The sequence below is a fragment of the Passer domesticus genome, chromosome 3 (assembly GCF_036417665.1).
Source record: "Passer domesticus isolate bPasDom1 chromosome 3, bPasDom1.hap1, whole genome shotgun sequence".
Taxonomy (NCBI): Eukaryota; Metazoa; Chordata; class Aves; order Passeriformes; family Passeridae; genus Passer; species Passer domesticus.
Window position 1 is genome coordinate 15,106,203 of NC_087476.1, and position 143,318 is coordinate 15,249,520.

Sequence of the window (143,318 nt, forward strand, 5' to 3'; positions counted from 1 at the left end):
GACAGAAAGGACTGCAAAAAGTATCTTCTTTGGATGTGGTGTAACTGGGAGAAGGTTTGAGCAATCCCGTACAAGGGACACTCTAGGATTAGGTTTAGGGTCAGGTTAAGAGAAAAAGCCAACACAAAACTACAGCTGTAGGGACCCAGGACGGTATACTCCAAAGCAAACTAAGGGCTAATGCCCTAAATCTTCTCTAAGGAATATTCAGCCCAGAGGAAGCTTTTAGTTTAGGGGTAGTGTGGTTTATTCTCACCAGAACTTTCTAAACCTCACTAACACATTTTGATTTAATAGTGACTAAAGAGGTTGCATACAACAGCACTGGTAACATCACTAGGAGATAATGTCACAAAGGAAGCAACATGATGCACTGTTGATTAGGTGACAATTTGTTACAACACAGTAGAGGGTGTCATCTATAGGGGTTTTTGTTTTAATAATGTTTAGGAGCATTATAAAGCACTTGTGTTTGTGTCCCTATTCAGTGGCCCTGAACGCAGGTTTTACTGACTGTCCCCCCGCTCACAGTCACAGGCAAGTTGCAACTCAGGCTCAGTACTGATCAAGAGGAGCTTATAGAAAAATATTGCAAACTTCTTACAGAGTAATGGCCACTGCTGCTTTCTGTTGTATAAGAACTAGACCCGGTAGCGTAACCTCAGCGACAAATAACCTTCCCTGCTGTCTTCTCTGTCAGTGCTGTCATAAATCTCTCTTGGATTATATGCACACAAAGCCACTCACACACATCTCCAAGTGTTCTGCTGAGATCCCCATGAGCTAAAGGCATCAGAGCTGCCACTGAAAGGAACATACTGTGCTCGGGTCTGTAAAGGGCACGTAGTCTTACACAGAGAAATGGCACAGTGGCATCTAGTGGTTATCACTGCCTTAGCTGATACCAAGCAGCAACAATCCTTGATTCATTAGGGCTGTGTCCTGCGCCAGTGCTGAGACAGGGAAATATAAAAACTGTAGGGCTATAGAAGCTAAACTGTAAAATACAAAAGCTAAAGGGCAGGGGAAATGTGGAGGTCTGTCTTTCTGCCTCCCTCTCCCCTGCAAAAAAGCCCCCAGGCATGAGGGGCCAACCTCAACTGCCTGCCATTGTGTACAAATACTCTGATGCATTGCACTGCCATCCCAGACTGACCAAGCTGAAAGGAGAGGAGCAGGACACGGCTGCAGAACCTTGTCCTATCAGGCAGTACCCCCAGGGATGCAGGCACCACTAGAGCTGCCTGGATGTACAGGCTCCCCCTTCCAGTCAGACTTGCTTCCACCAACCTGAAACAAAAAAACTAGTAGAGATCTACATCTATAACACCTAATAAATATACCCATTCATAGCCACTCTTGGTATTTTTCCCTTCTTTTTACAATTTCCCTTGGTGTACAGACACTGCTGTACTTTTCAACTCCCTCAATATCTGCTCAGTTAGTCTTGTTCCATCACTACTCAAATATCCTTTAAAATCAGCCCTTCTGAAAGCTTCACTAAAACACAGGCAAAGCCAGGCTGGCCTTTATTTATTGGAGTTTAAGGCAAACTCTCCTGTTCAGGGGTAGAAGAGAACCCGTACGGCCCAAAGCAGCTAAATGAAGAAGGTTTTTATATTCAGTGACTTAGTAAAGCAAGACACCAGGAGGGAAAGCTGAGGTGGACTCACAAGCTATACAGGAGATGTCTGAAAACACTGATTTCTGCTGAAACACATATTTGTAACAAGATCATACAGCTTCAGCCCTTCAGAAACAACTAGAAAACATTTGACTGGTTTTAAACTTATTTGCAGTCCCACTAACACAATCTGACATGAATATTAGGTCTGTGGTGCTGGCTCTTAGATTTTCAATGGGCTGATGCTTTGACTTTCTTGAGTAGAGATGTTAAGTGGCCATACAGATGCTGCAAACACATGCAGTGCTTGTCTAGCAGAGTTACAGTGATTCAATGTGTAGAACTACACAGAGCTATTAAACCTGTGTGGCAAAACCTTACCTCAGCAGAAAGCCTTGCACAGAAATAGTTTGTCATGCAAAAGAAAGTATTAACTGTGCTAGCAATTCTGTGTTCACTGTACAGGTAGGTGGCAGAGATGGGCCGTCAGAGTCAGGACCACTGGAGGTGATCTTCAGAGCCAAAAAGTCTGGGTGCTCAGGGTCATAGTCAGAGTTTTAATATCTCTAGGGATGAAGGTTGCAAAATCTTTGTGTGCCAATAGTCACTCTCAAAGTAAAAACTCTTTTCCCATCATGTAACCATTTCCTCTGTTGGAATTTTCCTTGGTTGAAACATTTTCCCTGTCCTTTCTTCAAGACATAGTGGGAACTCAGGCTGAGGAGGCTCTCCTCGCCAAGAACAATCTGTGCTCATGGGCAGAGTGACTTCCAAGGCTTTTCTATACAACAGGTCAGCCTATATGTCATACATTCAACTCAAACCTATTTTTCTTAATGAAAGACAGCTATCCTTACTTTATTACAACAGATTTTTCTCCTTGGCACAAATGGTCAAATAAAACAAGGCAGTCATTACTCTGAAAAATGTCAAGACACTTATTGGACTTCCATAGCATTAGGTATCCATTATACTTGTCTTTTCTTGACAATCCCAGGGTGACTTCCAAAGTGACAGATAGTGCAGCCTGCCATTCAACTACACATGACCTAGTCAGCCCTGAGATTCATGAAGAGACTGTAATTCTGTGTTTAGCACAGAAGTGAGGCTCAAATGGCGATGCTCCTAAAGGATCTTCTGAACTGCAACACAGTCCTCTGCACCAAGCATCATGTTACTTCCTGAAAATCTTATTGGTTTAGTTGAAATGGTTGTATAATTTTTTCTTTTTATGCAGAATATTCTGGTAGATCTGCCAGAAAAGGCAAAGGATTTTATTTAGCTGCTGAAAACATTGTTTCTGTGCTGTCAAACCTTGTTAGATACTTCAAGCTAGAAGGTTTGAGACTTGCTGTGGTTGCAAGTTGCTCGATCAAGTTGAAGAAGACAGGGAAATGAACCCAGAAACAACTCCTTTTTTTTCAGCAAAACAAGAATTTATTTTTCCATTCTGTTCCTATTCCCACTTTGGAAATACAGGCACAGGAAGCATTGTCATTATGTACTCTTTGGGACCATTTTTGGGAAGTCCTCTCTCATGTAACTAACTGAATTTGAAAGGTTTTCATGCTGCTAAACTGGATGCTCATGCTTGCACTCTCTCTGATATTCTGGTTTCTGAGACATCTCCTCCTATATCATGCATTCTTTTGCTTCTCACAAGTTCAGCAGCATCCTCAGCACAGAGGCATCTTGAATAAACCTAATCCTTATTGATTATTTTCCTTCTGCCACTGAAATCTAAGGTTTTAGTCTATGCTAACTTAAGCTACTAGAAGTCAAAATTATCAGGGTCCTGCCTGAGTCTTGCTTCTTGTTACAGATGGATAATGAGATGATTGGCTCTCGCAATTAAAAAATAGCTACTGCGTGAATATTAAGAAAAGCTTTAGTGATGCATAGTTATGTTATTGTAGTTTAAATGTCCTCTGTTCTCCCCATGGTTCCCTTTCCCCCCTGCATTGTTGCCATCAGACAGCCGGGGTTGCCTAGGACAGGTATAAAGAAGGTGTGCACGTGTCCCTTGCATGGGGCACTCGGGAATGGAAAAGCTTGGTGCTTAGGGGGTGCGGCATGGCAACACCTGACCTCCAATCAAGTCACAAGAAAGCAGATTCCACTGATAAATGGCAAAGAAGAGCTGACTGACAGACTTTGGAAGGGGCCAGGGCTGGCTGATGCAACCCCAGGGGTATAAAAGACTGAGCATCCATCGTGAAGACAAACAGCCCTGTGGTATGCACAGGGGACAGTTCCCAGCGCTGCAGCTTTTTCCTTATGTAGTGCTTTGTTGTATTTTTGTTAAGGTTTAATAAACGTCTTTAAAATTTCAAAGTGAGCAGCTGTCTCTCACACTTCTGAACCTGCCCCTTCCCTTGTGCAGATGTTTCAGGGAATTTAGATAGATTAAATTTAACTGCTAAATATAAAGCCATGAGCTGTCAGCTGTGTCTCCCCACAATCCTACAGTCACTGTTTCCAGCAGCACCAGAATGAAATGGTGTCACAGTGGTAACACCTTCATCAACAATAGCTACTCCTCCCAAACTTCTTTATGGGCAACAGTAAAATTGGTCTGGCAGCTATTAAAGTACTAAAAAAATACTATTTTTTTAAAAATACTGCTATTTTGAAGGAATGGGTGCATCAGATCCCAGGAGAACAGAGGCTTCACAGCTCAAGTGAGGGACCTCTGACAGGCTTCCTGCATCAAACAATATTCTAGAAAATGCCACTAGAAATCCTTCTGATTCGTCTTGCAGTCTTGCTGTCTCACGTGGCCCAGATGAATGACAGGTGACTTTCTGCATCAGGGTGTGTCACTGCTACCTATCTCGCTTGCTATCAGGATATAACTTAAGAGACAGGCATCTGGGAATCGTGGTACCTTCTGTTGTCATGCATAAAGAATAAACCTCATGCAGCAGCAGTCTGAGCTGTGGCTGCATGATCGGGTCAGACTGGGTGCCTCTAAAACCACTGGGGTTTCAATGCCATTTTGAGAGTCCAGAAGTATGACAGAACAACTGTGAAAGAGGCTAATCCCAAATAAATTTTGATACAAAGAAGTGAAATGACAGGTCCCCCTGGGAACCTGAATGACCGTGATAGTAAAGAACTAGGAGAAAAAGGCCTGGTTCTGAATAGGTGAATGCTCCATTTAAGTAACAGAAGAGGACAGATGGCTGATTCTAGTCTTTTGCTAACTCCAAGTGACTAAAATTAAATGTATGTTAATAACACAAGAGAAAACTGTGTGAATTTACCTGTTCCTTCAGGCAAAGCATGTTTTACTGTGAACTGCACTAGGAAATACCCAGCCCCATCTCAATCTGGAAGTCAGAAAGCAACCAGAACTTGTAAAGTCAGAATGCCTCTGTGTTATACTCCTTATACTCACCTGCCAAGGCAGAAACCAGGCAAGACCCCTAGAATACACCTGGATTATTTTTTACATTTATAATATTGATTATCTCGGTGTCCTGTGTTCTTCAAAGATAGCAAAAGCATTCCTTTGTCTGGTAACCAATTTCAGGTTTGGTATCAGGGGGCTCCCCTGCACACATCCATGAGGTGTCCCAGGCTCACACAAGGAAGGATGTATTCTCATCAGCCTGCTGACCTTGGAAATCTGCCAAGTCCCTTCTAATCCCGTCCCTGCAAGTATCTAGGTATCTTTAAATGCAGACTCAATAACTTGTCTCGTTGACCTCTGCAGACAAAGTATCTTTTCTCTATTCCCCTTTGTATGTACCATGAGTCACATGAGACTTTTGGGCACTAATACTTCAAGGTTCATGCTGCAACGGAGGAACAGCACCTAAATCTGTGTCGAGACTCCATTCAAGCACTGTCCTCACTGAGACAGTAACGCCCCACGGGAGCTCATGATCACCCTTAATGCGTTCTGTCTGAAGGTAACTCATTTATCACATAGCCTCCATCGTTTCCCTGTTTCCCTCGCTATTTATCACTCGACTAATATTTGTCATGGTGCAGGTTTTATCGGCACTATCTTATGTGTATTTCCAGAACACTGCTCCTGTAGAACTGTCAAACTGTTCCTGTAGAACCGTTTCCTGCAGAAACTCACCAGGAATTTGACGAGGCAGTAAAAATCTGTCTTAGAGGTTCTTATTCAGCAATAAGTACTTTAACATGTGCTCCTAGGTGGTATAGAAATGTGAAATACAACCATTCAACTTACTGTAACAGACACCTGTGGAAAACAAATCACTCTTATCCTTATGCAGATCCTTCTATTAGCCATTCTCTTCCCTTGCCCCTAATTCTCAATTTTCTCTGTTAATTTACACGCCACTAAACAATTCTTTTATGATTTCTGGGTTTGAGAATTTTACCTGGAGCTAACATCATGCTAATTGCTCAATAGTGCCATAACATCTCATGTTTAGTTTTTCCACCATACCAGTGGAACATCCAAGACACTTTCGAGAAATACTCATTGATGCTCTGCAAAGCAGCTCCTGTATGCTTTAGGAATGAGTAAAATAACAGATATGTTTTGTTTTAAGATCTACAAAGTGCCACAAACCTGAACCTGCCTGCTCAGTAGCCCGCCCCTTTTATGTATGGAAATGCCAGCATCAGTATTTTGCAGCCATTCTGATTAAAACGTTTATTCCATGTGTTTCTGTGTCCCCATTTCTGGAAGAAATTGAGGGTGAGAACGGCTGTCTGTTCTTACTGTGCTAACAATTTCATTCTCTCAAAAAACAGGACTGAACCCTATTGAAAAGTGCTATTTGTGAGCATGAAGCAGTGGGGATGTGGATGGGGATAAAATTTAGACAACTTTAGATCCAACTGCTGAAAAAACTATTTCAATGGTAGGTTAAATTCAGCTACTATTACTACACTATAAAATTCCCAGCTCACTTAATCCTGTAATCCTAGCTCTGCAAAAGCCTTTGTCTGGACCCGTGCCCAATATATAGCCCCAAACCCTAAGGCCCACCTGCGATGTGCAGTCTTTGGGGAAAGAGGGGGGCAGAATAGCAGCTTTTCCAATCAGTTGTTTCCAGTGTTTTTGAACTGGGATGCTGATACTTCATACTGAAGAGCCACCTACATGCCGTGCTGCTGGACTCAAACTTTCCAAGCGTCTGTCGGCTGCAGGCAGGTTACCTGGGGCTTAACAGCCTTTTTACCAGCACGCACCAGTTCCCTCCCCAGACGGTATTTCCCCAGACTGCAGCTCACTCAGCCGGGCTAATTTCTACAGGCGAGCTTGCGACTACAAATTTTTTTTTCCTTTCCCCGATCTAGATCCCTGCCTTGTTTTTCACAGAGGCTGTAGCAAAGCAGCTCGGCCACCTAACAGGATAAATCCCTGGCCTGCCTTCCTGCTCCCTGAAGGCCTGCGCGGGCTCTGGCCCAGGCCTGGGCACCCACCAGAGCTGAGGCGGGAGCGGCTGGGGGCGCTCCGAATAGCAGAAACTGCTGGAAGCAGACTGAGGGAGCTCTCCCCAGAGCTCCAGAGCTGACCACGGTCGTGCCCCCGGCAGCTCCGAGACTCGCACCCCGCCCAGCAGCAGCAGCCGCCGCCCTCCTCCGCCTCCGCCCCTCAGCGCCTCCCAGCCCCCCGCGCGCCGCAGCCGCTGGCGCGGCCGTTCCCCATTGGCTGCGGCGCTGCCCGGGCGCTGGCGCGGCCAATGCGCGGCGGCCACGGCGGGGCGCGTGGCGCGGGCGGGGCGGGGCGCGCAGGCCGTGGCGGCGGCGGCGGCCGAGGGAGCGGGGCAGCCATGGGGGTGCGCGGCGCGGGCCGGCTGTGGTGGGGTAGGAGCCGTGAGGGCCCGGGGGGCGGTCTGAGGGGGCAGCGGGACACGGCGGGGCAGGGCTTCCCTTTCCCCGGCTTCCCTTTCCGCGGTTTCGTGGGCCCCATCGCGGCGGGAGGGAGCGGGGCCCGAGGCCGTGCGGCCGCTCCGCGGGGCGGCGGGCGGAGCGGAGAGCCTCCTGAAAGGAGGTTGTAGCCAGGTGGGGATCGGCCTGTTCTCCCAGGCAGCTTGCACTAGGACTAGAGTATATAGCCTTAAACTGCTCCGAGGGAGGTTTAGATTGAGCATTAGGACGAATTTCCTCACTCGTAGGGTGATTAGCTATTAGAACGGGCTGCCCGGGGCCGTGGTGGAGTCACCGTCCCCGTGTTTAAGGAAGGACTGGACGCGACACTCAGTGCCATGGTCTGTTCGGCAGAGGGGTGATCGGTCATGGGCTGCACTTGGTCTCAGAGCGCTTTCCCAGCCCCATTGGTTCGGTCCGGCTGTGGCCGCTCTGTGCCGCGGGGGCGGGGGATTGCTCGGCTGTTAGCGGGGCACGCTTAGAAAATCCCAGCAGAAAAAAACCCCAAAAAACAAAAACAAGAAAACGATGTTTATCTCTCACCCCACTCAAAGACTTTCTTTGATTTGAGTGACTTGAATAAGCGGCGGTGCCTGGCTGCCCTGCCTTGCGATCTGGTGCTTTGAGGGCAGCAAGAGCAGTGGCCGAGGTCAAACGGCGGAGTCCGAGGGTGTTCCCCATCTCCTGCCCTCTTGTGTGCTGCAGGAATCGGTAAAGGATTCCCTCTCGGGCCCTTGGATGGGAGCTCTGCCCCGGGCTTGGCTCGCCGGTGGCACGTTTTCAGGGATGTGGGTCTCGGCGCACCGAGCACTGCTGCAGGGGAGGGTGATTGTAGGAGGAAGCTCACAGAATCTTTATCATCATCCCGTGACAGAAGCTTTTATTTATAATAGATCTTCTGACTTGCAACTTTGCAGTTCAGTTAGGACTGGTGATACCAGCATGGAGCTGCCTTAGCTGGTTTATTGGTGCTTTTGTCTGTGTGAATTGCTTACATTAGAAAGCAACTTTTGAAGTCAGATTATCTAGTTCTTTTTTCCTTAATAACACGGACAGATTTGCATTTTTCTGGCTTGATGCTTATAGGAAAATGATCTTTTTCTTTGCTGAAGTTGAACTAAACCTTGAATGTTTCACTGTAGAAAGTTCGTGACTCATAGTTTAAAAAATGATGCAGTGGCAGGGGACTAGGTGAATTGCACCATGTACTTTCTTTTGTGAGTTGCGTTTAGCAGGTGTATTTACATAAGCTAGAACTTCTCTCTTTCAAGGGGCAGAAGTCACTGAGTGAATTTGGTCTTCTGAATGTATTCTGCCAGAGATCACCTAAAAAGTGAAGCAAGAATATGCTGATTTCAATGTAATGGTATCATTCTGTCTAGAGAAGGTTTTTTTCTCTTGAGAGTGACTGTAACATTCAAGAAGCTTTTTCCATCCTTTTTTTCTTACTCTACCCCAGCAGCAGCTGCTGCTGTAGGTCATTGTAACATGCTGTGACAGCTACAGATTGCCTTGGAAGTCAGTTTTTCAATGCTGATTAAGTGCTGCTTATGAATGGGTGTACTGAAGAGACAGAGCAAATCTAACACATAATCTGGTGGTGGAATCCGATTTTGATCACACCAGAAGAAAAGGGTTGGGTCCTCGTGCTAGAGGAAACAATTAGAATGGGGTAGTGGTGCAGTGGAGAGGGGACTGGCTTATAGTGTGACAATTCAGTCCTGATCTCTGCTTGAGTCACCTGGAAGATGTTACTTCTGCCAGCTTCACTCTCCTGCAGAACAGTGGTAATGAAACTGGCTTTTGGTGTGTGGGACTGATAAAGAATAGGTGATACTGCTGTGACAGATATAGTCTGCATACCATGTGCTGTAGAGTTTCTGCATCACTGACCTGTTTTTCTCTCATGTTGAGTCTTGAGAGAGAATCTGCAGCTTCCCATTGAAGTTGTTAACCACTTGCAGCAAAGCTTTTTTGTGTCTGGTTCTAACTTGTGTGTCTGAGCTCTTACTCTCTCCAGTCTTTAGTGAATTAAGGAAAGTTTTTTGCTGTGTGGATTCTTTACAGAAACGCTTGTCATCTCTCAATCTCCCTGACTAGGTAGAAGGAAGGATTATGAGGTTTTGTGTACAAAGTCTCAAGCAATAATAAGTTTCAGAAATTATCAGAAGTACAAAGCCATAAGAGAAAGCAATTTCCTTCTATCTTTTAATGTTATTTTTTTAGCATGCTCGGGGTGCTTGAGTTGTTAACCAGAGAGATTTAGCAGTTGTTCTCCAGTCTATTCTGAAAGACATAAATCAATGCTAGACTGAGATCCTCATGAGCAGGAATGATGCACTACCAGTGCATCAGGTGCTGGTCCTAAAATCATTGTAAGTGTGCTAAGCCTAGTTGGAAAGTCCTGCATGATGTGATCCTATAAAAGATGTGTTTGAGTGCCTGCTGTGCAAGAGGTTTGAACAATTGGCTTAGGAGTCTGAAAGAGAACATAGCTGATGGTGGGGATCCCTGCAGAAGTTCTGGTGCCAGCAGGAGTTAGGGTAGGAGCTTTGACAAAAGTCTCTCTGGAGAGTCCTAGCAGGAGTGGTGTAACTCCAGCTGGCTTTAGGCACAGACCCTATTTTACAAGATCCTATGGAATCATGTTTTAAGCAGGGAGGGCGAGCATCTGTCTTGCTTTTTTATCTGGTCTAACTGGAATCCCTTCCTTCTGCTGCTGATTTGCAAAGAGTGGGGACATGATTTAGCCATGGCAACAGGAGAGTCGTAAATGTTCAACAGGACTGCTGATGTCTTTGCTTTTCGTTGTAGGCACGGTGAGCTGCACTTTGTTCCTGGCAGTTAACGGTTTGTATTCGGCCAGTGATGATGTGATAGAGCTCACACCAACTAACTTCAACAAGGAGGTCATTCAGAGCGACAGCCTGTGGCTCGTGGAGTTCTATGCCCCGTGGTAAGAGCTGCAGCTGTGTACTTGCTTGCTCTTATGACAGAGAAGGAGCACAGGAATCTGCTGCTGATAGCTCAAGGTTTCATTCAATTGTTGGCAGCACAGTTGTCAGTGTGATGGCCTCATGACTAGCAAAATAGCTCTACTTGGGATTCCTGGTTTAAATTGTATTCATGAGGGAAAAAGGCAGGAATTGGCATTTCAAGTTTGCAAATAGAACCTGGTAGCAAAACCTATGCCATTTTTGTACTTGATTTATTCTGGTTAAATTAATATTAAAAATGACTTAAAATATTAAAAGTGCAGTAGGTAAGTAAGAAAGTCCCTCACTTCTGTTTTTCTGAGCCTAATTCTGATGTGAAAGCACAGGCCTGAATTCACATTTAAAACTTCCAATTTCCATTTAAAAATACCGGCTTTGTGCATCTTAATTTAGCATCCCTCTTTGTCTTCTTTCTGCTCAGGTCCAGAGTTTGGAGTCTCTATTCCATTTAAATTCTGGTGATATATATATTCCATCTTTGTACAAATCATCTGTGATATTGCCATCCAAAGCTCCACATTCTGGAGAAAATGGCCTTTTGTTGCCACAGCTTGACTCTGGACCGACAGGTTTAGGGGAAGCCTTGCTCTACCCCTTGTAGTGTTACTGCAGTCTGTATAATGTGGAAGATTTTCCTCAGAAGCCTGAGTGATGGTATGGTATTGTGGCACAGGCTCTTTTCCTCTTCATGAGTAAATCCTCAGTCTTAAGTGACTGTGAAATAGTTGTCACATCTGAATGACATTTGCCGTTCTTGTTCTTTGTTTGTTTGTTTTTTCTAAAAGGTGTGGTCATTGTCAAAGGCTAACTCCTGAGTGGAAGAAAGCAGCAACAGCTTTAAAAGTAAGTTTAGCCTTTCAAATGTGCTTGTGGAAATGTATTGAAGAGACAATGGCTGTTTGGCATCTGGATTGGAAATGTGGAGGGGTTTGGTCCTTATGACCATTTTCACTTTAGTTATACTTATGTCCAGAAAAGTGTTATTCAGGCACCTGAAAACCCGGAATTTTTGTTTTGTTTGGTTTGTTGTATCCTTTTTAAAAGAAGCCATTGAATTGTAGAGGAAGAAAGTCAGTTCTGTTCCTGTGAATTCCCATTACTATTCTCTAGGACTGAAAACAGCTTTGTAAGCCATTGGTGCTGACTGGTCACAAAAATTAGTCATGTTGTGATTAGCTGAACTCTTGCCTATGTGAAATATGTATATTCTCCTTCTAAGAAAACCAAACAAAAAAACCCAACTAAATAATAGCCCAAACAATTTAAAATTTATTTTGTCATGCTGAGGAAAGAAGTGGACATTTACAGTATTCTGTAGTTTAATGCTTGTGGGGTAAAATGCCTCTCTTCTGTTGCAGTCCTAGTAACTGCCCCTCTCTTCCCCCCCCTTCCCTTGTGCTCCCAGCAGGGAAAAGGTGTTAAATTGCTGTAGAAGTCTTGGGTGTCGTTTTTTGTTTTGTTTCTGCAGGGTGTAGTGAAAGTGGGTGCAGTAGATGCAGATAAACATCAGTCCTTGGGTGGACAGTATGGAGTCAGAGGATTTCCAACTATCAAGATATTTGGAGCCAACAAAAACAAAGCAGAGGATTATCAGGGTAAATGTGATGAATTTTTAGATGTTGCATGCCTAAAACTCCCCGAATGCAGTAATCATGGTAGCTGTTAATGCTGTACTGAGTGTTTTTTCCTTCCTGTCTAGTGCTTGCAGTAATGGAGAGACAGATGGGTGGGAGCGGTTTGACCAAATTGTGTATGCCTTAGCATTGTCTAACAGTCCCACCTGCAGTTCATAGTTGTTGGAGATTGATAGGGAGTTTCAAGGAATTATTCCTTTATCCATGTTTATTTGGAGCTTGCCATAGAGTCACTCCTCATAAGAAAAGCCAGGTAATGCAAAGGTGTAGTGAAGTCTGTCTTGCTGCTTGTGTTTAAGCCAGACGTCCCACCACTAGTACCGTGTCACTCATAGCCCAGTCCTGCTTTTCCTGAAAGATGATTAGGGTGAGGGAGAATTAAGTTTGTAATAAAGTTAGGAGCATACCTTAAACTGGCCTTTTGATGGTTGGTCGTTTATTTTGCTGCACTGCAGGTGGCAGGACAAGTGATGCTATTGTTGACGCTGCTCTAAGTGCTCTTCGGACCCTGGTGAAAGAACGGCTTAGTGGCAGAAGTGGAGGATACAGTTCTGGAAAACAGGTATTTGAGGGAATGTGTGTTTGCTTTTCAGCTGGAGACTGTCTTGTACAGGAGATCAAAGCTCCCAACTCAGTCACAGAATTGGAAGAGATGTCTGGATTTTTATCTAGTCCAGGTGCCCTACCCAGTGCAGGGCCACCTGGAGCAGATTACTCAGGGCTGTGTCCCCTAAAGTTGTATCTCCAAGAACTGAGACTCCAAATGGTATTTCTTATATTTCAACCTTGTCACTTTTGTCTCTTGTTGCAGCAAAGAGCCTGCCTTTGTTTTCTCTACTCTCCTGCACACTCATCACATGTCAGGTGCTCAAAGCCCTTAATCAGCTCTCACCATTGGCTGGACTTGCTCCAGTGTGTACATGCCTGTTCTGTGGGGGAGCCTAGAACTAGACCCAGCACTCCAGGTGTTTCACATTGTGCTGAGCAGAAGTTTGCCTCCTCAGACCTTCTGGCAACTCTGCCTAGTGCAGCTCAGGAGGCTGTTGACCACCTTTGGTGCAGGATTGTAGTGCTGGCTCAGCTTTTTCAGCTTGTCCACCAGGACACTGATATTTCTCTTTGAAAAGTTGCTTTCCAGCTAGTCAGTTCTCAGTGCTTATTGGTATATGGGGCTGTTACTCTCCAGGTTTATCTCCCTTTGAACTTCGGGGTTCCTGTTAGCCCCACTCTCCAGGTGGTTCAGGTACCATTTGCCTAATCCTAATCTAAATTAGACAGATTAAGGTCTTTTAATTTGGTAGTGTTTTTCTGAAGTTGGCTTGCTGGATTTCTTCCTGAAGGTAAATTGAAAAGTTTCCTTTTCAGTTCAAAGAAAAGGCTCCTACTACTATTTCTGAGTCGTGCTACAAGTACATTCTGACATCCTCAGGGCCACAGAGAAGACCTGGGTGGACTGTACCCTGTAGTGTGTGTCACACTCCCACTTGTTTGTTTTGCCTGGAAACCAGGACTTGGTTCCAGATGGAGTTGGGCGTTGGAGAGCATTTTATTCATGGACAGATCAGTGCATGAAGAACTGAAAAAGTGTTCCCCCATCTTCTTGCTAGTTAGTTTGACCTGATTTCTCTTTTTTTCAAGAGAAGGTTCATTTGCTGTGTCTTGAAAATGCTGTGGGGAGTAGGCTGTGTGTACTGTTAGTTCTAAAAAAGGAAAGTTGTATGACCTAACACTGCCTGTTTTGTATCTTGCTCAAATAAAGATCATTTGGTTCAATGTGATACGCACAGGAGTTGGCCTGTGTGGGAGACCAGTTTTGGTTACTTCTTATGTGAGGGTCTGTTTGTTTCTTACAGAGCGGAGGTGGAGATAAGAAGGATGTGATTGAGCTGACTGATGACAGCTTTGATAAGAATGTCATAAATAGCGACGATGTGTGGATGGTGGAGTTTTATGCCCCATGGTGTGGGCACTGCAAAAAGTAAATGAGGTTTTACTTTAACAATTCAGTTCCTGTTAGTGCCTGTTTTGTGTAATACCCTTAATCCCATAAAAGAGACCTTGCATCTCTGGTATACCAGAAGTGAGTTTTTTTGTAAAATGATCTAACAAAAATTTATGGGGTTCTGATTAGCCAGAGCTTCATGCTGCTCTGGCTGCATTCCTCCTTAGCTGTAAAATTCCCAGTTATCAGTAGAAATAAGATCTGGAAGTTATATTAAACTTTTAATTCCTTCAGATGAAGGACATCAGTCTTGTTTGGATAACCCTCTTGGCTGTCATTCTCAGCAAGAGAATTTTTTCTTGAGTAAAACATGCTACATAATGTTGAAGCTACTTTATCTAGCTCTGAGAGAGCTTAGGACACTTGTACTCTCTGTTTTTCAGCCTGGAGCCAGAATGGGCAGCTGCTGCCACTGAAGTGAAGGAACAAACAAAAGGAAAAGTAAAGCTGGCTGCAGTAGATGCAACAGTCAATCAGATGCTGGCAGGCCGATATGGGGTGAGTGTGCTCTGCAGTGGTTACAGTTGCCTCTCCATCTCTACCAGATCAGATTTCTCTTCAGTCCTTACTGAACTGTTCCTTAGTCCGGTACTACTTAAATGTTTTGTGCCAAAAATAAGTGACACATTCAGTTTGTTTCCCACAAATAATAAATGTCAGTAGTAACATAAATAAGTGGAGAAGGAGGAAAATAATTATTCTGGATGTTGCTGAGGAGAAAGGCTATTTATTTCCACAACATCTCGTATACCTTTATCATCTGGAGTGAGACGTCTCTTTCTTGAGACTGTGGGCTGGTTGGGCCTCTCTGGAACCCTTGGTGCTGTTATCAGGGATCACTCTGACAGTTATCAGCTGCCCAGATCAGGTGTGTTGCTCACCAAAAGAGAATGGATACTCTTGAATTTTTAGTACAGTCCATGGAGCTTACAGTGTGCTGCATAGTTTCCCTCTAAGTGCACATGGCTGACAATGTAGAGAGAACACTGAGCAAGATTTACTGGAAGTGTAGCAGAAGGAGCTTAAGGTCCACTTACTGCCATGTAGGCCCAGTGTTTCCACCCCCAGACAAACCAGGAAATCATTGTTTAATAAATATCAAGGGTAAAGACAGTCCTCACGGTGCTTAAGCCTACAGTTCTTGGTGCATCTAAATTGAGGTGAAACCACTGCTGGTTCATCAGGCCAAAACCCCAAACAGCAATTTAGGGTACATTCACCTTGTCTTGAATTGTTGCAAAGGTGGAAGTTACAAAATTCAAGTCGGGTCAGAACATTTGAGACTCAATACACAAAGATGTTGAATCTCCCCCTTTGCTCCCTTTGCTCTTAGTCTAGAGGACATCAGACAAGCAGATAATTTCTACCACAAATATTCATTTGAGCTGATGGTTTAAACTTGTCTTGCAGATTCGTGGATTTCCCACCATTAAAATCTTCCAGAAAGGAGAAGACCCTGTTGATTATGATGGTGGGAGAACTAGATCTGATATAATTTCTCGTGCTTTGGATCTGTTTTCTGATAATGCACCACCACCTGAGCTCCTGGAGGTACCTATATATCATTCTCTCAAATTTCTTTTCTGTCATACTCTTGGCAGCAGTTTTTACTGGTCTATATGAACTCTATATAAAACTCTCTAAGCGTGATGCTTCTGCACTGTTTTGCCCCAGAAAGTAAAGGATGAAAAGCATTGAGTAACAAAAAGCTGAATGTTCATTTCTACTGTCAATTTGTTGTTGTCTGGAAAATGATCAGAATCGATACAGTGAAGGCATTGACAGTTGCCAGGGTGTCTGAATCTGCTCTTGAGGAAAGAGTGAAAAAGTTGAGTTCTGTTCCCCATCTCTTTTCTTACAATAAGAGGGCAGGGTCTTGCCATTGCAAGCTGTCCATTAGGAGATTCATGATGAGTAGTTTTGCTTGTTGTCCAAAAAACTCCACCCTCTGTCAGGTGACTTCTTTTTTCAGCTTGCTGTTGGTAGATTTGAAATGGTGATCACTTGTCTCCAAAGTGAGATGCATGCAAGACAGTCAATTGGGATACAGGAAGGAAAAAACTAAAAAATATCTGTACTATTAATGAAGATATTTTTTATGGTGCTTATTTAATCTTTCTTATCCTTCTTAATTTTTTATTTTGTATGCATTCTAGTATTAATACATCAATACATGTTGATGTATGTGTATATGCATATAACTGATCTTTATATATCAGAGGCTGCATGCTTAGAAATTTATTTACTGGAGATGTACAATCAAAGGTTGGAGACCACTGTTGTAGGTTGCTGGATCAATTCCTTTTTGAGACAGATCCCACAAAACCAGTGTTGCTGTTACTGTTGCTTGAACATCCTCATCCACAGCAAAGGCTGCCTCTGCTGGTTCTCCTCGTGCTCACAGGCATTTGCATGGGCCTGGGGGTGCTCTTTCCAGCCTTGGGCAAGAGCAGTGATTTTGAGCAAGAAGTGACATCTGACTGTGCCTTCTCTAAGCCTTTTTTGATACTGCAGTTTCCTGTTGCTGCAAGTCTCAACAGAAGACTTGTGAACTCTTTGTAAATGACTCTTGTACTGGGGGACCAGTGAAGTAGAAGGGACTTGTAAGCTTTTGTGTCAAGTTGTTTCAGTGCTTACTGCCTTGCAAGATGGAGTTACTAGGCTGTTGGAGGAAAGTACAGTCATAACTGAAGAACCAGATCTCACTGGCATTGACTTTGTGCTGCTTTCTTCTAGATAATTAGTGAGGATGTTCTGAAGAGTACCTGTGATGCTCATCAGCTCTGCATCATTTCTGTCCTGCCTCATATTCTTGACACAGGTACACATACAAGCAAGCAGACTTCTTTGTCACTTAAAGCATGTAGCTGTGTTTTTTAACTTGTCCAATTCTGTTTAACAGGAGCTTCAGGGAGAAATTCTTACCTGGATGTCATGTTAAAAATGGCTGAAAAATACAAAAAGAAAATGTGGGGGTAAGTGGTATTGTCCACTGGTCATCTTGGAAAGGATGTGAGCATTTCTGGGGATAAATGGGATAAAATTTGTATGATACTTGTTTAGGCTACAGAAAGAGTTGTTCCTTGTTCAGGGTAGCATATCTTGGTATTTCACTAATTACTGGAGAAGGCAGTACTGTTACTTTAAAATAACTTTTTAAAAAAATTTCATCCACCTCTCAAATTCTGCATTTACAAATGATATCTATCATTAATGAAATTAAGCAGCTTTTATTATTGTCCTGAATACTCAAGTATTTTAGGGAAGTTTCTTTTACCATATTTTGGTGGTTGGTGAGTGTGCCAGTGTGACTGTTGAATTCTCAAAGAGACAAGTAAGCTGCAATTTATAAATGTGTTTCATGTTCTCAAAGAAACAGGCCAGCAGCCTATGCCTTTACTCCTCCTTCTCTTAGGTGCAGGTTAGGATCTCTGGGACTTCTCAGGAAAGTGAGAGCTGTTCTGTAACACTGACTGCTGTGAAGAGGAGCAAAATGGCATGAAAGCCTGGGGGAAAATGCTGAGATTGGCTCATTCCAGACCTTCCTTGGGGGTATTGCTAAGATGCGAGGAACTGAGACTGAGTGTCCATAGCTAGCAATCCTCCATTGTGATGTTTGGGCAGGACTTTGTAAAGTTTAGATCTGTGACTTAAGTACTTTTAAACCTTCCCCTTAATACCAGCTAAAGTGTAGCTGTGTTCAGGTTGCTAACGTGGTTCTTCCCCTGCACTGTATTTAGTGGCTGTTCTTGTCCATCTTGTGGTGGCTGTGTGAGTGGGACTGGCCTAGACGTGCTGCTGAGAGGGGACTTTCTTCTGTTGCAAGGTTCAGGATCAGGACTTTCCTTTTCCCTGATGACTTTGAAAGTGTCAAGGGCAATACAGAGCCCTGCTTGAACTCTGCAGGGTTGCAGGATATGTGATTTGAAAATTATTGTGGTGCCTAATCTCATTATTAATTTTCTATTTCATCTTTTCCTCAAGGTGGCTGTGGACAGAAGCAGGTGCTCAGTCAGATCTTGAGAGCTCTCTGGGGATTGGAGGCTTTGGGTATCCAGCAATGGCAGCTGTTAATGCTCGGAAGATGAAATTTGCCCTTCTGAAAGGATCATTCAGTGAGCAAGGGATTAATGAGTTTCTCAGGTATGAAATCTTTAAGTGTCTTAAATCTTTCTGTATCTAGGGCTATGACCCTTTACACTACAAGGAGACTCTCCTGCATCACACAATACTTGCATGGTTAAGAGAATTAAGATGAGAATTCTGTGGAGTCAGGGAATGGTTTCAATGGCGATTGCAATAAAGCAATCATTACCTTTTTGTGGTGTGCAGAATTAAGTTGGCCATTTAGACTTAGGTAGTTTTAGTACAATATTTGAAAACAGAAGTAGACTTTGATGTTAAAAAATTCTGTTTCTCTGGTAACTTAAGAAATAACTTAATAATTAATTCCATTTAATTCAGATAGTACATTCTGACTAGTCATTGGTAACTGGGAAGTCCCCAGTTTGGGAATCATAATGGGTGCTGTTGAAGTTCTTGAGGTTGTATGTGTTGCTGTTCATCTTTCTGATTCAGTTTGGTCCTGTCTTCCTCCACCCACCTTTCCATCCTCCTGGCACTTGGTAAATTGATTGGGAGAGTTGAAACAATCCATCTGAAAAGTCAGTAACTCACTGCTCAGCACAAGTCCTGTGAAACTGCCTCTTGTGTAGCTGGGCAAGAGCCAGTGCTGAGAAGAATGGAACAGAGAAGGGAAATGGAGAGGATGACAGAAGGTGGCAGCAGCACTGAAACAGAGCAGCTAAACTTCAACTGTTACTTTAGTGTGGTCAGAGTGAAGTGGGAACTCTGCTTCCACATTGTCCTGGTTTAGGGCAAATCTGGGAGAAAAATACTGAAGGGGTTCTTTTAGAAAGTAAATTTAAGCAGCCCCTCCCCTAGCTTGTTTGGAACAGATTTCCTTGGAGAAAGGTGGCAAAAAACTGTTTATTTAACAGACAAAGCATTTATTAGCTCAAAATAAAATGGACAATATTAAACAATAAAACCTCTTGCTGCTCTGAAGAGATTACTAACTTTGTCCCTTTTGTGGGTTGCAGTTCAGCTCACACAGTCTCTTATTAGTCCCTCTGGTGCTGGAAATGCCAGACTAGACCAATAGACTGTTAAAAACCACCTTGAAAGCACTGGGTGGGGGATCTTTCAAAAATTGAGAGCAACATCTAACAAAGACCATCTAGTTAGTTAACACCCATTAAGTAACTAGTTAACTAGTGACATCAGAAGTCACTATTAAGTCCTTTTCCCTGAAGGACTTCCATGGCCTAAGAAAATATTACACCTGACAACCTGATGAATCTATCATTAGTTGGTTAGTCCATCTTTGGGATGTTGCAGGTGAGGCTACAGTTCTAGACAGTACTAAAAGGAGGCATTTAAGATCCCTATCACATGATCAAAGTATTATGAGGGGGACTAAGCCTCACAGTCTCTGGGCACAGGTCCTAGGAAGTGTGACACAAATCTTTGTGTGTACAGATGATCTCTGTATGCAGCAAACCCAGTGGAAGACAGTAAAACAAGGGATTCAACAATTAAAAAAATAACAGTAGCAGAAATTGTCTTCTCAAATGACCTAAACACTAAATCCAGACTTAGTACCTTATACATCCGTGATATGGCAAAAACTTGTACGACTTGGGCCACAAAAATACACTTCTGCTTTAGTAATACTGAAGGGAGATGACAGAGAGGAGACCGTGCTTAATATGGCAAAGAAGCTCTGAGCTCATGCAGATGCTGTGCTTGGCCCAACACATGCAAGAATCACAGCTGTAGAAACACGTCTGCAGGAATTAAAAAATAAGATGAAGGAGAATCACAAGAAACTCAAAGAAGAAATTAAAGAGGGCTTTCTCCAAATCTCAGCAGTACAGATCAAAAGTTCTGGTACCAAAAGCAGACATCCCCCAGATAAGGAGGGAAGGTACACCTCACTAGCTGACCTGTGGTTCTTCTTGTACAATTATAGAGAAAACTTGAAGAGATATGATAGAACATCTACTGCTGCTCTGGCACAACAGGTGCTTAAATTAAAAGACAGCAAGACTCAGAGAAAAAGTTCCACAAAAAAAAAAAAAGCAGCTCCAGTAGCCCATAGCTAAACTGCCAGGTATGATAATGATGATGACATGTTCAGTCCTCTTAAAAGAACCTCCAAAACATATGCTCAGGGAAAGAAAGATAACCAGACTTAGAGGGGCCCTGCCTCTAGCCAGATAGAGACTAAGGAAAACCATATTTTTTAGACTGTGTAGATTCATTAGCCTGGCAAATCAGAACCACAAAAATATAAAGCCTTAGTCAACATTAGTGTGCAGTACATACTAATTCCATCAAGACATGTGGGGGCAGAATCTGTTTCTATTGCTAGCATGACAGAGGGATCACAAGATTTTACTCTAGTGAAAGCTGAGGTTCACCTGACTAAAAATAAGTGAAAGAAATATCCTAATGAGACTAGCCCAGAAGCTCCATATATTTTAAGCATAGACTTCCTCTGAAAAGGGTATTTCAAAGACCCAAAGAGACTCAGTGGGCATTTAAGATAGCAGCTACAGAGACAGAAGGCATTGAGCAATTAAATACCTTGCTTAGGCTGTCAAAGAACCCATCTGCAGTAGGACTTCTGAAGGGGGAAGAGCAATGAGTACCAACTGCCACTTGACAGTGTACTGCCAACAGTACAGAATAATTCAAGATGCTGTGATTCCCATCCATATGATAATCCATGGGCTAGAGAGCCATAGGGTGGTCAGCAGAACCTACTCACTCTTCAACAGTCCCAATTTAGCCTGTACACAAATCTGAAAGAAAATAAAGATTGACTGTAGACTGTTGTGCCTTGAATAAAGTGACTCCATCATTAAGCACTGCTGTGCCAGACTGCTCAGAAAATTCCTTCAGGGTTTGGCCCATATCCTCTCATTCTCTACACCACTCAGGATTTTCCATGCCTGGGTGTACTTCTGGGTCAGGGGTCTCATCAGCTCCTCTGGATGTCTCAGCCCTCATTCTAGAAAAGCTGCAGACCGTATAGAGGAAGCTTACTAGATTAACTACTAGGACAGTGGTATCTTTAACATTCAGAGAAAACTGAGCATTCTCAAAAAGTGACTTAATAGATTCAAAGGAGAAGAAGGAAAGGAAAGGCTCAAGAGAATCTCATCCCCTGCTCCTCCTCTAGCAAGCTGGGTGCAATTACCAATAAAGCCCCAAAATGTGCTACTGGAACTAGGACGCAATGTAGGACGAAGAAAAACCATACTTACCTTGAACAGACTCCAGTACCTTAGTAAACTCCCTATAAATCATTATCACTGAGCCCAGCACAATAGCTATTCTAATCCATGCCCCTCTACTATAAAAGCTGTGTGTTAGGGACAATACTGGAGCTGTTTCCAGATGAGAAAATAAGCCCAGTGACCAGACAGGTATTAAAACCTTAAAAAAGCCTAAGAACCCGAAACACGTGAAGGCCTCCACCCCAAGAGACATTATGTATTCAAGGAACATGGCTACTGACTGCTTTATCCCTTTACAGGGTAAATACAACCAAAATGCAATCAGTACAGGTTTTTTCCACTTTCTCAAGCCCCATGTTGGGTACCAAAATAATGTATTTGTCTTGGTTTAGGGCAAATTTGGGAGAAAACCTTCTAAAAGGGTTCTTCAAGAAAGTAAATTCAAGCAGCCCCTCCCCCAGCTGGTTTGGGAAATTATTTCCTTGGAGAAAAGTGGGGAAAAACTGTTTATTTAACAGACCAAGCATTTACCAGCACCAAAAAATGAACAATATTAAACAATAAATCTCTTGCTGCTCTGAAGAGATTACAAACTCAGAAAATCCCCTTTATGGGTTGCAGCTTGGCTCACTCAGTCTGTTATGGGTCCCTCCAGTGCTGGAAATGCCGTGGCCCAGGTCTGGTTCTGGTGGGCCACTGATGTGAGCTGCTGGTGCTCTTCTGGGTTTTCAGTCCAGAGCAGGTTTAAACAGTTCAAGAAAAAGAAAAACCATAGTCCAGGAACTTCTCTGCCTTAGCTAGCTAAAAACTAACTAAAAAGCAAAGGAAAGCTCTCTCCCACAGTCTGTCTGTTCTGCAGACAAAATTGTTCAGGAGAAGGATGTGGGGGAGTAAGTGCTGTTTCTGATAACAAACTCTGCACTTCTCTCTCTCCCTTTGCTCTTGGAACCAGTTTTAAAGGTGCAAAACTTATTTGTGGTCTAAACAGACGAATGGGGATAGAAGCATTATAAAGTCACCTCAGGACACACGTAAAGTTCCAGCTGCCGTAAATTATGCAGGAGCCCTTGAGACCTTACATTAGAAGTGTTATCTCCATCTCTGTCCTTGGAGAATGGCAGAGAACAGCAAGAATTGCAAAAGCAGATGCAACAGCCTCTCCCCACCTTTTCACAAGAAGCACATTAATTGAATGCAGTTCCTACTGGATTAATGGAATCAGTGCTATATTCTTACCTGTGAAAGTGATCAGACTTTCTCTTAATGCCGAAAAAAGGAACATTCTTAGGGCATCAGGTTAAAGTTGGGATATAAATGCAAGAAGAGAAACACCAGATGGTTTGTAGTAATGCACGTGAAAGTGTCTGCCTTTGTCAGACATGGCAAATTTTCTTAGTCTGTGAAGTCCATCTTAGTGAAGCTTCTCCTGGATGAAGCTGGATGGTGCTTCAAGGACACAACAGGCAGTTTAACAGCTCATATTGCATTAGGTAATTGGTTTGGTATTGTCTTATCATGCCTCACTGCTTGTTAGAATAATCTCTTCCTGACACTTCAGCTGAGCTATGCTGCCTAGAGAAAGCAGTATAATCACAGCTGGTGTGGCTGGCCATTCACTCAGCTGCTGTAGGCAGCTGCTGCAATCTAATAAGCATCTCAGCAGTTGACTGCAAGGAAACTGGCACTGTGAAGAGCAGAAAAATTGTCTATCTATTTGGGGAGGAATGTTAATTCAGTCTTATTTGCCTCTGAAAGATGCAAAGGGATTAGCTCCTCAGGATTTTAATGCTGGGCTTTTTGAGCAAACCTAACTAGCAAGCTCAGGGTGGAGTGTCTCAAACAAACCTGGTTACCTCGAACCCTTTGGAATCCATGGAGGCTGTCTCCACTAAAGAAGATCACTGGTGATTTCCACTAACACTTGCAGGTGACTTCCAGCACTAGAATTACAGTCTCCCCTTGTAGTTGCCTTAAGTGAAAAACTGTTAAAGAGGCTGCATTTATCTGTGGTTTTTACACTGCTGAAATATGAAATAGTGTATGTCACAGATGTGTTTGAATCCAGTTGTAAATTTTCAATGCTGCTTTAAGGGCTCTGTCATTTTCTGCTTCTTGAAGTTTTTGCATCCAGATAGTTTAGATCTACTTAAAGAGATGAAATCTTGAACTTGTATTCCTTTTATCTGAAGCAGGCTCTGTTCCAGGTGGATGCAAGTAGGAGGAATTTCTTAAATTTAACTTCTATTTGTTTTTTCTCAGGGAACTCTCCGTTGGTCGTGGTTCTACAGCACCAGTGGGTGGTGGAGCTTTCCCCAAAATTCATTCAGTTGAACCTTGGGATGGCAAAGATGGTGAGGTAAGAGGTACTCCATTTCTGAAAGTGCTTGGCAATTGTGTTCAGAAGTGACAGGATAGAGTAACTAACACCTGTCAGTGTGAAAGTTCCTGTTCTCACAATATTGTGTCAAGTTGTGTTGATGGTTTCCCATTATCTTAATCCTGCCAGCAGACCAAATGGTACAGTGATCATCTGACACTGCAGACCAGATGTTCCTGCCTGTTAGGATGTGATCTGAAAGCTGGATCACTTGAGGCAGAAATGTATGACCAGTGCTGACTGAGTGAGGTGGTAGTGCATGCATTCAAGATCCCAGTGTTGTGGAGTTCTGGATATGCTGACTTTGCCATCAAGGTCTTAATGCCAGAAAGCTTGTTAGATAAAGCCTGTTTAATAAATAACATGGTGACCAAGTCTGCCTTCTTAAGGTTCAACATTGCTGTAAAAACCAACCAAAGTTACTGCAGTCCTTTGATCTACTTCAGATAGATAAAAACACAGAATATGGTAGTAGTTTTGTTACATAGTTTATTTGTATAGCCTTCCTCTGGAGTATTTAGATTAGTAAAAAACAACCTCCTCATCTAAACTCTGATCACTTGTCCTGTGCTTAGTGCACTTGGAGTTTTCTGAATGAAGGAGATGACAGGAGAGAGCTTTACTCTCAGAATGAAGTAAGAATCTTTCCAACTCAGGGATCTCCTGGCATTAAGTAAGCACTTCTAAACATGTACTCAAACCTTCCCTTTTGAACAGCTTCCAGTTGAAGATGACATTGATCTCAGTGATGTGGATCTGGATGACTTGGGTAAAGATGAGCTGTGAGATCTTCAGGAAACTTCTTTTCTTGGGAGAGCCTGCGCAGCAGTTTGCAGCCTGGATCACAATCAGACAGATATTTCAGTGGCCTTTTTATGGAGAAGTAGCACATGACACACTGTGCTATTGGATGCACTGCAGCAGTGGACTGTACGCATCTCAAGAAAACATTGCAGAAATTCTATGAATTGTCATAACCAGTAAACTTGATTGTATTCTGTGTAACAAATATTTTGAGGACAACATGGATATTTCTTTGGAACATCTTGGGTTTTATTTTGTTGATAATGTGCTGTTTGAGTGTTACTGGAGGCTGTTAGTGTAACCAATTTTAACTGTAATTTTTTTCATGGAGGTGGAACCTGCTCAGCTTCTGTTTCAATTAAAGAATAAAATATTTTTTGACACACACTGTTAGTCTTGTATAGAATAAGAAAGGTGCACATAGTACAAGCAGTCCCATTTTGGATGACTCTTGAAAGTGAACTGTAGAATAGAGAGGCTTGTGCAGAAGGGAGTCCTAAACCTCCTCCTTGCTGTGAGATCTTGACAGTTTGGCTAAAGCTTGATAAGATGGACAATCTTAGTTTAAATGCTCTTCAGTCTTCCTTTTCCTATTCCTTCTCAGGGGCTTTCTCTTTCTTTGTGCCAGGCTTCATAAGATCATTAAAACAATGGAAGTGGAGTTGCTGCTGCAATGAGAGATGCTGGGAGCTGTCAGTCTTTCCCCTGGATTAGTGATGAAGCTAATCTGTATTTCAGGGCGTAAGGATTTCCAGGTGCTAACAGAAAACCACCCTGGTGCTGTCTCCAGCAAATAGAGTAATATTTCTTCCCATCTGGCATTGTTTTGATCTGAAATTGCTATTTCCTTTGGAAGGGGAATCAGGACTGTGAATAGGGATGTTTACTGCTGCTTTTTTAATAAAAATACTGTTATTTTATTGCTCTCCATGTCTTGTATATTGGTGTCGTGAAGTGACCCTAATGTGATCAGCTTGTTTATAAATAAGGAATGAAAGAGCTGAAAGATTCCCCTTCTTTCAAGGAAATGACATAATGTGGATATTTGTCATCTGGTGTCTGTAAGAGATTGCCCATAGCTCATCCCCGTGAAAGGCAGTGTCAGAACCATGGGCAGCCAGCAGTAACTGCTGATTCCATGCAGGAGATGTGCTCTTAAATCATCCCAGCAGATGAGCTGTAATGGAACTGTTCTAACTGAAATACCTTTGCAAAAACTAAACTCATGAGTACTTGGGACTGTAAGTCATATTATGATAAGTTCCACAACACTTTTGAGGATCTTTCCTCTTAGGCTTTTGGTTTTTTTGTTAAATTAAAGGAACTTTGGGCTTTGCTCTGATGCTTTCTACTTTTTCTGTTTGGATTTTTTTAAGTTTGCTTTGTTAGAAAAAGAGGACTGTATACACCTAGTAGATCCACTAGCCACCATACTTTTTAAATTGTTTTATTTCACGTCCAATAGCTATTCCATCTTTGTAATTTACCAAAAAAATAAATACTACCATAGTACCTCTGCCTCTGAAATATGTTTTTGTAAAACTATGAATAAGAGAGAACTTTTATTGTAGTCACTGTAAAAATTACTAGAAGTGGTAGGAAAATCATCCTGCTACAATATCTGCATTTTAATTTGACTTTCAGCAGCTAAAGATTGTTTTACAGTAACATGACAGTCTTGAATAGATGAAGCTTGAGCAATTCTTCTTTAACTGCAGTCAAGAAGACTGAGGTCAATCTTGAAATAGACATAAGGATAGTATTCTTGATTACTCAGTTGTAACCCAGGGATGTCCATGCCAGGCTGCAAAAGGAAGTAATGGCTTTAGTACCAGTAAACCTGTGCAGTTCCAAGCTCCAGGGGATTGCTTCTGTGCTCCTTCCCCAAGGTGCAACGGAGCTTTGTATGTGCTGTGCTTAACGTGGGGAATTCACCACTGAGAATCTGCTCTGCTCCTTGTTTCAGGCTGTCTAATGTAGTTAGCATTGAGAATTCATGCCCGTGCTGTTATGAACTTATAGCATTTTTGTGTGCTTCAGCTCTACAGCAACTCATCTCTGTTCTCCCTTCATGCAGTGGGACCCGTGCTTGCTGGTTTTAGGCTGCTTTGAAAGGCCTGCTAGCTCATTTATTGCTTTAGCCTAAATTGTTTTGAATTGTAATTCAAGATATGGAGAAGGAGAAAGCAAGTACTGCTGCTTGTTGAAGGCCTAGGTTATTTATAAATATGTCAGCCTTTTACAGGGGACAGAGGTGTGACAGTCCTAGGATTTAGTTTCAAATTAATTTTTCTTGCTTCTGTTGATCTGAATGTTTATAGTAGATTTTAAGCTTTTTATGTAGGGGAACAGCCATAACTGAGCAGACCTATTTTGTTCTGGTAGCTGTAAACATCAGATGCTTCAACAGAAAACATCTGTCTGCATCTGCATTGTAATCTGAGCCTACCCTAATCCAGTCTGTAACCAGCTGGGATTAGAGCTGCATCCAGGACTCCTATCATTGCAAGATGTGAGCAGATGCATGCTCTAACCCCAGGACAGTGGGAGTGTTCATTCAGCTAAGCTGAGAGAAGCTACAGCATGTGCACTTGCAGTCCAAATACATACATCCATTATACTTGCTGCTGCAACTTCATCCAGGTGTTTGAAGACCACGTTCAGGACGTCTCTCAGGCGCTTCACAGACTTCCTGTTTGGCTGCAGGAGCATGGCTTGGAAATTCACAGGGAGGCCATACCTCGGAACACAACACACATGATCATCTGCTGGGAAGGGCCAAGCTGTCTGCTCATGCCCTTCTCCCTCCTCAGCCTCCAGGCATGCCCACTTGTGGTATGTTGCAGAAACAACGCTGCCTCCTTATTGGAAAGCATTTTCTTTCTGAAGCCAAAAGTTAACTAAAGATTGTCTTTCTGTTTTCTCCTTCCCTGTAAGTGCCCCCAAAAAATCATTTTTTATCAGATTCATATGTCACTTTTTTGGTGGACATCTGTATTGTCTGCTGTGAGCTCCTGGAATGAAGTGTGTAAGGCATACACCTTGAGCAAGGCAAAACAAGGTGTGTAAGGGTTCCTCCCACAAAGGAACTGCACCAGGAAGAGAGCTGTACATTTTGACTTCCCCAGGATTCTCTGCCTGCACTCTGTTTACTCACCTCAGGACAGATTCAACAAAAACTCTCAAGGCTTTCACATGAATCCAAGCCACAAATGCTTCACTGAAGTTCACCTTCAGCCAGCGCAGTAAGGGGCCCTGTGAGACCAGAACAGTGCTGTGATCCCCTTGCTGAGTGAAGCAGCTCCACAGCCAACACTGCCACTGAGGCCATCATGGGCTGCTGGGATAGTTCCCAGGCAGCCTGATAGTGGCTCCCAGTCTATCAGAAACTCAAGTGACCTTGGCCAAATCATTGTTATTTTTCCCATGCCTCAGTTTTGTGGGCTAAATGGAGCTCACCAGAGACAGCTGGAACCATAAAGCCATTTCTGAGAGAGGTTCTTAGGCATGCTGGTAGCAAAGGCTGCCAACTCACAAGGTGCTACTTACATATTGTTGTTTCTTGTCAGAAGCTAGTTTCATCAGCTCTTCCTTTTCACATTTCAGTTCCTTCTCATCATAATAAAATTCTCGAACCATGAACCTACAATTGAATGACATTTGCTCTCGCAAGCCTTAGTCCAGGCAATATGTACACCCATTTCTTTTTCCCCAGGAGAAGCATGGTATGGGAGGTTGCTAGCCATTTAACAAGTTAAAGTATGTGGAGGGTAGGAGTTGAAATCACCCCCAGAAAGCCAGCAGAATGAGAGCAGAAAGGGCAATTCCAGGATCTGTAACTCTGAGCTTAAAGAACAGGATCACTGATTCTGCTGCCACAGCTCCTTCCCACCCTGCCTTCTCAGTGGCTTTAGGACCAATGGAAATGCAAGCACTCAAGGAGTCCTAAAACCAGTGATGGATTCAGCATGCTGCAGACACAACAAGCCTCACCTGATCCTCATCTCTTGCTAGCCTGCCCTGCCTAGTCAGGGCTTCTTACCTGTTCTCCCTGGCTTTGGCCTTGAAGTCATCCATCACTTTTCTAAACAGGGTCACAGTGAAGAGTCCTCCCTCTGCATCCTCAGCAATCATTCTGTGGGAGGGAAATCCACTGCTGTGATTTGACATGACAACTCCCTTATGCCTTTTTTACCTACCTTAGGTTTCCCTTTTGCAATTCTTTTATTTTCATTTATGATTCTGAACAAGACCCTGCTTTTTGAAAACTGTGACAGAAACAGGGAACAATGACTTTACTCGCACTGGCTACTCTATCTCAATGTAAAACTCAATTGGTTTAGTTCCTGAGTCCACTGTAACACACACACACATTCCGCCTGCCTGATTTTTCTGTGTTTCCTGGTAACATTCCCTCATTTTACAGGCACTTGTGTTTTTGTGATAGGCGGTAGACAAGACAGCTTGTTTCTTTCTCTATGCTTTCCACCTTCTGCATTTCAGGTAATACCATGGTCAGCTCTTGTGCCCTGGACTGGATCTCATAGTCTGCATGAGCTGAGAAATGGAATATTTAAGTCCTAGGAAAGAATTTTTTTACCCCAGGTGAAAGGATGAGTTAATATGGCTTTTGCTAGTGCAAATGACAGTATGCTGAATTATTCTATCCTACAACAAGAAGCAATTAAAAATGCAGAATTAGTGTTTTGTCTTTTTATAAAGTACTTTCCATAAAGTTCTATGTGATTGCATATGTCTGAACTATACCTCAATTAATTTAATAAATTGCCTGTTTTACAAAAAAGAAGCAATGGCCTTGCTGAAAGTAAAAAGAAATAGATTACTGGAAAAGGGAAGCTAATTGTAAAAAAAACTGACCTTTTTTTCTTTCATCTGTACTTTCCTTCAACAAACTAATTTCTATTTGAATTGCAAATACATTAATGTGGATCCTATGCATTTAGACTAGTGATTTTCTCTAGGATCCACCAATTTGAGGGGCTGAAACATGACAGGGATCTCTGAAACAAACACAGAGCTTAATTTGGAATTTCACTTACTTGGTGGAGCGAGGTACTACCATATCTGAGAGTGATTCATAGGTCTTCTGCCACTGTACGTAGCTTGACCTTTGAGCAACACAAAACAAAGCACAGTAAATAAATACTATATACTGTAAAGCAAATGCTGATATATGTAGTTAATTAAGCTAACAACTTAGGGTAAAAGGGTTGAACTCTGTGCTCGGTTATGTCATTAAGATACATTAAGCCTCTCCTATCCTTTCCTTTCCTCGTCACCAGCTGAGGAGATGCTTCCCTCAATGTTACACCCTCAGTCTTCACTTTGGATCTTGGCTTAAGGAAGGGTCAATATCAGGAAACTGATGGTGAGAAGAATGTGGGATATACTTCCAGGCTGCCACACAGTGTCCCATGCTCCAGGACCCCTGCATAAGCTGGTCTGGTCCATGGGTGGCTGTGCTACATCTGCTATGTAGCACAATAGCAGATCGCAGAGCTGATCTGGTGCTAGACTGAATGCCAGCCCTGTGAGAAAGGGAACAAGGGTATGGTAGGAGTTTGCAAAGAGAGAAATCTCTTTTTAGTGTGAATAAACTCACATAATGAAGTCAACAAACTTACCTCAGCTTTTGCAACCTGTTTTTCAGAGACAGAAGAGTGATGGTGCTGTACGTTTGTTGGGACAGGGCAATATGGACAAGAAAAGTTTTGTGTAGTGCTCTGAGGAGAACATGGTGTAACTTCCCATTGTTAGCAGTCATCCTGTGTATGGCCACTTACAAGGGCACAGCCAGCAGAGAGAGATTTTGAGTTGAACAGGTCTAATTCCTTTTAGAAACTGGCTATGCTGCAGTAAAAATCTGGTTTTCTTTTAGCTCATACTATTCCTATCAGGAGACTGAGCACCCACTCGTTACTGTGAAGAACCTACATGCCAATTGTCCTGCTCCAGCTTTGGCACAGTCTTTATCTCCCTCTTTTGTGCTAGCACCACTCTTGGCAGAAATTGTTCTTTCTTCTTTGCTAAGGGCTCCACCTGTGTCCCAGCAGGGCACTCCTGAGCTGCCCCAAGCTGACCCAGTATCACTGGTTCTGGTGCTTATGTCTGGGGCTCAGTGCCATTCAGGGTGTGTGCCCACACTGTTGCCTTACTTTGGCACCACGACGAGCAGCGTGATAAGATACTCGGAATTCAGAACAAAGTCTTCTTTGTGCACAATGTCTGCCAGGGTCCGGGTCAGCAGATTTCCCCTGCGGTGAAGAAGACAAAGTAAAAATAACAGTAGCAGAAACTCAGCAGTGGAACATTGGAGACATTGTGCTGTGGGTGGAGATGCTGATCTGTACTGGGGGAGAAGAAGGCCCAGAAGGAGGTGGGTAAAAGACACAGCTAACTTCTTAAATGGCTGTTTCATTATTTTTACTGCAACTAAAAGAATCAAAAAGTAACTAATACTAAAGGACACAATATTGGTGTGGCCAGTTTATGCCCTTTATGTAAAATGACACCATTCTGCTGCTATTGTTTTTACAATAAGGGTGTAAATACTTGAGAAGTGCACATCTTCTCCCAGTCATCGCTGCCTCTTGTGGGAAGCACCTGCTCTCCCAGGAAGCCTGCTGAGCTGCTTGTGTGACTGTGCTGCAGGCAGAGTGAGCCATGCACGTAGGGACCGAAGCCATCACAGAAACCTGGCATTCCTGGACTGCTGTGGACCAGCACACAGAGACACCTCCTGCTGAACAGCAGCCAGAGCAGCAGTCTCATGCACAGGTGGGACCTGCAGGAGGTCTCCAGGATGTCTCCACACACTAAGCCCACCAGATCACATTAATTCCTAGGCCATGTAGGTAGCCAGGGCTTGCTGTATATGGCTGGAAAGCATTAGGTGTGAAGAGGAGATGTCCTCTCTGTCACTGGGTATGAATGAAGAAGGACTTAAACTAGTAGTTTTGGGTTTGAGATTCACTGGGCCAGTCTAAATATCAACTAACTGGCTGGTAACTTATTAGATGTTTGTTCAACCCAAGCTATCTGGCCCTGGGGGCACTTGAAGCATTTAAAGATGGATGGAATGATGACAAGGAAGATTGTCCCTGGCCATGAGGTCTCCATTCTTCTCCCTCCTCACATTGCTGGAGCCCTGGCCAGCAGGCTGCCAGCCTGGCTGGCTGCAGTGCCAGGCAGCCACCTGTGCCCTGGGCCCAGTCCTGAGCAGGAACAGTGGCACATATGAGCATGTGTTGGGTGAGCACAGCATCACAGCATCCTCTAAGTTGTTTTAAATTTACTACTTACTGTATTTTACCATTTTCCCCAGTGATATCCTAGAAAAAAACCCACGTATCAGCTCTGACATAGGCAAAGACCATAAGCAGATGAAGACAGGAGAGAGAACATTTGGGAAGCCTGAACAGTGCATTACCTGAACCAACAGAAGGAAAAAAAGAAAACAAAAATATAAGTGGGATGCTGGTGAGGTTCAGGATCAAGGTAGACAGAGCTGTTTCCTATGGGAGCTTTGCAAATACTGTTCAGAACATAGGGCACAGCTCCATGTGGCAAAGGAATCCAGCAGTTGACACAGCTCATCTAATTTCTGACTCCCTGAAGTCCCATCAGAGCAAAACAGTTGTCTTTTTCCAAGACTGCCTGCTCACACTGTCAATAAAATCCTATTAGGAACTTGAGTCTCCCTGAGCTGATTTTGAGATATGCTGACCACACCAGCTACCACCTGTTTTCACTGGGTCTCCAAATGCTCAGCATGTCCCAAAGCTGGAAAAGTTGTTCCCACCAGAACACAGCAATGGGTGTGAGCATACACTGCGTGCATTTCAGCCAGCAACAGCATCCCCAGTGCAAAACACTTACATAGTTTTCTTCTCCAGGCTTTGCAAATTTCCTTTAATGTTGTTGTACGCAGCTGATCGGGTCTTCAGGTCTGCTTCTATTTGAGTCACTTGCTAAAACAAAGTGAAAAAAGGGAGTCAATGCAGTGCTTGAGGCCTTCTTCTCACCTCTGTCCCACAACTACCACCTTAACACAGAGACACAGCTGCCAGCTCCCCTAAAACCACTGGCCTGTGGCCAAGAGAGACCCAGGGTCAGAGCTCCCCTGGGTAAAGCCCTCTACAGAATGTAGGGTTCAGTCAGCTGTTGCTGTTGGTGTGCTAGAGCTGTACCCAAGGGGCAAGTTCATGGTTTTATTTGTTACCTATGTTGAACAACAATATATTATGCCTTTCTGAATGAACTGACAGTGTAAATAATTCATTCAGCCTGAAGGCTTTTGATTAATGTCAGACTAACAATCTCATGAAAAACACCTCCGAACTGGAGAATAATATGGCAGTATGTGGAAAAAAAAAGAAAATTACAATGGAGGGGATTAAAGTGCAGAAAACATATTAAACATATCAATGTACTCTAGTGAATTTGATAAAGTGCCATATACTTACAGACTGGATAGGTTTCAATATATGTATCATTACTATTGCAGTAGAAAATAAAACAATATTAACTGCTTCAGTACAAAGTGTGTAATTCTGAGCGTGTTCCTGCCCAAACCAAAGACAAAGGCTCCTCTGCCGCCATGAGAGGAGGGATCACAGCCAAGCAAAAGACATGCTTGCCCATGCTGACATCTTAAAATCTAGAGTACAATTTACCTTTGCTAATGCTTCTGATATATTCTTCAGCGGCTGCTTTATGGGGTATTTGGCCATGTCCCACTCAAACCGTGTCAAGTAGCTAATTAGGTCAACTGAAAATACAAAGAGAGGCATGAAAGCAGATAGTATACCAGATGGAAGCTCAAGCTTTGGGGAGCAGCCCCCAGCTATAGCTTAGGCATAGCTTATATTAACTTCAGAGCAGAAGCCCACTTCTCAATTCTTATAGAGCTTTGATCTAGATAAAATATGCCCCCAGATCCTATGCCCCATCTAATCAACTTCCTAAACATCCCCAAAAGTTAAAAGTTAAACCAAAAGTATTTTCTGCATTACACCTAACAGTACAGACAAAGTGTAAAATTATCTGTATCAGTGGGACAGCAGTGTACAGCTACTCTTCTTCACAGTAAAAACAGTTTTATGTAATCTCAATCTATATTTCTGCAATATGCCTGAATTTAATCCAGCAACGGCTATCAGAAAAATAGTTTGTGCCTAGGATCAGCAGTAATATTCAGGGTTGCTGAGAGCCTGACCAAAGGTACTAAGTCCGTAGCAGATGTCACTTCTCTGTGATTCAGTCAAGTGCTCACTAGAAATCAAACAAATGCAGGTGCAATGAGGAATTCCTCATTGGCTCTGCACACAGAGGTCCCCATTTCACACAAAGCTAGAGACTATTTATATAATACATAAATCCAGTCACAGCATCCAAGAACAGAAATTCACAGCAAGGACCTGTGCATGCAACCCCCAAAACAAAGCACCCTCAGACCACAGGGACCCACAGCATCTCTCCAGAATGAAGGGGAAATAAACACATACAACACCCAGCTCCTAGACCAAGATTTTCCTGTTTCACTGTTTGAAGATCAAGGGCTCTTAATGTTAGGAAACATTAAGGCTTAGTACATTAAGGTATCAAATAAAGAAGTCTCCTCCAGCAGCTCATGAAATCAAACAGCTCTTTGTCTGAGTCCTGAGAGCCTTTGGATTCTGAACTCACCACTACATAGTGTTCTTGCAGATGGGGTAAAGTCATGCATCCTGCCACAATGAGAAGGGCTGGGACTGCTTCCCAGAAAGTTAGGGAGACAAGGCGAAGGCAGCAGGCAGGGTCTCAAGGTCTAGATAAAGAGGCCTAAAGGGTGAGCTTCCTTCCAGACCAGGAGGGTAGATATGGAGAATGTCTGGGAAGTTGCTCTAAGGTGATAGGGAGCAAAACAAGCTCAAGGTGCCAAGTAAAATGACATGCATGCTGGGGCCCTTCAGTGTTCTTTGCTGCCCTATTCAGGGTGTGAATTCAGTCCCACAGCAAGGTTTGGGCTGGAATTTGAAGTTTAGGGGAAAACTTTTTGAACCAAGTTGCATGAGAAGGAATGTGAATAACTGTGTAATTGCCATACTACCAGGCTGAGGGGACTCTGCGGTCTCATGTGATACTGAATACCCTTGGCAGGAGAGCACTATCCTTTCCATGGGCTTCTCTCACCCCACAACAGAGTCAGCTTACCCTATTAGATTTCCAAAGCACGGAAAATCTTATGTTAGGAGAAATAGGCTTCTTAGCAAGAGATAAACTGCCTGGAAGGCAGAGAGCACTTGCCATGGCAGTGTTCTCCCCCTCTTCCAAAACCACAGCTGTGTCAATGTCCCTCACATTCAGTGAACAAGAATCATAGGGCAAAGATCCAACCCTTCCTGCTAATATCTCATCAGGAATGAGCAAATTCTCCTTCACAGGGAGGGTGTAGAAAAGGGGCAAAACTGCAGAAGGTTGGGAGAGCTATGACACAGCTGCTGCATGCACAGTTCTCTGTTGATGCTTGCTTGTGATTTCTGTGGGGAAGGCAGAGAGGTCAAAAATACTTCAGCAACAAAGTTCACACAGCATTTTGAGCACAGGGTACACAACACAGAATCTCTTCTAAGCTCATGTGCTTAGGCTTTGCAGACACAGGCTCTTTAAAGACAGACACTGACGGATTTATAGCTGATGAGATACAAAAGTTCCCTGAAGAACTTCACATATCCTTTCTATCCTCACATTCCTTGAATCTCAGCAACATCCAGATGTTGAGCAGTTGAGCACAGCATGAGTTCTCAGCCCAGTTTTTCAAGCTCAGTCCTGAGTGAGCTTGCCAGTGCTAGCTGGCACTGGTGCAGGTTAATTAAGCAGCCTAATCCTGGGGATGGCACAAACTGCTGTGAACACTCTAGCAGAGCTGTGTTTAAAATGCCAAGCAGCCCCAGCACGCTGATGCTCCTGGAATGGCACTCCTCATTTATGGAACCTGATCTAATCACTTCTAAAAGGCTTCACACAGCTGCCCACCCAGGAGAGGTGATTCCTACCAGCTCACAGCTGCCCAGGGAACCCACAGCCTGCAGGTCTCATAATCTAATTTACACACCAGTCTAAAATGTAATATTAAATACTTCTTATCCAAAACATTCAATGCTTCAAAATTGTTACGTTTCCCGTTTTGCTTTGTTTTGGGCTCACTATAAAGAATGGAGTTATTCCACCACTTACCAAATTTTAAAATTCATTTAGGGTTAACATTTTAATAAATGGAAGATAATTTGGTATGAATCTTTGAAGAAAAGCTTTACTTACATTTCAAGAAAGGTTGTTTATGCTGTTATGATATATTAAAAGTTTCTACATTACATAAGCACACATTTCCCTCTGTAAGAGAGAAATTTGCATATGGCTGCTTTCAGCTGTTGTCCACTGGAAAGTTAAGTATCTGTGTATGTATGCAAGTTCATGCAACTAAAAGTGCTGTATTTTTACTATTTTGCATTCTTTTCCTAAAAATCTAGCAAAAAAATGTTTTAGACACACAGAACTACCAAACTGCTGTTGGGGTTATATACAAGTGAGCTGAAGTCAGCGTTACTTAAAACCAACTTGGGATGTTCGAATAGTAGGAAACAGGACCATACAACAAGAAATCATGTCTTATAATTTTGTTTCTGATTTCACAGCCTTGAGGAAGTCTTCAACTTTATAGTTCTTTTACTAATCAGAAAGGGAAGGAGGAGGAATTAGTCCAGTAAAGTTGCTGATGCTTATGAAGACTGACACTGGAATGTATCAGGGGAATCCTCATATACTAAAGCTGACTTTTAAGATGCAGTCAGTAATCTTAAAAAGGTTAATGTCCAAATTTCAATATGATTTATTTGGATGACCAAACCAGACAGAGGAATTGGTAACACATGCAAGTAATTTCCATGTCCTTCTAATACAACACATGCAGAGCTAATAGGGAGGAAAAAAGGTTTAAAAAGGGTAAACAAAGGAAATTAATGAAACCTGTTGTTTCTCAAGTCATAGGGATATCGTGATCAAGCTACGAGGTTGTTACTTGAGAAATCCATCGTAACCTGATCACTGTACCTCTACAACCAGACCAAGACTTGTGTCTAGCACTAATATACACAAATGCATGCATGTAACAACACCACAACCATCAGTCCTCAACATACTTTGGAGACATTTCATTTTATCCTTTAGCCCTGAAACACAGTAAATGGGATTATTGTATTTCTTGAACAGTTGTACCCTCAAATATCAGTTTTATATCATTCAAGGACATTTCTAAAAGAACTTCCTCCCCATCCTTTATTAATACAGGTCTGAAGTACAACATGGCAGACAAAGGGAGATGGAGTATACACTCTTAGTTTATCCAAAAGCATCATGATGTAAGTCTGTAATCAGCATGCATACCACATCCAATTTTGTTGTATTTTTCCAGAATATCTGGGGACTGAAAATTACTGACAGATCACTGACAGTTGTCACAAAACCATACAGAATGAGATTTAGGTGTCCTTAAGAAATCAAGCCCAGGCAGGGCACAGGAGTGTGCTAAGCCATGTTAGGAGTGAACAAGGATGTGTCTTACTTTCATCTTCACTCCAAAGTTAGCTTTGGCTGAGAAAAATGGGAGCAGGCTAGACACATTCTTATAAAATGTTGCTGATGGTTGTCTTCTCTGAAGTGTGAGGGTTGCAATTCCACATATTCATATTCTGAAGCAAGCAAAACAGCATCAATGTATTTAAATTCCCACATTCACAGCACGTACCTCCATTGGCCAGAAGATTTTCCTGGACTTTATCTTTTGAGTCCTCCATTACTTCTCCGATGTACTGGGCTATTTTCTTTATTACGCTTAAGTGTAACAAAAGAAACTTTATTAGTGAAGAAACAAAATTATTACAAAACAGCTTCACTGTGATCTGATAAACACAGAAATGGCCAAACAAAACACTTCTGAAGCAAGGTAGGTTAATTTGCAATTCAAATGATAATAAAAAATCTAGGACACAATGCAGAACTAAATGTCTTACCTCTAAATACACTGATCTCTGCAAAAACATAGGTAAAACATTTTGCCTGTGCTCCGGACTTACAGAATATCAAAATTCAGTCTTCTGTACACTCATTACATGCATAGCAGAAACCAGAAGGCAAGAAAGGCAAGAAACTCATGTTTAAAACCCCGAAGGCAATGAAGGCAAAGGAGGCTACATATAGACACTGACTAAAGATCTGTTCCATAGGATGCTAAAGAAATCCTTAAGGCTCACTGAGAAAAGGTTCTCAGAAAATACCCAGGGAAAAATAGCAGTGTTATCTTGCTCGATGGGAAATTTCTTTCTTATTTCTTTTCTTTACAGGATTCTTTCTCTCTTCTCTTTTAGCATGGTGGACAAGACACTCCTTTAAGGCGTAGGAGTGCTAGATTCAAATCCTTCTGCCCAGCCCAGAGTAGTGATTTGTACAGAGACCCTCCTGGAGAACACAATCTCCACTGTGCCACTTATTCTCTACTCATTTCAAGAAATGGATTAATCAAGTCCCTCTAGCAGTAGTTCCCCCTCTCTCCAGTCAAACTACCTGTTTAATACAGACTGCAAGACTTTCTGGTTAAGTATCATTCTGGACTCAAAAATATTAGTAGAATTTGGCCTGCAGTTCCCTAACTGTCCTAGGTTGACTACATCTTGTACAAAACCCAGCAGCTACAAGGTTACTGCCTGACCATTAAATTGGCAGAGACACGAAGTGGACACAATCCTTGGCCTTGTGACAGGGAGTGTAACAGCAGGCTTCATTTCTGCTTCATTTCTCTTTCTTTCCTTACTGAGAGGAGACTTCAGCTGCAGATGAGCTGGAGACTGAAAGGGCATCCACAGTGCTCGGACATTGTGTTACATGATTTGTAACAATGTGTTGTTGTGACCAATCCTCTGGTTTTCAAGAGCAGAAAAGGGACTTTGGGCCAGGTGTACATACCAGGAAAGTGTCAGAGAAGAAGATTTTTCTTTCAAATGTTGCAAAGCAGTTGCATCTATCTTTGTTACTGCAAAGAAACTTAGAGTCTTGGGAAAGGTTTTCCAGTCCTATGACAGGTAGGAAAAGTCTGAGATTGCTGATGCTGCCAAGAATGCAGTACTCAAAATTTGTGCTGTTTGGAGTCAATTCAGTCTGAAGAAGAGAAGATCTTGTGACTTCAATACATAAAGGGCTCCTACAAGAAAGTTGGACAGAGGCTTTTTACCAGTGCCTGTAGTGACAGGACAAGAGGCAACAGTTTTAAACTAAGAAAAGATTTAGACTGAACATAAAGAAATCCTTTACTGTGAGGGTGATGGGGCACTGGCACAGGCTGCCCAGGGAAGTTGTGGATGCCCAGTCCCTGGAAGCATTCAAGGCCAGGTTGGATAGGGGTTTGAACAACCTGGTTTAATGAAACGTTTTCCTGACAGAATCACTCTTCTCATGACCCTGGACAGATGCAGTTCAGAGTGCCTGTAGGAGGAATGTATACCACTGTACTCCAGTTCACATCCCTTTCTCAGAGCTGCTGCAGTGTTTCACTACCTGGCTGCAGCCCCGTAGGGACCCAGCAGCAGCTGAGGGTTGTTGGAGTACAGCACATGTTGCCCACACTCAGGCTGTGGGGGGGTTGAGGGATCCAGACAGAGGTTCCCTGACAATTGCAACCTTGCCAAGCACTTCTGCAAATTTCAGCTTGTAGATAGAGCTGGTTTTTGTTTCCTTCCTGATGCTCAAAGAGCCCAAAGGACTTGTAACAAGGCAGCAGTTGATAAAACCAGCATAGCAGGAGGCTAAAGACATTATGGAGAAAGCAGTTCACAGGGACATATAAACCAGGAGCTTCTCCAAAGGGCTTGAGCTGCTTTCATTACCCTTGAGTGCATCTGGTGGCTGATCTGACAGGTGGGAGACAGCTCTGGCCTCTCTCCATGGATACAGAGGGTGGGACAGGTGTGTGCTCTTTTACCTGACAGTCCTACCTGCCCAGAAACACTTGGCTCCCTTCCCACCCACACATCCCGTGGTCCCTGCAGCAGGATACAGCCACACTGTGTGTAATAGACTGTGCCAGAGGAATGTTCTCCATCCTGCCTTGCATTGCATCCTGTGAAATGCAAGTGGGATTCACTCACCCAACATATTTCCCATGCAAAGACAGAACCTATCCCCTCCACACCACTGATGTCTGGGGCAAATGACAGGAATCAGAGCCCTGGAAGAGCCCCACTGACTACACTGACATCCAACAATGGACAGTTTTCACAGCCAAGTATCAGATCTCTGCCTTTAGACAAGATGAATCCCATCTTGAGCAAGTATCATGATCAAATGATACATTATAAAAAGAGACAGTTTCAGCAAAACTGCTTCAAGAACTAGTAATAAAAATCTGTAAAGGGAATAATTGCATTTAACCTACTATTATGTCTTGAGGTGTTTTGCTTCTGCAATGGCTGCAATGTCATTAGCTTCCAAAAAAAAAAAAAGAAAAGTCTAACACTCTAAATGATGCTGAGAAAGAAAGGGTGCTACCCACCAGGCTTCCAAGACACTGCAAAGAGCACAAGTCCTGCAATTTGAGGCCACTCCCAGGTATGCCACTGACCAAGGACCAGAGAGAGAACCTCTGGGTAAGAGTGACCCAGGAAACTGTCAGCTTTTGAGAGAGCTCCATGCTACCACAGGATGACATGGAAAAACACTCCTCCTCCCTGTGTAAATAAATAATAAAAGTATGTGGAAACAATAGCTCCTGCAAACTCTTGCCCCTTCTCTGCTGTCCTGGCAGGAGGCAGCGCTGACAGGTTTGCACTGCCTGGCTTTACTGGCAGCTGTGTTTATCCAGCAACAGTTCAGCAGGCAGCTCTTTCACAGAACATAAATGCTCAGGTCATCTGAACAGGCTTGTAACCCTCTGGATGCCATTTACTTCAACCAAGTGCGAGTGCTTGTGGCTTGAATCACAATTTAGACATGAAACCTGAGGCATTTATTTAATGCAAAATGCTTTTCTATGTCCTTGCGGGACTCAATCTGCTAACACCTTTGATTATTCTGTTATTCTCTGTTACTACTCTAATGTTACTACTCTAATACATTTTCCAAAGCATCTTTCTTATTTTTAAATCTTGTTAATCTTTCCTGGTTATTTATCTTGACAAGCAAATAAGACAAACAGGAACACTCCTTGCCTCAGCAGATTACAGTGGAAGGGCCTCACTGACCCCTTTGCTCCGTGTCCCTAGAGCCCATCAGAGGGTAAGAGTCATTACTGGCAATAAAGGGACAATTAGTGGAGTAAAGTGGTGCTCAGTTTGAACAAGCAGCCGTATGGTGCTGGCAGGTAAAGAGAAAGGTGTCAGGAGTCAGTGAGCCTAAGGACCTCCTACTGACATTTCACTTCTAACTCCCCTCTGCTATCTCACATGGATTCTGCACTCAGCTTTTCAGAACTCCTAATTCTTCACAAAGCTGGGAATTAGCTCTGCCATTCTGAAAAATCAGTTCTGATTGCTGGCAGCCCTCAAACCCAGATCACACAGCTGCTTCCTGTCTGCTACCCTAACTAGAGACACAGAATCGCAGAATATTCTGAGTTGGAAGAGATCCACAAGGATCATTGAACACTTTCCATTAGAACAGATAGCAGGTATGGGCACTGTCTGTCCCCAAATTTGCCCCCATTTCCACTTCCTCAAGAACCTCTGCAATTGAAGAAGAAGCTGGAATATGGTACAAAGAATATGGGGCAGTATTTTTGGCAGGGTCACAATGGAGATGGTTTTGTTGATAACTTAAGTTGCTCTGTCTTGCTTAAAGTCCTGAAGAAGTAGTATGGCTTAGTTTTAGGTAGTTCTGTGAGCAGCAAGGTTTTGGACTCAGTGATGGTGATGGGTCCATTTCATCTCAAGACAGGAATCCTATCCATGATTATAAAAGATCAATCTTGTGTGCAACCCAGAATTATCACATGCAACCATTCTAATACAACCCTTGTATAGCACTAGTAAAATCAGAAAAAAAAATGCTGTGGAGAAATGTATTCTATCAGACCAACTTTCACCTGAAGTGCCTAGCATAAATGCAAACAGTTTATGTCAGGGTTTCTGTATATCTTTGCCACTGCCACACAATGATCTATGAAAGGGTTGAGCATATTTAGACAAGAAAATGCTTATCAGTCTGGATGGGAGAAAAAAGGCAAAAAGACCCAAAGCTAATGCATGTGTCTGTGACCAAAACTAGGTAAGCTGCCAAAGCAAAAAGTAGAACAAAGCAGAAAAACCCAGCAGCTTATACCTTCACTCAAAGTCTACCTTGTGCCAAGAAGTATCTTAAAACCCATCATTTTCTCAGATTGCTGTGCTAAATTATTCTTTTGTGTGCCCAGGTCAGTTTGTCCCAAAAGGCAAACTTGGTAATTGTCAGCAAGGAGATCATGTGAGTCATTGCTTAAGTAGGTTTGATGCAATATGAGTCAATATTCTGTTTTTTAAGAAGTTTAAAAGCCTGAGAGGGAGCAGTCTGTACTTCATTCAAAAGAACATAATCCTTAGAAGCTCTCTATCTGGCTGAAAAGGGATAGAAGGTTCAATATAAATATTCTGTCACAACAAGATCAGGGAGGGCTTCACATTCTCTAAATGTTGTTTTATCTAGTTTCTGGATGAGGTGGGAGAATGTTCTTTAAAAACAAAAACACAAAACAAAATAACCCCACAATCCAACATTTAAAGCAGTTTCCTTATGAGAAACAGCTTCCCTAGCACTTGAATGGATTGCCATGCTAACAAAGTTACCATGGATATAATTCAGCTAAATTTTAAGGAATGATCCTTTCTTCGTGATAATTCCATGACAATCAACACAAGGGTTAAACAAAGCCTATCCACTTTAGTCCAGTTGTAGTCCAGCCTGAACTGAGTCTCACTGAGGTGAACACAAGGACATACCATCCCATAAAAACAATGTCTGTTTCTCATTTGTAGGTGGTAAATAAGATCTATTTTACCTTTCAGCAAAGCTATCGAGTTTTCCCAACTCATCTGACAGACCAACAAGAGCATCCAGTGTCCCCACCTGTGCAAAAGACCAGAAATAGGTGAAAGATGCACAACTCTGTCTAAGGCTTTTGTTGGCAGAGCCTTAAGAAGCCTGACTTGTCCTTAGTACACTTGTCCTTAGTGAATTTAACAGGTTTGGCAGAACTTATTTACTTGGTGGAAAATACAGCAATTCCTTTACCCAAGAACTAGGGCATAAAAAGTCATTTCCAATAAAGGAAAAAAGTATGTGTAGTCTCAAGATTACACGTCAGTGTCTTTCTTCCTGTTTTCACTTCATCCTCTAACATCAAGCTGCATAGAATAGTCTTTAACCAGACAAAACAGTGACTAGAAATGCACACACACAAACATGTCAGATGTACTAAGAGAACAAAGGGAAGCAGCACTTATTCAAAAGGGGGTCTCTGTCTGTGTTCTGTTATTATCAAAGCAAGTCTCTCACAAAGCCATTTCTGACCAACATCTGCTTTTTGAATCACTGTCAGTCATAACCCCATATTTATGGTATTGCAGCATATTGCCAAACCTTTTCTTGTAATGTTGCCAGCTCAACATTATGTAGGGTCAATCTAAGGGAGAAGAAACAAATTTTATGTAGAACAAATAGAATGCAAATGGGCATCTTCAGATACTCCAAATGCTTTACTGCCTTCAACACAGCAGACTCTCACCACCACCAGTGGGGTAAGGTCCACAGATGATAAAAATAAGGTCCGTGGTTGATAAAAATTATATCAGTCTCAGGTGTGCATACAAAAAAGCAACACTCTTCTCTGTCAGTAGTCTTGCTGCCGTGGCTGTGGATAGTCAGCTACTGCCTTTGCATTAGCAATCCATGATGCACTGTGCTGTGTGACTTTGATGACTAGGAGCAAACAGTACATGGAATGCAATGCAGTTATTTAACATCTCGCTCATGTTCACTTTTTATACATCTATCTTTCCAATGTGAAGCTCAGCTTCAAGCACAATGATTTATTTCTCTCTGGTCAATTTTCAATTGCCTGAACACAACTCATCCCCCAAGCACAGTCTCTTTCCTCTCTCTGCATATTATCCCATATGATAAATCCCATATCTATCCCAAAAGTCTTTAGCCCTGGCTAATGCTGCTGTTTTGCCCATTCACAAACCCCTTCCTCACTTACCTTTAAGTCTGGAATATGGAATTTACTGTTGCTGGACAGGTTGGATTTAGATGTCACAGTGTTCATTCTCTCCCACGCCTGCAGATTTGTTTTGTCTCCTGGGGCAGAAATTAGCCAGAACTCCGACATGATCTAATATTTTCCCTTCACTGCTGGTCACTGTAGCAACTCAAAGCAGGTAAGTGGCTAAAAGAGAGCCACACAAAATGTGCTCTTCCCTAGGAACAGAAAGAGAACAGATCACTGATTTCTTTTCTTCAGAAACACTAGCAGAGTGAGTCAGTTGTGTGTCTCAGGCTGAAATGGAACATGACCTTCTCCAGAATGTCACGGAAAGAGTGTGGCTGCTCCTTCCTTCTCAGGATTGTTCCATCCAGTTTCTGCATGAAGAAATGAAGCTTCCTCCTCCCCTTTTCCCTCCCAGCCTGTTCCATTTGCCTTGTGCTTTAAGTTCAGTGCCTACTGGGGAGCCTGGGGGCTTCACCAAACCACTCAAAAGTAATAAAGAATTTCTGCTTGATAAATAGTCTCTCTTAAATTGTTGGACATTTGCAAGGAAAAATTAAAGCAAGACCTCTGCTGAACATAGAGGCTGCAAAAGATGCCACTGGCAAGACGGAACATTGCTCTCAGTGTTTTTTTCTCTTCCCAGGCTCGATAGGAAGGAGCGGGAGGAAGGCAAGCCCTGGCGTACGGGGACGGTATCGGCAGAGCCACTCGGAGCAGTGCCGAGAACATAGGGACAACTACTGTGGTGCGAAGCAGAGGTGAGGGCAGGAGAGCAGCCGGCACCACACCGCAATCCTCCGTTCCTTCCCGAGAGCTCCCGCGGAGCATCCCCGCACACGCCCTGCTCTCAGGGGCGCGGGACGGGGCAGGTGCGGCACTCGCCCCTCGGCACCCGCGCCGCGCCCGAGCGCTGCCAGCGCGGCTGTCAGGGCTGCCGGGGCTCCGCGGGGCACTGCCCGCTGCTTTACCGGCCCGCTGCTTCACCTGCCCGCTGCCTCTCCTGCCCGCTGCCTCTCCTGCCCGCTGCCTCTCCTGCCCGCTGCCTCACCGGCCCGGTGCTTTACCTGCCCGCTGCTTCACCGGCCCGCTGCTCTCCAACCCGTTGTTTTACCGGCCCGCTGCTCTCCGGCCGGTGCCGTGCCTGCCGCTCCCGGTGCCCGCAGCGGCGGCCGGGCAGGGTCGGGGCGGGGCGGGGCGCAGCCAGGCGCGGAGCGGCCGCCGCACCCGCGGGCGGTGCGAGGGGTCCAGGGCTCCCTCCCGGAGCACCGGGGCTGCTGCGCCTGGTGCCCTAAAAGCTCTGTCACAGCTCTGACCAGGGCAGCTTTGCATCTCATTGCTGTCTTTTAAACTGGCGCAAATAATGCAGAAGCCATTTGTTTTTATTAAACACTGGCTACTTTCAGCAAGTCTGAAGCTTTTTGAACAATTAAAGACTTCTAGGAAACTTCCGGGAAGTTTCCAGGACTTCTCTAAGTGCTTCATTTAACAAATATGCGGTGCAGGAATCTGCAAAATAGCGATGCTTGCGTTCCTTCACGTGATGCTTCTTCCTTCACGTGTAGCTGTGGCTTTTAGTCCTTAGCAAATCTTGAGCTTGTCTTACACTGCCTTAAGCTTGGTTAAGACTTTGGGAGTATTTCACAGTTTATGTGGAATGATGTTCTCCAGGCATTTCTAATCCAGGCATGCTCTGAAGGTAACAAGTGTCTAAACACTTGGTACCTGTCTCTGAGAGGCATCTCTGCAAGGGGGAGTCCAGCCCCCTCACTGGGGGTTATCCTGTTCTCATCTTCCACTTGAGTCGTCTAATACTTAAGAATACTTGTCATACTTAGGCAATCTCTGCTGTTACTGGGGGCTTATTTTCTTCCAAAAATGGTGTATTTTTAACTCATGTTTCTCCGTAACAAAGGTAAATGAAGCCCCTACAATAAATCAAACAAAGGATGCTCTTGGTTTTCCACATGACCTGTGGTAAACTGAGAGGGTTTGAGATGCTGGGGCAGGCAGGTCTGGTCTTGCACAGAAGCAGAGCTCTTGACACTTCCAAGGGATGGAATAAAGACCCCTAAAAGATTTAAGTGTCTTCAGCAATAGGAAGAAGCAGCTGATGCAAGGCATCCTGAATGATGTCATGTAAATAATGCTTTAGGCAGCTAACATGCAGGTCAAGGTCTTAGACCCTAAATGTATAGATTCTTTAGGTTAGCCAAGGATTCATCTTCCTCTACTTCTCTTTAACATTTTTTGTGATATATAAAAAAGCAATACATGTGTGGAGGCGGAGAGTCTCTATTGAAAGCATTCCAGAAAAAGACACTGAGAAGATTTGTAGCTGAAATAACCATTTCATAGGGATTTTTTGTTTGCTTGTTTTTTTTTTTTTTTTTTTTTTTTCCTTTCTAGGCTAATAAAACATTTAGTTCTCATAACTGCTATGATTCTAATTCTTTTTAATCATAGTGTCCCCTAGGACATGCCAAGGGTTTTCAAGAAGTTATGGGAAAAAATTAACATATTGATCTGTGAGATGGCATTCACAGAAGAAGTGATTATTGTCTAATCCTTCTTTTTTGTTTGTTTCTTTAGACTATATATTTTAATCAGGAACACATATTTAACTGATGCTTAAGTATCTACATCATATATATCTTTACCCACAGCTTACAGGTCTGAAAGGCACAGTAGACCTGATCACCTAGATAAAGCAGCTCTTTCCCATCACAAACCAAGAACAGTTTTAACTGGATCCTTGTAGCAGTCTCAAGCTGTGGAAATGTTTTGCATAATTAATTTTAGAAATGTTACATTCTCATAATCTCCTTAAATTTAGAATCATGAAAGCTGAAACTAGTGCTAACAGATGAGAAAAGTTTCTTGCTGCAGTGGTGCTAGATTTTGGGAATGTTTTTCTGTACACGTGCTTGTTATAACAATAAGGTAAAATCCAAGCCATAGGGTTGTTGGATTTCTGGATTCTACAATATACACTACGTAATTCCTGAACATTTTTATAGCAGGAATGCTATGGTTTTTCCCCTTCATATATCTTTTTTACTATTATTAAAGTGAAATATTTTATGCTACTTATTGTTTTAAAAGAAAATTAAGAAGAAAAGAAACAAGAACAATGTTATTGTCTAAACAATGTCCGGTTGAACGTTTTCCATGATCATATTTTCTCGGTTTACTGTGACTTTTCAAACTCTTTTCTTTTTACCCCATTTTAGGCTGGATGAGGCAGCAGTGAAGGTGGAGGGGAAGGAGCAGGCAGCACATGCTGTGGGACAAGGATCGTGCTGCAGTCTGGTGGTAACACAGCTCTGCCAGCTCATTTCCCTGGCTGGCCCCGCATGTGGTGCCATGTGATCTCAGAGCTGTCTAATTCCCTCATGATCACCACGTGTCTTTCTGCTCCCTTTGATCCACCAAAGCAATGAACTTTTCTGTGACTTTGCCTCTCTCAGTATTTGTGAGTACTTCTTCAGGAGCCACACCAAGGGAGCAAAACTCTGCTGCCAAACAATCATTATATATATATATATGCCTATATATATAAATACCCTACTTGAAGTATCTCCCAAGACAACTTTCTCCAACAGATAACCAGAAGTAATTACCTAGGCAATTATGACACTGCCACTAGAAGGAAAGCTGTTATCTCCAGCATTCTACACCTCTAGGAATTCTTTGTAGGTTCAGACATCAGATGCTGCTGAATGCCTTTTGAGGTGCCCTGGAATATCCTGTGGGGCCTTCAAGCTGCTGTTCTGGGATAACACAGGTCTTCTGCACCTTCCAAGTCACATTAACCAACCCCCCATGGATGTCTGGGATTCCTTACAATACCCAGAATTGTGGACAAGTGAATTCAGCAATTCAGCTTCAAATGTCTATTAACAGCTCATGGTGCTCGAATCAGACTGTGCACCTGATCAAACTCACCCCACAGAAGACATTCAGTGGCTGCTGCACCACACTCCTCACATTAATTAACTGCATTTATCAGGGATGAGATTCAGCTGCCTGAGCTTCTAGTGCCACCAGAGATGTCCCTGCACATCCTGCCTGCAGGATGCCACATCGATTACACTGCAGAAGGTTTTGGATTTTCCATAGGTCTCGTGTCAGCCCCGTCCAGGTGCCCTGGATACCATATGGCATCTCAAATGTCACTAGACAACCTACATATAAGCAAGTACAGCCTTAGCCTTTCAGAAATGGGAGCTTGAACACCCAGCTTAAACTTACAGGTACCTACATTTAGGTGTGCTCATCTCTTAGGAATCTCAGCTCTAACACCCTTTAAAACAACCCTGAATCGAGCTCTTTTTAGTCATGATATTGGTATCATCATTGTTGTGATTCAGGGAGCACCATGCATAAGACTCATTTGAAACTGCTTCAGTTTGCTTCAGTGACAGAGTTATGCATTGTTAAAAATTTAGTTGCGATTTTCATTGTTTTTTCAACAAGCATATGGACTGGATATACATTATTTCAGTCCTTGGTTTTGGTCCTGTAAGTTGGAACAAGAATGGTTGGAATTCTGGATACTGGTTTGTTTTGTTTTGTTTTTTCATCAGCGATGCTACAGAGCAGTAAGAATGTGTCTTTCTGTGGTTGCTGGCAAGGTTCTGATCAGCAAATCCTGGACTCACTGTTCTCCATGGCTAATGGACACGGCCTGTCACAGGGTGAGAAAATTAACCTCCTCCACCAAGGCTGCAGGAACAAATGCTGCCTTGCCGAGTTCACATGAAGCCCATCGAGAATGGTGGACACTCCCGACGGGCAGACAGGCCCTTTGTGGTCGGACACCGGCCGGGCCCTGCAGTGAGGGCACACGGCCGCCCCGGCTCTGCCCTCTCCCGCATCCCGGCCCCGGGACGAGCCAGCAGCGGAGCTGCTTTGCTGTGAGCCGCGGAGCCAGCGGCCCTCGCTGTGCCGCGGGTTCGCCCTGCCTGCCCGGCTCTCCCCGGTGCGAGGCCGGGGCAGGGCGGCGGTGCCGGGCCGCCCTCCCCGCACGGCCCCGGCCGAGGCCGAGCCGGCGGAAGCGCCTCGCCTTCCGCTTCCTCTGTGCCCGGGAAGAGGCGGGCGCGGTGCGGCCATGCAGGTCTCCAGCCTCAACGAGGTGAAGATCTACAGCCTGAGCGCCGGCAGGAGCCTCCCGGAGGTGAGGGCGGCTGGGGGAACGCGCCCGGCCCGGCTCGGGTCCGATCCGCGGCGGGAGCCGGGGCCGCGCGGTGCCGGCGCGGGAGCCGAGCCCCGGCCCGGCCCGGCCGAGCAGCCCCGGTCCATGTGCGCTTGTGTTGGGATCGCTACCGAGAAACAGCGCTGAGTGTTTCTTACATTAGAAATGCAGTTTAAATGGGTGAGCCTCTGGCTGTAGCGGTGCTGGTCCACAGACCCGTAAGCAACACGACCTTGTGCGTTTTCTTGGTGTGGAATAGTTAAACTTAGCAGTGGAAGGGAAATTGGAAGATAATCTAGAAGAAGAAAAAAAAAAACAGTTAGCGTCCTAAATGTCTTATGTTTCAAATGGCTGGATAAACTTTGATTTTCGGGTTCCTGTATGAATAATGAGCTCAAGACTGATATATACCTTTGCTTGCAGTGGCTCTCTGACAGGAAGAAAAGAGCTTTACAGAAGAAAGATGTGGGTAAGTTTTCCCTTGCACGGTGCTCAGCAATACTCGGCTACTTCACATACATAACATGCAGCCCAGAGACTCCTCACTGACTGATACACAGAAATTATCCCTAAGTCATGATATGAAAACTACAGAATTAAATTACAGGTAGTTATTTGGACTTCTTGTATAGCTTCACATGAACCCTGTATAAGGAGTGGTGTTCTAAATTTTAGAAATTAAGTGTTTGGGCTGTGGATTGTAACAGAAACATGATGGATGAATTCTGTGTTGTCCCTTATGTTAAAATCAGACCATAAACTCCTCTATGATGCTGTGCTAATCTTAGAGAGCAGGACCACATCATTTTAGCCTAAGCTTCTTACGCAAAATAAAAAAGGCTATTTGGCTTCACAGGAAGTGTTATTCAAGAAACTCAACCAAGAAAAAATGCATAGAGGTGATGGGGTATGGAATGCCTTATATAAGGCCTTAATTGTGAAAGTGTGCAATGAGTATTTGCTATTATGTTGTATAATAATTTGTTGCGCAGTTACCTTGGAGTACTAATTTATTTTCCATGGGGGTAGTCTGCTTCTCAGGGTTAGCAGACTGTGTTAAACTGTTTTTAATGCAGTAGTTATAATACCTGTAAACGATATTCTCTATACTCAATTAACTCAGCATGCTTCCTTAGGAAACTGTTACAGTTTTTTGGACTGATAGAATGGTGCTGATTTTTCTTTTCTTGTTTTTCTTTACAGATATCCGTAGAAGAATTGAACTTATTCAAGATTTTGAAATGCCCACTATTAGCACAAAGATTAAGGTATCAAGAGATGGACAGTATATTATGGCAGTTGGTGAGTTAACAAACAGTCTCTCTAACAGAGGCTAAAAGTCCTAGGTAATCTTGGGTGCAGAGTGACTCAGTGTTCAGGTAGAATTGTTAAGAGGTCATTTTGAAGTGTGGAACTGAACATTTTGCTGGAAGCATACTCTTAACATGTAGCTGTCTTGAGAGTGGTGCTGTGAAACAGTTCTCTTTAGAATACGTACATTCTTAGAATCATAGAATGGTTTGGTTGGAAGGCCTTTTGAAGATCACCCAATCCAACCCCACTGCTGTCAGGGTTTATAATACAAATAAAAAATTAATAAAACAAATCCATCTATAATACAGTTATATGCTAAGTTCTGAATTGCTTTTAGTGTATGTATGTTAAATAAGTTCTGAACATCATTGTTTGAGTATTGTTTTATAGGAGGAGGATAATTGCATTTTGTAAGAGTCAGAATAGGATCCAAACATGAATACTTTAGTAGGTGTTAATAACATAAGGAGCCTTGGTCTTTCAGATTGACTGGAAGGTGTTACTAGATTCTGTATCTGATAGTTAGGAGAACCTGCATACTAGTAGAGTGCTTACAGAAACCAGGCTGTAAGGTTGTGTTACTGAGAGCTGTGTTTTTCCAGTCACAGAGGCTTTGGGAAGGACAGAAGACTTAGAGTAGAAACCAGTAAAGCCTGTATGTGTAAGACAATATACTTAAAAATTGCTTTTGTGTTATCCTTTGTTTAACTTTTTTATTTAATTAAACATCAAATTACTTTTTCAGGAACTTACAAGCCCAGGGTCCGCTGTTTTGATACCTATCAGTTATCCCAGAAATTTGAAAGATGCTTAGATTCCGAAGGTTAGTATAAGCCATGGCTGTTAGTACATAATAGTACATGTTAGTACATGTCTGTCATACATAATTCAGGTTGGACTCAAGCTGAAATTCTGCTCCCTGTGCTGAGGGGATAGAATGTACTTCAGGAAAACACAAGAATCTAGAGTGAAACCATTACTCTTCATCTCTGAATTTTCCCCCTGTATTCTGATTTCAGAGTTTTTTCCTTGCCTGGAAAAGAGAGTGTGAGGGATGTAAGATTTACCTTGAGCTAGAAAGCGTGGGGCTCAGAGGGTGAATGTGGCTGAAATGTGTGTTCTGTTTGGTGAATGTGATAAAGGTACAATGGCTGGGTGGTGGCAAGATCTCCCTTCTTACCTGTTCTGTGAAGCAGTAAGGTAGGAGAACACACTGTGGGTTGCTCTGTTTTCTCTCTGGAGCCCAAGCTCATTAGGTGAGTTAGAAGGTAAAGAGAATTTCCTGGGGGAGTGTTGGTTTGTTTGCTGGTTTGGTTTTCTCTTGTTTTCTGGAAACAAGGTACTTGGGGTAGATGGTAGCATGGCCAAGGCCCTAATTACACCTTATTTGCTACTAATTTGGTGGGAGAACAGCTGTGGTGAGGAGAATAAGGAGCCATCTAGACAATGGGAAGGGGAGAATCAGCTGTCAGTTGGAGTAGGGCAGGAGCTGCCACAGCTCTGAGCTTTTAGGGTGCTTAAATTTCAGGAATTATGGGGTTATTTTGTTTGTTTAGTTTTGTGGTTTTTGTTGTTGTTGTTGAGGTTTTTTTGCAGGGGAAGGAGGAGTGGGAGTGTTATTTTTTTTTTGTTTGAAGGCTGATGACTGAAAGCTGGGATTTAGGGGTGATCAAAACAATGAGAAGATGAGACATTCATTACAGAAGAATTGAACTGGTCTAACTTTGATGTGTGTGAAAGTGATGCGAGAAATAAAAATTGTAATAAGAGCATAGGGGTGTTTCTGTGCTCTCTGCCTCAGGACTACAAGGAGTCATGTAGGGTGAAGGCAGGGTTTCAGAAAGGCTGGGGAGAGGAAGGTATGGCAAGAGTGAAACCCTCTTTAAAAGAGTAGAAGTCATTGTAATCATAAATGCTTGCTGCTAATTAAAGTAAATTTTTTTGAACTGGCATCTTGGTAGACTTCAGAAGTATGTTTAATTTGAAGTCTAGCATAGAGTCACTTCAGGTAACTTTAAATTAATTATCTCATTTAAATAGAACCAATTTAGCTGAAGCAGCTACTCCCTAATGTTCCCAACTCAGCTTAATTAAAACTAGGCAAAGTTCAATATGGTAGTGTTCAACATGACTAGTAGCTTTAACATTTGTGATTTTTTTTTGAGCCTTAACTTCTTTTGTGGAAGTGCTGACCCCTTGGAAGGACTGCATGTGCAAGTTTATGCATATATGTCCAAACTCATGTAATTTTTAGATCATCTTTAATGAATTACCAAAGCTCCCTGGACCACTGAAAATCATTTGATTAGACATTCCCACACCCATAAAATACATGGTTGAGCATTGTGTTGAGGAATGTGTCAAGTATACAAGAACAATAAAAAATTACAGGATGCTTCATATGTTTCTAAAGTTTTAGAAAACTACTTATGGTTTTGCAAATCAAGTTACATAATTAGAGATCTGACTAAAGATTAATGCCTGCATTATGCATTGCACCTGTGGGGGATACTTACATGACTAAAGATTAGCATGGGTGTAAATGTTTTCAGGATTATGCCAATGTTTGCAAATAAGTTTGCTTTCTTTAGTTGACTCAAAATTCTCTTGCTCTCTCCTCTAGTGATTACGTTTGAGATTTTATCAGATGATTACTCAAAGGTATGTTTAATAGTTTTCAGTGTATAAATGAAAAAATGGTTCAGTATGTATATTAAAATGCATTTTCCTATGTAGTAAAGGCAGTCAATCAGCACAGCTTTTGGAACAATTTTTTTTTAAAAACAGCAAACAGGATAAACACTTTTTGTGCCTTTAAAATTTTGTTTGTTTTCTTAGTGTCTTTGTGCTATAATTTGCTTTACAACTTTTGAAGTCTTTTATCTGTTGGAGAGAAAAACTTCAAATAGTGATCTATCCTACGAGCAAAATAATGTGAAAAATGGAATTAACTATTCCTTCTGGGCTAACATTTAGTCACAATCCTTTGTGACCAGCGATGCACACATACACTGTTTTTGAAAGGTGGGATAGCTATGGGTAAGTTAACAGCCTGATTTGTCAGTGTTGTTATAGGCATGATGATGAGGCAAAAATTGTGGAGAGAAGTACTATCTTTTTTCTTTAGTTTTATTTTTAAATGAAGTGCTGTACCTGAAGGAATCACCTAAGTGTTTATTTTACACTTTTTTTTTTTTTTTTTTGTGAAAAGACCTTACCATTTCAGGTATAGGCTTGTTTTAATAAATACTGCTCTTTGATCAGAGACATGATCATCTAGCCTTGTAGCTTTTCTGCAGTTTTCATGTGAGATTTCCAAGGAAGTGCATGAATTCAAGTAGCAGAAGGTAATGGCTGATACTTCCCACTTGTCTGTCTGGTGGAAAATGTTTCTGGCTTTACATACCAAACAGTCATTTGGGAGACTGAGGAACATGCTGTCTTCCCAAATGTTTCTGACTGGTTATGAATGGAAAGGTGTGTGTTTTCAGCTGAAGTGGGTGCTATATTTCAGGCTGAAACCCTACTTTTTCAGCTTCATACAATCTTTATGTTTTCAATTTCATTTTACTAAAACTTAAGAAATCATCAGAAAGAAAAATAAACTTCAAATGGCTGTGATAATGTTGTGGACATGTTAGAAAGAGGGAACGATATTTGAGAAATTACACCTGAAATTTTTAGAATCATAGAAGCAACAATTGGAATGGGACCTTAAAATACAATTTTAATGCTTGAACAGTTCTGTCAAAATCTGCAGGCATGGTGGTTCCACAGATTTGCTGAATAAAGTGTTACATTTCTGCTCTGCCTTGTCATAAAGAATTTTTAATTCCTGTCAAACCTGCCCAGGGAAATCTTAAGTTTTTAGTGTTGCTACTGGAAAGAGGGATTTTTTTTGTGCTGTATTCTGTCCCTTATCAGTCTTGATAGCCCTCTTGGTGCTCTCAGCATCCTTTCAGAGTCAGGGAAAATAGTGTCTCTCTAGATCTGTTCCTGCCATCCCTGTAAGGTTGATTTGAGGCTTATTTGTATTTTCACAGTGAGAGCACATTTTTTCTTTCTTACAGATTAGTACCCATAAGGCCAGTTACATTTCTATGCCTTTCTAAGTTTTAGGTTTAAAAGTCTTAGACTTGGAAGAGAGTGTAGTATATTTTTTTCCCGCAGCCTTTTGCCAGGAGTCCTGTACTTCCACATAGTATTTTTGCCACACGCCAGTGCCAATGCTTTTGCTACCCTTAGGTTGTAGATTTCTGGTGGTGACCAAAATTAATTTAGTAAGAAGAAAAGACAAACACGATTTACAGTGAGCTGTATCCACTACTAATGAAAGAGAACACGAATATATTCAAGGCCAGTATTGTAGAAATTTGTTTTTAAATAGAAAATTATTAATGGTAAGACAGTTATACAGATTTATAAATAAAAATGACAGATTTAAAGTAACATATGTACCTCACCTTCCCTGAGTTTCTCATCCTTATTTGCGTTGCTAACAGTGTCGTTCAGCAGTAAAAAAATTTAGCTATTTGCTATGTACTCTTTTTAGAAGATGCATGGTACTACACAGGCTAACCTAGAGTATCACTTTTCTAATCCAAGCTAAATAAGGATGAGGCTCAGAGACAAAGGTTTGGCTGTGATTATAATGCATGGCATGAGTTTGGGCCAGGCCAGCTGTTCCTGGCCATGGTTTGAGGGGCAGCCTGAGTGCCACAGGTGATGTGGATGGATTATCCTGTCTCTGGAGAGGGAAGAATCCCTTGTTGTGGCTATGTGCCGTGTTACCCTGCCATAAGGAGTATAACAGCAGGACCTGGCCTGTTTTATTTATGTGGTAGATTTAGTTCTCTAGTAATGCCTCCCTGTAGGTTTTTCCAGGACTGAGATGTTTGTCTGAGTTTCAGAAGGAAACAATGCTCTTACTCAGTGGGCAAAAAACAAAACTGCAGAAAGATCATTGGTGTCATTTACTGGAATGCTGCTGTGCATCAGGATGTGTAGCTTATGTGCCTAGTCCACATGAATGCACTGGTGTCTGCACAGCTTTGTACCTGGGAGAAATCACTAACTGCAGTGTCTTGAAGGAAGTAGAAATGTTAATTTTGGTACAGCAGAGCATGAGATAACTGTGCTGCTTCTGGCTGCAGGGTCACTTTCAGGGTGTCTCGTTTACTCTTGTGAATATTCCTGTGAGGTATATTAACAAAACTCTGCTGTGGCTAGTGAGAATGATGAAGCACTAGTTGATTCTGTCATTTTGGTAGAAGTTGTTTGGATAAGTTGTGATAAGCCTGTATGAATTTGCAAAAAAAAAAAAAATCAACTGAAGCCTGTGCTGCAAGACAAGTTGGGGAGAAACTTGTCTGTTTCTGTATGTTTCAGTGCTTTCTATTTTATTTTCAGATTGTCTTCTTGCAGTGTGGCAGATTTGTGGAGTTTCATTCACAACATGGCCATTACTATAAGACAAGAATACCAAAATTTGGTAGAGATTTCTCCTACCACTATCCATCGTGTGACCTGTATTTCGTAGGAGCAAGGTATTAAGTGGAATATTTTGTTTGAGTTTTGTTAGCAGTGTTTTCCAATAATAAAATGATCATCAAAGTATTAGAAGAGCTAAAAAGTGAAAGAAGTGGCAATTCCTTCCAGATTAATAAGAGAAAATGTAGAAAGATTAAAATTAATTCCATTTCCCATGCTATTTTTAAGCTTTTTAAAAAATTACTGAACCATGTATATAATGTATTTACAAATTCCTATTTAAAATTGCAGGTCAGTGTATTGTTTTAAAAAGTGTTTAGCATTTAAGTACGGAAAATTAAATAACTTCCTATCCTGGTTGGTGTTTTGTTGCTGTGAAGTGTGAGTTAAATAATGTAATAGGGTTTCTGAAAAGACACAAAAAAAATAAAATTAGATCCTTAGGGTTTCAAACAAAGTAAGTAGAAATTCAAGGTGTAACTTAAATCACAGGAAATTAAAAGGTCTTGAGAAATGAGTTAATGTATCTTTTGCCTGGAAAAACAGTAATTGGTAAGATATTGAAGTATAATAAATAAATAGTGAATATGCATATTTTTCCTCTGTGTCTTGAACACCAAAGTGTATATTTGTCTTGTTATAAATTGTGAAAATACTCTGAAAATTGTATATTAGGCAAAATTAGACTGTGAATAAGAATCTTTACAATGCCTCCAAATTTACAGCAGTGTTTTTCAGTATTTATTAGACAGAAGAGTAATTTTGGGTTTTTCTTTTGTAGTTCTGAAGTGTACAGGCTAAATCTGGAACAAGGAAGATTTCTGAACTCCCTGCAAACCGAAGCTTCGTAAGTTCTGTGTAATGCTTGACCTCTGTCTTCTTTCCACCAGGTGGAAGCAGACTTCTAGCATGCTCACCACCAGTACTGAAAGCTGCCCAAATGCTCTGCACAGTTGGAAATGAACATATGCTGAGCCTGAGACTCATTTCATTTTATGTTCTGTAATTTTTTTTTGCTCTAGTTTTTATGTTTAATTGAATTTTCTTTTGTGGATGTTTTAAAATTGCTTAATATGGACTAAATAGGTATTATATAACTTGATCTTAAGAGCATTTCATTAAAACTTTGCCATTATTACTCAATTTAGCCATCATATAGAGATCTACCCACAGGGTATGTACTTTCCCAGACATGTCTTTGTCCTTCTGCTCTTGAAGTAGCCCAAAGAGAATTTTTATATCTCCAGCATGTGTCTGATTCTTTTGAAAACCCTACCAGAGTAGGAACTGAGCTTTTTTCATGTGGGGAGAGGCAGATGAATAGAACAGACTTCACTAGATAGAGTGGCTTGTTGGTGGGCAACAGCTGGTGTTTGGTGGGCAGAATGGATTAATGGCTGAAGAAGTATTTGGGAAGGCACAATAAAAAACTGAGCAACAGGAGGAAAAAAAAGGGGAAATCCTGGAATGGGAGAGGTAAGGGTGTAAAGTAAAATCTGGATTAGAGAGATGAGACTTAAGTTGTGGGAAGGTTTTGAGGTGAGGAAGTTGGATGAGTTACAGAATTAGAGGTAGAGAGCTTTGAATGGAAGAAGTTGGAAAGTGCTGGGATAAGTGGTGTAGAAAGAAATATTTGTACTTTGGAAGAATTTTTGTCAAAATACAGAGCTCTTGAGTGCCCTGCTGAGAAACCGAGTACTTGGGTGACAGAAAGGAGACCACTGGTCAGACAGAACATGTTGAAGATGTAAGCTTCAGAACATAAATAATCATAAAGATGTTTTGATGTAATTAGAATCACAGATTCGTTTAGTTTGGAAAAGACCTCTAAGGTCATCAAGCCCATCCATTAACCCAACACTGCCAAGTCCACCACTAGACCATGTCCCCAGATGCCTTATCTGCATGTCTTTTAATTGTCTCCAGCGAGGGTGATTGAACCACTTCCCTGGGCAGTCTGTTCAGTGCTTGGCAACCCCTTCAGGGAATAAATTTTTCCTAGTATCCAATCTGAGCCTGGCACACCTTGAGGTGATTTCCTCAAGTCCTGTGGAGTTGTTTAAGAATACAGTGGAGCAGAGTGATGTGGCAGGGCTTGGTGGGAGGTGGTGGATGTGGGCGGAGGAGTGCAGAGAGCCTCAGAGCCCCGGCTCCTGTTTAGGGCACAGTCATATGAATTCAGATTAATTTTCTCAGGGGGGTCTTGAAAATTCCAAAGATGGAAATTTCCCAGCCTCTATGATTAACACATTCCAGTGCTTAATTATCCTTACAGCTTAAAAATATTATCCTTCCATCCAGTTGGAACCTTACCTGTTTGAAGTAATCAGCAGTGTCTCTGCCTCCAGATTTTTAGTAAGCTCCCCTTAAGTATGGGAAGCTATTGCCATCCCTCCCTCCTTCCAACTTTTGCTTTTCCAGGCTGAACAGTAGTGTACATGATTAGAGAAATATTATTAGTTGGTCATGTGTTAAATTGTTCTGAGGTCACTAAACTTGCTCCTTTTTCTGTTGTAGGGAGAGTAATGTCTGTGACATAAATCCTGTGCACTTCTTGTTTGCTATGGGGACAGCTGAGGTAAATGTTTACATTCCTTTTATGAAAAGGGCAGTAGTGTTTGTTTCATTTTTTTATTAATTTGCAGGAGGATAGGAAGAAATCATGAGCATAATTTGCAGGAGGATAGGAAGAAATCATGAGCATAATTAATTTAATTGGTCTCATTTGCTATGGTAGATATAGATAATGTTAAAGATGACTTTTCAGAGCATAGTGCAGATAAAATATCAGAGTTACTTGGTTGCTGAGCACTTGAGATTTTGCAGACTGGAGTGAAAATAATGTTCTTTCATTTTGCAGTGTAGCCATCTGTAGAAATTAGCTGGCATGTGTACCCTATTAATCTTAAGAAAATTAGCATTAGTGATTTTCATTTAGATTGCATTGAAAAAACTACAAATGAAGTGTGTGCACCCTGTATGTCATTGTTAGAACAACTCATGTCAGCCTAGGAAATTTTGTTAATTATTCCTTAGATTAGATAATTCATAATTTTTTTTAAATGTTTCCAGACTCGGCTGCATAAGCTTGAACCATGTTTTCTAAACTGTTTAGAAACACCTTTTTCTACCCTATTTAGGGTAAAGTGGAATGCTGGGATCCTAGAACTAGAAATCGAGTCGGGCTGTTGGACTGTGCGTTAAGCAGTGTGACAGCAGACACAGAGTGAGTAAAGGCTGCCTTTTCAAATGGTGTTGTTCTGGATTTTTCAGAAGTTTTGGTTGTTTTAGAAATAAATCCCACTTTGCTTTAAAATGACCTGCTTGTTCTCTTGTCATTGCTAGTGTGAATAAAGGATTTTCTTAGTCACAAAGGAGTTCTCTTAGACACTGATCTAAGTAGTATTGGCTATTTTTGTATACAAATACATGTTGTGAATGTAAACAGTGCAGCTTTTTGAGACAGTATTTCTGAGTGATACCTGTGATTTATTTTACTGTTGGCTAAGAATTAGCTTAGCTATTTTTTAACATTAAAAAAAACTATTTGCAGGCTTTATTGAAAGAATGCCTAACTATGAGCATTGTGCTTTGCAGGATAGAAGGTTTGCCATCCATTTCAGCACTGAAATTTGATGGGGCTTTGAATATGGCTGTTGGAACATCTACTGGGCAGGTAGATTTGACTTCGTGTACCACAGTTCTTAGGAGGTCTTGCTCTTGCAATTCCCAATCCAAGTCTATCAATACATTGAGTGCAGTATATTTCTATTACTGCAAGTATTTATTAGACCATAAATTACATATATAGAGTAGTAATAGTCAAACTGCAATTTAATTTTATCAAATGCTTGGACTCTTATGAATTTTGTAGGTACCACTTTAAAACATCATAACCTATATACTCTATACTGCAAAATTTGCCATTTTTTTATGCCTTGAGTCAAGTGTGTGGGGAAGTTGCTGCTTTTTGGGACTATGAGTACCATTTCAATGCAGCATATGTGCTCTCCCTTGTCTTGATGGTGGCTAGAAAATCAGAAATTACTGTGTTTCCACTGTTATTTTTAGTGTCTTATCTTGATATGAAGAATAATTTCAATTCATTTATTGCTACCATCATATTTTTAAAGGGAAGTGTGGGGATTGTTTCCTGCCTTCATCAGTATTTTCATGGGTTTAGAGAACTGTAGCTTCTTCAGGAACAGATAGGTGTGTGAGAATTGTATTGCTATGTTAATGTACAAGTCAGACAAATTTTATTGCAGGTGGTGTTTCTGATTAAATAAACTGATAATATTATTTTCCCCAAAGATTATTGTTATTCACACTTTACATATGAAAGATTTAACTTTCTCAAGTTCCAGAGGAAATTCTGGAGATAAAATACAAGTTTCTGGAAGACAGGGCCTGTGCTCTCTACTTTCCTTGATATAAAAATTTACATTTTGTGGTGTTTCACTGAGGAAAGTTATATTCACTGAATCTGGAAGGGAGTCTGAAAATTTAAATCATGTAACAACAACATAAGAATCTGAAAGTGAAATATTACTAATTATGAAATATTAAGAGTGCTGAAACAACAAAAAAAAGTTTTTTCAATAGAAATGTAAAAGTCTTTAGAAAGATGATTACAATGTTATAAATTTAATTTGTCTTTTATTCTTCAAGGTCCTATTATATGATCTCCGGTCTAGTAATCCATTAATAGTCAAAGATCACTACTATGACCTGCCTATTAAATCAATTCAGTTTCACCATCAGTTGGATTTAATTATCTCTGCGGATTCTCGAATCATAAAAATGTGGAACAAGGATACAGTAAGTAGTTTTATGTTGCTGCATTCAGATTTTTAAATTTTTACTTTATTTGGGTTGGGAGTTTTTGGGGGTTTTATTTTGGTTTGTTGTTTTTGAGTGTTTTTTTTTGAGCAGCTTGATTAATTAAGCTGAAATTCAGTGTAAGAAGCTGAGGTTTTAATGTCTGTTAATTTACATAGCATTTTGTCCTGTCTGAATAAATCAGCATCTGGGAAGTTATTCAATAGCCTGTCAGGTATAAGGATGTAGTCTTAGGGGGTTTTTAGCTGTTTGTACTTGTCTGGCCAAGAGGCTTCTTTCAGTAGGATTGAAACATAAAAAGTAGTGTTTCAGCTATTGCCTTGGTTTGTATATTTCTCACAATGTTCTTGAATACATCCAGTTAGGTTTTTTCACTGCAGAAAACATGTTCATTCCAATTCCCTGCTCAAAGTAGGGTTAATTTCAAAGGTAGATCAGTTAGTTAAACACCTATTAAAATCAGGTACTGCTTATTTTCACGGGATTCTGTTTGGATACTGAAGCAGATACTATGCATGGAGCCAAATAACAGTGTGTCTTAATAACGCTGTATTAGGGGATTATGTTGCAATGGGCAATGTCTTTATCCTTGTCCTTTGCACATCTAAGTGAAATTGTAATCTCTAATTTTCACTCTTTCACTTTTTTCATTGTATCATGCTGTCCTCCTTCTTATCTTTCTGTCAGTGAACCTTACTATGAATCTATGGGGCAGCATATTTTATTACCCCATAGATTCATAGTAACGCTATTGTAACTTGTTTTGGTTTGAGGGGATGTCTGTAGTCATTGTGTTCCTTCTAAAAAACATGCCTTTCTAACTTTATAGTGAAACATAAAGAGAGTTGTAGTAGAGGCTTTTTTCCCTAATTATTTCAGGCAGTCACTTCAGTATTGTGCTGCTTCATGAACTTTCAACAGCCTCTTTTATTTTTTCTGTGATCGCAAGTAGTTTTTTGTAAGCTCCTCTACAGTTAATTGTTAGTGTTTGAAAGGGCAAATAAATTATTGGTTATTATTTAAAACATCTGCAGTGGCCTCTCTCCATTTTTCCTAGGTATGTATATTTCCCTCCTTGAGAATGAAGCTCTGTAAGGTTTGTCAGGTGGCCTCTGGTGGGAAAAGGGAGGGTTTCTCACCGCTGGAAGGCAAAGATAGCTTTGGACTCTTTCCTAGAGTATGTTCCAGCTGGCTCCATCTGTCCCAGATGCTGGTTCCTGACTATCTCTGGCCAGGAACCAAGTGCAGAGGCAGACTGCGGGTGGAGAGCATATGGCTTTGATACCAGAATAGCCCCATGCTGAGACGTGCCTTGGGGTGGGGAGCACCAGGCTTTTGTCTGCTGAGGCCAGGGTGGAGGAGGACTCCTCTTAATCATCAGGGAGAGACCAGAGGTGGGTGGGGTAACAGCGTGTAACTGGGAGGGAAAGGAAGGGCCCAGAAAGGTAGGTGGGATGGCTGCAGGGAAAGAAAAAAAAAAAAAGAGGAACAGGATCAAAATTTACCTTGTTCCTGTCCCTCATTTAGAATTATGTAGGCATGTAGTCTCATGCTTCAGATTATGTGGTCCAGTTGGTAGACTCTTCCTTTACTGGCTGTTTTGTGTGTTGGCTTATAAGAGCACCTGTATTTTGTCTGGGTTTTTCAGACTGTGTTCCAATTATTATTTTGAGAACATTGTTTCCTGCTTTTACCTTTTTCTTAAGTAACCTTTATAACTTCAATTCTGATCTTAGCTAGATACCACTGTATGCTCTTACTACTTTTATATCAAGACCTGAGTCAAATACTGAGTTTATAAATCATAAATAAAGTGCTGAGCTATATTTCATTTCATGTGGGCATTAGTACAAGCTCCAGATTCAAATTCCACTCCTAATCCATTTTTTCAGCTAATCATACTTACAAAATAAAATTATTTAAAACTGCCATATTCTGAGTTGAATAAAGTGAGGGTTACACTGACAGTGTGCCCAGAACTTGTGGACCTCAGCCCCACATTTGTGTAAAATGAAGTAAATCTGACATATATTTTCAATACAGCACTGTAAGCTGAAAAATTAGAGGTGCCACTGTACATTGCCGTGTCTTCAATTCCAGTAGGCTGCACTTCCTTGTAAGAGATTGAATCAGAGATAAAAGACAACACTGTCTTCTTTGTGTTATGTTCAGATATTAGTAACATTTTATTGTTCTGCAAAATCTGTTCCATCTTTATTCCATCATGTTTCTTAGCTTCTATAGTAGCTATTATTAATGTTTAGATTTACTGAATTTAATTATATTGTTTGGAGTTCTTTATGATTTATTTCCTTCCTACAATTTCAGGGAAAGATATTTACTTCAATTGAGCCAGAACATGATATAAATGATGTCTGCCTTTACCCAAATTCAGGTATGTTAAGTATATTAATGTCTTGCTAAATTCAAAAGGAAAAGCTTGTTAACCCAAGGTGTGGTCTTTGTTTAGGTGATACAATTTAGGTCTACTTTCCTCCTTATGGCAGAGCTTGGAATCAAGGGTTATTTGTCAGTTATTGTCCTTGTTTCCTCTGAATCTGTATTATATAGGAGCCTGTTTGCAGTTAGAAGCTGCTGTGCTGTTAATTGAGTGATTTGCCTCTTTTACTCCTTCAAAAATCTGAAGTGACTCATTTCATAAGAATAGAAATTTTGGCTTATTGTCTTGACTAAGTCCCAGATGAGTTAGAGCTTGCTTTCTAGAGGTAGGAAATATCTCTTTACAGCAAATTTTCACTTTTTTATCAAGTGTTTAAAGAATTTGATCTTTCCATGATTTAAATACAGCACTTAAATTGTGCCATCCATTAGGTTTAATACTTTGGTTTTAAGTGTAAATTCCTAAGTGCACAAATTTGTGTGGTTTTTGTGATTGTTTTCAGATTTGTTGCATCTCATAATATTATCCTTGGAGATCAAAACTGAGGATCACTTTTAACCAAGGCTTCCAGGACTTAATTTATGAGTGAAAATATTTTCCAAAGTGGTGCATCTATACTTTGGTTGTACTTCAGATTGCAACTGGACTTAATTTTCTTGTTTAGTATGAGTTTCTTTAGTTCCTAAGTATGGTGTGACACCTACTTCCTTTTTAGAAAACAGTACTGAAAAAGATGAAATAAGTTAGGGCCGCTAGGATGGCACAGAGCAAAGGTCTGGAAACAGACAATGCCTGAGTTTTAAGCTGCTATTATCCTAATTTTAGAGAGAGGTAGCAGTAAAGACAGAGCAACTTGGACTTTGATTTATACTAGCAGCTCAAATTTAAGATTGTAGATAAGTGAGTGTGAGATTTCTGGCAAGTTAAAACTTATCTGTCTTTTCTGCCAACTTCAGTTAAGAATGGGTTGGAGATTTTTTTTTTTTTTTTTTTTTTTTTTTTTTTTTTTTTTTGTTAGATGAGCAATTAAATACTCTTCCCTGATAAGATGGTGGGCATTTTTGACCTCATGAGCAGAGTGCATGCCATATGCCCTGGTTGAATGTAGGAGTTCATGTGGGTGTATTGGAGAATTGCTGCATGGTGATGGGGTGGACTGTGCACCCTGGAGATGGATAAACCCTCAACCATGGTGGCTATCAAGAGAGATCATTGGAGTGAATTATTTTCAGCATTTCACCCAGGTTTCATCTGAAAGAGAACCCAGCAGCAAATTAACGTCCACACAGCATCAATGAAGAGCTCACTGCAGGGAGTGGAACAGAAAAAAATTGTCAGTGTAGAATCATAGTATAATTTAGGTTGGTAGGTACACCTGGGAGTTGTATATTTCCTACTCAAAGTAGGGCAAACTTGAAGTTAGATCCAGCTTTGAAGTCTGATCAGATTGCTCAGGTCAAGTTAAGTTTGAATATGTCAAGGATGGGCATCGCTCAGCTGTGGGTGCTCTGTAGCCTTTGTGGTATGTGGACATGACTCGTGTGCTTTTGCAGAAATGATTTTCATGAGACTCTGTAGGACGGGTCTTGTAGCACAAGGAATGGAATGCACACATCTCCCTGATGTTGCTATTGGGCATTGCTTGTCACCTGTCTGTGACTGAGATCTAGAATTGTGCGGTCCAGCTCTGTGTCCCACATCTCCTGCTTAAATCAGTGCTGCTTTTCTTGTTGTCTGTAGGGGGACAGGTTGATGGTTTTGGTAAGAACTGTTGTGGGAAGAAAACTGGGTTGTATTTTATATGTCACATGGAGACAGTGGGGCAAAAACTAGAGAACTAGAGCATGTTGCAGTGGAAATTGAGAGATTGAAGGTAGGAGGTGGTGCATCACACGGTCATCATAAATAACTGTTGGGCCAGCATTAAAGATGCCTTAGAACCACCTCATTCTTGTTCAGAGTTTAGAGAGTAATCATGACTGAAGATCTGAAAATAAGGAAAGGCTTTCAATAATATGGTCTTGCAGTTGTGGAAAGGTGGAAATATAACATGATTTCAGTATCAGTATGGGTTTGGCTCAGTGCTGTTACTGGTGCCCCAGCATTCTCAGAGCCCCTCTAGATGCATGGCACAGGAAAGCCAGGAGATCTTTGCCTAGCTTGTGTTTTAACACTTCATGTGTCACTGCTGCTCAGAAAGGCAAAAGCCCATTTTCACCCTTATTGGAGAGATAAGGATTTGATGGATGGACTATTCAGGGGGTGAGGAATTTGTTGGATAGTCTCATCCAGCAGGTGTAGTGGCCAACAGATCAATGTCCAAATGGAAATCAGTGACAGGTGGTGTCCCTTAGGGCTCTGTGTTGGGACAAGCTTTATTTAGTATCTTCATCAATGACACAGACAGTGGGATTGAACTGTCTCTGCAGACTGGCAGATGACACCAAGCTGAAGGATGTGATGCTATCCAGGCATACTTGGACAAGCTTGAGACTTGAGCCCATGGGAATCTCATCCAAACCAAACTGTTCTATGGTTCTATAAGTCTATCAGTTATTATAAACTCAAGATCAGTATACTGTGAACTGGTTTTTTTGGTGGTAGTTTGTCATAGTTGGGCATTTTTAATTAAACTATTTTAGCATCTGGCTTCAGTATTAGTATACCTTTCCTGGGAAGCAAACCCTTGTGTATCTTTGACCAAACTACATGATGACAAATTTCAGTAGATCTCTTAATAATCAAATATCTTCCTCTGATCACAAATGAACAGAATGGGACTAGGGGAAAAAGGTTTGACTTACTAAGTCAATTTAACCTTTAGTCAATTTAAGTTGTAGAATATAAATGAAACTTGACAGTATCTTTAGTGTACAGAAATCTGTGTCCAGTTACTGTAAGAAAAAATGAAAAGGTAAAAATCTGCATTTTCTAAAACTGCTGCTTCTACATACTGTCATTTCATACTCCCATTTTTATTCTTTTAAATTCATGATACTGTATTGCAGACCATTTTCCAGAGGGTCTTAGTAAAACTTCAGAAAACAGGCTCTCCTTTATTTCCCTTCTACAGTAATCAAACTAGGCTTTTAGATAGTTTGTTAGGGTGTGGTCTCTCTTCCCATAAAAATTGATTAAAACTAACAAGCTAAAGCAATAAAAATGCATAGAATAGACTTCTCCTTTAAGAGTTGTTAACTTTCATTCTTCTGTTTCCTTTGTAGTATACACTCATATACTGTTCAGAAGTCTGTTTTTTTCCTCCTTTAATTATTGGTGGAAGACTCTCAAAGAGGAGGTTTTTCTTCACTGTCATCTTTAAAGCATCTGCAGAATTAATTTCTGTCTTTATTTCTAATGATCCCTATCCAGTCAATGGAAAGGTGCTTTGTTTTATGAAATAGTAGTGAGCATGCTGTGAGGGGAGCCTATAACTTGTATACTATGCTTGAGTACTCTGTGTGTGTATTCAAACATATGCTATAAATTCTTGCTTTTTCCTTAAATTGCCTGCAAACCTTTCCAGGCACAGTTTTTTAGTCTGTTTGCTGACTAAGCTTTCACAAATATCTTGCTTTGCTGGGAAGGCAAGCCCCCTTTTTTCTGACATTATAAGTCCAGCTGCATTGTGTATTTATAATAAAAGGATTAGGTAGGAAGGATTACTCCACCCATGGTAATTGCATTCCTCTACTTGGGTGTAAATTAAATTTCTGCCCTCTGGGTGTGTAGTAATTGACCCAATTATTCATAGTCTCAGTGGCATATGTTACAGTTCTTTCAGATCAGAATGTTATATCTAATTTGATGGTCCTTTTCTTCTTCATAATCAATCTTTTTATTACCTGTTGATCAGCTACATTGGAAAGATTACATTGAGATAAACATAAAAGTATATGGCAAATGTTCTTATTACTCTTCTATGTAGAAGGAAATTCAGAGTGTTCTTCATTTTGAACTTAAAAGAAGTCTTGTGGCAGTAGGAGATTTCCCACAAATTTTAATATTCCTGCAGTATTTTTTTTCTATTCAGAGTATGTAAACCCCTTATTCGTGGTGTTTCTTGGGTATATTCATAGATGCTTCAAATTCTACATTTGCCCTGCCACAGTATCCTATATCTCATTTTGGGTTGAGAAGCTGCTGTTGTATTTATTTCCCAAGATGAAATATGAACGAAAGTGTAAACTGTGTTATGATTTATGGCTCTGTTGAGTTGTGTGCTTAAAAAAAACCCCAAATAACCACATGTACTAATACCAATATATTAATAATGCAATTTTATATCCAATGTAGTTTTTAACTGCAATACTAACTGGACTTGTTTTAAACAGTATTAAGGGATGAACTGTTCACATTTGTTGTGAAAGTTAGCAGCCTGCACTTGTCAGAGCTTAGTGTTGCTTAAAGTGGTGCTGATCAATTAAGATAGAGGACAAAAGGGAATGAATATATAGAAAATTAAGCTTTGTTAATTACGCTGAGACCATGCCTTTCTTTCTGTGGTATTTGATGCAACAGTTTATCACAGGTCTTGATTAATGTCCATTGCAAGCCAAGAATATGTACTTTATGAGTGTTTTTTAAAAATAGTATTGTCCTCTTATGATCAATATTTTTAAATATGGAAATCTCTTTTTAGGAATGCTAATGACTGCCAATGAAGCCCCTAAAATGAATATCTATTATATACCAGTAAGTAATACAAGTTGTTGCTGATATTGCTCCTAAAGACACAATTGTTTGCTGCCATTCAGGTATTTCAGTTGAAATTCATATCTACATTGTCTGTGTTGTCACAATAAAGTAAATTTAGGTTAACCATAATTTATTACTGTAACATGTTGAATTACTTAAAAACCAATCTGTAATTTGCCTTTTGTTGCCAGTTTCAAAACTGGTTAGTGGCTGCAGGAAATTCAGGTGGAGCTTTTTATGGTAGCTGATGAAGAAGAGGGACTATGTTTTTCAAGATAATAACTTTGCTTTGTTGTGAAATATTTCATTAGTGTCTTTAATATGTGGTGTACAGTGACATAGTCATAGCAGTAATTATTCTTCTCTATTCTGACAAAGAAGTGATAGTGTGTGACTTCAGGTACGGCTCTTGACTGTGGCTTCTGCTCAAAGCCCTTCAAATGCAGCTTTTCACAGGATAAGCTTTCCACTTGAAAGGCTTAACTGTAGGTTTAACTATATGCTTTATCTCTGCAGATTTGCTTTAGGGAGACTTAGCAGCAAGCCTTCTGGTGTCAGGGAATTTTACAGAAAATTACACCTGCATTTCACTCTTGGTTTAGTTTCTAGTGTGTTCTCTAGAGATTTTCTTGTTCTGATAGAAGATAAATAGTAGGATACCTATGTAAATTTTACATGCAGAATAGCTGACCAGACTCTAAAAATACATACACTTCTTAATTAATTTTAGTCAAATTTTGGACAAACTGTGAAATGTATTAATATTAAAATATATATTTAACTATTTTTAAATGAGCCAAAAAGTCTTCATTTAGCTAATTGATCTAATTGATTTTGAATTAATTTAAATTTAATCTTTTCCAGTTCATTTCTGCTCATCCCCTGCTGCCATATCCACTGTGTATGATCTTGATTATGTTCAGGATGGAGATTTATGAGTTTACATTTCTCTTTGTGGAATAGAACATATATACATGTTCTATTTGTGTGTCTAAACACAATACTATACCCCTCTAAACAATTCTGTAGTCTGATATATTTACTTACATTATTAGATTTTTGCATTTATATATTATATATATTATATAAAGAGATGTGGCATTTTATCCACGAGTTATGCCAGGTTGTTCTTTGGATGTGAATGCCTGTTTCTGTAATTCGGCTCTACCCAACTCACATTTTGTTAACTGCACTGTTCCATGTTTTGAGTAACAACGGGAGACAACAAATATCTTTTTATTTATTACAAAATATTAGCTGTATATAGAAGGTGAATACTTGCTTTCCATTTACCTTGTCCTTGGTAAGGCTGAGAGAGTAGCTCTCCAAGCATTTTTTTCTCTATTGTCTTTTTTAATTAATGGATTAGTGAACACAAACTCACATATTTTTGAAATCTGATGAGTTTTTAAAACTGGAATGAACTAGTTAGTCAATTTAAATAATCCAGATGCAAAAAGCATTCCTTCTGTCACTAAAGGTAAGGTTCAGCTTCTCTCTGAAAGCTGTGCACTGAGATTATGTTTTATGCAGGTGTGCATGATACATGAACCTGACAGCTACAGCACATGGGAAGTTCGCATTCAACTTAGCCAAAAAGTTATTTCATTGTCACCAGTGATGAATGTTTGTTAGAGCTTGTTCAGGCTAGCATTATTTTGAGTATTCTTGCACATATTGTAAATCAGAATGAAAATACTTACTTTTTGCTCTCAAAATTCTCTCATAGAATCCTCTCTGAGTACTGAATTTGTGTTTCTGAAGTCAGACAAGTAATTTTTAGTTAAGAAATGTAAGCACTCTGTATTAGATCTCAGATCATGCCTAGAGACAATATTGGAAACTTAAATACTGAGTAATACTATCTAGTATTTTTGCAGCATGTAGGCTATTCCAGTGAAGATTAACATAAATCTTGCCCCAAACCATTTTCCTGTGTGACCGTCCCCTGATTTTTGTTACCTGAGTCTGCCTAAACTTGTTTGGATGGTACCTTTTTATGGGTTTTCCACTCACAGTGGCATGAGTATACAGATGGACACAAATGATGAATGAAAAGCATAAATCCAGATATGAGTTCTATATTTGAAATATTGTTGTATACAAGAAAATTTAAAATTTATTTTAAAGGCTACTGCCTAGTTTAAATTTGCTTTTCAAATAAGCTAAACTTCTCCAGTGTGTGTCAATGGCTTTGAGTTTGAAGGCTGTTGAACATACCTGAAATGCTGTTGTTACTTTTTTAGTTGACAACATGTAGTTCATTTCAAAACATGTAATACTTACTTTAGGCAATAGAAAAGTTAAATAGTAGTGAGAAGAAATTACTTTGAAGTAGAGGCAGAAATCTCACACTCTGGTCTGATTTTCTTAACCTGTGCCTTTTTACAGGCAAGACAGAAGAGCCTGGTACAGCCAGTGTTGCATAATTGAAAGGTGTTTTACTACATTTCCTAAAAATCAAATATGTAGCTCACTAAATCTGTTTTTGTTGGCTGTTTTGTTTATTTTTTAATCTACCTTTTAAATGAAGAAAATATGAAATGGAGGACTTGTGTCAGCCTTCAACTGCTCCAGGGCTTTTTTTATTAAGGAAAACTTAAAGTTATTAACACATTCATGTTACAGTTTTATTCCTTGATCTTCCAGACTAGTTATTTGAGCTCAGAGTAGCACACCTGTCCTTTGGTTTCTCTGTCAGTAGATGATTAATACACGTGTTTTTTCCATCCTTGGAAAATTTACTAATTTTGTTGCACAGGCAAAGTTAAGTTTAGTTATGTGGGTCTTTGGAGCAAAACTTTGAATAGCTGTATTACTTGATCTCTTTTCATGGTGTCATTTTCTATTTTTTTCTTAGAACTAGGATTCACAATTTTTTTTAATGAGTGACTTAATTTTCTCTTCGTTCCTTTAAGGTACACTTGAATAGTACTAAAAGTATGTCCTTTGTCTCTGAGATGTTGACAGGAACTGAGTTAAAAGTCTTGTTGAATTCTGCAACAGAATAGATGCCTGGGAGAAATGCTGCTAACTGCAAAGGACAGTTATGTAAATAAAATCCATTCAATTGCCCATGCTCACCATTGGCCTGCAGTGCTAATAATTATTCTCTTGTTTTAAATGCTCATTGGAACAGCTATAAGGAATTGCCATGGCTGTGATCAAGGAGGATACTTCAAATCCCAAATGTATGGGGCTGTGCTCTACGTAAGGAGAAAGGAATCCACAGGAGTAGGAGTCTTGCAGAGCAGTGTGTGCACAGATGGGTGCAGACAGACCCAGCATCCGCTGTCCGTGATTGGAGTTGGCCAGACAGTGCAGGACTATGCCCAGCCCAGCATGCCCAGCCTCTCAGCAGGTTTTATTAGTGTGGGCACAGTGCTGTGCTAGCACAGCTCCTGACTGGTGAGCTGGAGCTGGCTCGTGTCCGGCCAGCTTGGAATGTGCTCTGGCTGAGCTCATGTCTGACTGAATTATCTGTGTACGTGTGCCCGTTCTCTCCACGGTTAATTCCAAAGCTAAATTTCCATTTCAAACCCAAAAAATTACTGTCTCTTCAACTTCAGGATTATAAGTTTGACAGTGAGTATCATAATATTGCTTGTAAAAAGAAATGGCACACATCAGTTTTTCCTGCAGAAGTTTCATCAGGGTAGGTATGACAGTTGAGACTAGGAATATCTGAGAACATTGCATTTCTTATAAAGAAGTAAAAAAATCACTGCAGTTTTTTTCTTTTGTGTGCAAAGCTGTAAGTAGAGGAAGTACAAGGTGATTTTTTTGGTTTTCTGGAAAGGACAGGCAGGTTTGCTTTTCAATGGCAAGATACCTCATATAGGTACACAGTGCAGAGTGATCAAAAAGCAAATTGAATCTGACCCTTGAAGTGAAATGCTTGTGTTACATAGGTAACATCTTGAGTGGCTTAGTTTAGAGACTTTGTTTTTGTTTTATTTTGCTGGGATTTAATGAGGGCAAGTGCCTCTGAATTCCTGACTGGAATTGGGCTGTTTGCCATTAGTTTAATAGCTAACTTGCAGTTTATGCAAACATTTGGAACCTGCTTCTTGCCAGCTGGCTTCCTGGTACATCACTTTGATGTGTGCCTCGGGAAGGTTGAAATGAAAGTTGTGTGTGCCTTGGGATAGTTTTTAGACTACTGACTCAGAAACATAAGTTGATTCAATAGAGTGAGCAGGTCCTGGCCAAAGAAGTGAAGAGAGCAGAATTTCCCACTGACACATGGTGGTCCACTGACCTGGGATCCAAGATGAGTCAGATTCTCTTTAAGTTTAATTGAGGCTGTCATGTTCCATAACATACAAGGTTCTCTTTGCAGGTTGTACAGAAAACCTCCTGCATGTCAGCTCCTGGGTGCTCTGGGTAAAGAGCAAGGGACATAGGTGTTACTCTGAGTGTTTACTTCTGGTAACAAACTTCTCTGATCTTAGCACAGATGTAGCAAATCAGTCCTGTCTCATTTTTTTTGACTTGAAACTTTCAGCTACATGAACATACTGAAACTGAAACTTGCTCTATTCATTAGGTTGTTAAAAGAAGAGAGCAATTAAGCGTGTAATTAATTGAGTGTAATATTCTGTGTTCTGGATTTTTTTTACTTTCCTGCAGTCTTGGCAGAACACTCCCCGTTGAGGCTAGAAGCAATGTACTTTTGGTGTAGTGAAAATATTAAGCTCTTAAACGAAAAATAAATCCTGGAGCATATCTGGCTTATTTTCAGGTGGTTTTGGAAAATAATTTGATATCCTAGCACTCCCCTAGTTCAGGGCTGTTGGAGTTATAAACTGGAAATGATTCAAGAGCAAGTCTTTCTTGCCTACTCAGTGATTCAGTTTCTCCCAAGTGTGTAAGGGTTCTGGTTTCTAATACAATACCTACTTTGGATATGTGGCTGTCCCTATTCTTAGAAATATCATGTATTTTATCCTCTTAAAATTGTATGACTTTTCAACTAAACCAGCCATTGCTGGTACTTCTTGCCTTTCATACATTCTTTAACTGACTTTGTTTTCCACCCCCCCTTTTTTTTGTACTTCTCTAGTCCAGTTTAATTGCTGTTTATCAGTGTCTTTTTGTTTTGAATATGCATCAAAGATGCTTATTAAAAAAAATTTTTTCTTGGATTTAGGAAAAAAAATAAATTTTACAAGACCTGAGAAAAACTAGTTTTTCCTGTGTGGTTAACCCTGAAATAACATAATCACTGATTAAGGCAACAAATCCTATTAGTTTACATGTTTTCATTTAATGCTCTGGTTATTTGGTGAAACAAATCTGTAGAGGGAGCTTGTATGAAGGAAATACAAGTGAAAGCAGTTTTTTAGTACCTTAGTTCATCCCCTTAATTTCTTTCTAGGTATTTGTTTGGAGTAGTTCTAGAATGTAAATTAGAGATGAACATGCTTTGATCATAGGTGCCTAGATGAGCTGCTTCTAAATGGCTGAATTGATCAAAGTTGTGTTCATTTCACTCCCAGACAGAAAAAGGATTTGTCTGTAACAGGTAGGTATTTTCTGTCAGTCTGTGACAGGGTGCTCTCACTATTTTATATAAGATGTTATGACCATCAGATACAGATGGCTTTACATTCTGTCATTTTTCACTTTAAAAGGTGTGGGGGGTTTCCCCTGTGTTCTACTCTCCACACTTAGCTCTATGATCACAGCCTTTCAGAACAGTTTTATCACTCTGAGGCTTACACTTTATCCATTTGGGATCTGCTGATTGTCTTTTTTTCTCTTTTGGGTCTTTATATTATAGGAATACAAACCTACCTGTCCACATCTTGCGCTTCATGCCTTTAGGGCCAGTGTTCTGTATAGTCAGCTGTCATTCAGATAGTTTGTGGGTGCTGTTAGAGTTACAGTGAGACTTTCTGTACAGATTTTTGGCTAGTGCAGTAAAAGCTATGAATCAAATGATGCAATTCTTATTATATTTGTGTTTGGCATTTTGACACTAATAGAACAGATTTTCAGTACAGTGCAGGATTTTGATTTCTTTTAGCATGTTTTCATGTCTTCTGATTGGCAGTATAGGTCATTCTGCATAGGTGCTGTCTCAAGTGTTGTCTTCAAGATCATATGATGAGGCTGTGTTTTTTAGAAGACAATTGTTCACCATGTTCAATACAGCCCTTCCCTAACATGTTTTTGGTAAAGTGGAAAGAAACCATTAAACTGGCTTGTGCTAAGAGATTTTTTTCTATCCCGAAACAATAGGTAATGTAGAAAAACATTTCATAATCTGGGAAAAAATATAGTAAAATAAAATGGTAGTTGTGACGTAAAATGGAAAATGTTGGTCTTAGTCTTAGTTTGTTCATTTTGAAAACTGTGAAATGACTGGAAAAAAGGATTGTTATGAAGTAATGTACTATGGTTGAGCTTTAGGGCTGCCAAGTGTCAAAAGAAGAAAGTTCCATTACTAAAAAGATACTTGAGTGCATCTTTGGCCTTAAGCTAATTCTAATTCAATCTTGCAAAATTGTGTTTTCCATCCAGAACAGTCTAATCCTTCACACACACACGAAAAAATGTCTAGTGAATGATACATTACCTATCTCACAGTATTTACAAGCATAGGAAAAAAGTTGTTTATCTTCACAAGCAGAAATGTGAGCTTCCTACTTTTAACCTAAACACTTTCAAACTGAAAAATAACACACTGGGCTTATTCCCAACAAAGGATATCCTCCATTTCCCATGTGCTGGCTGAGACACACAGTACCACTTATCACATATATATAGAAGGAAAACACCAATGTGTGATGATCAGGAAACAATTTCTGATCTTCCTGTTAAACTTGTTTTAGATGTTTTCTGCTGCTGAGGATGTACTAATTCAGATTATAAACATGTACGTACCCTGCTTAGTGCTGTTGTGTCTGTTAGTGTACTAGGCAGCACTTTTCAGTATTTTTTACTAGACAGCACACTGACTATAAAGTCATAGGTATAGAGCACAGGAGAAAACTCTTAAAAGCAGAAGTTGTATGGAATTATGCCAGGTAACTCATATTCACTGAGAAAAGAATATGAATACTCATATAAATACTCATATTCACTGAGAAAAGAATCACATGCTTTTTAGTGTTGTGACTGTTTCTCAAGCAATTGGTGGTAATGCACCTTCTGTTCTTGAGTTCTTACTTTAAGAAATATGCTTTGAGGGGGGAGTGTACTCCCCTTGTTTTAAGCCTTGAGTATCTGAAAGATATTTTTTATCTCTCAACTTGCACTTGTTCTTTCCTTTGGGACACCTATTCTTCACTTGATTTCTGAAAATCCAGAGATGCAGTTGCCTAGCTTCAGTCAGTGAAGAGAGAGGCAGTCACAGATAGTGAATATGTGTAATTGCCGAATGAAGTTTTGTACTGTGCTACATGTCTGTCAGCATGTAATAAGAACTAAAGTATTTCAGCTTTTGAATCAGAAAAGACAAAGCATGTGAGAATTTTCTCCCTGTAATAATTTTAACTCAGTCTTTACTTCATTACATTTGAAAGTACAGGGTAACTGTATTGTCATCTTCTGTGTTGCACTCAGAATTGAAATATCTTGAAATATGAATTATGACTATTTTATGCAGAAATAGTAAAAGTTACAAATATCTAAAGATTTCCATCGCAGAATACCTTAGAAGTAAATAAAACCATCATGTATGTGAAAGCTTTTGAATATTTATTTGAAAGGCACTTTCTACTTAAAATTATTTCCTGAATTATGCAAAATTTCTTTAGCATTATGCTCTGCAACAAAGTTGGTTTACACTGAGCTTATCTTCAGTATCTGTCTGGAGGAGCTGCATATTCCCAACAGCTTTTCCTTCCCTTTGTGTTGTCTGGCAGTACTAGCATAAACTCAGAGAGAAGTCTTCCTCCCAGTTTTGCAAAAAGCAATTAAGCTGCAATGGTAGGGAGTTATTAGAAACTCAACGTTCCTAGATCTCTGGTAGTTTGTCAGTCATGTAAGGTAGACAAAGAGCTGGATTTGCCATTACCTTTACATCTGTATCATTCCTCAAATTTCCCTAAAATATAGATCATCCTCCAGTATGTTTTGGTTTAGTGACTGTAAAGATATTTATGCTGTAACATCCCTTGGCATCTGGTGTGTACTGTAGGAACTCTGTTCCCAGCCACTTAAATGCACAAGAGGCAAGATCCTACACTGTGTGACAGTTGAGGAATTTTCCTGTCCCATCAAGAGAAATTGATAAGGGGACATGCTGGGACTTGGCATTTCTAGCTTATTGATGGTGGTTCTTACTTGTTAATTTAGATTGCCATCAGGGGCTGTTGCATGCTTACTAAAATCAATGCATGTGTTACTCTCATCTGTGTTAGTAGTGGAAGTTTTGTGTGTTGATGGCCTGTGCCCTTCATATTGCAAGAAGAATTGCATATGTGCCATTATGTTTTGAGAAACAGATTTCTGAACATATTAGAACAGTTGGAAGCTGTGTAGAAGTTATTTATAAAAGGAAGGCCAAGACATTATGAAGTTTCCCACTTACCATTGCCTTGTCTGCCTCTCCTGTAGTCCCAATGGTAAATGCAAGGGAAGAACTTAGCAAGGAATTTATTCCTTCTAATGTATCACGATGGCGTGGAGTTTTTTGTTAGACTGTGTAAACCATGAAGGTGGTATTGTTGTGAGGGAGATTGTGCTGGTTCACTGTCTAATTTACTGGAGTAAATTTACTGTCACTGGACAGTAAATTGACATCGTGAAGGTTCTGATGAGTACCAGAACCTATGCAGAGGAATTGGTAAGAGCACTTAGTGAAATGTGGAAGGTGTGGATGGCCAAAGTAAAGTGTGGTTCCTGACTTACTATCAGCAAGGCATTAGATCAGCTGATCATACCTGATCTGCACCTTTTTTTTTTTTTCCATGGCTAAAGAAAAACAATCAGCACATGTCTATAGGTAAATAAAACCCATGAAGTGAGTCCCAGCTGAACTTACTGCACAGTATTAAGGCAATTTACTTAGCTGCCTCTCTTTTTACAGCAGGTGTGCCATAGAATCTGCTGTGTAGAATAAGGACAGACTTTTGGTAACTCTTGAATTATTTCCAGCTGGTATTTTTGGGAAGATGCTTGAAGCAAGTCATGGTTGTAACACATGCTTTGAGAAGCCCTCTCCCCTTACCTTTTGAGCTTCATTTGATTAGTTGACTTTATGTGAAAGTATTGTGTTCTTGTATTTCAAGTTTCCATGTATCTTTCTGACTTCACCATGTCTCAATATTTAAAAGCTGTAGAGAGTCTGATAAATAACAGATCCATAGCAGTGCTGATGAAGTGTTTGTTTTATGTATGTTAGAACATGATAGGGACATTGGTGGAGGCATCAGACTCTACTCCTAATGCCATGGCTGGTAAGTCACAGATGACTTGAGAAGTGTTTTGTCTTGTGAGGAAAAGAGATATTCTGGTAATCTTTACAGTTTTAAGGAGTAATTTCATTTGCATGAGGGTGTTTTTTCCCAACATTATGAGCAACTGGACCATTGTCTCCTTCACCAAGAACTCTCACAGTAAGAGCAGACCTGTGACTGGTTAATTGACTGTAGTACTTGTCAGACCAAAGAATATGAGATTTAAAAAAAAAAAAAAAAAAAAAAAAAACCAAAACCTCAAAAACCCAAACCACCACTATAAAGCCAAGCTGCTTAGAATTAGAAAGATAAATACTTACTATCTGATAACTACTGGGGTGGAAAGATTTAGTATCTCATTCCTAGAAGATGCATGCAAGTTCCTGCAGCAGTTTTTGTTTAACACTGGGAAGATCTTAAAAGCAATGTTTCCTTTAACGTGCTCTCTAAGGAGTAAAACCTCCAAACAGTTGATTTGGCAGCTTCCATAGCATAGTGAAAGGTAGGAAAACCAACTATTCAACCTCTCTGATTAATGAACGTGCCAAAAATGTCTGGATGTGCTGGAGTTGGGATGAGAGAAAGAGCCAATTCATTGTATAGTTCAGTGGAATTTATGAGTGTGTGGGCTTAAAACCAACTGAGTGCTGTTGTCAGTAGTATGCCAGAAGGGGAGAGTGTGCTATTTAGTCTCTCTTGGTCATGTCTGTACTCCACTGAGCTACTTGATGTATTTAAAAGCACCAAATTTACACTATGTGGTGCAGGGTGAACGAAAGCATGAAATTATGAAGAATATATGGGAAATTTGTTTGGAGTGTATTCCCCAAACCAATTTAATTTAGAGAATCAAAGAATTTTCTTCACTCCATGAAATAGAATTATGAGATTAACAAGGCATAATTGGAGTTGATTGTACAGCATTCATAGGAAAAATGAAGATTACAAAAGAATTATAGAGTTCAAAATTACAAATTGTTTGGAGCACGTTGGTTGCTACGGGAAATGCTGTGTATGGAGATGTGGTATACAGAAACATAACAAGATAATGTGATCCCAGGGCTCCTCCCTAACATGAGCTGATCTCTCGGGCTGGCTGTGGTTGAAGGCCAAAAGCATAGTAACAAGAATAGAGAGCTGCAGCTTTCCTCATCTACAAGCTGGAAAAGATCCATCTGGGTTTTCTTGAGTTACCAGTTGCAATTGATTTAATGTCAACTATTAACAAGGTGTTCTTTCTTCTATTGACTTCTCAGTGTATCTAGATGGAAACTTTGAAAAGTTACTACATAGTGAGATCTGTCCAATTCTTAAAATTAGAGAACAAAACATTGAAAACAATACTCTTAAAATGAATAGTAATTAATATTTCATGTAATTGCATTAATTAAACTTGGCTATGCAATTAGGGAGCTAATTATGTTTAAAATGCAATTGCACATTTCTATCACTGCTCACACCCTGGGGATCATAATTTTATTTTTTTTTACCTCCCTCATTAGACCTTCTGTAATCTTTCTCCTGTTAAATAGTGTGATTGAAACTGAGAATATGCATGCATAGATGTGCATTTGCTTTCTCCAGCAATTATATCCTGTTAAAGGTTTTAAATGCTTTATATTGTGCAATTTCATTAAAAAACAAACAAAATTAAGATATTATTGTTACTATTTGTCTTCTCCAAAGAATTCTTTTTTGTCATATAGGTGAATATGTATGTGAAGTCTTTGAGTTGGATATATAAAATATATTTAGTTTCAAGAAATGATAGTCTAAAAAATAATCTCTTCTTGTTGAAGTGCTTTAAGTTTTATTTTTGGTTTTGTTTTTTAATGGGAACAGGAATGGATGAGCCACCTTGGATTGTGAAGTCAAGGCCTATCTTATCACAAGCACTCAGATTGTATAATGTTTTTCTTGAATATTTCAGACTTCATCTGAAATTAGTTGTTTGTTGTTCCCCATTATCTCCACTTAAAAAAGCTGTTAAGAGTCACACTCCTCTGATGCTTAGCTCAGCTCTAGTTTATAGTGTCTCTGTGATGTGTTTATTCTTGTGCAAGCATTACTGATTCAGAAATCCTCCTTGCTGTCTTTCACAGTCCTTGCTACAGTTTGCATTCACATGTACTGGAATGCACATGGAATGTACCACTAACTCACTAATAATTTTACACAATACACTGTACCTAGAGATCTGTTGAAGACCATAAATATGTGTTATTTTTGTTGTAATCACCATCATTAAAATAATATGGCAGTGAATTATTTAGTACATTTTTGCTGCTTAGTAATGGTCCTAGTCAGAATGTGTAGAAGGTAGCACAACACATAGATTCTTAACAAAAGGTTTTACTTCTAAAATACAAAACAACAGTGATAGGATGTATTTTCATGCTTTTTTTTTTACTAGCTCTATCACTGTGGTGTGGCATGATATGGCTTTACAGAGTTAATTTTTGTGAAACTGAAATTTTTCTGAATCTCATGCAGCCACAGCAAATAATGCCTCTGCTTTCCAAAGCCTCTGGAACTGTGTGGTTAAATGATGTCCCCTTACATTAAGTTAGTCTTCTAGAGGAAATTCGGACAGTCTAAACTTTCCAAATTCTACTGAATAATTTTCAAATCTGATTAATGCTGTCTGTGAGCATTTTGCGTATTTTTGATTGCTAAAAGAAACCAGTGAAGATTGGGAGGGTTGAGTCTTACTATATTTCGACATCTTGTTTATTGCTGAAGAGTTTATCGTTGCCTTGTTTGAAATCTTCCAGGAACTTACTGTTTAACATCCAGAAAAACAGATTTTGGAACCTGTTTTTACTCCCTGTAAGAGCAACTGTTCAGTCACTCCTGTAGAATTGGTCTCAGAAACTTTCAAACAGATACTTAACAAAACTTGTCTGGATGTGCATTCATAGTAGTTTAATTTAAATCTCTTGACATTTGACTGTGGAAGCTTTTACACATCCTGGGCTTCTTTTAAGTTGTTGAGCATGTTTAGTACTAGTTAGGATTAGAGCAGGTTTTTGTGGCTCTAAGAGCTCTGCTCTGGCTGTCAAACTGTTAAGTGGTGATTAAAAGTGTACAAGTGTTGTCTGGTCTTTCAAATTGAAGATAAGGAATGTCTGTTGTGGGCTGGGAATAATTCCTATGCTGCTCTAGGGTTCATTGATTTTAGGAGAATTACAGACCAAGGATAGGATGATATTTTCTACAGAAGTGCTCAGGAGTTAAGCATGGCCAGAAGAACATTGTGTACCATGTAGGACTTGTGGTGCCACGAGATTACAAAGTCAAACATCTTGTAGAATAGAACAGAAAGAGCTGTGATTTCTGAAGTTATTTGGCAATATTTTAAAAACATTTCTCTGTGAACATTTTTCTCTTCTATTTCTTGGACAGTTTGGTCTTGGACTTGTTGTCCCTGCTCAGTTGCATGCTAGACTCATCATATTTGTGTTTTCTGTGTGTAAAGTAGAGAAGTATTCTAATGTGTGTAAGAAAAATTTGATACTAGGTGTCACACTACTAATAATTATTAAGTCCACATTTATACTTCCTATGGCTTGGAATAAGATGAAAGGCAGGGGTGAAGTGTCTGCATTACCATCGTAGTGGTAAGTTTTGCTGTGGGGAGGAGAGCACTGGTGTGACCCATCTGTCACTCTGCCTTGCAGTGTGGTGGGACACTGAGGGACAGCTGTGCTGTGGTCACCTCCTGGGTGCTGTTTCCACTTGGGGAAGGAGGAAGGTTCTGGGAGGGGAGCAGAGCACAGAGCACCCCCTCACTCACTGCTCGCTGGGCCCTGCTGGTGGGTGAGGCTCCTCTCTTGATGGGCAAAAACATTTTCAAAGCAATCTTACTGACTTCCAGTAGTAGTTGGCAGAAATTGTCTCTAGAAGTGGTTATCCTACAGAATAATAATGAAAACAGCAAAAAATATTCATTTGATCACTGTTGGTGCTCGTGTCTGGTTTTCCTGTGCTAAAAAGTATTTAGATAAAAGCTGAGCATAGATGTGCACTCATTTCATAGTAATTTTCCCATTGGTTGAGTGCAACTTTTCTAAAACTTGCAGAAAAACCTATTTGGTATATAATGAATATTGTAAAAATGATATCTGTCACTTAAATTGCGTGCAGTTACCTACTTCATAATATTTTCTTATTTGTGCTGTGAATTCCAGCACAAATTACTTGATCTACCACAAACTGCAGAGTTTTGTTTTATTCTGGTGGCTTTAACAGGGACTGCAGCCCAGGCTGGTGTGGTGCCAGTGCTGGATGACAGCAGCTCCAAGGGGTCCCACTTGTGTTGCAATGTGGCCCCTGTATGGAAAGTCACAAACTGGGGAAGACAGGCCAGTTTCACTTCTCCCACCTCGTCCCTGGAGGCCCAGTGCAGACCAACCCTGTCAATTGTTGCTGTTGTACCTGGGCACAGGAATGGTGGAGCCCTGGAGCCTGGCATTCTGGAGTGCTTTTAGCATCCTCGTGGGATGGCTGTTGTTTGACAGTGGACCATTAAATTCTGCAGTGAAAAATGCAGTAGCAGTTAAATTGTGTGAAGGATTACTATTGCAAAAGAAGGGCATTTCTTATATGGTCTTGTCATTGTGGCTGATACTGTTTGCTGTTTCTATTTTTTAATTTCTTCCTAAGCTTTAAAAAATGTTTCATTTTAATGCATGAAGCAGAGCTGCTAAGGTGTCCTAAGAATAGGTAGGCAAGTGGTTTCAGCAGGGTGGGAGAAGGGGAAATAAGGTAATAAACATACACAGACATCTCTGTAGGGTTTTCCTTTCTGTCAGTTAACGTGTGAAATTTTAATAATGGTTGGACTTTCTATTTTTTCCTGGTATTCTGCCACCACTTTTTTCTATTAATTATCTCATTTCCCTTACTTTGTTTTCTATGATCTGATCATCCGATTCACTCCACAAATGATTGTGGATAGTCAGTTTTTTGCTTCATGTGTTTCATGGCACAGATTGTGCCCCATGAAAGGTTTTACTCTCAGTATGAGGTTTTACATATAGGAGAGAATATTGTCCTGAAATTTTATTACAAGAGAAGTTTTGTTTAGTTAGTAAGCAGCTTGGGAGGTTTTTTTAGTAGTAAAGAGAAACTGCTTCACCTAAAACAAAATTGTAGGTAAACTTAAGGTTCTTCCACACCAGTCATGCTTTGTTGGTCTGGTAATGAGGCACAGATAACTGATTTCTTAAGTGGCATGAAGACATTTAATAGATCTAGACTGCTTTCTTTTTAATATAAAAGCTTGGCATTTAAATAAGTGGGTTGGGGGAAATAAATTAAAATCTGGATGGAGACAAGATGGAGACAAAAGCTTCTGGAATGTTGGCAAGAAATCAATCGGAATGTTATATATGTCATTTATTCCTGAAGCAGACATGGGGATTTTGGTTAATTAAGTAGGTAAAATGTTTCTTGTTAGTGACATCTTGGGTATTTCCTTGGAAGCACTTGGCAATAGGGATGAAATATGCGGCATGGTAAAGAAAGTGCACTTTTCATTTGGCATGTAATGGTTCTCAGCTAGGGCTGAGATCTTAGGAAGATAAATCGCATTTAATACAGAGACAATAGTGGGCTAGAATAAAATATTTTTCTCTGGAGTGTTACAGGCAAGAATATGCTACATAGAATGTTATGGTCTAGAACACAATTTTACAGGGTTTTTGTGTGTAGTTGTCTTCAAAAGAAAACTTCTGAATTAGAAGGAACACACTTTTTAAATGAACAGCATTATCTTATACTGTTAATCACCAATCACATTAAAACAAACTATGTATATGTTAAATAAATAAAATCACTTCTAGTTGTTTCCATGATTGACTAGGATCTTAAAATGTTATATCACAAGCATTCATATGGTTGACTGGAACTGTTAACACGAATTTTTAGCAAACAAATCAGAAACCTCATTAAAAGTCCCACTATGGGATTTAACTGCTCTCTTAACATTCTAAAATGTCTGCTGGTTTACTCTAGAGAGAGAAATGCACTGTTAGATTTTTCCATGCAGCTAACTCACCTACTAAAATAAGACTGCTGGAACAGCTGAGTGTGGTGTATGAGTCAAGGTGGAAAGGAATCTCAGTCAGAACAGCAGGAGGGAAAAGTAAAGGGAGCTGATTTTTAACTTGGGGAATTGGAGGAAACTTATATGGAAAAATACATTGATAGCACTACCTAATATTGTGCAAACAAATCCTTTCCCTTATCATGGAAATATGCAAGTGTTGTTAATATTTCCTATTATCTGTTTATACAGTCTGGGTTTATCCCTGAACAAAATACATTAAATACATCTGTGGTGTTATAATTAAGATAAATAGGGCAAAGCAGGATTTAACATGATTGCACAGTGAACCTAACGAGTTCAAGATCCAGCAGCACTTTACAAATTAATTGCTATCTGGTGCCATTAGTTTGTAATTTCTTCTATAATGTTTGGCTCTAAGCTTTTAAAAAATTAATCAGACTGGGACCACTTGAAACCTCCAGACTGGCTGGTCTCAAATGACCTAAATTAAAATAACACATAATCTGTAGTACTCTTTGTTGGTAATGCAAGCAATAGGTTTGTGTTCTCTTAAGTGCTATGGGATTAATTTGTTTGTAGCACAGTAGCCAAGAGCCTAACTGTAGGCTTTTTCTGTAAGAAAATGCAATGTTATAACTTTTCACAATATCCACAGGTTTTAGGACCTGCCCCAAAATGGTGTTCCTTCTTGGACAACTTGACTGAAGAACTGGAAGAGAATCCAGAAAGCACTGTTTATGACGATTACAAATTTGTTACCAGAAAAGACCTTGAAAATTTAGGTAAAACAGTTGTATACACTGTTTGGCTGACTTCTTTGTTCAGTTTTTGAACATTTACACGTCTGATTATTGTAATTTCAGTGTGATGTATGAGGACTGCTAGAAATTCACTGAACAGTCGTTTTCTCTTGTTTTCTTTGGTGCTAATATTCCAGAGTGATGGCTCTAAGGTCTTTGGTTCCCAACCAGTATAACACAAGATACTTGTGCTTCTCAGATTTTTATCTCAAGAAGGTGATATTTGCTGATATAATACATCTGGGAATCTGTTGTGCTTTCATATGCCACATGGAAGGCATAGGAAGAGAAGTTGGTTTAGTTGTCATAATATTTTTCAGGTGCTGAAATAGAATTTGGAACTTGCAGCCAAAGGCTACCCTATATGAATGTAGTAATTTTCAGAAAATACAAATCATACTAGGGCTAATAGTTTCAAGAAATTGAAATACTGAAAATTGTATAGCAGAGAAGGTAAGCAACCTTGTCCTGAGGCAGTTAGTCCTTTTTCTGTCCATTACATGGTTTGGTTGCAATGTTTTGCTCCAGTTTACTTAATTTACTTCTGACTGTGAGTGTTGGGTTTGGCGCAGGGCAAAACACTTTAATTAAAAAATCTCTATCATGCTAAAAAAGGGATTATCAAACACCTGTGGACTTTCAAAAAATCCTTTGGAATTCTTTGTGAAGTTCTGTAGAGCATAGTGCATGTGGGCATTTTTTAAAAGTGCTCAGTAATGTGTATTATTACAAGAAAACTGGATATGGTTGCTCTGAAGAAGCTTAAAATTTTTTGCTGGCCAAAATGATACTTATTTCCAATTTTACTTAGTCTTGATGTCATGATTGTGACTGTTAGATTGATATTTTGCATTGGCAGTGTTTGTTTGTCTTAAGGAAGTAAAGTGGCTGGCTTGGAATAGAAGTTCTGTATTATGAAAGCTCTTTGAAATTCTCTGGAACTTTTTTCCTAGGCCTTGCTCATCTCATTGGATCATCATTGCTCAGAGCATATATGCATGGCTTCTTCATGGACATAAGACTTTATCATAAGGTAACTAAGGCTGAATCTTGTCAATTTTTATTCGTAACAATAAAATATATGTGCTGTGGATTTTATTCGTCTTTTTGTGGGGTTTTTTTGTTTTGGCTGGAGTTTTTTTCCATCCAGATAATGGGCTGTGTTCTGTATTAATGGTGTTTTCTTTTTACTTCCTCCTGCTTGTTCAAAGGCAAAAATGATGGCCAACCCCTTTGCCTATGAAGAATATAGAAGAGAGAAAATTAGGCAAAAGATAGAAGAAACTCGTGCACAGAGAGTTCAACTGAAGGTAAATCCTAGAAATAAATAGGATACTTTGGGGAAAACTGTAAGAGTATATATATAAGAGTAATATATTCCTAAGTGTATCTTAGGATGTAGTGATTTAGGATTTAAATCTGTTTATCATTGGATACACAAAGTAATTTATAGAACTTCTTGAATGGAAACATAAAATTCCCATGTGTGTGATTTTGAAAAGCTGATACCAAACTAAAAGAGCAAGTCTCATCTCATTTGCCACCTGAGCAAATAATCCGCTGATAAAACTTTGCATTTTCTGCTTCTCTCGTTACATTACTTAAGCCACTGAAACATGATACTCTGGAAAGAGATACATGAAAATTGTATTGTGTTTATAACTAGTAACTTTCTGGATTGGATCTGTTCTACATAAAAGGAGAAAAAGTTGCTTTTAAAGTTCTAAAGCTGATGCATTAAAAGTTAAAAATAATGTACAAGTTCTTAAATCTTCTCTAAGTGCAGTTGCTTTACTAGTACCTAGAGATATTTGGAACCAGTCAAGGGACTTCACTGCAACAGTTGTAAGAATGTGGAGCATGTAGGTTGCATGTGTAAAAGGCTAATTTATTAATTGCTTTCCTCTTTTTAGAAACTCCCGAAAGTTAATAAAGAACTTGCACTCAAACTGATTGAAGAAGAAGGAGAAGAGCAACAGTTTAGTAAAAAAAGAAAACAAAAGGTGAACTCTTGTTTTTCTGAATTCTCTAGCTGGGAGCACAGACCTAGCAATGCTTGCAGGATTCATTTTTTTGTTGTTATTGCTGTTTGGCCAAAGAGATTTAATATACCATTGGTTCTGTTTCTTATAAACAACTTACTCTTGTAGGTGGCTTTAAGATGCATTATACTGTAGCTGCAGCACAAAAAAAGACCATATAGTAACTTGAAGCTAAAAATTATTAAATACTCACTGTGAAGGTAATGTGGGTTTCACAGGACTCCAGAAGCTGGTTAATGCAGCCTCAATACCACAGCCTTCAAACAAGACCTGTGTTTGTATTTGGTATTTTGGTGGTGACCATGACGGATAGATGTTATCTATAAAATTTAAGATTAAATTGCCTCTTTTTGTGTATACAGTTAAAAATATTTTATAGAATAGCCAAAATAGTTTGCTTTTATGCAACAGGAGTTCTTCTGGATGTTAAAAGTAATCTATTACTTTGCTATGAGAAGTTTTTAATTGAAGAAATGGGTAAATGTTTAATATCTAGTGGGTGGGGAGGATTTTTATAGGTAGCACTTCATAGGTGCTCATTCTCACAGGAGTATAGCATTCATGACATGCAGATACTAGCTGCATGTGATAAATAATGAAATCTTATGTGAGTAGGAAGGATGAACTAAAAAGATAGGTGGTGATGAAACTTAAATGAGAGTTCAGTAGATGGGGACTCATTTGTCTTGGAGTACATAGAGATTGTGTCATTAAGTGGACTAAATAGAGTGTATATAAAAATATACATAGAGGTTATTTTTCTGAAACAGTATCAGAGTCCTATGACAAGCAATTTATTTTAGGCTTTGGGATTTAATATTTTGCTGTGGTTGAAAGTTACACGTTTACACTGGTTTTATGTTTGAAATTTACTCTTCTGTATCCTTAGTTCCACCCTCCTTTTCTTCAGTAACAATGAAAACCTAGTGCAGTGGTAGGATTAATATGCTGGTATAAGTTGAGCAATGTTAAAAAATAAACATTTTCTATTAAAAAGCTATGTATGCAATGATTTCAAAATGACAGCAACTGGTCTTCTCATAAGATGAATTAGTAGCTTGAACTGTTCTGAATTCACCAGTAGCATAATTTACACTGAGTTCATTTTACTTTGACATGAATTAAACTGCCTTTTCCATTCTGTATGTGAAAGTAGTGAAGAAAAAGTGTTACAATATGTATAACAACATTTCCTCTTAAGTATTTACAGTAAAATAATAGTAGCATTACATAAAGACATGTACCCTTATAATTTGTTTTACATGTTGTAGACTCATCCCCATCAGGCAGTATATTTGCCTTGCAGGTACTGCTGATTAGTCAGTAGATATCAACATGTCTGCAGACTAGCTGGCTGAATGTATGAGAAACATTTATTTGAAAATACTAGTAATTGTGTATTTAAAGTGTCTGTACTGTGCATTAAAAAACTCTTGCTTACAGGTAGCTTAAAACAATCTTTGTTAAAGTACAATAAACATAAATCTTGATTTTTATTTGACCTGGAAGGATAAAGCAACTGGCATTTCATAAGCTGGTTATTAATTTTGTTTAATTAAGAAAAAGTGTTACTTATTTTGTTAATGTCTGTTTCAGAATTGTCTAACTTGCTCATGCTTTGTTTCTGTTCCAGAATCTGCCCAGCCTTCTCAAAGATGATCGTTTTAAGGTCATGTTTGAGAATCCAGATTTCCAGGTGGATGAGCAGAGTGAAGAATTTAGGCTACTTAACCCACTTGTTTCTAAAATAAGTGAGAAAAGAAAGAGGAAGCTAAAGATCTTAGAAGAACTGGAAGCACAAGGACAGGTAAAATATTTTCCATTTGGGTTAAGAAAGCCTATGGAGTTTTCTTTTCCACTGTTTCAAGCTTTCAGACTTTTCACCCCAGAAAGATGGAGGCAATGCAAGAATGTCTTATCAGTTACAATAATTAAGTGTAATTTATAATTTCAATCTAGGTTTTAGATATAATAGTGGTTTTGCATAAATACAGGTTTAAAAAACATAAAATATGTAGATGGTAACAACTTTGTAGTATATTTTAAGCTTATTTGCTGTTACTGCTTTTGTTCAAAAGTTGTAGTTCTCTTCAGCTGTATCTGTGTAAAAGCCGTCACGTACTCTAATAGCAGGAATGATTTGGAAAGAAAATTAGTTGATGATTTCTTATTTTATACTATTTTTGTCTGCAGGAAGAGGAGGAAGAACCAGAAGGAAAAGCAAGTGATGCAGAAAGTTCTGAGAGTTCAGATGATGAAAAAGGCTGGGTTGAAGAGGTCAGGAAACAGCGCAAGCTTTTACGCCAAGAGGAAAAACTAAAGCGGCAGGAAAGGCTCAAGGAGGATCAGCAAACATTACTAAAACCTCAGTTTTTTGAGATTAAAGAAGGAGAGGAATTCAGAAGCTTCAAAGACTCTGCCAAAAAACAAAAATTAATGAAGTAAGACGAATGTTCCTATTTTAATAGGTGGGGGTGGATGATTCTCAAGTATTTTCCTACAGTGCAGGCCTGCAGTGTTTTGGCTTGGAAGCGCTTGCTAGTAAAGCTGCATTTGGTGATCCAAGGGTATAACTTAAGGTGACACAGTCATTGAATGCTTTGTTTTATAGATAAACAAATACAGTATTTAAAGTAGGAAAGAAACACAACACAAATGAGTAAGATACTACTGAGTCAGATTGGGGGATCGATTAGTCAGTGTTCCTGAAGTGCTGTTCTACAGGAACAGTGATGTCTTGTGAGACTGGTTATATTTCTCCACCAGTGTCAGTATGAGGTTAAGAGACTGGATGATTTTAATCTGACTATCCAAAAGGGTTTAGAATGCTACATGAGTAGTCCTTGTTTTGGGAGTAGAATCAAGATGGGTCAATATGGTAAAAGAAAAATTGTTTTGTTTGGGTATTTTTATGGCTTCTAGAAATTTTCGAAATCTACACTGTCCTTATCATGTCAGGACTTAGTATTTCTGGTTTTCATTTTACAATACAAAATACCAGGCTAGGAGGGTGTTTGTTAAATGTAGGTTTTTGATTTGGTTTGGTTCTTTCATTTCCTTAAATTAATGATCATCTGAATTAGTGGATAAGCATGTCAGACTAAAGAAAGAGCACGTTAAATAAAAGGACTTGGCTTTGAGGTGCTCAGTGACTGCAAATCTCATTGATTTAGTTTTTTCCAGAGGTGTGTTGAGCCCTTCATAAGATGAGATTTAATAGCATTTTATTGCTTGGAGCGCAGACACTCATTAAACCTTTCAAAGTTTCAAACCGCTTCAAAGTTCTTGCTGCACAGCTGGTGCAGAGCAGGATTTTGACTGATGTTGGAAATGGGTTGTTGGGCTAGATGGATCTCATAACACACATTTTGGTTTTATTTAGAATGGAATTATACAGTCAAAGAAAAGAAAGTGAATAATACACTGGGGCTGTTTCTTTATGTCACTAATGACTACTCTACAATCTAGTTGTTCTATGATGAGAATTTTTAGGAGACACTTAAAGAAACACTTGATAAAAATTCAACCTTTTAACTAGAATGATCGTGCAAAATGGATTTTTATGATTAGCAAGACAGTGTTCCTATGGTAGTCAGATGGTCTATGATTTCCATTTCCATGTTGTACCTGTAAGACGTCTTTTAAGTAGAAATAGTGGTATTTTATAAATAGGTATTTTATAAATTTATATAAATATAATTTTATAAATTATATAAATATTTAAATATTTTTAAGTAGAAATAGTGATATTTTATAAATAGGGATTTATAGCAGTTCAGCAAAACTGATTGCCATGTTTTACTTAGCTGTTTTTTATCAGCAGGTAATTTCACACAGGGATATTTCTTTGTTCTTTTTATTGAATATACCCACTTATTCTGAACTTTTAATTTCCTTGAATGTTTCCATTAACTTTCTTCTGATTATTTTTCTTTTTTTCTTTGTTTCAGAAGATGAAGTAACTTTAATTTTGTCAGTTTTTCTTTTTTGTCATGAGAAAATCTACTCTGGGTACTCTGACAAAGTATTATAGGTTAAATTTTTTTTTTTTACATTGTGATTAGGTTTATAGTTATATTTGCTACAGCTTGGAAGGAGCCTGAAACACTGGTCAAATGGCACTGTATTCTCAGTGCAAGTGAAATATTTCATTAAAAGGCTGTATGGCTGCAGACTATTCATATACTGTTCTTTTGCACAAATTCAGCTGCTGAGCTCTAAAGAAAATTCTCAAGGACACTCAATTTGAAGTATAAAGATTTCATTTTGTTCAAAATATGGAAGGCTCAAATATGAAAAACAGTGTGGAAAATCAAGTAAATAAGCCAAGATAGTTGTAAGGAAGAGAAACATTTAGAAAAAAAATATTGCAGTGTGACACAGGACAAAGTAAATTCTTTCATCTGGGTTTAAGGGAGAGAAATAATTTCTTCACCCCAGGAAAAGCAAAAGCAAATACCACAGACCTGTCCTGTAGATGAAGGAATATCTGTGATGACATAAACCATTAAAAGACTTTTAACAGACTGCTTGTAAAGAAAGGAGAATCTGTCTTAAGATTTGCTGCTAATAGATACCTTCTCTGGTAGATGCACAGATAGGATATAATGTAAAAATGTAAAAAAAGAAAAGGAGAGGAATTTGAGGACACAATAGGATGACCAAAAAAATGAATGTGGTAGCATCACTTCCTTTGTTTTCCGAGTTGCTGTCATTGAATTGACTTACATGGGTTTTTTTTATCTTTGTCTAAGCCATTAGCTCTATACTCACTGATCCCCTTTGTGTTTGTCCAAGCATTGTTCTCAGTATGGAGCTTGGTGTTCATCAAATTCTTAGAAGAAATTTAAAAATCAACCGCATATCTGTTTCATATAATGCATATCTGATACCATTTTGTAGTCATAATGATTTAGCCTGTGTTGTGAGCTAACTTGTTTGGTTTGGTTAGGAAGCATTTTTACATATTAGAATTTTATGAAGAAAATAAATAATGTTTTGTACTGGCCTTATTCAGTGATAAGTAGTCAGCATGAAAGTAATTAATTGAAGTAGCATACTGAAAACTGGAAATACTGTAGTGGCATGTACAATCTGGTGAGGCTGGCATGTTTGTCTTTGATTTGATATATCCAAGTTACAGGATGATGGTCTGTGACCAATATAATTAAGTACCTTAATACCTTCACTATGCATTTAATGGCTAGATGTTCTTTTTCTCTCTAATCATATAATGTTCTACCTGAGGAAACGGTTTATGACTTATATAAAACTGGGTGTTTCTTTTGACATGTTCCTGACTCAGCACGGCTCCAAGCCCAACTTTCAAAGCAGTGATGCGTACTATAAATTTCTTTCTAGACCGACAGTCTACACATTTTTCCATGCAGGAAAGCTGCAGAATTTACTTGTGGTTCTATAAAACACCTTGTTTCAAATCCATCTACGTTTAATTTTCCCCTTTTGTACTCTTACTCTTGCACAACAAACCTGCAACTCCTTGCTTTCTTTCCCTACAACGTAAGTTTCCTACCCAGTAACTTGAAAGGGAACCATAAAAGGAAAGGATTTTTATCTATGTGCTAAGTGTTCTTTTGATATACTTGATGTCACTTCAAAGAGTATGTTACTGAAGTTAAAACATGTCAAAATCAAAAACTATAGTAGTCATATTTTATAAAAAGTATGACAGTTAATCTATGTGGCTTCAGAGGTGGCCAAGAAAGCCAAGAAAAGCATATGATATTCCTTAGTATTCCTAAAGAGATATTCCTGTTTTATAGCAGGAGAAGTCCTGAAAAACTGTTCTCTTATAATGAGGGGGGAAAAAAAACTGCATGGGTAATTTTTTGGTTGGTTTTTGCATTAGGGCAGGGGAATTTGCTTCCCATAATGCTGTAAATATATCCCTTGAATTAATTTGTTGAGGAAGATGTGAAAAAAGCCAACCTAAACAAAAACCCCAGCTGTTGTTTGTGTATCAGTATGGACAGTTCACTATCACTTGAGGTCTGCACACTTTCAGATCAATAGAGCCATACCTATGGTATTTTTTCAGTAAGATTACAACCCCCAGCATGCTGCTACTATCTACTCATTTTAATTTTTCTCCTGACTGAAGCAGTGTCTAGGCAGTCATGCTAAATAATTGCTGGGTAGTAGCCATATTTCTCCAGTTCACTTTCAAAGGGGAGAAAATGGGACTTCACTTGAATGTAGAAATCCCACCACAATGTTGGTGACTGATCTTCTGCCACAGTTAGCTCTAAGGCTTAGCTTGTCTTTCCGATTCGCACAGATGGAACAAGTTTTTACATGTACTCTATGAAAAATATACTACAGAAAAAAATACAAAGTACCTAGTCATGAGAAATAAAGTAGTTCTTGACAGTAATTTTTCATTGTTAATCTGAAAAGTCTTTGTTACATAAAATGGCTCATTAGCCAAAATTCAGTGGACTTCAGAGACTTCATGCATAGGCCCCAGCCATGAATTCTTCATACACAGTAAATGCTCTTGACTTTGGTGGCTGCTATTTTTTTATTTATAATCTCTATTTTTATGATGATTTGTTTTCCACTTTAAAAATTGTACAGAAAATGTCTCTTGGCCCTTTTCAGAGAGAGCTAATGAGTATCTCAAATTGCAGAAACTAAGTTTGTTTACAGTAAGGAGAATGTTTTCTAAGCACATGCAGAGTGTGATGGTACAAGCCATGTCCTATTCTCAGAGGGTCCTGCTTAACTCATGGGACCTACATTATAGGAGAAGGATGAGCCATGTTGGGAGTCCCAGGTGCCTTTAGGGAGGCTGGCTGAAGGCAGCACTGTCCCTGCCTGCCTCCCCTGAGCTGGAGGCTGTGTGGGAACAAGGCATTTTTCTGCTCCTCAGCTGTTCCAGTTTACAGCCCACCTTAACTGAAGTTGGCAACCATGACACTAAATACCAGCTCACAACCTGGAGCAACTGGGGCACATCCGTGTGGCTTGCTTTAGGCATTAACTTCAGTGGAGAGCTGAAAATGGTCAGTTTTGTCCACAGCACCTGCCCCCTTGTCCACAGAAATGCTGGAGCTTGGTGCCTTAGGGAGAAGGCTCTTCAGGAGTTTGCTTACAGAACCTCAGTGATAAGCACTGGGCCCGAAGGCAAATGCTTCTGTGGAGCTCCTGTGTGGGCCCAGGGTCTGTCTTTATCACTTTTTCTTGTTTATATTCTTCTTTTATTCAGTAAACTACTTAGACTGTTGTGGGCACAGTGTCCAAACAGGCATTTGGGCTTGGATTAAGTAGTGAAGTGATTTGTTCAGAGATTAGTTTGTTCGGGTGTGTAGTCAAGCTTACTTCCTTCCCTCAAAAGTGTTTCCAATTCAGAAATGATAAGATTTCAAGAAAAATGAATATATCTAGCATTTCTTTTTTCATTTGTGCAGTTTAATATCACCAACTTTTTTCATATTTCAGAGAAAACTATAGCAATAGAAGGGTGTGGTTTCTTTCTTGACTACAATCATGTTAATTTTTAGCAGCAAAAACAATGAACCTTACATAAATTTTAAAAGTGTTTCTACTGAAAGCAGTGTCTGGAGGGAATTATTTGAATTCATCTTTCTTTCTGTTTCCTGAATGTTTATTTTTTATTTATGACATTTCAGGGTTTCAGAGAAATTGAGATTAGTTCTGACTGCATTATCAACTTCTATTTAAAAGATAAGTAAAAAGATGGCGAAAATAGAGACTAATGTTAGTTTTTCTCTGCAGGAAAACTCTTGAAGATCGTTTAAAGCTTGAAGAAAAACTTGGCACACTCAATGTGTCTGATACCACAGTAGGCAGCAAACAGGCAACATTCAAATTAAAGAAGGTGAGCTATATATATATATATATATAAAATTTTTAAGATAATGCACAAGTAACTTTAGTTTTTGCATGAAAGAACAGGAACTTAAAACCGTCAAGCAAATGTCCCTCTTCATTTCTTTATAAGCTGCCAACTCTCCAGGTTCTTGCCAAGAGAATGAAAGCCTCCGGTAGTACTCTGTGTTTACCCCGTATAACTCAGGCAACACTCATAAAATCTTGTGTTCTGGTGGAAAATAATGGCTTGCATCTTTTAATAGTTTATTTGCAGAGGTACCACCAGACGTTTGTGGCCTTGCCTGACTTCAGTTCCAGCACTGATCAGATCTCAGCCTGCAGGCCCAAATGCAGCTTAGGGTGCTGCCATTTAGGCTTTCTCTTGGTTCAGCATGTTGAGAGGTCTCAGCATGATAGAAGCAGAGCTCCAGACCACCTTTCTTATTGACCTTATGTGACACAGGTCCCAGGAATGAGCTCTGGTCCTATACTGGTTATCAAATTCCATATGGACTGGGTAGTTGACTGCTGCCTATTTACCTTTCCCGAGGGTTTTGATTTTCCATTCTAGAGAATTTTGTAGATTGCATACAGGTGATTGCTTTATAATGTGGGGACAGTTAAATAAATGCCTATATGCATCTGCTACTGCTGCAGTACACTTAGGGATTTTTGTACTAGAAAATTGCTTAAGAACTGAAGAGAGGATCCAATTTAAAAGCTGAAGACCCATATGAATTGATAATTGACCTGACAAAATTTACTTTGATTAAAATTGGTAAACATCTTTGCTATAACACATTTCTTCTTACCACTGGTCAAATATTGTTCTCACTGGTAAAACACAAAAATGGCTAAGTAGTTATTTAATTGCCACATTGGATATGCCTGAAGGAAAAAAAAAACCACCAGAATTATTGACTGTTTCTACCTTATATAGTTTACTGATTGTTTTCTGTTTGCAGATGTCCTTTTTCATCTGTTTTTGATTGCTATATTGCTGGAATTTAATAGGTGGTGACTGTGGAATAGGTTGCAAATTCCTGTGCAGGGCCATGTAGGGTAACCTTTCTGGCAAATTTACCAACTCTGTAACTGATGGTGCCTTGTAGCTTATTTTGCAGGGCTTCAGAGCACAGGGTTTTTTACAGTAGCTTTAACTTACAAAGTGCAAAGCCACAAGGTTTCTTGCAGTTGGTGATGCAGTCTGAAGTGTCACCTTTTACTGACAGATTTGAGAGCAAGGTAGACAGACCTTGCAGGAGGAAGACAGACACAGCAGTGGTTTGGAATTCCAAACTTACTTGATTCCATCAGATAAGATACTGCTTTAAGGGTTTTCTTCAATTATGGTGCTTCTAACACACATGGATTTCATTTTCCTGACTTTTTACTGATCTTGCTTTATTGAAATATGTACATGGTAGTCATCTGCAATAAAACAATTTTTTAAAATCTAATTTAAAGAAAAATAATGCATCTGCAGTGGAGATATTTTGTGCTATCAAGAGAGTAACAAAGTAAGACTTAACAAGTCTTCTCTTAAATAAACAAACTTTGTGTATATCTTCTGAAGTCCCAAGGAATGAACCAGGGAGAGCTAGGAGGAAGTCTCACTATGCAGTCTTGGCACTCCTTTTCAGAGGATGAAGAGAGTTAACAAGCTAAAAAAGGGATTTTAATGTCACTTGAAGCATCAGCTTCTGCTTTGTGATGTCCTTTCCTTAAAGGGCAGACGTATTTAGGAGTAGATGGAAAGATTTAAGTAGGGGTTGGTATCCATAGGGTTGGTATCACTTCAACTCGTAAGTCAGTGGAACTGGGGCTGAACCTGGCTCCTGCAGGTGGGGTATGTTGGCAGCTCCTGATGCCCAGCTACCACTGACAGATCCAGTGATGAAACTGTTTGTCCTTTATATTTCACAGTTTAGTTTTCAGGGAATTGGAATATGGTTCTTACAACGTGGCAGCTTATTTTTCAATTTCAATATGCTTTATCATAGCAAATAGGTCCAACAAAATAGCAGGATTTCTAGAATATCAAAGAACTTATATTGCTGGGACAGTATGGAAGACTTTAAAACCCCAAACCTTAAAATTTCTGATGCAGATCAAGGTAATTCAGTTTCAGTACACTATGAGTAACTGTCAACATGAACTGAAGTAAGATTCATCGAGACTTTCAGAAGAGGTCTGGAGACAGGGAGAAACTAACTGTATTTTCAAATAGTAGGTTTCTTGTTGCTCTACTTGCAGTGAAAATGGGCATTCATAAATTTCATCAAAGTCTAAAAACCAGTAGCTTTTTCTGCCTTGATACCAGTATGGGCTGATTGCTATATTGGGCAAACTGGTTTGTATCTCACCTCAGCCAAAATGCTGTCCATGCAAAGCAAACCTCTAGCTCAGTTTAAAAGGTGTGTGAATGGGAGACTGGGAGGTGAGCTGACATGAATGCTCGTGTTGCAGAATGAGGTGCAGTGGGGATGCAGCTGCATCCATGTGGTAATTCTGTTGCACTCTCAGTGCAGTTATCCTGGGCTGCTTGAAAGTGCTCGAATTGCTGGAGTACTTTTTGACGTGGACAGTTGCCTGAGCTTGGCTAGTTCAAGTCTGCTAGTTACAGTTTATGCACAGTTTAAAGGCACGCTTTAGTCTTCCAAAGAAAATAATAGTTTGTGGCTGTAAGAACCATTTCATCTGCATGGTACATCAAAACATCTTCCAGCATTTTTTTTATTAAGGGAAGAAACATTAATAGATCATGAGCCACAGGAGCAGAGATTTAGAATTACTTTCATGTAGAAAGTCCTTCTAGAATTGCATACAGTCTATCAAACACTTTCAAGAGCTCCTAAGAACATGTTTTAGGAAACACGTATGCTTCAGCAAATGTAACTAATTGTTCTGTCTTTTTAAAATTAAATTGTGCAATATTAAGCCCGACAGATTTCAAGAAGCATTTGGACAATACTCTTGGGCCTATAGTGTGGTTCTGACCAGGGAGACTCCTGTAGGGCCAGGGGTTGGATTCACTGATACTTGTGGGTCCCTTCCAACTCAGCTTATTCTGTTTTGTTATTCTGTAATTAAACTTGAAAACACTAGTTAACCAAAGTAGATACTAAGTAACCACAAACTGGGATCGATGTTCTTAAGGGTATTTAAACATAAATTATGGAGTGTATTGTTAAGCATTGTTTTTTTTATCTGAAATACATTATTTACTGGTTTTTGTTATCTTTATGTTAAACATTTGCTTTGAAAAGCTTGGAATGATAATGCCTAAGGATATCTAGAATTAACAGTTACAGTCTGACACAAGATAGCATGAGGCAAATAACTGTAACATTTCCAGATCTGCTTAATGGAATTCTGACTTGATATATTGATAGTGGGACAATGAGGTGATGTGTACATTTACAGGAACCTGAGTCTATTTTTGTTTTAATATTCCAGTCAGAGCAGCAAAGGAAACAGCAGGAAGCTGAGAAACGGCATCGTCAGGAGAGGAAAACCCTTCGGCGCTCCGCCAGTCATCTCAAGAGCCGGCGTGGAAGAGGGCGGCTATTTCATTGATTTATCTTGGGTTTCTTTAAGAAACTTTTTTACCTCATTTTTCATTTGAAAAAGGGGCTCTTTCAAATTGGGACACAGTACCAATGGATTTGTATTTTGATTCATTGGTGAACACAAAACCAGAACTTCCCAAACTTTGTGTTAATTACTGAAAAGTTTATGAAAGTTAAAGTACTGACCAAAGGACACTATGAATATGGTCCATTGTGAGCTGCATTTGTTCAGAAATCACCAGCAATTGGTTATTGTGTAACCCTGGATGTTTTCTATATAAGAATTTATATATGCAACAAGGCTGCTTGTCTTTATTAAACTTAAGAGTTGTGAGTTTCAGTTCCTGAAATCTTTGTGACTGCTTAGATAAAAGATCAAAGGTAAGTTGTTTTGTCTAAAAGTTTATCTTTACAAGGACACAACAAATTTTTCTGGTTCTTGAAGGATGACACACAGTTGTATTTTTCAGAAACTGACTTTGGCTTTATATTCTTGGTGTGCCATTAGTAGCACATGGTACAAATGGTTGTTGGGACAATTGAGAATGACTCTGGGGAACCCAAATCAGGCATTCTGTAAGGAAACCTCTCTTGCCACACCAGTGTACAAAGGGGAAGCTCAGAAGGGCAGTCCTATTAACTTAGATTTTGTAAATACAAAACCTGATCCTGATGTTTCTACTTTGGAAAGCCAGCCGTGGTTCAACATAGATCATAGTGGTGTATGTTCACTTCACACAACAAGGACTTTAAGGCCATGCCAGTAGTCTCCTATGCTTCAAAAAAAGAGTTGAGTTAAATAACTTTAAAAAAAACCTTGAACCTAAGTAGGTCATTATTTAGCAAATAAATTAGTTTTTACCTTTGATCCTGAAGGAACCGTTTTATTGCTTTTTAAAAGCCTTTATAAATTGCTTTTTTGCTAGATAAAGAAACCTGAACTTTGGATCCAACTGGAGTCAGTGAATCTCCCTGTCACTGTAAATCTTTTTAAGACTCATAGGTTCTTAATTGTTTTGCTTTATAAACCAGAGAGGTATTAATCTCTGGTTTATAAAGGTTTGTTGGACAGTATTTTTAGAATATTTGTAATTACTACAGTAAAAAGCCTTGGTTTCTCATAGCCTGATTTTTTTGTTTGTTTTGTTCTTAGGTTATAGAAAAATTAGCCACATGGGTAATTTTTTTTCTCCCTGACTTAATTTTGCCTGCTTTAATTCATGGTTTTAATTATGTTGCTGCCTTTATTTTAAAAAGGCCCTTTTCACCTGATATTTTCATCTTTAAAAACTTACATTGAGGTCATCACCTCTGCTCTTGCATTCAACTAAATGATGAGTCTCTCAATGCCTATTTTTTTACCTATAGCTGTCAAATTTCTACATTGTCCATAAGCTTCTCCTGCTTTTTATTTTTGCATCTTCCCCCTGGAGCATGATGTTATCTCTTAGAAACTATTTGTGTGCTTACGTCATACACAGGGCTATAGGAATGTGGAAAGGTTAACAGTGGAAACCTCCACTGGAGCAGTGACCTCCATCGTGTTGATGCAGGGACAGTTGGGACTGAGTGGACAGAACTGGCATTTTAAGAGCAGGAATTTGGCAGAGTTTGCTCCTTCTCATGGTGGGTCTAAATCCCATTTTATTTGATCTAGAGCTGCATTGATGGTTGAAGGCATTTGTATTTTACAATGATTTTGTGGGCTGTCAAGAGCAGTAAAAAACTAAATGTGGTTGATCTGCAAGGTGGTAATGTATAGAGTTTGAAATGGTTAACTTTCAGCTTAAAATGAGTGTATTTCTTGTGTCTTGAGATTCTTCTGATGGACTGTTTTAAGTCGGTGTTTTGCTTTTCATGCACTTACTTTCATAATGTAAGTATTGTGGTAGTATTGATCATGTATTTAGGTTGATTATGATTAAAGAAATATGCTTTCTACTGGTAGATGGAAGGCAGCGTAAACTGCCCTTAGCATGCTGTTCATTTCACCTCAGAGGAAGCTGGGATGCACTTTAAACACCTCCTTGAGCTGCTGGCAGTGATCTTCCCAATGCACCCCAGGACACCTTTGGCCTTCCTGGCCACAAGGACACTGCCAGCTCACGGACAGCTTCTTGTCCACCAGGTCCTTCTCCACAGAGCTGCTTCCCAGCCAGCCAGCCCCAGCCTGTGCTGGTGCCCGGGGTTATTCCTGCCCAGGTGCAGGGCCCTGCATTTGCCCTTGATAAATTTGAAACTGTTCCTCTCTGCCCTCCCTCAAACCTGCTGAGGTCCTTCTGAAGGGCTGCACAGCCCTCTGAGGTATTGGCTGCTCCTCCCAGCTTTGTGTCATCAGGGAACTTGCTGAGGAGGATTCTGCCCCTTCATCCAAGTCATTGATGGATAAGTTAAAGAATATTAAATAAACCTTGGGGGACACTGCTAGTGACAGGCCTCCACCTAGGCCCTGTGCCACTGACTGTGACCCCCTGGGATCTGCCATTCAGCCAGTTCTCAATCCACATCACTGTTCACATAGGCACCTGGCATGAAACATGTTTAGATTGTTGAGACTGATTAAGCAGATTAACAGCAGGTTAAAGTTGTTCTTGAGCAGCTGTCTGGAGAAGATTGGAAGTTTCAGTAGAAGCTGGTACATTAATGCAACATCATTGCAAATGAAGTAACTTCATCATGCAACCAAAGCAGGCGTGTTTTACGTGTCAGCCTGGGTTTCATTAATGTTTTTCAGTCCACAGTTCATTTTCCATACTGCAGGAATCAGTCTTTATCCAGAACTGCAATTCCTAGAAGCTGAGCTGCTGCTGGAATCCTTTGTGACATTTAAGGTTCATACTCTTAAGGTGAAGTTTAATCAGATGCTGTAGCCTCATGGAAACCCTCGTATGATTGTTTAATACATGTGAGAACTTAGTGGTGAGAATCAGATTTAAAAACTCATTATAAATAAATGTACAGATAGTGGTTAAATGTGAGTGAAATTCTGGTGAGATAAAGGAATGACCTAGGTCTGATGTGTCACCTGTGCTTCAGTACTTTTTTACTCCACAGATAATATGATTTATATCAGTCAGGCTATTAGTCATTCAACAAACATTGAACCAAAACTAATTATCTAATGTTCTTTCCAAAATTCTGTTACCAAGCCAAGAATCATTCTGTGTTCCTGTGGCTGGTATATTGTCTGAATTTAAGAGCATCTACCAATTTAAACAAAACAGTGAAAGAATTTACTGTACCCCACACTGCTGGTTTTGAATATCTGAACAAAAGAAACACGATTTTAAAATATTACCCTGCCTACATAGCAAGTGTGTATATGGACATTTTTATACTTCTGGGGTTTATGTAGGGAGTTTAAAGCAGGTTTGAGATTGTCAGGCTTCAGGGGGAGTTGTGAGAGAGGATGGAACAGTTTTCAGATTACTCCATCTTGTTTTGCAGCAGCCTTTTATATTTGTATTCATGTTTCCAGGTTTGAAAATGGGGAATATAATTTAATTCCAGGAAGAAAGGACCATATTGGAGATGCAGGAATACAATGAAGTAGTGCAGCTCCTTCCCTGAGGAGGTTGTGCAATGTCCGTGAAAAGACTTGTGATGTTGATTAAACATCTGCAGGTATAAATGTATGTGTACTTTCAGGTGTAGTGGAGCCTTCCCTGAGGAAGAGGAATGGTTTAATGAACTTTAGAGGACCTCTCCAGCTTGATTACTCTATGAATGTTGTAGGGCATAAGGAGGAAACGTGTATCATTAATTGACTGGAGTAATTTTCCCCCTTTGTCTCATCCTTCCACTGAATCACTCATTAGTTTTATCTTTTTATCTCTTTCTTAAAGATTAAGTACTTCTTTTGGCATGTGTCCATAGCTAATATATTTTGTCTGATCTTGAGAAGTATGGGGATTTTAAACTGAATGAAAGCACATAAATCTATTAATAAATTTTACCTCTTGATCATTATCTCTATATTTCAAAGCCCATTTTACTCAACAACTGACTCTTTGTGTTGAACATGAAATAGTTCTGTCACCAAAATGAGCAATTTATAGTAAAACCTGCAGAAAATAATAAGATTTAGCACCACTTAGAGTTTACACACCTGGAAGAAAAGGAATTCCTGAATTTTAAAGGATCTTTAGGCCATAGAATCATTGATTCATTTGGGGTGGAAGGGACCTTAAAGATGATCTCGATGCAAGCCCCCTGCTATGGCCAGGGACACTTTCCACCAAACCAGGTTGCTCAGAGCCCCATCCAGTCTGGCCCTGAACACTGCCAGGGATGGGCAGTCCACGAATGCTCTGGGTGACCTGTGCCACTGCCTCACCACCCTCACAGTAAAGAATTTCTTCCTAACATCTAACCTGAACCCACCCCCGTTCAGTTTAAGGCCATTCTCCCTTGTCCTGTCTCTATGCTCAGTACATGCCCATGTGCAAAGTCCCTCTGCAGCTCTCTTGAGGGCCTCCTTTAGCTATGGGAAGGTGATAAGGTGATCTAAAATCACACCAACCCTTCTGTCTGCAGGATGAACAACCCCAGTTCTCAGCCTCTCTTCATAAGAGTTGTTCCAGCCCTGTGATCAAATTAGTGGCTCTCCTTTGCTTTTTAATTTGATCAAAATTCTTGATCCACATGGGGTCTAGTTGCAAATTTCTATTGATAAAGTGACTTGTTACTTTGTGTTGGTCCTGTAAGTGGCACTTCCATACAAAGTACTTGTGAGTATCCCTTGGTGTGGACTGGTTTGCATTCATGTATCAGTAGAGCTAAAATAAGGAGGTTTTTTGAACAAGTGAATGAAAACCATAACAACCAAACCATCCATATCAGTGCAAATTCAGAAGTGTTTCTGCCTGTTGCTGACTGTTTTTCAGGATCTCCATCTTCTGTTCTTTGCTTAGTGTTTTAGACTATGGAGCATATCCAAGAAGAGAAGATCCACCTTGAGCATGTTCAGAAAGGACTAATTTTTATCTTACTCTTTGAAAAGAATTGATTGCTGAACTTCCTTTGGCAACTGTATTTAATTAGAGTTGAAGGACAATAATTTTGCAGTAAGATCAGGTACAAGTTGAAATGCTCCCTTTCAGTGAGGTTATGCTTACCTATAGAGATTTGGGTCAGCTTACCAATGAAGGCAAGTCCTTGTTCCCAGTTAATTCTTCATTGAGTGGGGGCAAAAGCAAGAATTCCATTTCCTCATTAAAGAGAAAACTAGGCAGTTGAAGTGGGAAATACCAGCCCAGCCCTAATCAGAATTTATACTCCCAATTCCTGGAACCACCCTTCCCTTCCCTACAGCAGTTTCTGCCAAAGCTGCTTTCTCTCTCTCCTACTTATTATCTTGTTTGAACATCTGGCTTTTTCTTCTGGAGTGCCTCTCTCTGCACTCCACTTTTTTCTGTTAATATCAGGATCTCTGGTACAAATTTGTACAGATACAGCACAGATTTGAGAATGAGCACTAAAGTGGTAATAGTAGACTGGCTGTGTATGGGTACATCTTGGGCAAAAGGATTTGTGTGAGCTTGGAGGTACAGAGAGCTGTGGCACCAGAGGGGATTCAGAGAGCTGGTGCACACTCCTGTACATGTTACTGGCAGCACAGTGCTGCTTTAAACCCCCCAAAATCCACTTCTGCTCTGTGTGTATGTGTACGGCTGTGCTAGCTCTCCTTCACTAAGGTCTGGGTGTTTTGACTGGGACTGGTGTGTTTTATATTTTTTAAAAGAATTTTACCTGCAGCATTAGTATAATTGCAATGTGTGTTATATACATGCAGTTACATTATGTACAATTACACAAAACATATAGCATTCAAAAGCATCTGAATAAGATATTTTCTGATTTCAAACATGAATATTATGTTCTTTCCATCTACCAGCATTTCTTCTGTAAATGCATTTTCTTCTGTTTTTTAACCTTTATTATATGCCACAAGTGGAGTGCATACAGTGCATGGGTCATAAAAGACCACATGCCTACCTGTGAGGGTTTAATCATCTTATGCAAGTGACAGTGTTGTGAAAAGTAATTATCTTGTCTGTTGGGGTTCTGCTGATATTCAGCAGTAAACTGAATCAAAAGGGAAGTTTCATCATAATACTTTGTTTTTCTCCTTTCCCAGATGTGAGTTGTAGATTGCCCAATGGGACTGTGACACTGTTGCACTGAAAATGAGGCAATATTTTAAATAGATCTCCACAACAAATAAATATCCTATATCAGAGATATTTTAGACAGGTTTCAACAAATCACTTTTGCACAATGTCATGGTAACTGCATTGCTGCAATTCAGGTATCACTAGAAGAAGAAGAGTGTAGATGATCATTCTCCAGTGCTTAGGACGAGGCCTGACGCTGCTCAGTTTACAAGTACAGACACAACCAAGAACATTGTGTAACATCTCACATGTGCCTGTAGTAGGGGACTGGTGTCACCCATATGCAACTTAGCCACTAAGGGAAGACATTAGAATAGAATGATTGGTAACTTTAGAGGCAGTAATTCCAGGAGAATTTGAAGGTGACATTCCTTTATTCCTGTAATTTCATCTCCCAAACTGGGAAAGGTTCCAGTTAAGAACTGGAAGAAGATGGAAATTTCTCCAGAGGAGAGGTGAGGCACAATTCTATGTCAGGTATTCAAAAAATGCTTGTCATCCTTGGAGTGGTGGGAGCAAAAGCCTGCTTTGTTGATGGCTTTTGGGATAGATGTGAGGGCAGGGCTGCCAGGATGTGCTGGATGTGTAATGTGACCAAAGCAAGGAGGATTTACTCCCCAGAAGAGATAACGCTGCACCTCAGGGTGCTGCAGGATGAAGTGACCAAACAAGGCAGGTGGCTCCTTCCCTCCAGAGGATCTCTCTTCTTAAATTATGTGTACATGATGTATGCAGAAATGATTTCTAGAAAGTACTGCTCAAAAGTGGACACCTGCCTTGGCCTTTAGTGATGTTTACATGCTTTCTCTTAATCACAGAAAAGTAATTGACCTCTGGTGTCAGTTATGACACACTGTATTCCCTTGCCTCTGAAGATCTGGAGAATCAAAGCTCTTTCCTTCAAAGAGGCCACTTCCCACGAAACTGAAGGAATTTCTCATAGAAAGAAATAACTTAGAAAAAGTCCCTGTTTAGTAAGGCAGTCAGTAAAGCAACTGGAATGGAAAATCATTTGGCATTTGGCCAAATGTTTCTCTCAAAACATGTTCTAATTAAAAAAAGAGCTTATCAATGTAAATATCAAATTTTCAAGAGCTGAAACTAAACTGCTCTGATTTGGGGTTTTCAGTGAAAACTTTGTGTTTCATTTTAATGCCATTTTTCCTTAGAAGGTGTAATTCTGTCCTGATCTAGTGTGGTTTCTTTCACTTCAGGGTCTTTTAAAAATGACTCCTCCAGCCAGCATGGCAAGGCTGGTGCAGCTGGTCAGGTAGAAATAGCAATGCAAAGTCTTTAAAACTTTTTTTCTGATTCTGCTGCCCCCCCTCCCCTGCAACATTTGAAATTATTGGGGCTTAGATATTTGGGCACTATCTAATCACAAGGGGTAAAGTGCTGGGCTCTCTGAACCCCTTTCATCTTCCCTTTCTCCTATGTAGGCATGTTTTTGACACTTCTTGTTATATTTTTCCTCCCTGTTCAGCTGAGGAGGGCAGTGGTAGAGGAGCTTTGGGGCATCTGGTGTCCAGCCAGGGTCAACCTGCCACTGATAGACAGCCTCTTCATTTTTTCAGTCTGTCTTTAGCTGTTAAGTTTTAACAGAAAAAAAAAACTTCTGCACTAAATAGAAATAGTAGGAATGAAAATTATTATCAATGCTTTTTCCCCTAGTGTATTTGGAATTTGGTGACAACTGACAAATAGGAGCTAAGTGGAAATGATTTCTTAATCACAGGAAGCCTTGAAGCTCTGAATTTGGGACACCTCTACTTCTGGCTTACTTCATCTAGCTCACTGTATTGAGTAATGCATTTTAGGGCATCTGCAACTAGCTTCAAGATACAAAACAGGCAGAAGAACTAGATGTGCTTAAGGACCTGTTATTGTGTGAGGTGCTTGTACAGCCTACCAAGGTCTACTTCATGAGCTTGTGTTACTCCCACAGGTCAAATTTTCTGCTTCTTGGCAAGACAAGAATTGGGACTGGCCTGCAGGCTTGCTCAGAGTTCAGGTGTGCTTGAATCTCTGAACACAGCTCAGAAATGCCCAGGACAAGGCTGTCCTAAGATTTTGGCAGCATCTACGCCTCCAGCCTTCCCTCTACTGTGCATTCTCTGAGCAATCTTCCTGCTCTTTTTTGAAAGCCTTGTGTATGTCAGTGCATTTTAAAGATGGGATATCCAGAAATATCTTCAGTATTTCAGTAAGGTACCACAGTGTTCCTTGTCACCAAGCTGAAAAGTGATAGAATCAAAACTTTCCATAGGAGATTTAACTTTCTTCCATAAATATTAAGGGTCTATAAAAGTAAACTTGGCCACTGGGTGCAGAGACAGGAGTATTAAGCCCTAAGGCAGAAGGGCATAAATACATAAGGGACAGTAACTATTCTGGGGCACTTCAGTCAGATTCTAAATCAGATGATGTAAATGCCTCAAAACAAGAAATTTGAAAGCTATTCAGTTTTCTTTGAACACTGTTTTGCATGTGGATTTCAAGCACTGAAAGAGGGAAATCTGTTATGTCAATGGGATCTCATGTGTTTAAGCTGGAGAAGCAGTGATAACATGTGAGTGAGCTGTGGTGCCGTGCTCCAAATCCCTCAACAACAGACCTGTATCTTGGGTGAACTAAACTAGCATGTGATCGTTGAGAAGGACTTTTCTCCCAATTGAAAGGTCTTACTTGGGTACATAACTACCCAAAGGCAGAGAAAGCTAATCTGAATGATTGGTACATAATTTTTATTGGCTCTCATGGATGCTGTTTGCATTTATTACTGGGAACCCATTACACAGGATGAAGTATTACTGAATCATTTCTTAGAATTATCAAGCATAAGCCAGCTTTCATCCCACATGCAGGCTTTGAACTCTTACTGAATAGTTTTTTCAGTTAATTTTCTTTGGACTTTTTGTTCCACCTATAGATCTTGTCTTTTCCATCTACACAGCTTCCAAAACAATGGGGTTGACCCTGCTGCTTTGGTGCAAGACACTCTTGCTGGCACTGGAGAATCTTCACCTGTGCCAAGATGATGTTGGTTGTATATTTATTGTGACAATGACAAAGCACTGCCTGGCTTACTGGTTGCCTGTTGGTTTGGGTGTTGTTGAAGGGAAGGAATCTGTCATTCTGGGGTAAGAAGAAGTGGCTGTGTAGGTGTTAGAACTCCCTGGCTCTCAGAGCTGCTTCCCTGGCCCCTAATGGTGGCTGGACAGAGCAGACCATGGTTTCTGGGTTTCTGCTCTGCCTCAGAGGCCAAGGTCTAGCAGGGTGCTCTGCTGGGGAAATCAGATCTGCTGTATGCTTTTCACAAACCCACTTCTGGTGACCAAATAATTTCCCAAAGTGGAATGAGGATGCAGGAGCACACTGAAAGCTGTGTAAGATTTCTGCTGTTCCATCGCTTCATACACATTCCCAATGTATGTGTTGTGGTGGGTCCCAAAATCAGAATAGATGAGGTGAGGACAATGTCTCAGAAGGGCAAGGTGGGACAGAGGCAGAAAGATGGGGACAAACATTTTAGCAGGGCCTGTGGAAATAGGATAAGGGGGAATGGTTTCAAACAGAAAGAGGGCTGATTTAGATTATACATAAGGAAGTTATATACAGTGAGTGTGAAACACTGGCTCAGGTTGCCCAGAGAGGTGGTGGATGCCCCATCTCTGGAATCACTCAAGGTCAGGTTGGATGGGGTTCTGAACAGTCTGATCAAGTTGAAGCTGTCCAGAGCTTGTGGCAGGTTGTTGGATTATGTGATCTTAAAAGGACCCTTTCAACCCAAACTATCCATGATTCAATGATTCTAGAAAGTGAAAGTTTTCAAATCCATAGACTGTTTCTGTCAGAGCACTGTCTTAACTGCTGTGGGAGCAAGCTGAAATTTTGGTCTGCTCTGATGGCCAAGAATGTTTACATCTTTGATTTCCTGACAGTATGGCACACCATACACCAGGGAGGTGCTTAAATGCAAATAAATTCTGCTTTAAACAGAAGGTAGGGAAAAAAGGTGCATTTCCTGCTCTGAAATTGGTGATGTAATTAGAGACCGTATTTGGCAAAACATCCCTGCCCCAGTTGCTGTTGCTAATGATTTAAACCAAAAACATCCTTTTCTCTGGAAGAGACAATTAGTGAAGAATAAAAAGAATCTTTTAAAATATCTGTAAAGAATCAGAACAGTACACGAAGGTTTTTTTTTCTATTTTACTTCTGAGGTAGCTCTGCTGGTCTGAAGAAGACCCTTGCTTGTGCCCTTGAAACTCTGTGGATCCTGCTCACAAAGATGGCTGGACCCACAGTCAGGAACAAGTTAGATCTTAAATGCCATTTTTAGTTGGGCTTTATATGTAGAAGGCTTTCTATTTTCCCCCAGAGAACAGCTTCAGCATCTGAAGGTGACTGTGTAGGTTTCTTCCATGGTTGTAGGATTAGATGAGGGCAATGGGATTGCAAACTGACAGAGCACCTGGGGAGAGGCAAAAATGCTGTGAATATTTGCAGCCTCGGATGAGTTTTTTCTTTTGTGCAACATTTCCTTGAGCAATGCATAGTTTTGGTGTAGCCCTTGTTGACTCGGACATGTGACGTGTTCCTACAGCAGCACCTTCTACATATTACTCAACAACTACTAAGTATTCTTCATGAATTAAGATATGATATGTAAGATATGATGATATCTAGATCTTACATCATGATCTCATCTCTGCTCTTTGTTTCTCCTTTTGGTAAGGCTGTGGTTTTGGACTGTAAGCCAGCCCACAGGGCTCTGCAGTGAGATGCAGGGTGCAGGTGCTGATGCTCGTGCATTTCAAAATGCACATTCTTCAGGAACAATGGACTGGGGAAGTTACCACTGACCTGAATCTCCTTCCTCTTCTCTCTGCCCCAGCAATACCAATACTTGTAGATACACTGAAAATGGACAGCAAGGTACTTGAAGAGCTGGGAACAAAACAAAAAGAAAAACATCAAGAATTATATATTTCCAGAGCAAGGACTAGCATTTGCAAATCACATCAAGCAAAGAAAGGTACAAGCAAACAGTAGATTAAACAGTAGATTAGTGCATATTCCCTTATGTCTCTTTAAAAATACCTGAAAATTTATCTGAACTATAAGCTTTTTTTTTTTTTTTCCTCCCAGGGTCTTATTCTGAGGTCTGTTATTAACAGACAAGTACTATTGCCAGGAAAGTTGCTGAACCTCTGACTTTCAATAGTGGTCATTGCCCTTAAGTCTAGAAGATTGGAGCTGCATCTCACCACAACATCCAAGCCTGGAAATCCTTCCTCAGAGGCAAAACAGCTTCCAGGCTCTGACTAGGTACCGTGAAGAAACCTGAGGATGCTTTCCATGGCCATATCATGCCTGTTATGAGGCTGAGCAGTCTGAAGTGTTTGGCTCCTGCCCCAGTCAGCCTCATGGTGTCTACCACATATGAGTAACACCCGGTCTGTGAACCACAAGTGAAACCACTTCAGTATAGTTCCATTAAGGTATGTTCTACAAATAAAAACTGAGAACAGCTCCCTGCAGTCCACAAATGCCTTCTGCTTCTACAAGTCCTCTCTTTTTTCTATGCAAGGTCTTTCCCTAGTGCTTTTGAAACCAGAGCAACAAAAGAAAATATTTCTAGGTTATTTGAAATTGTTGCTGATAACATCTGAAGTGATTAGAGTATGTTTCTTTCATTTGTTTATTTTTGTTATTTTTCATTCATTAAATGGGTGGGGCTTTAAACAGCCTGGTGTGATGGAAGGTGTCTCCTGGAACTAGATGATTCAGAGGTTCCTTCCAACCCAAACTATTCTATAATTCCATGAAACACAGGCATAGAGCAAAAAATTAGACCACAAGGAATGTGTTTATGGAATAAAATCTGGTTGGAAAAATGCCAATCTTACTGCTAGTAGTCTTGAAGGTGGTATTTCTGTAATCCTGCTGGAAAGTAGAGCCTGACAGGACATAATCTCTGCTGTTCCAAAAGTACTTGTGATTTTCTTTTTTTTTCCCTGTTTAAAAGTGTAGTTTTGACGTGTTTAAACTCTGACCTGAATTCCCCGGATTTTTTAGGCAGGACTCTTGAAGGATTCAAGCACCACTCACAACAGGCCAGAGCACTGTTGTCTCTTGCACAAGCTGACTAGGGAAGCCTTCATGTGTTCACCCCTGAGCAACAGGACATTCTGGGGACAGGGCTCTCCCTGCTCAGCAAGCAGGACAGGTGTCCTTTACACAAAATTTCAGCTTGGACTGCAGATGGAAAGAAGGGTTCTACAGCCTGTCGTTCAAACATCCCACTGTGAAGCATTACTCATTTGTATCCATACAGACAGCAGAGGAGACTTCCAGAACCAATTCTCTATCATGTCTCTTCCTTCTCTCAGTCCAAGCTATTACAAAACTTTTGGATAGGTTTATCAGCTGCACCTGTGAACCAGCCTTGGGCTTTCACAGCAGATAGAACAGGGAAAAACTGAATTTTCTATTTTCCTGAAATAGATTACAATCAAGCATTTTCAGTTCCTAATCCACCTACAATTTTTTTGTTCATTTTTCTGTTCAGCGCTGCGAGTCCCTTCTCTCTTCCCTTCCCCCGTAAAATTTGCATGCTCCTAATCCTAGGATTTACTTAAGCAACTACAGAGATCCTGAAATGGCTTCTCCTCTAACTGCTTTGTCTCCAGCTGGAGACAATTACCAATTTGTCCAATTCTCACCACATATATTAAGATCAAAGGCAGACCTCAAAACATTAGCAACTAATTTCAGTGTTATAGTTCTAATAAAATAAAAGCGGGCCACTATTAGGCAACATCTCTTTTGTATGTGGTAACTTCTTCATTGAATTCTGAGGTTTTCTTCCTCCTCAAAGATAGAATTAATCATAGTTGCACGGATTTATGGATTACTGCTGGTTTTTAAATTTGAAGCTGGGTAGCAGATGGGAGTAATTTGGTTGTGTCCCCAGCAGGAGCATGGAGAGAAGCAGAAGATTGTCAATAATTTGGTTTTTGTCATTCTAATAAAATTCTGCATCCAGTGATAGAAACTCTTATTGCAAGGGTCTCACTTTATCACAAAGCTTGCTAGCAGATGTTGATTTCTTCTCTACCAGTGCAAGCAGGAGGAAAAGAAAGTGCCACACTTCAGTTTTCTGGAGAACAGATTTGGGCGAGCATAGAAAGAGGTAGAAGTTGGATTTACTGTGATGCTCTGCTGTGGACCCAGAAATCCAAAGTAGGGTCTGTTGAAAGGGTCTGGAGAGGGAAAGGTGAGCACTGGTTCCCTCTGTGGTGCAGGTCATCTGAGCCTGAGACTTGCCACCAGCTAGCACAAGCAGACAGGAAAATCAGTGGTGATGAGAGGATTATGTCTGGAACCACCTTACCTGACTTGTGTCCCAGTGCTCGGATCAAGGCTGGAATAGCACCACTCTTGCCAGCAAGATTCACAGCCTAGGAGGAGCTTGTCCCTGGGGCAGTTGGACTGGGCTACCCAGAGAAGAGAGGCATTAAAAGACACAGACATAGGAGCAAGGTCTAGAAACTGTGAAAAGCTAAGATCTATCTTTCTGTCTCTCCCGAAGAGTGAACTGGAATGCTGCACTGAAGATGACCACTGACATTTCCTCTGTCTCCCTGATTCTCTTTCATAATGAATGTGGCTGCTGTTTCCTGGGCTCTCAGTGACCTCTGTTGTGGGTAACCCCTCCCAGTGTGACCCTCCAGGAGCTGCAGGCACTATGAACCATGTTGCCACACCTCCATCAGTAAGCAGGGTGCACTGCAGCTCTTGGCTTGGCCAGGGTAATTTTTGTCACTGAATCATTTTGCAGCACCATTCTCCCCATTGCCATCCCCCCAGCCTGTCAGGCAATGGATGAGGTGACATGGTGGCAGAGTGTGTGGGTGCCTTTAGCTGGTCTGTGTGTGACAGGCTAATCCTCTGTGCGTGGGCTGGGTAGCTGGGGTGCTCTTGTGAGCCCCATGTGTCAGGATGTGCTGCAAGATAAAGGGGATGTCTTAAACCACTGTGGTAAAATCTATTGGGGCTGTTCTACCAGAGCCTGGAGTTAAAAGAGACCTTTTCCACGTAGCAATGCCAGAAAAGATGATCACAAACAACTGGCTGTCACGAGTCTGCTCTGTAGTCCAAGTTTTTGCAACACCCCAATTTAAGCAGTTCCATCCCCCAGCGACTCCAAGAGTACCAATCAATTGGGAAAATGTCCTGCTCACAGGGAAAGATTTGCTGGAGGAACTTCTGCTGTGGAGCTGCATCTGCTCCATCAGGGCAGCATGGACCAAGCCAGCCACTGCCAGAATCTCTGCCCTGGCTGCCTGCATCTGCATCTCTTGGGGTGGCATTTCTGCCCTTTCAGGGTTGGCTGTGGAGCAAATAGTTCTCTTCAGATTTTTACTTGGACATGAGTTTGACATCACCTCTGTTTGACCTTTAATCTTCAAACAATTTTTATTTATTTTTTTAAACTTAGATAATACATGGACTAATAATTTTGTAAAAGGTGTGGGTCTGGATTTCCCCCCTTTTTCACATCTGCAACATTATAGATTGGCCATGTTGGCCACACAGCCATGTTGTGTGTGTGGTATCTTGTGTCATTATAGCCCCAGAGGGTTTCTCAAAGCCTAATCTGAAAGCTGATTTATGGCAGTCCACCTCGACCCACATGAGCCATTAACTTACTTCTAACTCTTTGCTAGGTTTCCTGACTTTCTGCCTGGTGTATTTCAGAAGCAGAAGGGGATGGTGGGATTTCTGCTGAATATAGGCCAGCTCTTCAGCCAGTCGCTGGAGTTTTGCCAGTTCTTGCCAGATGGAGATTGAGCACTGGCTTTATCAGACGAAATGTTACCCAGCCAAGATTCAGTGGCATCTGGCTAGATATTCTTTGCTTCCTAAGAGATTTTCTATTACTTATCCCAAGTACTTTGGTTGTGGATCTGGTACTATCTCACTATAGCTTTTCCTCTAGCTGCTTGGAGTGAAGCATTTATGTACACACAATCACAGCAGATAAATCTCTTAGAATGAGATAATCATAATCTCTTTAATCAGCACATTGTAGTAATCCCTTGTAAACAGACTGGCTTCAGCAAACTTTTTACTAGGTCAGTGTCCTCACTGATCTTTTCCCTCTTCAGTTTTGTTCTGTGTCAGCCATGTAGCAGAAGGTGTTTCAGCAAGATCAGGAAATTAAATGATTGTGTGTACAACCAGGAGCTGATAATATGCTGGTAGTATGATGATAATATTGCATGCATATGCTATTTGGTGATAACAAATCTAAGAATAGCAATCAAATATATGTAGGAAGAATGCAAATACAAATTCATTGTGGTTTAATACATGGGAAATTCCAGTGGCTCTGATCTTAGGGCATTCCCTGATCAACCAGCATTTGCAACACCCTTTTGTTTGTTTCTCATTCACATTTGGTGCTGCTGGCACTGCAGAAGTTGTATTTCTACTCACACACAATGCTCATATGTTACTGTAAATGTACCTGTGGGAATGAGTTATTGAAAGAGCAGAGAAGGTGAATTATGCACCTGACTCCAGCAAACTCCTTCTCTGAGTTTATTCAATTGCCGTAGAATCGGTAAAACATTTTTAAAGGAAAACTGATTCATCCAAAGTTCTCTGACAAGAGGTCAGCTCTCACTCCAAAAAATGGAGAGGAATATCTCAACAGAGGAAAGCCAGTGGTGTTGCCTGCCTGTCCCCCCTCCTCTGGCCCTTCACACCCTGCTGGTGTTAACACTTTTACATGCATTTTTTAAAGGAGAGTTTCTAAGTACGTGTTAGGGCTCTAGCATGCTGACTACTGCACTGGAGGGACTCCAGGTAAAGCAAGGAGAGTAACTGGTGTTTGAGAAATTGGTGGGGCTCTTCTAAATAATCAGATTATATTCTCATTTCAGTCAAGGGCCAGAAACCCCAAGTTTGCAGCTCCCTGGAGAAACCAAGGAAGTTTGATGGGAACGAAGAGTGCCTCAGGCATCCCAGGATTTGCCTTAGAAGAGAGGACAGTGTACCCATTAATGTTTGCGTTCTTTCCCAATTTATAGGTCAGCTTTAGCAGGCCTGCACACACTTGAAAAATGAATGACAAGCTGCGTCCAGTCCCGTGGGTCTTACTCATGGGACTAGTCCTTACTCATCGTATCGGCCCCCGCAAGGCCGGTGAGAATGCTCCTGTGATTGAGCCTTTTGGCAGAAAGGCCTCTTCATTCCCACGGGGATCTGTTTGTTTTGCATGCTGTAAAAATGCAGACACCACTGGAAGGCAGCGGGAGTTTTACCTGTGCGAGCTCAAAGGTGCAAAGGGTCACAAGCCCACCTGGGACAGTCCTGGAGGCCAGAGCAGTCCTGGCACCCCAGTGAAGGTCTGCAAAAAGATTCTCTGAATGTATATTCAGGCACAGAAATTTTTAGTGTTTTTGCTTCTCATCCTGGAGTCTCCAGAACATTCCTCCTGCTAAGGCTATGACAGTAGATAGGGCCTTCTTGTATTTTTAGTTGCTGTAGGATGTATGCCATTTAAGTCAATTGAGGAAGGTGGCAATGTGGACAGAGAGTGCCCAATCTTATGATATGTTGCAAAGGACATTTCTCTGTGTCTCTGTTTACCTCCCACAAGCAAAAATGTTGCCACACTTAACTACAGAGCAGCTGGGATCCAGGAATATGAGTAAGCCATGATGTGAGCAGCCGGGGTCTATAAACTCTGCATTGGACTGGTTCCAGGTGCAGAGATCTACAACCCTACTGATCACAAACATCCTGGATATCCCTGCAATGTGGCATCTCATCAGCAGTGTCCTTGGCTGTGGGTGCTGATGCTAGCTGTGTTTTCACTGTGTTTTCATCTCTGTGTGCAGAGATGGATGCATGGGCATTGCCCAGTGCAGAATAACAGTGGTGCTTCCTGCCCTGCAGAGCAGACAAGGGTGGGACACAGCAGCACTGGAAACCTCTTCATTATCTCAGCTTCCCCTTGAAGCAGAGTGTCTGGAAGGAAGGATGGTCTTACAGTTAGACCACTGGACAAGCAGAACTGAACAGCTTCTACCTGTACTTTCCTGTGTGATTTTGAGTCACTTAAAATCTGCTTAATTTTGTTTGATTTTAGGAATAGGACAAATTCCCTGTTTCAGAAGAGAAAAAGTTTTGTATGTGGCTTAACTGGAAAGAAAGTGTTTGTAAGAATTTTAAAAAGTAACAGATGTGAGAAGCTGATAGGAAGCTGTGGAAGAAGAAGAAGAGAAGCTGTAGCACTTGGGGGTCCTGTTTGATGGTGGTAAAATGTGTCACAGTTGCAGAAGCCTTCCAAGTTCTATGTGGGTTCTTATTTTTCTTGAGCTGTCTCTTACAGACACACAAATTTCAGCTTTTTGTAGTTAGAGTGATTTTTAAAGCATTCAGCCTAAAAACAAGGTGAGATTTTTACCCTGCTATGTATAACTTTCAGGGATTTTGTAGGAGAATTTGCCCAGGAGGAAAAGTCTGTTCTCATGGTGGGCACAAGGTTGCTGTGACAGTACAGTCCTGCACCGTGGCCACCACTGACAGACAGGCAGTGTGGTAATCTGTTTAAAAACACCTAGTTAGGGTCAGTTTTCTCTCAGGAACAGACATCCAGAAGTGCTGAGTGATCAACCTGGAGACCAGTTGGCTGGATTATCTCCACTGTCTTTGCTCCATCATTGAGGATGTGGAGAGAATGTGAAAAATACCTCAGAGAATTACCTGGTAGCCTCAGATGACATTGGAATTTCACAGTTAGTGATTTTGATTGTGATTTTCTCATCCATGTTTTTCAATCAGTGGAAGATGTTTTTAAGCAGGGACCTCCATCCCATTCAGTAAAACAGTGCTGACCAAATTGGGGTGGGAAAGGCTTTGCTGCAGAGACACGGCTGGACCTCAGAACAAAGAGCTAGAAGGGAGGGTGCATAAGCAACTTTGGCTGAGGGATCACAGGATCCTTGGGACCAGCACTGGACTTCTACAAGGCCATGTTCTCAGCCAGTCAAAGCTGTTGGTGCAATTTTCAAGACAGCTGTTCTGCAGAGTGTAAGCCATCAGCTTATAAACTTTAGTTTCTTCTGAAACTTCCTTGGAACTGATTGAATAAGCTAAGAAGGCTCCATAAATGCAAACATTTTAACTGAGGAGTTGGACTTGGCCTGCCCATTTCAATGAAGTGTTGGGTGTATTTCACTGAATCTTGACTGAGACTTTTCGGGTGCTTTGGCTGCCCAGCCATCAGCTGCATCCAGCATTATGGGTTACTCCCCTTAGCTGCTCCAGCAGGCAGTTTGATGTCCCAGCCCATCTGCAGCTGCCTCTGCTGCTCTTTGAGGAACACAAGTGGGACAAATTTGCCAACACAGTTAGTCTCAGAGAAAGATGGCCAGCTGGGAGAGGCTCTCTCTTCTGAAAATGTTTCTCCTCTTTCTAAAGGGAGCTGGTTTTGCAGTTAGTAGCTAGGGAGTGGATCTATCTTGGCTGTTAAGAGTTCTGCCTTGCTTGCTTAAACCCATGTTTTCAAGGGCTCTTCTACATGCATATATCAGGTGTTTGTTGATAAACCAGGTACGTTTTCTGTAGGAGTTCTGAAGCATCTTCCACAGGCAGTTTTGCACTGATTAACTGCCACAGTTTAAAGCTTGTTGATATTGTCAAATTGATTGGATTGTTGAAATCAATTTGAACATGGTTTTTCTTAAGTCATTTTCTAAACCAGTCTTCAAAGCATGCTACTGCATTGGTGAAGAAATTTGAGAAAGAGACATGGTTTTTTGCCTTTCTTTGCACTATGTGCAGCCAATTTTTACATGAACAACAATTGTTGTTCATATCAAAGGATAAAATACTTATTTAACACTTTGAAAGAATTTGGTAAAATCTCAGATCTTGTCCTTTCTATTTAAGAATGTTCTAAATAAAACAAGGGGGTTTTATGAAAAACAGGAAATCAGAACAAAAAAATTATTCACCTTGGTTCATATGCTATAAAGCAGCAGAAAGACGTAATAAATTACAAATACTTTCACAACATCATTAAATCTATTTATCTTTTCAAGGTCAACTGTTTCCTTTTTGTCAGTGCACTTTGGTTATGCTCTTTTATGATCTCTTTTCCACTGTCAGTCCACAAGACTAAACATGCTTTATATTTTTCACGGTACATTTCCTTACTTCCTGTTCTTGCCTCCTCACGCTCACCCCCAGAGATCTGGGATGGTCTGAAGGCAAGACAGAGCTCCTGCTGTGTTTAAAGATAGCTCCTGGTCTGGATGGGTAGTTCTCTGTCTGGGTTGCTAATTTTGCTATGAATAGGATTCATAGGCCTCTGTGAAATAGAAATAGTCTGCTCTTCAGTAACTTTCTAGTAGGTTTGATACAATTTATTCATGTTCATACCAATCCAATCCCATTCGTTACCACAACTGAGCTTTAACCTGCTCTCAACCTGGTCTCTACCAAGATGCTCTGAGCCTTTGGACACATCTGTTCTGCCTGGATTTTCTCCTTGTAATGTTGTTTCCTGTGTTGTTGCTGCAGGAGTTATTTTTACAGAAGAATTGACTTGGTGCTTTTCATTAACCAGAAACGACAAACCAGTGCCCCAGCAGTGCACCAAATAGCATATGCAAACAAACCCTTCCTTTGCTGTCAGCTACACCATTTGAAGATGTCACTGAGCAATGTGGTCTCCAGTCATATTTCCTAGTAACTTCACAGGAGTACCTGCACCAAGTACTAAGACCAAGGGAGAAAAACACAGGGTAACAATGAATAGGAGCTGAAAGTTTGAAGTTCTGTTCTGGCATGGCAGATTTGCTTGTAGCTTTCACCAAGTTTCTCTAAGCTTTAGTGTCTTGGCATTGAAATGGAGAAAATAAGTTACTCCCGTGGTGTAAAACCAAAGAGGAAAACTCATTGAGGATCCATCAGCAGAGTTCATTAGATCAGCAGATGGGAGCATTTGTGTGGCATTCATTATTTGCATCACAGACCTCCCATTTTCTATCCATTTAGGAGGTTTTCTTGCCAGGGTGTCTTCTTGGAACTGCCACTGGCATCTGGGCAGGGGCTGTGCATTTTACCTGCTCTCTGAACATCGATCAAAGCCTCTGGGAGGAGAAGTTAGCAACATACTAAATACATGTCAGCTCAGCTGTTTTCACATGCAGAGCTTTGCTTAGCCTGCGAAAGCTCATTGTCTCCAAGCCAAGTAATTGGAGGAGTCAAGGCCCTGTTTAACCTTTCGGGAAGAGCTGATGCTTTGACATCCACAAAGAGCTGCTTTGCTTGAGGAGCTAAAGGTTCTTTGCAAGATTAGGCTCAGGTATTACAGCCCAGCACATGGCTGCTGGCTGTAATGAGCAGGGAGATGGCTGGGGCTGGGATGTGGAGTCCTGGGGCTCGAGTGACTCCTCTCCCTGAGGGAGCCTGAAACTGCACATCTTCCCAAGGACATGCCCCAGCCACCAGGAATGAAGTAGAATACTCTTGAGGGAGCTGGAGAAAGATGTTGCAAGCACTCTGTCCCTCATGTTAGATCTTCTGCTTTTTATAAAGTAATGATTAATGCACAGGATAAAACCCAATCTTCTAGCCCTGAACAAGTAATTTCAGGCACTGGTTCCTGTTTCTATAAACAGGAAAGACTGATGGTTACACACACCCTGGTACCTTAGAGTTCATTTTGTGATGGAAGACCTCCACTTTAAAGTCTTGTGCTGAGACAGCAGATTTAAACCAGGAATATTCAAAACTCTGTGTTAAAAAGATAGTAGTGGTTTTCCTCAGTGCTTGAGACTGGGCTGTCTGGGGAATGGGGCAAAAAATTCAGGGTAGAGCAACCCAAATTTTTCCAGGAAATGTTCTACCTGAGATCCCAGTCCCCATCTCCCAGTCAGTGTGCCTGTTTAAGGCAGTCAGGAGTCAAGGCAATATGAGTTTCACCCAACAACTGTCCAGCATTCAGTACAGTTGTTGCTTTATAAGTCATGTTCCATTCTGTTGCAGAAATGTCTGTAACAAACAAACCTGTAACACCTTTCTTTATTAAGGAAGCTAAATTCATACAACAGTTATTTTGGCTCTTTTTTCCCTCTTTAGTTGCCACTGGTGCTGTTTTCAGTGCTTCTGCCTGTGTTGGAAGTGAATTTAGACCAACAGACTACAGAACTGTTGTTCCTAATCTAGTAGCAATCATATTCAGCAATTTTGTGTTAAAGTCATCTAGTTAACAAGGGGAAAAATTAATTTCACCACTTTTATTTAACTTTATTTCCTTTGTCCCCTTTGAGATTGTTACCATGGCAACTCAAGTCACCCTCTGATTGATCTCCATCATTCCTCAACCTTGTAAACAGGTTGCTGTTTCTGCTTGCTGAAGCAGGCAACACGTGAGGCATTTCTCCAGTGTCATGCCTGGTATCAGCAAGGTACTCCACAAGCTACTTTGGCATCTTCACCTCTATAAACCTGTCCAGTCTAATGAGGATCATGGGTTATTTTAGGTGGTAGGCTGTTAGCTACAGTGCTAATGACCTATCTTTCATCTACATCCTTGTGAAAGCAATTCCTTATGTTTGCTGTCCTTATGGACATTGCAAGAACAGAAGAATCTTGGAAGAGCATTTAATGTACATAAGAAACCCATTTTACTTGCTAAATTCTGCAATAAACACATCTTCTATTTAATTGAAAATGAACAGGATCATCCAGGTCCCACATAATGCAATGATTGATTGTAGGTAATTAATAACACTCATTTTTATTCCAGAACATGGCCAGAGAGCCAAGTGTATCATTAGCACCTACTGAGGTGCTAACTGTGTTAGTATTTTTGTCCAAATAAAGCCAATAATTTTTGGTGTGTTTGAGCTGTGGAGCAGCACTAATATATATCCTCACACTCTTATAGAACACTACTTTCTGTTGCACATGGAGGGGTGATTCTTGCTGTCCAAGCCCTGGCATAAGCCAAAGAAATCTACAAAGAGCTGGGCCAGTGCTTTGCAATTGCACTTAACTCATCCCCTGTTGATGCCTTGGCAGTGAGCCTGGTGTAATGTGAGGCACTGTCTCATGACCCTGAGCCCAGAGACTGAGAATACTTAAAGGGCTCTGGACCACAGCTGGTTTTCAAGAACAGTCTTCCTTTAACATCAATTTCCAGAAGAGAAATGATCTGATGGGCTGAAATGATTGCAGGATGGATGCTGCTGCATTCCTGCATTTCTTGAGGAAGCTCCCTGCTTTGCCGTGCCTCCTGTTCTGTCTGTGGCTGGTGCAATGTTACCAGCACACAGAAAGCTCAGGACACACTGTGATGGACAAGGTAGGTGGTCTCCAAGTCACCTCTACCTGGCCGATATATTTTCCATCACGTTTTTTAAGTTGAGCATGGAGCTTTTGCAAATCTTTTGACTGGCTTTAAGTCTGCTTCATATCTGCTCTGTTCTGAGAATTCTTATGCGCTTATGATAAAGTTAAAAAAATCCAGGTGCTTCTGCCCAGTGAGTGGTACACAGCCAGCCTGGAGTGTATTTATCCACTGAGACACAGGACAGAGGTCCTGGTGTCCCATTCTGGGAGTGGACAGACAAATGTTCCTTCTTGGTGAATGCCTATATTTTCACTACAGGGGAGATGTGAACCCAATGGTGTGAAGAGGACAGAGCCAAATACATGGGATTTTGGTTTGGTTTTTTTTGGGGGGGGGGGATTTTTTTGGGTTTTTTTTGGTGTCTGTAAGTAGTTACAGAAACCTCCTTAGCAAAAAAAGCCCCCAAAACCCAAAAAACAAATAAACAAAACTAAAACCACCCAAAAAATCAAGGCCATGAGGAGAAAAAAATTAAAATCTCCTATTTTCTCCAAAAAGGTACTGGAATGCGAGGCAAAAGAATAATTTGACTTTTAGGTTCTAAGCAGGGCTTTGTGGTTGACCACTGCCAATTGATGGTGCACAAAGCCAGGACTTTTGAGGCCTGAAAGCAGTGTGGTGCTGGGAAATCTCTGCCCCACCAACCACCTACTGTTTGGCCTTGGGGTAGTCATGTCGTCTGTCTCTGCCTCTCTGCTTCCTTCTTAGAATATGCCTTGTCTGTGTACACTGGGTTCTCTGGGGTAAGGACCAGCCCATGACATTTATTAATATAGCGCTTGGCATGCTGGAGCATGACTCCACTGAGGTTTCCAGTTGCTACTGAACGGCAAAATAATTAAAACTGTATGTTGAGGCTTCTTTTATGTAATGCTGTCATCTAGACAGTTGATGCTTATAGGCTTCTAGATTGAATTTGATTTAGACCTCAAAATTATGTGTCTTGCTTACAAGATTATTTGCTTACTGTGGGCTATTCTGTCACAGTTACAACCACTGGAGAAGCCCTCTGCATGTGGAAGTGTAGCTGAGCATTTTTCCTGCAGGGCCCTTAGACTCAGACTTGTCCCTGCTTACCCCAAAAGAGCACCCAGCAGAAAATACCCTCACAAGCATTTTTGAAAGAGGCCTCTGAATTTGCAAACTCACAAAGTGGGTCTGCCTTTGTCTCAGCGGCCTGAACAGCCACAAACCAAAGTGCTTGGCAGATCAGAAAACCCTCCACTAGGCGCATGATCCTGGCTCTCTGGGGATCTGAGTCCAAGGGCATAGAAGTCTTTTGCAGGCTGATGTGACATGAAAAGCTCTCCTGCTGAACCAATGCCTAATGAGAAGCCAAGTCACTGTGGTCACAGTGTTCCTGAGCCTTCTGCCACTGCATAGCCCCAGCTGCCCCTGGTTTGCTTTGGCTTCACCCAGAGCAGGAACAGAAGTCACTCATGTCTGGTGTGAGAGGCTGCATGGGAATACTCCACAGATGTTCTAATGTAACACCAAGGCAGCAGCACCCACAACAGGAGACCCCAGCAATACTGGGCCAGATTATATAACCTTTGCCAAGGTTTCCATTTGAGACCATTGACAAGTGTTGGACACCTGCTAAGAGCAGGCTATTATTCCTTGTGCCACGTTATTCCCAGAGCTTTCACCTCTTCAGCAGGTTGCAGTCTTTCACACGCTGCTGTTGGCTGTGGAGGGCCTGGTGTGACCCAGAAGGGAGCAGCTCTGGCTCCAGGCAGGAATAAACTCTCAGTAAGCTCAGCTCTGAATTTCCAAGTTTCCTCTTTGCTGCAGATGGTGTAGCCCTGAAAGGTGTGCTCTGCCACATCACATATGTAAGGAAGCAGTGCAAACTGTAGCAAGGAGATGATAATTGTGGCAGCAGCTCTGGCCATAGAGGGCAACACAACTTTCCCAGGCATTGTCCTGGGAAAGGCTGTGAGAAGATCAGAGAAAAGAATGATAAACAATTCTTATTCTCACTTGCTGCACCTGTTGTTGTGAAGCTGTGAATGTGTTTTGGAGATTTGTTTACCAAAGAGTGGTTTCTTGTTTGGCCAAAGGTGATGGTGTTTGGATGGAAGGACCAATTGGGTCAAACTCTATCGGACTGTAAGGGCAGTGGGTTTCTTAATTAGTATAATAAAGTGATTGATCAGCCTTCTGAGAAGCATGGAGTCAATGCTAATTATTACCCAGCTGGGGGCCAGTGGAGACTGATAATGCCCTGAGAAGGAGAACAAATGAGAGAGGAAATGCTCATTTTCAGTAAATGGCTTTCAAATAAAACAACCACTATGGGACAGATTAAAAAGGCTTTTAATTAGTCCATTATACTTCTGCTGCTTAGTGCCTTATGACTACTAATTTTTTCTTTCTTTACATTTCTTTGCCAGCCTGTACTGTAAGCCAGTAGCCTACATCAGGCTTCAGCAGCAGCAAGTTCTGTTGTACCAGAAGCAGCTTGAAAGCCACCTTAGGTTTTGAAAAACAAAACTTCTGACAAAGGGTTGGTCAGCTACAGTGTGATTTCTTTCTCCATACTCCATCTTTTTCTGACATAGCAAGAGGCAAGCCTGATTTGAGGAGGATAACACTGGAAGAATGCTACTACCAAAGCCCAGTCCCACACAGCTGTTAGCAGTACCTCAGGCACCTGTCAGAAATGCAATGAATTAGAAAGATTTGTGCCTTAGGTTTAGTGTTGGGGTAACAGGCAAGGCACATCTGGAAACAATGGAGATCCCTGAGAAGGGGTAAATCAATGAAGAACGGGTGGATGGTACTTACCTGATAAATGATTCCACTGAACTGATCCTGTGAGGCTAATGGGAATGGCTAATTTGTTCTGCACCTTGCAAGACAAAGAGAGATCACTCCCTGTGCTGTGCTTTGTGACTCCTAGGGCTGCTGTACAGGAGTTGGTGTTGCCATGGCCAAGGGCCTGCCTTGGCTCTGAACAATTCACTGAGGTAAACTGCTCGCTGACGAGCATGTTTTGGTTGGATTATTTCCTCCTGGCACCAGAAAAATGTAGCAAATCCAAAAGAGGGGTGGGATGGATCAGGCAGGTGTCTGGCTCATGTCCCTTTGCTGTTACAGTCTTGCCACAGCCCTGCAAAGGCAGCCTGGTGCATATGTCCACCCCACACGGTCAGCAGGGGTCAGTTCTGCTGGACAGAGCTGCAGAAAGCCCCTAGGCTGTGCTGGAGGCTTCCAAAGCCAGCCAAAATGAAATGCTGGGCATGGCACTTTCTGATTGCTGCCTCTCTCCTGAGGATGGGCGCATACCCGAGGTCTGCTGCCTGGGGCTGGGTACCAGCACTTCACCTCCCAGTGTTGATGGAATAGAGGCCTGGAAAATCTCTTTTAAGTTGATGGGTTTGGGGCCCTTGTATTTGGATTCTCTGTGCTGGACCTCTATGTTTTCTTTGTTCTAAGGTGCAAGAACATCTTTTTCTTTGTTAACTTCAGCATTGGGACTGAACACTGGATTTCCTACTTACTACGGCCCATTCCTAGGAAATGGCACAGCTGCCTCAGGCCAGTGGAAGCTCCAGCCCTGGCTTTGAATTTCCCATGTTCAGGGATGTGTGAAAGAGACATAACAAGCATTGTAAAGACTGTAGGCAGATATTCAGTGTATACTGAGCTTTTATGAAAAAAACAGACGGGACATGGATGCAGACAAGACACAGACACACACATATATGTGTGTGTGTATGTGTACTTATATATAGGTGTACATATGTAAGCCCATGTGTGGTTCTGTGTTCGGTTTCCCCCTGGGTATTCACTGAGCTAGGGGCAGTGTCCCTTAACTCACAAAGTCTTTAATCTTGAAGAGGCTGCAGTGATATGGCTGGACCACTGCTATTATCCTTTTACTGGGGCTGCTGTCTCCTTCTCAGAGCTCCCAGGGCTGCTTGGGGACTACAGTTTTCAAGAAGCAGAACTAATTGTGCTGCTTTATTCTTTTTTAGAATTGCCAATTTTCATTCTTCTGTAGCAACATCAGGAAAATAAAACACTTGATATACTATGCAGGTATGTTTCAGTCCAAATTGAAGGTTTTGCTTTAACTTGCAAAGATCATCTTTGGTCTAGGAGACATGGTGACAGAGCCTTGGCAGTGTCATGGATGCATCTGACCAGCCTGAGTTCATGAGTTCTGCAAGGAGAAATCCCTGCGGTAATCACAGGGATCATCAGGTCACAGCTTGGAATGTTGGATCCCTTTATAGGTAGCCCTCACAGATATATAAATGCTGCTGCTTTGTCCAAAGCCCATTTTTAGTTCAGTAGCCTCTCATAAAAATGTTACAGTAGACAAAATATTCTGGACAGAAATCTGCTGAGCAGAAGAAATCCTTAGTTGGAAAGTACCCTTTCTTCAGTCTCACCCAACCCAAAACACTGGCTAACAAGTTTGAAATTGTATCACTTTTTAATTAAGAACTGACTGATGTTACCTTTAGAATCATGGGCTGGAGACACAGGGTGCTAGTGATTAAATAGCTTGATCCCTATGCCATAATCCTAATATTTTGCCAGCTGGCTATCAAAGTATGTCCGGAGCAGAGCAAGCACTTGGCAACTTCACAGCCTTCAGTAATTTAAGAAAAACCCTGAATGACTCCTTAGATTATGTTCCTATTTTAAACTATAGGCAGTACCTACAGTTGCTGAAGAAAGGCTGTTCAGCATTTCCTAGGTTTCACAAGCTTTGAGGAACAGTCACAAGGAACTCTTTTTCCCAACTGCAAAGAGGTTTGTCATTTAATAACAGGCTTTGGACGGGAAGACAAAATGTTTCTCCAGGGAGCAGCAGTAGGAGTTCCTGCAATAAAGACTTAGAGTGAATTTGTCTGGGGAACACAGTTCCAAAATCCTTTGCCATGGTCCATCCTCCTCAATGACAGACTTACAATTTTGTCCTGAACTGTGTCTAGTTTCTTCAGCCTGGCTGCTTGTGTGGTTTCTGAACCCCTTCATAATCTCTAGAGTACTTGTGTCAAAAACTGAGCTGTGTTTTTCAGACACTTCCCCACTACTGCCACAGTGCCAGGTCTGGACAGAGGGCTATCCAGCAGCCAGCAAATTGACTTAAAGAGTAATTCCTCCTCTGACAGACAAGTTTAATGGTATCACATTCAGCAAAATGGAACTACACAGGGTAGGTTGTCCTTCCTAGCAGGAGCTCACCCATCTGTGGCCAGACATGCTGGGAGCTGGTGCAAACTGGAGACGGAAATCTGTCTGCAGGAGTGGCTTTGGCTGTTGTGATGAACATTTTTGTAACTTTTCCATAGATGGATAACCCCTCCATTTGGTTCAGTGGTTGCTGTTCCTACCCCTTTTTTCCTTTTGTTTTATTTACAGAGGCGTAAAACCAGTGAAGCAACTATTGTCATTATTTGGTTTTGGTTTAGCCACAGATTACTTACTCTAAACGTTGCTCTTCTCGATACAAACCTCTTGACAGGAAAGACTTTGTTTTCCTGAATATCCTACAGTAGTCCAGCCAAAGCTTCAAAAACAGATTTGTAATTGCCTGAGTTCAGCTCACTGAGTCTAGCAGATGTGAATCCAGGTGTTTCAGAAAAAGCAACTGCTTTTCTCTGTTAGAGGATGTGCCCTATTACCCCGCTACAGGTACTGTATTTTATTAATTCCTGCCCACTTTATGTATTTCCCTACCACTATTTCTCCAGAAGATTTCTGATCTGGGAGCAAAGTCAAAGCGCAAGATCTTTCTACTGTGGCACTTTCTATTTGATTATTTTTTAAAGGCAATTTCCTGCAATGATGCCACATCCTCTCTTCTTCCTTGCTCTGGTTTTCAGGGCCCTTTGGGCTCTCCCCACATCTCTTGGGAAGGTTAAGTTAAATAACAGCGAGGAGCGTAACTCACTCAGTGATTTTCACCATGTTGAAAAATGTTAACTCTTTCATGCTGGAAAAACATATGTGAAAAACCTTTTTCTGTGAGATTTCATTGTACTAATTAAAAAAAAAGGTACGAAAATATCCATTTCACCTTAAAGCTCCATGTGTTTTGTTGCTGTTAGCACACTGAGTCTGGCTCTGCGAATTACATCCCAGCTGTTAATAAAGTTTTTAAGGGTACTTAACATGCATTCATTACTAAACCAGCATTTCTGCTGTAGTTGCTCGGGTGTTTCCCAGACACCATTATCTGATTGTCTAATTATCACAATTTTATTCTTGTGTGGGTAATTAACAGGATGTATTAGGGTTCTCTATGTGAAATGCTGTGTTAAGTTTTTAACTCCAGAACTTATTTAAGAACACTTCATCAAGGCCCTGGAGCAGTGATCCCACATCCCAGGTTCCGTGGTGTATGAGAAAGTGCAGGCATGATCTGTGGGATACTCAGCTGGGCAGTGGCCAGAGGTCCCCATCCAACAGGCACTGGTGCTAGTTTAAATTTAGGGTACCTGGCTGCAAAATTTGTCAGCTACAGAGTCAGTGTACTTTGGCTAAGGTGGCAAGGCATGGTGACATCTGCTAGGTAATAGTAAAAGGCAGAAATTTCTTGTATCAGCCCATCATGAATGTATCTATAGGAGCACCAGTCCTAATTTGTCTATGTTTTCCTTAACCCAGCTCAGTGCCAGAATCCAGTGAGCCAGAATTAGACCAAATTCACCTTGGAGAGGGCACCATGAAGCAGAGGAGGTACCGATACACAAGCCAGGCAGAGGGGAAGAAGGACAGCTTGAACAGCAATCTTGGAATTTTTTTCAAATTCAGCAGACCTTTTGCATGGACTTTTAGGGCCAAACCATCAAGGGGTGTAAAGTTACCACATCCCTGCACAGCTTTGCTCTGGGAGAGAGTATGACTCTGCAGAAGCAGAAAACGCAGCAGAGATGTAATGTCAGGGAAGGGGTCAAATGTCTACAGTGTGAGACAGACTTTAAAGAGGACAGCAAAGTTCTTTGGTAGCATCATGCCAACATGAGGCAAGCGTAGGGAGCACCAAGTGAGATGCTATTAGTGGCAAAATCTGTAAACCAAAGCAAAAACCTAAGTACCTGCTCAGCCTGTACTCTGCCTGATGTATGGTATGGGTTTTAACTGTGGTGCTGGGTACAAAGTGTACAACATTTGGGGGGGACATCGAGAGCAAGGAAATTCACTCTTCATCACTATCCTGTGAAGGCAGAAGGGGTTTTCTGCCCTCCTTCATTCATTTGCTGCCACATTGAAGGAATAACCAGTGTGGGATGCTGAGGGCCTAAGAAAGCTGGTTTTCTATATGGAAAACAGGTCCATTGCATAGGGGAAGGTAGGCTGGGAAACAGAGCAATGCTCTGCTGCCTGACCCCTCCCTGCCTGAAATTTTGGAGGCTCAACACCCAGGAGTCTCTGCTAACTTTCATCACTGCTCTGTTTTCCCATCCCTTGCACCGGATTTGCCCTACTGGGATTTATTTACCTAAGGACAATGATGTCAAGAATTAATAAGTAACCATTCAGGAGAGATAGGATAATATCTCCTGCAAGAGGATGCACATTAAGTTGTCAGCCTCATAGGAAAAGCAGGTGAGACCTTTCTGTTCCTAAAAGTCAGCCTTTGAAAACCTTTACTTGATGGTTCTGTTCCCATTGTCTCCATCCTCCATACCATAGATACTGTCCCTGTGCTCTTCTTGAAAATCCCTGCATGCATTCATTCCACTCTCAGTTACATTAATTCCTATGCCCATTGCATCAGTAACCACAATGTTTTCCAGCACCTTGAGTGGTGAGCAGGTCATGACATTTACTTTTCCCCCATGCTTTGGATGTGCACTCCCCTCTTTGCCATTTGCAAGCCTTGGCTTGGTCCCAGAGCCAAAGCATCACAAATTCTCCCCTCTGTTCCCCACACACCTTTCCCCCGTGTGCCTTGTGCTTCCCACAGCAGGAAGGTGTGAACCCTTCTCCAAACACAGAGCTTCACAGGGCCACAGCAATGCCTTGCTTGCAGGAGGAAGCAACCAAACATGACTACATCAGAGGTCATCCAGAGTGGTATTCCAAGCCTAATTCCACAACTGCGTGGGATGGAAAATTAAGGAGAAGGAGAGCTTGCCTGCCCTGCTCACACAGCATGAACTCATGGAGCTGTGGTCTATCCAGCTCGTGTCAGACTACAGGCTCCTCCCATAAATGCTTCCCCTGTGGGCTCTGGCCAGTGGTGACATGGGAAAGCAGATGTTTCTCTCCTGAAAAAGCAGTAGCTGAATCCTGTGTTGTGTTTACATTCCCAACAGATATGCAGTGTGGAAATGTCTTGAAATAGGAAATAGTGTCCCGGCTGAACAAGTAAAAGGCATGAGATGAAAAAAAATCACTATCATCATTTCCTGAGAGACTTGCCAAATTCCTCATTTCTGTGCTTGATTTGCACATCCTGCAGATGTGACTGCTCAAATTTCCCTTCTGGCATTTTCCTCTTACACGGTATGTCAAGCACATTCACATGAAGGAGGAGCTGGTATCGTTAATGATAAGTGAAATAGCAACTGCCAGGGAGGCAGGTGAGGAAGGGGATGTGACCCAGCGCACACACTCACAGACCCAGCCCTGCAGGAGCACTGCCAGGTGCTGTTACTTTTCTAGGCAACCACAAATGGATCACTGCTGGGGACTGCAGAGGGCCTGCAGGTGACAAACAGTATCTGCACAGTCCTGACAACTGCAATATGCTCCCCATGGGATGTTAAGAGCATCCTTTATTAACAGAGATGTACATTTGTGCCCTGTATCAGAAGCGTTGTGAGATTTGGGGACCACCTGGCAGAAAATGTCCAAATTGATTACCAAATCTTGTTTAAATGGAAAACATTTCTTCTTGTCTCTCGGAAGGTATCATCTGCACATTTAGTTGTGGGTACTGTTGGGACACATTCCAAAGGAATTGAGGCAGGCTAGGAAAGCAAGTGGTTTGCATAAATACAGACTGATTTTAAAATTATGGTTCTGATTATTACTTTTTTGTAATAACTTAAGCTTAGAAGACCCAGTCAGGAGCCTCCATGACAGAGATTCTATAAAACACACCTGCTACCTCCCACCAGACCAGTCTCTGACCCCAGCCAGATGCTGACTCCCACTTGCTGTCTCCTCTGGTTTATCCATGTTGAGGTCAGAGCAGGGCACAGCTAAGTGGTCACCTGGAGTGATACCTCCAACAGGACCTGACCTCGTTCTGATACAGTCAGAGTCAGCTGCTCAAGCAAACATGACCACTCAACAGGCTTGGGAGCATAGGACTTCAAGCTAAGGCAACTACATACCAACTTCTTGCAGAAATTCCCCCAGTCAGGCAGGGGACACCAGAAGGTCAGTGCTCCCAAAACACTGTTTCTGGGCTCCTGTTTCTTGCAGGGTCTATCCTTTTCTCCTTATTTCTCTGCACCGTGTTTTATTTGGAGGGGCTCAGTGCTGTGAGGAGCTGTAGAGGGGAAGGCTGTGTTGGAGTGGGAGCTCACTGGTTTGCAGGGGACAGCAAGGGTCTGGGTGGAGTGAGCAATTGTAAGGAAAAAGAGGAAACTAAGCCAGTCCTTGCTTGGAATGGCACAATGTTATGTGCACAAGCAGTTGTGGGTTTATCATGAGGGACAGAGCTGCCCAGTGTGGTAGATCTGTGTGGGAGCCATGCAGATCCCTCAGCAGCAAGCAGGCAGTGCTGGGCAGGCAGTGAAGCACCAGTGCCTCCCTAACAGACTGGTGATGGGATGGGATTCCCCACATTTCTCTAAAAATGGGTTTGCAAGGCCTGTCAAAGACAGGAGATGCAATCTGACAGACCTGCAGTGTGGTGTGGTGCACCAAACCTCATTGTGCCTGCTACAGCTGGATAAAGGAGAACTCTGTCAAAAGTGGTTGTCATGACAAAGAAATCACCAAGGAACATGAGAAAGATAGTATCAAAGGAAGGAGATAAATTAAGGAGGTGCATTTTGAATGTATAATGGGCTGGAAAAGTTGTCGGAACAAATATTGCCTGAGGGAGCTGGAGTGCAAGTCCAACGCCAGCCACAAGTGGAAATGAATTCACAGGGTAGATCCCAGCTCATCCCCAGGAAGCTGAGCACCTCAGTGCTCTGGGCTGTCGAGAGGCCCAGGCCAGGAGGAACAATAGCAAGAACAGATTAAATGGAGAGATTAAGGTCTTGTCTATACAAGAAAAGTTGTATCAGTTTATTTAGATGGATTTGGAGTGATGTAGTTTAACTGGAGAAAACCCCAAGTGCAGGGGCACCTCAGCTCCAGCTGCAGTGCAGCACAGCCTTAGCACCTTTGAAGATCCAGGACCAGATGCTTATCTGAGTGTCTGAATGCTGCTGGAAATGCCTTCCCCTCAGCCAGCAGAGGTGGGGTAAGGACAGGTTTGTGGAAGACTGCAAGACACCGAGGGGCTGTGGCTGCAGGTGCTGGGGCCAGGGCCCCCGGGATGCCCCAGGACACCTCCCTGTCCTCCTGTGAGGCATGAGGTCTATGGGGCAGGTGATGAAACTTGGCATAGACACCTGTGATGGTGCATGGGGAATTTCCATGGTGAGTGCTTTTATGCTGTCTAGTCCAGGTGTTAGAGGAGAATGCCATTGGAGCAGTAGGTGATCAGGACTTTGCCGGGATGCAGTCTGAGCTGACACTGCCCTGTTCAGTGAAGTTTCTTACATTTATGCAGATTTTGTTTCTCATCCTGTGTGGTAATCCACTGAAGGTGATTAGGATCTTAGTTTGCTTTTCGAGCTGCCTAATTAATGAGTTATCCTCTCAAAGTCTGCCTAAAAGGGCAGTAATTTACCTTTAAAATTCATGCACCAGCCATTCAGCAGCAGCAGCTGAGCCCTGATGTGCCATTACAGTTGTGTTTGCTGAATGCAGTGTGAAACTGGCACCAGAAAAATGGAACAGCACAAGCCACTGAGGCTGCACTGACAGCTCTATCTCACTCTGAGAAAACGACTTGCACTTTTTCTCAGCCTGTAGGAAAAAAAAGAAAAAAAACCCCTATTTTTGATGGGTTGATCCTATCAGATGCTGTACACCCATTTTCATGCATGGTGCACATCTACTGACAGAAATATTAAACTAATATTGATGAGAACATTGGCTTCTTGGTAGGTCACTGAGCAACACCCGGCTGTGTGCTGTGGCCAGCACCCTCCATTTGCATGCACATACAGAGCTTGCATAACTCCACAGTGAAAGCAAATGCTATTATTAGTTTGTAAAGCAAGTTTTGTTGAATTTGGCAGACAATGTGCATGTGTAAATTCCCCCAAATTAATTAAAACGTTTAGAGAGATGGTGGAGATAGCAGCACTGCTCATCTAATAGATAGTTTTAACAGGTTCACAAATGCTTTTATGTAATTAATTAATGCTTGGCTACCTCAGGTGAAATGATCTGGGCATGCATGCTTCCTTAAATCAGAGCAAAGGTAGAGGGGAAAATTTATGGTCTGTTTAAGCAGCTTTTCATCAAATTTGGTCTGAAGCCCATTGTGGGCTTTAATATATCTCTGGAAGACAAAAGTGATCTGAACTGACTCTATGAGCAGAAGATAGAAAATGCATGAAATAATAAATAATGCCATGGTGCTTGCCAGCACTGAATGCCAGAATTTTCTTCTTGCCTGGTTTGCCTGCTTTAGCTCTTCCTTTGTAGAGGCAGAGTGAAACCAGGCTCAGGCCAAGCCAACTGGTCTGGTGCCAACCCTGTCACTGGTATGATGGCATTGTGGTGCCATTGTGAGGCTCAAGCTGCTTAGCATTGGTCACTTTCTGCAAGAGCAAGCATGGGATGTTTGGGTGCATGAGCCACCCAAATTTAATGGGATAGATCAAAAGTGCTCCTGCCAAACAAGGACAGCTAATGACATCTGGACTCAGCCCTCTGTTTGTTTTGTGCATAGGGACACAGAAACACGGCAGGGAGACAAAGACCTCCTAGAAAAGAAAACCCACAGCTTGACCTGAAGATTTTCTGAAATTACTGTATAATTCTGATGTGCCTGGAAACATGGCTGAGGAAAATAATTTTTTTCATCAGATGCCAGATATGCTGAGAGTGCTAACTGCTGATTACTGCACCATATCAGTATATACTTACTTTTTGTTAGTGCTCACTAGGGTGTATTGCCCCTGCTCTAATAGGTAGAAAGCTGAATTTTAGTTCTTTACTGCATTATCAGAATAATTCTTTAATAAATATCTGTTTTCCCCGGGCAAAATCAGGCACAATTAATGACCACAATATAAAACAACCAATCTGACCACAGATGAAGGTGGGTGGAGAACCTTCCCCTCATTTTCCTCTGCAAGAAGGGCATATCTGATGAGTCAGCTTGGAGACCTACCATCCCATTTTCCTCTCTTTGCTTTTCAGAACAACATTACACTTTAAAAATCTCACTTATATAAAGCACATCCATGTAAGCTATGCTCCCTTCAGGGAGGTACTCAGCTGACTCAGACTCACCTCTGTTCCTTCATGGAGACCAGCTGGGTACAGCTCAGGAACAGATCCAGCTTACTATCTAGTGTTTTCCAATTCAGTTTAATCAGTCTCTGGGTATAGCACAGTCTATTTCAGTCTTCTGATGATGAGGCTGCCTCTCACTTGTTCATCTTCTGACCCTATGAGATTTGCAGCCCAGGCTGCATGTGGCCCAGCTTTAATATATACATATAAATAGATAAATATACATTTTTCCTGCCCCCTGGATGCCAGGGACATGATATGACCTCATGGCCAGGACATTCTTCTCTGTGTGCAAGAAAAGAGCTCACACTCAAGCAGCCTGGTGATACTGGAAGCCAGGTCCCACTGGAAGTAGGCACAGTTCTAGACATAGGAATATTTCCCAGAAGTGGATAAAGCAAGTTAAGATGTGCTCTGGACTGATTTCAACGCTCTTGTTATGGGTAGGCTTCCCCTGAGCACACCTACCAAATCAGATCAATTGAAAGCTTTGGACTAGTGCCTAAACCTGTATATGTCCAACAATTTTTCCATCTCTGTCCAGATCAGGACCTTTTGGAAAATCATCTTAGGAGCATCAAAGTTACCAGGCACTTCTTAATGAACTTACCAAGATAAAGTGCTGCTGCAGAGCAGCTTCAGGTGGTCTGCATTCTGTTTTGCAAAGCTCATTGCAGAAGTTGGCAGGACCACTGCCGGGAGGCTAATGGCACTTTCTCTGGGTCAAAGTAGCTGGAACACAACTCATTTTCATCCAGATAGTCACCTAGGGATATCTTGTCCAACTCTGGTATAGAATGGATGCTAAATGAGAAAGCCAGCAATGTTGCTTCCTGCATCACTTTCGGTATTTTCTTTTCCATGACTGCGATGCCTGACGGACGAGCTCCCACCCTGGAAAAACGGCTCGTGAACTAGATATCCTGCACAGCTGTATGTGAGAGTACTTCCTATTTATTGTTTAAAGAAAATCTCTGGAGTAAATTGTGGAATAAAAACATGGGTATAAATGTGGATTAGGTTACTCCCTTGTAAAAGACACAACGCTTCAAAGAGTGTGAAGCAAAGTGCTCACCTTCTTCCTTTGTTTTTGCTTTGCTTCCTTTGACCAAATCCTTTTCTAGGATTACTTGAATCCTCAGATTTTATCTCTGCTTGCACTGGTACTGTTCTGAAGTAACTTCACTGGCTCCAGCAAGGCTGTTCCAGATGTAGGGCTGTGCAAAAGAGAGCAGTCCAGTACCCATTCTCAGTCATCACATTTGAGCATTGCTGTAAGACCTTGCAGATCTGTATCTGAATCAGGGCCTTGTAGTGTTCAACACTGTTCCCTCTGTTCCCTTCTCTGATGGAAAGAGCATCCTGGCCAAATGGGATGTATGATGTAAGTCACATTTACAACTTCAATTACTCCATGGATTTCTTGCCAGTCTCTTACCATTCTTTGTTTTGCATCTTTCTTGATTTTCTTCATGTTCTTTTCCATCTTTTATTCTATCTATGTTTATTTATCCAGGTTATCATATTTGTACATTCATAAGTAAGTGCACAGCTATAGGTACACTTTTTCTGCCCTGTCATGTCTTATGGGTTTATCTAATTCTAACCAAATATGTATGCATATATTTGAATATATAATCATATAAAGAAATTAATACTTCCCTGACATCATTTTTGCAATGGGAGCTGTATTTCTGAAATGTTCTTACCTTGCTTGACTTGCATGTTAAAGCTTCAGTCAAGAAAGAAGCAAACACCATCTCATGAATAAACAGAATCCAGCCTTTTATTTTTCTGAATATTCTTCTTTGTGTCCATCAGTGCTCACTGTAAAGGGGTATCATCAACAGGCACAAACTCTTTTGCTGACTTCTCCTCTGTGGGGTCTAGCAGCCATTCAGCAGGGTTTGGTTTGCTTCCCGAGGATCTCTGTAGCACAGCTGAGAAGTTCAGCATGATGGAGAAATTTGGAGGAGCATAGGCCTGATTATCAGGCTCAGCAATAGCATACAGTCACTATGAGCCTCCTACAGCTACAGTGTAAGATTATTGATCTTTGGTGATTGGGAATCACTTGCACCATAGTTACAGTTTATATGGTAATGGCCAGGCCTGATGTGCCTGCTACTCAAACCCCACAAGTTTGGCTGCATGGGGAGGGATGCACCTCATCTTTTTATAGCAGGACATTAGCATTATATCATACATTAGCATTGAGGACACTTTAAAAAAAAAAAAAAACCAACAAAAGGTATTCCTCAACCATGGTTTTGATCTTAAAGTTTGATAGTGAAAAAGTCACCCTCAGAACAGCCTGTGCTTCCTGAATAAGTTAAGAAGAGAGTCTGTGCTACTTCTGGATCTCTTCTCTGTGGCATCAATTGAATTTGGCCCAAAGTTATGGTAGTCTGCAATTTGTGGAAGAAGCAGATCTTCAGATTTCTTTTCCTAAAGAAATCTATGGGACTGTCATTCAGACAGCAAAACCATTCATGGGCAAGGGGGAGTCTGTACAAAAGGCTGTGTTTTAACCTTATGCAGAAAACCAAGGCAGTCCTGAACAAGGGGAGGCAGCCATTTCACTCTCTTCACTGAAATCCTTCCAGAAGAGAGACAAACCGTGTCCGTGTCCTGGAGGAAGACCTTACTTTTGTTCTTTCTTGTTGTGTTTCTTCATATAAACATATCCAAGACTGAAAGTATCTGGCTGTTCTTCCTGTCTGGAAACATAAGGGGAGTCATGATGATTAGGTAAGTTAGCTGTGGGGTGATGCATCTCACTGCCTTAACCACCTGGAAATTAGGTGTCTTGGCTCCATGAATTCTTCTGGCTCTATGAGCCAAGGAGGAAAAAATTGCACCTTTGCTGAGAAGTTCAGCAACTGCCTTAAGCACCTGTCTTAGGACAGGATGACTTACCCTCCTGAGGTGTTTTCCTCTCTGCCTTACCTACAGTTCAGATTGAATGCATGATTTTTAGAAGGGTGGAGGAAGCTGTCCCTGTATGTCTGATTCCCAGTCTGTGCTCCCACAGTCCTGTTGCTGTGAATGTGCTGCTGCCACAGCTGAGGTCAGCTGCCACTGTTATCATCCCTGTGTCCAGAAGACAGCTGAAATGGCATGTCCCATGGACATAACAAGGACACACTTTGCAGGCAGATTTTCCATACCTCTTTTTTTTTGCACAGACTAGTAAGTCTCTCTCATTTTTTAGCATGAATACTTTATGCAAGGGGACTAAAAACCTGTCAACCCGGGGTAAGGATTCACTGAGTTGTGTCCTAGCTGCTCTGTGTCAAAACATCCCCATATGTAGCTTTATCAGCTGTTTTCGGGCTGTTGGTTTATATCTAACATTGTTATGCTTTGGGACAAAAATACAGTGGCGCCTCCTGGACAAGTATTTCTATGCTATTAAAAACATAACTCCTTCTTTCCTTCCCTGAAAAACAGCTCCAGTAGAAGTTGCTTTAAAAAGTAGTTAATTTGCTGTCTACTTCTGGTTAATGCTTGGTTTACACTATTGTTACTGGGCCTTGTAAAAAAGGGCTGCTCCTATCACAACATTTCTAGATACAAAAGCAGTCAAAACCAGGCATTTGAAAGTCCTCTGCTCTGTAACCCAATATTATTTAACTATGGCTTTGATCTTGCGCCTGGAAAAAATCTTTTCCTTGAAACACTGAAAGTTTTCACGATTCTAATAATGCATCAAAGGTGATACAGTACATAGTTCAGCCCATCTCCATGTTAGTTCACTTCATGAACCCAAATAAATATATTTTTCCCCTTATTACAGCTTTGATTTCGTGTTTTCTTTGCAGTGGTTCTGGGGAGTAGAGTGTTGCTGATGCTTGGGGAAGTGGGAGAGTGAGAGCTCTGGGTAACTCCAGGCACAGCACAGCCAGATGCTTCCTCCCACAGGACTGCCAATGCCCTGAGCACCTCTAGACGTCTCGTGAGCACAGACTGCTGCTCCTGCCAAATTGCATGATGGTTTTGGGGATGGAGGCAAATATCCATTGAGTATTTACTTGATGCTATCAAACTCATTTGTCTCCTCACCAAAGTCAGAGTCCCTAGAGGTGAAATTCAGTGCATCAATCCACTGCTCCATCTTTTGAAAGGAACATCATTAACATGCCTAACACATGAACAAATGTGGCTTTGTTCCATGTTACTTCATTAATGCATTATTTAGGGTGATAGATTGGAAAGCCAGAAGGCACCTTCATGATGACCTAGTCTGATCTCATGAGTACCACAAACGAGTAATCTAGGCAGTAACCTGTGGTTGATCTGTATCATGTATTTTAGAAAAATGGCCAGTTTCCCATGGCAGTTTGGACTGATCTCCCTAGATGTGCTGATTTCCAGCATGTGGTTTGCCAAAGGGAGAGCAGAAAACACAATAGCAAAGCTGATGTTTGCTGTGCAAATCTGGAACAGGAGTTTCACCCTAGGAAGCCAGACAAGCCCAAATACAAACAAAGATGGAAACAGCATCATTCTGTAGATCTGAATTCAGATCTAACCTTTGGCTGAGGGCCTATTTCCCCTCTTAAATTGAAGTGGAAAGCAGTCTACTCAAGAAAAAGCGTTCACTAGTTGAATACCTTGGGTGAATTCTGAAAAAATACAGCATTTTGGACTCCTGTGGAGAGAAAGATTTGTCATTCTGGAGGAAAAAAAAATAATTCCTGAGAAATGTTTGTAGTTTTATGTTTTCCTTTTCAATTGAGAAATCTGTTCTTGGGTTTGAGTGCACAGTCAAAAAAGGCTGAACTATGGAAATGTATTTGTTTCCGCGAGCTGAAATCCATGAACCTTTCTATGCTTTCTTTGCCAGCTTGCTTTGTGAGCTGCTGGAAATACAGGAATTTTTTGAAGTAGACTAGAGAAGACTGAAGAAGCCAATGTCCATCCCTGGAAACATCTTCCAGGAGGTAGCTGCTCCTGCAAGGCTCTGCTCCCCCACAGGATGTAACAGAAGATCTGATAAGTAGAATGCCACCCTTGGAGCTGGACAGAAAAGCACCCAGTCCACCTGGTCCCAGAGCTGACTTTGCAAGCCTGCCCGGGGGAAGAAAGAGATTAACTGACTGCAACACAAGTGGGTTTTGTTAAGTTAAATGGCTGGGTTAGGGATTGGGCAGAAGCACTCAATGAAGGGATACACTGTTTGATCTATATTTTAAAGCAGTGTCATAATCATATAATTCAACAAAATTCCAGGCAAGATTTGCTGAAGTGCTGTGGAAAAGTAAGTGCTGGAACAAAAGGCAGGGGCAGTCAGGGGAGGCTGTGGTGAAGTTCTGGGAAGATTATTGATTTATTGAATGGAGGTCAAAACTACTCAGCAAAAAGGCAGGAAATCTTAGCACAAATAGGCTCAATGTGGAAACAAGGAACTTAAACATTGAGCAGGAAAAAACAGTGCACACAAGTGTAAATGAAGCATTTAGAAAAGTTAAATAAGGAAGGTCAAGGCTTTCCATGACACACATTAGCTGGTACAGCAGCAATAAGCAAACACCTCTCAACAGGTGTGACTGGCACTGTTGGCCCTTGCATGGTGGAGGAGAGGCAAAAATGGAGTGACGCATGATGAATTGGCTCAAGTGCCAAATGAGTCCAGAGTTCCTGGGCTAAATCTACTCAAGGAACAATTTCTTTGGGCAAGGTCTGACCTCCACCCCTGGATCTGGCTGGCAAGACCATACCACAGCCTTCCTGCTAAGCTCTCTTATCTTCCAAACCACAGTGGCCACATCCTAACTACCTGTGAGGAACGATCTCTCCCCCACACGAACTCCCAGCCCGTGCTTAAGAAACTCTTGGACAAGCACTAGCTGGCCTGGGACAAAATCCTGCCAGGGATCATGTCAATGATCCTGTCCAGTTATCAGTGTGGGCATAAGGGACAAAGAAATCCAGTATAAGCCCTCTGCCTGCAGCATGCTCATTTGTGGTGTCAACAAAGTCACTTCCCTTCTGTGCAACTCGTGGTGTTTTTTGATTGCCCAGTGACTGTGCCACCTGGAAACCAGGATGAATTCATGTATCCACACAAAATCTAGCCAGGAGAACACCAGTACATTCCCTCAGTGCTTCAGAAGTTTCAAGTACCAAAATCCTCTCATAGTGTCCTTTCTGCCACTTGGTGACTCTCAGTTTTCCAAGCTGTGACTTTCCCAAAGTGAAGGTGTGGGACAAGCTGGCTCAAGAGGGTGGTGTGGAAGGGCAGCACTATCAGGCTGGGGTTGTGCTAGAGCAAACAGACTGTTGCAGTGTTTTGGCACGTGGCTCCTCACTCACATCTTCTCTGTTCTCCTAAACAGAGACAGACAGTGTTAAAACCTCTGTGGCTGCTCCCCACAGCAGTTCTTGAGACAGGAGCTCAAGGCTCCTGCAGTGTTCAGACTTCTGCTCCACCCCGCCCTGCCTTCCTCTCAGCTGTCTGGTTATGAGTGCAGCTTTCCTGGCCACAGACCTGTCTGTGTATATGTAATCATTCATTTGTTTGTGTGCATTCATGAAAAGGCAACACAGAAACCAGCACTGGCACATGCTGGCTTTGGAGAAAAGTTGTCTGCAGTTGTTTGCTTGTGCTTTTCATTATGCAGCCAAAGTTGTACTGGCAAGGCTAAGATGAGTATGGAGCAGTTTGCCTGAAAATCCTTGGAGCAAGACAAGAAGGAGCAAAGCTCTAGAGAAAAATGTCTTTGCAGTGCTTTTTACTAGAGTTAGTAAAGCATTTGTTAAAGTGCTGCTTTGTTGATCACAAAGTGACTCATGGGAGAGTAAGAACTACCTTTGGCCATCAAAGCTGAGAGCTGCCTAATCGCAAGTGAATGCTCAGGTGAAGAGTTTACATGAATGCATACACAGAACATGTCATTACAAGCACCCAGTGCTTTCCAAATCTCACTCTTGTGGAGCTTGAGACAATTGACCCATTGGGATGGGTGTATGCATCCCCCATTAAGTTGTCTCTCAGTCACTTAGGAACTGCAAATTTTAAAATGCTGCATTGGGTTTTAAACCCTGCATCTGGGCTCTACAGAAGCATGCAGTAATGAATTCCACAATGCTATTAGTCAATGGCTAATAACATGGTTTTCTTTGGTCCAGACCTGTTGCACAATGATTTCTCCATCTGGCCCTTAGTTCTCACCTTATGATAATATTTGCTCAATATTTTCTCTTAATCTGTCTCTTTCACAGGATCATCTTTTTAGAAATTTCACTCAGTTTTCCAGTACCATGTACCCTTTCCTCATGGCAAAGCTGTTTCATACTTGTGTTCATGCTTGTTATCTTTTTGGAAAAAGTTTCAAGGACCTGCACAAACTCTTTACCACTGGTGACAATAATTGTGTGCACATCACACACCAAGGTCATATTTCAGATAGCCATGACTCCATATTTTCTCCATGGTGAAGCAAAGCCTCTTGCTGCTTGCATAGACTTAGAGCTGATCTTCCTATGTGGGCCATTTTCCATGAGTTGACACTGAATTTTTCTGGCCAGCCTCTTGACACTGCAGAGTTGTTTGGTTTTTCATCAGGAGCTTTAGGTTGACTGGCCTCAGTTCTTCTCTCTGAAAATGTTATCACTGCACTGTCCAAAATACTGTATTCAAATTACCATGTGTTTGATGATTTTTCATAAATCTCAGCCCAGTGCCTGAGGAGGAACTGCCTGGGAGCTCTTAGTGTTGGTTCAAGGCTTGGTCAGGAGGGTCCCTGGTGGTGGTGGGAGCCTGTTCACGAGTGAGAGATGCTCCAGCTTCCCCAGAGAAGCTGTCCTTATTGGTGCCAGCCCAGACAGAATGAGGTCCACATGGTGGAGGTGCTCCTCCTCGTGAAGCTGTTTGGAGAATGAGGTGAGGCACCCCCTGCACTTGTGGTTCTGAGCATCAGCCTCTGGTCTTCCTGCAGCAGCCACCCCGACATGGCTGTGCAGCAGGACACAGACCAAGCCAGAGACATGCATGCCATGGGTGAGGACACAAAGAGAAAGGTGCCACAGCTGTGCTCTGCCAAAGAGTGAAATGTGAGTCTGGGTAAGCAGGGGACAGGGCCAGCAGTCAAGTGTGGGATTGTCCCTCAGCATGAAGAGGATGACCATTCTGTTTGCTCCTCTAGCTCTGGGTCGTTGTCCATAGCTGAGCATGCCTTCTAATTTGTAAGGTTTTTCTAATGTTCCTATGTGGAAAGCAGTGCTGGAAAAGTATAGAAAAGACCACAGGGCTGATCAAAGGTAAGGAATGGCTCCTGTCCAGGGGGTGGAATAGACTGGGAAGAGAGATGGGAGACTGGGAATAGGCTGGAAGAGGATGAGATACAAATCCACAAAGCCATGGCTGCTAGGAAGAAAGCACCTAGGGGATCACTGTGTCTTCCAGTAACAGAATCGGGGGATGCCAAATGAAACTCCCAGATGGCAAGGTCAGTGCAAAGGAAAGGAGGCAGTTGTGCTCCCAGGGAGGAGGTGAAGGTGTGGGTCCCAGTGGTGCCAGAGGTGGTAGGTGCTCAATGTTTACACAAGCTCAAATTAATGGAAGAATTATCCATTGATAGTTATTAAATACGAAACCACAACCTCTGCTCCAGGATATCCATGAAAGGTGGAAGAACATCCTAGAGCAGCAGTTTTATAAGCCTGTCCTTTTATACTCTTCCCTGGCATCTCTTTTTTGCCAGGAAGGGAAAAGATCCTGAGATAGATGGATCCTTGATCTGGCACACATGGGTATTATTAGGAATGCAGGTGTTTTCTTCACATGAAAAGAGGGTTTTTCCGGCATTTGGACAATTTTGATCCCACTAATGGTATGAATTCAATGAAACAAGATTATGGTTAAGACAACTAAATAGGACACCAGTGCCCAAATCCTTTTGCTGTTCTTGACCCAAAATGCTGACTTGCCCATGTATAAGTCAAATCCAGAAAAGAGGAGCAACATTTCTATGAGGGAAATGCAGTGCAGACAGAAAAGCTGGCTGAGTTTGTCTAATACAGCCAGATGTGTTGGGTGGCCTCGGTGTTGGTGTCCCTTGTGCAATGTTCAGGCTGATCCAGCTTTATTAAGTCATTCAACTTGGCAAACTGTGGAGTGTTGAGCTGTGTCTGTAGTCAAATTATAGCCTTGTACTCCAAAAATGTATGTATGAGAGGTGCAGCAACAGAGCTGGGCTCTCAATGATGTCAGGTGGAGCAGCACTTTTTTCATAATGAGTTTTATTTGGAAAGAAATACTGGATGAGATGACATAGTTTTTGGGACTACCGAGGTACTTCATGTGTTTGAAACCAAGTGGATGCAGCATATGAAAGAATCAAGGTCACCCTTGAGATGTGGGCCACCCAGCCTGAGAGTTTGGCTCAGCCACACAAGAATCATTTCCTCAGCCTGCCAAAGCATGAACCAGGGTTAGCCTGTGCTCGTGTATGTCATGGTGTTCATCTGATAACACTGCCTGATGATTAATCTCTACAATTAATTGCACATTAATATAGTTCACTGCAGCATATTGAAATGGGAAGAGGGATCCTCTCCTCAGCAAAACAAAGGAGTTTTATGACTTGTAATAGAACAGGTAGAAGACAGAACCTTATTTCAAACTTGTGTGATGAATCCGTGTGTCGCTTGTGTTGTGACATCCAGCCATCCCTCTCTCCCTTTTGACACTCCACATGCAGCATTGGTTGTTACTACTCTGGCAACCATGGACACGGAGAGATTGTGGTTATCTTGGGTGGTCTTCTGCTGAAAGAAGGAGACGGAATATCTGCACCAAGCCTCCTCTGCAGCCCTGAGCTGTGTTTCTGTTGGGAGTGCAGTATCGTGGAGCTGCTGTGGGGTGGGATGCTGTCCTGGTTGTAGGCAGATAAGGGAGCATGCTGAGCTCTCCAAAGGCTGTGGGACTGCTCTGAGGGTGTGTGCCTCACCCCTCCTATGACTGCCAAGGAGCTTCTCCAGGTACCTAAAGCCATTTCTTCCTCTCGAGCTCTCACAGCAGCAGGCAGTTCTTCACTTCGGGCATAAAGATAGGATGGTCTAGGTGAAGGAAAAATCTTCCTAGGTTGCACCTATTTCACCTACAAACAGCACAATTAAACAATGAATGGGAGAAAGTGCAGTTCCTTCCTACAGGTGACCAACCTGTGCCATGGGTGCATTATGACAGCACTCTTGGACCGACATATTGTTCATAAAAAGCAATGGACCCAGAATGGACTAGGGCTGTAAAGAAACCAGCCACGGCACTGTGGTCTTCAAAGTGGAGAATCACAGCAAGGGAACACAAGAATGACAAGAGCCTGCAGATGTCAACAAAAAGGAGTCATCTCAAGCATGTGCAGAAAGGCATAGGTTAAGCTGACCAACGAACAAGTCTTGCACAACTTTTTTGTTATAAGTTCTATAAAAGCCCATAAACTGTTCAAAATAGCAGCTTTGCACATTAACACTAGCACCCTTTTCTGCTCAATATGGCATCAGAGGTTAGAAGGTGGATCTCAGCTCCATGTGCCCATGGGTCTGGCTCTCTGGGCAGCTGAGGGACAACAATACAGTGGCTGGATGATAATCATTCC

The 143,318-nt window shown here is 41.1% G+C and overlaps 3 protein-coding genes and 2 long non-coding RNA genes across 16 annotated transcripts; 3 read left to right on the top strand and 2 right to left on the bottom strand.

The window, feature by feature from the left end:
* The first annotated feature begins 7,319 nt into the window (after positions 1-7,319).
* Positions 7,320-26,118, top strand: PDIA6 (protein disulfide isomerase family A member 6). The gene is made up of 13 exons (XM_064411945.1): positions 7,320-7,423; positions 10,301-10,442; positions 11,268-11,325; positions 11,951-12,077; positions 12,572-12,678; positions 13,970-14,094; positions 14,502-14,616; positions 15,529-15,669; positions 16,855-16,939; positions 17,021-17,093; positions 18,103-18,261; positions 23,685-23,781; positions 24,520-26,118. The coding sequence occupies exons 1-13, from the start codon at positions 7,390-7,392 to the stop codon at positions 24,586-24,588; spliced, it is 1,332 nt and encodes a 443-aa protein (XP_064268015.1). The 5' UTR covers positions 7,320-7,389; the 3' UTR covers positions 24,589-26,118.
* On the bottom strand, positions 19,215-49,263 carry ATP6V1C2 (ATPase H+ transporting V1 subunit C2). Of its 6 annotated transcripts, XM_064411947.1 has the most exons (14): positions 44,959-45,085; positions 44,879-44,894; positions 43,886-44,103; positions 42,683-42,750; positions 37,412-37,497; positions 33,303-33,397; positions 32,506-32,597; positions 30,783-30,881; positions 29,667-29,735; positions 28,649-28,741; positions 28,156-28,249; positions 27,764-27,861; positions 27,217-27,346; positions 24,995-26,410 (listed from the first exon to the last, which is right to left on the bottom strand). In XM_064411947.1, exons 3-14 carry the CDS (start codon positions 44,012-44,014, stop codon positions 26,315-26,317), a joined length of 1,149 nt encoding a protein of 382 aa, XP_064268017.1. In that variant the 5' UTR covers positions 44,015-44,103; positions 44,879-44,894; positions 44,959-45,085; the 3' UTR covers positions 24,995-26,314. The 6 variants fall into 6 exon arrangements, with proteins under 6 accessions (XP_064268021.1, XP_064268017.1, XP_064268020.1 ...); XM_064411951.1 differs by lacking the exons at positions 24,995-26,410; positions 44,959-45,085 and adding an exon at positions 19,215-20,987 and having other exon boundaries at positions 44,879-44,943; XM_064411950.1 differs by lacking the exons at positions 44,879-44,894; positions 44,959-45,085 and adding an exon at positions 49,247-49,263.
* On the top strand, positions 44,535-47,199 carry LOC135296043 (uncharacterized). Its single transcript, XR_010358098.1, has 2 exons — positions 44,535-44,652; positions 47,125-47,199. It is a non-coding gene; the product is annotated as an uncharacterized LOC135296043 (long non-coding RNA).
* On the top strand, positions 48,958-101,553 carry NOL10 (nucleolar protein 10). 7 transcript variants are annotated; one of them, XR_010358092.1, is made up of 23 exons: positions 48,958-49,070; positions 49,512-49,557; positions 50,292-50,390; positions 51,148-51,225; positions 53,026-53,063; positions 55,812-55,948; positions 56,674-56,739; positions 58,410-58,470; positions 59,033-59,118; positions 59,490-59,568; positions 60,564-60,713; positions 63,063-63,129; positions 67,778-67,830; positions 83,972-84,098; positions 85,070-85,149; positions 85,328-85,426; positions 86,030-86,119; positions 87,792-87,965; positions 88,352-88,599; positions 93,917-94,019; positions 97,472-99,210; positions 100,319-100,430; positions 101,063-101,553. XR_010358092.1 is itself a non-coding variant. In XM_064411943.1 (21 exons), exons 1-21 carry the CDS (start codon positions 49,005-49,007, stop codon positions 97,589-97,591), a joined length of 2,067 nt encoding a protein of 688 aa, XP_064268013.1. In that variant the 5' UTR covers positions 48,958-49,004; the 3' UTR covers positions 97,592-101,553. The 7 variants fall into 7 exon arrangements, 2 of the variants coding, with proteins under 2 accessions (XP_064268013.1, XP_064268014.1); XR_010358089.1 differs by having other exon boundaries at positions 97,472-100,430; XR_010358090.1 differs by lacking the exon at positions 100,319-100,430 and having other exon boundaries at positions 97,472-99,888.
* A 6,519-nt stretch (positions 101,554-108,072) lies between these two features.
* On the bottom strand, positions 108,073-109,186 carry LOC135296042 (uncharacterized). The gene is made up of 3 exons (XR_010358096.1): positions 109,031-109,186; positions 108,627-108,710; positions 108,073-108,234 (listed from the first exon to the last, which is right to left on the bottom strand). It is a non-coding gene; the product is annotated as an uncharacterized LOC135296042 (long non-coding RNA).
* Positions 109,187-143,318: the final 34,132 nt, after the last annotated feature.

Bases quoted from the DNA above. Each gene is read 5' to 3' on its own strand.
- PDIA6 (XM_064411945.1), top strand. From the start codon at position 7,390: ATGGGGGTGCGCGGCGCGGGCCGGCTGTGGTGGG. The intron at 12,078-12,571 runs GTAAATGTGATG...GCTGCACTGCAG, and splicing joins CAAAGCAGAGGATTATCAGG to GTGGCAGGACAAGTGATGCT. The intron at 16,940-17,020 runs GTACACATACAA...TCTGTTTAACAG, and splicing joins GCCTCATATTCTTGACACAG to GAGCTTCAGGGAGAAATTCT.
- ATP6V1C2 (XM_064411950.1), bottom strand. From the start codon at position 44,014: ATGTCGGAGTTCTGGCTAATTTCTGCCCCAGGAGACAAAACAAATCTG. The intron at 30,882-32,505 runs GTAAGTGTTTTG...TCTTCACCGCAG, and splicing joins AGCCTGGAGAAGAAAACTAT to GGGAAATCTGCTGACCCGGA. The intron at 29,736-30,782 runs GTAAGGCAACAG...TGTTGCTCAAAG, and splicing joins CTGCTCGTCGTGGTGCCAAA to GTCAAGCTACGTACAGTGGC.
- NOL10 (XM_064411943.1), top strand. From the start codon at position 49,005: ATGCAGGTCTCCAGCCTCAACGAGGTGAAGATCTACAGCCTGAGCGCC. The intron at 50,391-51,147 runs GTGAGTTAACAA...TTACTTTTTCAG, and splicing joins ACAGTATATTATGGCAGTTG to GAACTTACAAGCCCAGGGTC. The intron at 56,740-58,409 runs GTAAGTTCTGTG...TTTCTGTTGTAG, and splicing joins TCCCTGCAAACCGAAGCTTC to GGAGAGTAATGTCTGTGACA.